The sequence below is a fragment of the Balaenoptera acutorostrata genome, chromosome 6 (genome assembly GCF_949987535.1).
Source record: "Balaenoptera acutorostrata chromosome 6, mBalAcu1.1, whole genome shotgun sequence".
Classification (NCBI taxonomy): Eukaryota; Metazoa; Chordata; class Mammalia; order Artiodactyla; family Balaenopteridae; genus Balaenoptera; species Balaenoptera acutorostrata.
Window position 1 is genome coordinate 35,833,998 of NC_080069.1, and position 144,179 is coordinate 35,978,176.

The 144,179-nt window shown below is 37.6% G+C and overlaps 1 protein-coding gene and 2 pseudogenes across 1 annotated transcript; 1 reads left to right on the plus strand and 2 right to left on the minus strand.

Moving 5' to 3' along the window:
* Positions 1-52,645: 52,645 nt before the first annotated feature.
* ZNF782 (zinc finger protein 782) lies at positions 52,646-113,921 on the plus strand. Its single transcript, XM_057548037.1, has 7 exons — positions 52,646-52,734; positions 53,955-54,069; positions 54,278-54,443; positions 54,987-55,037; positions 67,898-68,024; positions 106,943-107,038; positions 111,090-113,921. The coding sequence occupies exons 3-7, from the start codon at positions 54,297-54,299 to the stop codon at positions 112,967-112,969; spliced, it is 2,301 nt and encodes a 766-aa protein (XP_057404020.1). The 5' UTR covers positions 52,646-52,734; positions 53,955-54,069; positions 54,278-54,296; the 3' UTR covers positions 112,970-113,921.
* Positions 104,021-104,577, minus strand: LOC114237006 (NTF2-related export protein 2-like; annotated as a pseudogene).
* Positions 113,922-129,318: 15,397 nt separating the features above from the next.
* Positions 129,319-137,208, minus strand: LOC130708492 (60S ribosomal protein L17-like; annotated as a pseudogene).
* Positions 137,209-144,179: the final 6,971 nt, after the last annotated feature.

Genomic DNA, 144,179 nt, shown 5'->3' on the forward strand with positions numbered 1-144,179 from the left:
GAAAAATCTCAAATAAACAACCTAACCTTACACCTAAAGGAGCTAGAAAAAGAAAAACAAACAAACCCAAAGTTAGTGAAAGGAAAGAAATAATAAAAATCAGAGTAGAAGTAAATGAAATAGAGATTTAAAAACAACAGGAAATATCAATGAAACTAGGAGCTGGTTCTTTGAAAAAATATACAAAATTGATAAAACGTTAGCCAGAGTCATCAAGAAAAAGAGAGAGGGCCCAAATCAATAAAATAAAAAAATTTAAAAGTTACAACTGACACCACATTAATACAAAAGATCATAAGAGACTACTAAAAACAATTATATGCCAATGAAATGGACAATTTATAAGAAATGGACAAATTCTCAGAAATGTACAATCTCCCTGAACCAGGAAGATATACAAAGTATGAACAGATCAGTTACCAGTAAGTATATTAAATCAGTAATTTTAAAATTCCCAAGAAACAAAAGTCCAGGACCAGATAGTTTTATAGGTGAATTCACCATACATTTAGAGAAGAGTTAACACCTGTCTCTCTCAAACTATTCCAAAATATTGCAGAGGAAGGAACACTTCCAAATTCATTCTATGAGGCCAGCATCACCCTGATGCCAAAACCAGACAAAGATATCACAAAAAAAGAAAATTATAAGCCAATATCACTGATGAGTAATAGGTGCAAAAATCCTCAGCAAAATATCAGCACACTGAATTCAGTAATACATTAAAAGGATTATACAGCATAATCAAGTTAGATTTATCCCAGGAATGCAAGGATGGTTCAATATTCACAATCAATGTGATACACATTGACAAATCGAAGAATAAAAATTATATGATCATCTCAATAGATGCAGAAAAAGCTTCTGACAAAGTTTAACATTCATTTATTATAAAAATTCTCCACAAAGTGGTTATAGAAACAACATATCTCAACATAGCAAAGGATATATATGACAAGCCCACAGCTAACATCATACTCAATGGTGAAAAGCTGAAAGCATTTCCTCTTACATTAGGAACAAGACAAGTATACCCACTTTTGCCATTTTTATTTAACATAGTATGGGAAGTCCTAGCTACAGCAATCAGACAAAAATTAGAAATAAAACAAATACAAATTGAAAAGGAAGAAGTAAAACTCTGCAGATGATGTTATACTATACATAGAAAATCCTAAAGATGCTACCAGAAAACTACTGGAGCTCATCAAAGAATTCTGTAAAGTTGCAGGATACAAAATTCATATACAGATATCTGTTGCATTTCTATACACTGACAATGCACTGTGAGAAAGAGAAATTAAGTAAACAATCCCATTTACCATTGCATCAAAAAGAATAAAAAACCTAGGTATAAACCTGTGTAAGGAGCTAAAAGACATATACTCGGAAAACTATAAGACACTGATGAAAGAAATTGAAAATGATACAGAGAAATATATACTGTGTTTTTGGATTGGAAGAATTACTATTGTTAAAATGTCCATACTACCCAAGGCAATCTACAGATTCAGTGAAATCCCCATTAAAATACCAATGGCATTTTTTACAGAACTAAAACAAATAATCCTAAAATTTGTATGGAAACACAGAAGACTCCAAATAGCCAAAACAATCTTGATAAAGAAAAACAGAGCTGGAGGAATCATGCGCCCTGACTTCAGACTATACTACAAATCTACAGCAGTCAAAACAATGTGGTACTGGCACAAAGACACATAGATCAATGGAACAGCAGAAAGAGCCCAGAAATAAACCCACACAATTATGGTCAATTAATCTACAAAAAGGAAACAAGAATATACAATGGAGAAAAGAGTCTCTTCAATAAGTGGTGCTGTGAAAACTGGGCAGCTACCTGTAAAAGAATGAAATTATAATGTTTTCTGATACCATATACAAAAATAAACTCAAAATGGATTAAAGTCCTAAATTTAAGACCAGAAATCATAAAACTGCTAGAGGAAAACATAGGCAGAACACTCTTTGACATAAATCATAGCAATATTTTTTTGGCTCTGTCTCCTAAAGCAAAGGAAATAAAAATAAACAAATGGGACCTAATTAAAGTGAAAAGCTTTTACACAGCAAAGGAAACCATCTTAAAACGAAAGGACAACGTACTGAATGGGAGAAATATTTGCAAATGATATGACTGATAAGGGGTTAATATTCAAAATATATAAACAGGTCATATAATTCCATCAAACAAACAAGCAACCCAATTTACAAATGGGCAGAAAAGCTGAATAGAAAGTTTACCAAAGAGGACATGCTGATGGCCTACAGGCACATGAAAAGGTGCTTAACATCACTGATCAGGGAAATGTAAATCAAAACCACAAGGAGGGACTTCTCATTGTGGCACAGTGGTTAAGAATCTGCCTGCCAATGCAGGGGACACAGGTTCGAGTCCTGGTCTGGGAAGATCCCACATGCCACGGAGCAATGAAGCCCACATGCCACAACTACTGAGCCTGCACTCTAGAGCCCGCAAGCCACAACTCCTGAGCCCACGGGCAACAACTACTGAAGCCCATGCGCCCTAGAGCCCATGCTGTGCAACAAGAGAAGCCACCGCAAGGAGAAGCCTGTGCACCACAATGAAGAGTAGCCTCCGCTCACTGCAACTAGAGAAAGCCCGTGTGCAGCAACGAAGATCCAACACAGCCCAAAATAAATAAAAATTTTTAAAAAACACACAATGAGATATCCCCATAGTTGTCAGAATGGTTATTATCAAAAAGACAAGAAGTAACAAGTGTTGGCAAGGATCTGGAGAGAAGGGAACATTGTACGTGGTTGGTGGCAATATAAATTGGTGGAGCCACTGTGGAAAACAATATGGAGATTTCTCAGAGAATAAAAAATATAACTACCATATGAACCAGCAATTCAACTCCTGGGTATATACCTGAAAAAAAAACACTAATTTGAAAAGATACATGCACCCCAATATTCATAGTAGCATTATTTACAATTGCTAAGATATGAAGCAACCTAAGTGTTCATCCACAGGTGAAGGGATAAAGAAATGTGGTATATCTATACAATGGAATACTACTCAGCCATAAAAAGGAACAAAATTTTGCCATTTGCAACAACATAGATGGACTTGGAGGGTATTATGATAAGTGAAATAAGTCAGAGGAAGACAAATACTGTATGATATCACTTATATGTAGAATCTGAAAAATACAGAAAACTAGTGAATATAACAAAAAAGCAGACTCGCAGATACAAAGAACAAACTAGTGGCTACCAGTGGGGAGAGGGAAGAGAGGAGGGGCAAGAGGGGGTAGGAGATTAAGAGGTACAAACTATTATATATAAAATCGATAAGCTACAAGGCTATATTGTATACCACAGGGAATATAGTCAGTATTTTATAATAACTATAAACAGAGTGTAACCTTTAAAAATTGTGAATCACTGTGTTGTACACCTGTAACTTATATAATATTGTAAATCACCTATACTTCAGTTTAAAAAAATAGAGAATCCAAAAATAAATAAATTAGTTAAATTTTAATTTAAGAAAAGTAGCCAACTCAAACAAATAGAATGTCTAGAAATGAAAGGTATAAAGATCATGATTAAAATTGTGATACAGTGTATCTTTAATATTACTTTGTCACTCAATTAATGCTAATGAGGATGTCATTCATTTCTTTTTCTGGTTACATTTCTTTTTTTTTAAACATCTTTATTGGAGTATAATTGCTTTACAATGTTGTGTTACTTTCCACTGTATAACAAAGTGAGTCAGCTATATGTATACATATATCCCCATATGCCCTCCCACTTGCAACTCCCTCCCACCCTCCCTATCCCATCCCTATAGGTGGTCACAAAACACCGAGCTGATCTCCCTGTGCTATACAGCTGCTTCCCACCAGCTAGCTATTTTACATTTGGTAGTGTATATATGTCAATGCTACTCTCTCACTTCGTCCCAGCTTACACTTTCCTGTCCCCGTGTGCTCAAGTCCATTCTCTACATCTGCGTCTTTATTGCTGTCCTGCCCCTAGGTTCATCAGAACCTTTTTTTTTTTTTTAGATTCTATAACTATGTGTTAGCATACGGTATTTGTTTTTCTCTTTCTGACTTACTTCACTCTGTATGACAGACTCTAGGTCCATCCACCTCACTACAAATAACTCAATTTCGTTTCTTTTTATGGCTGAGTAATATTCCATTGTATATATGAGCCACATCTTCTTTATCCATTCATCTGCTAATGGACACTTAGGTTGCTTCCATGTCCTAGCTATTGTAAATAGAGCTGCAATGAACATTGTGGTACATGACTCTTTTTGAATTATGGTTTTCTCAGGGTATATGCCCAGTAGTGGGATTGCTGGGTCGTATGGTAGTTCTACTTTTAGTTTTTTAAGGGCCCTCCATACTCTTCTCCATAGTGGCTGTATCAATTTACATTCCCACCAACAGTGCAAGAGGGTTCCCTTTTCCCCACACCCTCTCCAGCACTTATTGCTTGTAGATTTTTTGATGATGACCATTCTGACAGGTGCGAGGTGATACCTCATTATAGTTTTGATTTGCATTTCTCTATTTTCTTTTTTATAAATTTATTTATTTACTATTTATTTTTGACTGCATTGGGTCTTTGTTGCTGCATGCAGGTTATCTCTAGTTGCGGTGAGCGGGGGCTACTCTTCCTTGCGATGTGCGGGCTTCTCATTGCGGTGGCTTCTCTTGTTGTGGAGCACGGGCTCCAGGCACACAGGCTTCAGTAGTTGTGGCTCGTGGGCTTAGTTGCTCCACAGCGTGTAGAATCTTCCCAGACCAGGGCTCGAACCCATTTCCCCTGCATTAACAGGCGGATTCCTAACCACTGTGCCACCAGGGAAGTCCCTGAATTTCTCTATTGATTAGTGATGTTGAGCACCCTTTCCTGTGTTTGTTGTCAATCTGTATATCTTCTTTGGAGAAGTGTATATTTAGGTCTTCTGCTTATTCTTGGATTGGGTTGTTTTTTTGATATCGAGCTGCATGAGCTGCTTGTATACTTTGGATGTTAATCCTTTGTCAGTTGCTTCATTTGCAAATATTATCTCCCATTCTGAGGGCTGTCATTTCGTTTTGTTTATGGTTTCCTTGGCTGTGCAAAAGATTTAAAGTTTCATTAGGTCCCATTTGTTTATTTTCGTTTTTATTTCCCTTTCTCTAGGAGGTGGGTCAAAAGGATCTTGCTGTGATTATGGCAAAGAGAGTTCTTCCTATGTTTTCCTCTAAGAGTTTTATAGTCTCTGGCCTTATATTTAGGTTTTTAATCCATTTTGAGTTTATTTTTGTGTGTGGTGTTAGGAAGTGTTCTAATTTCATTCTTTTACGTGTAGCTGTCCAGTTTTCCCAGCACCACTTATTGATGAAACTGTCTTTTCTCCATTGTATATTCTTTCCTCCTTTATCAAAGATAAGGTGACCGTATATGCGTGGGTTTATCTCTGGGCTTTCTGTCCTGTTCCATTGATCTATATTTCTGATTTTGTGCCAGTACCATACTATCTTGATTACTGTAGCTTTGTAATATATTCTGAAGTCAGGGAGCCTGATTCCTCCAGCTGTTTTTCTTTCTCAAGATTGCTTTGGCTATTCGGGGTCTTTTGTGTTTCCATTCAAATTGTGAAATTTTTTGTTCTAGTTCTGTGAAAAATGCCATTGATAATTTGATAGAGATTGCATTGAATCTGTAGATTGCTTTGGGTAGTATAGTCATTTTCACAATATTGATTCTTCCAATCCAAGAACATGGTATATCTCTCCATCGGTTTAATTCATCTTTAATTTCTTTCATCAGTGTCTTATAGTTTTCTGCATACAGGTCTTTTTTCTCTTTAGGTAGGTTTATTCCTAGGTTTTATTCTTTTTGTTGCAATGGTGAATGGGAGTGTTTCCTTAATTTCACTTTCAGATTTTTCATCAATAGTATATAGGAATGCAAGAGATTGCATTAATTTTGCATTAATTTTGTATCCTTCTACTTTACCAAATTCATTGATTAGCTCTAGTAGTTTTCTAGTAGTATCTTTAGGATTCTCTATGTATAGTACCATCTGCAAACAGTGACAGTTTTACTTCTTCTTTTCCGATTTGGATTATTTTATTTCTTTTTCTTCTCTGACAGCTGTGGCTAAAGCTTCCAAAACTATGTGGAATAATAGTGGTGAGAGTAGTCATCCTTGTCTTCTTCCTGATTTTAGAGGAAATAGTTTCAGGCTTTCAACATTGAGAGTGATGTTGGCTGTGGGTTTGTCAATGGCCTTTATTATGTTGAAGGAGCTTCCCTCTATGCCTACTTTCTGGAGAGTTTTTATCATAAATGGATGTTGAGTTTTGGCAGAAGCTTTTTCTGCATCTATTGAAATGATCATATGATTTTTATCCTTCAGTTTATTAGTATGGTGTATCACATTGATTTGCGTATATTGAAGAATCCTTGCATTCCTGTGATATACCCCACTTGATCATGGTGTATGATCCTTTTAATGTACTCTTGGATTCTGTTTGCTAGTATTTTATTGAGGATTTTTGCATCTATGTTCATCAGTGATATTGGCCTGTAGTTTTCTGACATCTTTTTCTGGTTTTGGTATCAGGGTGATGGTGGCCTTGTAGAATGAGTTTGGGAGTGTTCCTCCCTCTGCTATATTTTGGAAGAGTTTGAGAAGGATAGGTGTTAGCTCTTCTTTAAATGTTTGGTAGAGTTCACCTATGAGGCCATCTGGTCCTGGGCTTTTGTTTGTTGGAAGATTTTTAATCACAGTTTCAACTTTGGTGCTTGTGACTGTTCTGTTTATGTTTTCTATTTCTTTCTGGTTCAGTCTCGGAAGGTTGTGCTTTTCTAAGAATTTGTCCATTTCTTCTGGGTTGTCCATTTTATTGGCATATAGTTGCTTGTAGTAATCCCTCATGATCCTTTGTATTTCTGCAGTGAAGTTCTTACTTCTCCTTTTTCATTTCTAATTCTGTTGATTTTAGTCTTCTCCCTTTTTTTCTTGATGAGTCTGGCTAGTGCTTAATCAATTTTGTTTATCTTCTCAAAGAACCAGCTTTTAGCTTTATTGATCTTTGCTATTGTTTCCTTCATTTCTTTTTTTTTTTAACTTCTTTTTATTTATTTATTTTTGGCTGTGTTGGGTCTTTGTTTCTGTGTGAGGACTTTCTCTAGTTGCGGCAAGCGGGGGCCACTCTTCATCGTGGTGGCGGGCCTCTCACTGTCGTGGCCTCTCTTGTTGTGGAGCACAGGCTCCAGACGCACAGACTCGGTACTTGTGGCTCACGGGTCTAGTTGCTCCGCGGCATGTGGGATCTTCCCAAACCAGGGCTCGAACCCATGTCCTCTGCATTGGCAGGCGGATTCTCAACCACTGTGCCACCAAGGAAGCCCCCTTCATTTCTTTTTCATTTGTTTCTGACCTGATATTTATGATTTCTTTCCTTCTGCTAACTTTGGGGTTTATTTGTTCTTCTTTCTCTAATTGCTTTAGGTTTGAGGTAAGGTTGTTCATTTGAGATGTTTCTTGTTTCTTGAGGTAGGATTGTATTGCTATAAGCTTCCCTCTTAGAACTGCTTTTGCTGCATCCCATAGGTTTTGGGTTGTCATGTTTTCATTGTCATTTGTTTTTAGGTATTTTTTGATTTCCTCTTTGATTTCTTCAGTGATCTCTGGGTTATTTAGTAGCATATTGTTTAGCCTCCATGTATTTGTATTTTTTACAGCTCTTTTCCTGTAATTGATATCTAGTCTCATAGAGTTGTTGTTGGAAAAGATACTTGAAACTATTTCAATTTTCTTAAATTTACCAAGGCTTCATTTGTGACCCAAGATATGATCTATCCTGGACAATGTTCCATGAGCACTTGAGAAGAAAGTGTATTCTGTTGTTTTTGGATGGAATGTCAATTAAGTCCATCTTGTTTAGTGTATCATTTAAAGCTTGTGTTTCCTTATTTATTTTCATTTTGGATGATCTGTCCATTGGTGAAAGTGGGGTGTTAAAGTCCCCAACTATGAGTGTGTTACTGTCAATTTCCTCTTTTATGGCTGTTAGCATTTGCTTGATGTACTGAGGTGCTCATATGTTGGGTGTATAAATATTTACAATTGTTATATCTTCTTCTTGGATTGATCCCTTGATCATTATGTAGCATCCTTCTTTGTCTCTTGTAATAGTTTTTATTTTGAAGTCTGTTTTGTCAGATATGAGAATTGAGTTCCATTTGCATGGAGTATCTTTTTCCATCCCCTCACTTTCAGTCTGTACGTGTCCCTACGTCTAAAGTGGGTCTCTTGTAGACAGCATATATATGGGTGTTGTGTTTGTATCTATTCAGCCAGTCTGTGTCTTTTGGTTGTGTATTTAATCCATTTACATTTAAGGTAATTATCAATATGTATGTTCCTATTACTATTTTCTTAATTGGTTTGTTTCTTTTTTGTAGGTGTTTTCCTTCTCTTGTGTTTCCTGCCTAGAGAAGTTCCTTTGGCATTTGTTGTAAAGCTGGTTTGGTGCTGCTGAATTCCTTTAGCTTTTGCTTGTCTGTAAAGGTTTTAATTTCTCCATTGAATCTGAATGAGTTCCTTGCTGGGTAGTGTAATCTTGATTGTAGGTTTTTCCCTTTCATCACTTTAAATATGTCCTGCCACTCCCTTCTGGCTTGCAGAGTTTCTGCTGAAAGATCAGCTGTTAACCTTATGGGGATTCCCTTGTATATTATTTGTTGCTTTTCCCTTGCTGCCTTTAACATTTTTTCTTTGTATTTAGTTTTTGATAGTTTGATTAATATGTGTCTTGGCATGTTTCTCCTTGCATTTACCCTGTATGGAACTCTCTGTGGTTCCTGGACTTGATTGGCTATTTCCTCTCCCATATTAGGGAAGTTTTCAACTATAATCTCTTCAAATATTTTCTCAGAGTCTTTCTTTTTCTTTTTTTTCCTGGGTCCCATATAATTCAAATGTTGGTGCACTTAATGTTGTCCCCAGTGTCTCTGAGACTGTCCTCAATTCTGTTCATTCCTTTTTCTTTATTCTGCTCTGCAGTAGTTATTTCCACTATTTTACCTTCCACGTCACTTATCCATTCTTCTGCCTCAGTTATTCTGCTATGGATTTCTTCTAGAGAATTTTTTATTTCATTTATTGTGTTGTTCATTGTTGTTTGTTTGCTGTTTAGTTCTTCTAGGTCCTTGTTAAATTTCTTGTATTTTCTCCATTCTATTTCCAAGATTTTGGATCATATTTACTATCATTACTCTGAATTCTTTCTCAGGTAAACTGCCTATTTCCTCTTCATTTGTTTGGTCTGGTGGGTTTTTACCTTGCTCCTTCATCTGCTGTCTGTTTCTCTGTCTTGTCATTTTGCTTAACTTACTGTGTTTGGGATCTCCTTTTCGCAGGCTGGAGGTTTGTATTTTCCATTGTTTTTGGTGTCTGCCCCCAGTGGGTAAGGTTGGTTCAGTGGCTTGTGTAAGCTTCCTGGTGGAGGGGACTGGTACCTGTATTTTGGTAGGTGGGGCTGGATCTTTTCTTTCTGGTGGGCAGGGCTGCATCCAGTGGTGTGTTTTGCAGTGTCTGTGACCTTAGTATTATTTTAGGCAGCCTCTCTTCTAATGGGTGGGGTTGTGTTCCTGTCTTGCTAGTTGTTTGGCGTGGGGCCCAGCACTGGAGCTTGCTGGCCGTTGGGTGGAGCTGGGTCTTAGCGTTGAGATGGAGATCTCTGGGAGAGCTCTCACTGATTGATATTATATGGGGCTGGGAGGTCTCTGGTGGACCAATGTCCTGAACTCATCCCTCCCACCTCAGAGGCTTAGGCCTGACACTAGGCCGAAGGAGCAAGACTCTGTTAGCCACACAGCTCAGAAGAAAAGGGAGGAAAGAAAAGAAAAAAATAATAATAATAAAAATTAAAATTATTAAAATAAAAAAATTATAAAGTAATAAAAAAGAAGAGAGCAACCAAACCATTACACAAATCCACCAATGATAACAAGCACTAAAACTATACTAGGATAAACATAACAATCAGAGTCAAGTCAGTTGCAGACAGCAAACCCCAAGTCTACAGTTGCTGCAAAGTCCACCGCCTCAATTTTGGGTTGATTCATTGTCTATTCAGGTATTCCACAGATGCAGGGTACCTCACGATTTTGTTAGGATTTAATGCCCTGCGCCTGAGGCTGCTGGGAGAGATTTCCCTTTCTCTTCTTTGTTCCCACAGCTCCTGGTGTTCAGCTTTGGTTCTGGCCCCGCCTCTGTGTATAGGTAGCCCTCAGGCTTCTGTGTCCGCCTAGATAGGACAGGGTTAAAGCAGCAGCTGATTAGATGCCTCAGGCTTACTCGTGCCCCGAGGAGGGAGGGGCATGGTAGTTATAATTGGAACACGGGTCGAGCCTGCGGTGGCAGAGGCCAGCGTGATGTTGGCAACAGCCTGAGGAGTGCCGTGTGTGCTCCCAGGGAAGTTGTCCCTGGATCATGGGTCCCTGTCAGTGGCGGGCTGCACAGGTTCCCAGGGGTGTGGTAGTGGGGCATGTGGATAGAGAATCCTGCACACAGGATTCTTGGTAGCTGTAGCAGCAGCGTTAGTGTTTCATGCCCATCTCTGGTGTCCGAGGTGATAGCCACAGCTCGCATCCATCTCTTGAGCTCGTTTAGGTGGTGCTCTGCCTTCTGTGGGCAGACAGGGAAGGAATCCGCTCTCCTCGTGCACCCCAAAACAATGGTCTCTTGCCTCTTAGATACATCCAGAGTTTGTCCTGGACTCCCTCACAGCTAGCTGTGGCACACTAGCCCCCTTCAGTCTGTGCTCATGCAGCCAACCCCAGTCCTCTCCCTGGGATCTGACCTCCAAAGCCTGAGCCTCAGCTCTCAGCCCCAACCTGCCCCGGCAGGTGAGCAGACAAGCCTCTCAGGCTGGTGAGTGCTGGTCGGCACCGATCCTCTGTGCGGGCATCTCTCCGCTTTGCCCTCTGCACCCCTGTTGCTGCGCTCTCCTCCGTGGCTCTGAAACTTCTTCCCCACCCACTCTCCATCTCTGCCAGGAAGGGGCTTCCTAGCATGTGGAAACTTTTCCTCCTTCACAGCTCCCTCCCAGAGGTGCAGGTCCCATCCGTATTCTTTTGTCTCTGTTTTTTCTTTTTTCTTTTGCCCTACCCAGGTACATGGGGAGTTTATGCTTTTGGGAAGTCTGAGGTCTTCTGCCAGTGTTCAGTAGGTGTTCTGTAGTAGTTGTTCCACATGTAGATGTATTTTTGGTGTACTTGTGGGGAGGAAGGTGATCTCCATGTCTTATTCCTCCACCATCTTGAAGGTCCCACCCCATTCATTTTTCTTCACCTTTTCATTGGAAAGTCAATATGTTTGTAATTAATTGGATTGATTAAATTAATCAGATTGATTACCGTCTGATTGTAAATCCAGACTGACTTCATTTAAAGTCAAGATGTTTGTAAATCCAACAACAGTAGTTAGCTACACCTACTGATACATCTATTTGTGTTAGTGTATTTTAACAGGTGGAATGTACTGTAATCTAACTCCCACTGTATGCATTTATTTTTTCTTTCTAATTTATAACAATCCCAAAAAGAATGCAGTAAGGGGCACAGTTATTTAAAAAAATAATAAGCACATGGAAAGATGCTCAACATTACTAATCACTAAAGAAATGCAAATCAAAACCACAGTGAGATACAACTTCATATCCGTGACTCTTATTTAAAGAAAACAAAAATGAACATAACAATTGTTATCAAGAATGTGGCTAAATTGGAATCTTTTACACTGTTAGTGGGAATGAAAAATGATACAGCTCCTCAGTAAAACATAGAATTACCCTATAATCCTGCAATTCCACTGCAAGGTATATACTCAAAAGAATTAAGATACTTGTATACCCATGTTCATAGTGGCACTATTCACAATAGCCAAAAGGTAGAAAGAACCCAAATATCCATCAACACATGAATGGGTAAACAAAATCTGGAACATACACACAATGGATTATTCAGCTTTGATAGGAATGAACTTCTGATATATGCTACAACATGAAAACATACTATATGAAAAAAGCCAGGCAAAAAAGACAAATATTGTGTGATTCCACTTATATTAGGTACCCAGAATATACAAGTATGCATATTCACTTACTGCAATAGTGTAAGCAAGAGGCCAAAAAGAGAAAGGCGTTACTGGTGCTCTCTATGTTCCTTTTTTCCACATGGAATGGTGCTAGGTGAAAGCCAAATTGATTAGTGCAGATGCTGGATGTGGGGATCATCTCACTTCTGAGGAATCCCTACACAAAAGGCTCCCAACATTTTAGAGACACAGGGGCTGGAGGGAGGTAGTGAGCAAAAAGATAGGGGTGGAAAGTACTGAGGCAGAGTGAAGAAAAATGTCCTCAAGCCTCCCCTATAGGGAGGTTCCAGTAGAGATGTGCCTGAATAGTATCTCAGTTATTAGCTCTCCCTATAAGAAGGCCTCCAAATGGAGGTGCCCACCTAGGAATGCAGATGTGCATAAAAGCATGGTTGGCTGTGGTAGAGTGTGGGGAGGGAAGCTGAGTCCTTGAATGAACTGTCTCTGGAGACTGCAATGCACGCACTGTGCACTAGGTCTAGTGTGAGGAGGGCAACTTTTCCCCAGTGAGGCATGTCAGATAAAGCCTTTGCCTATGATTGGGTCTGGAAGATCACAGGTAGGATTTTGACCTGCAACAGGACTCCACGAAATGTAACTGTAAAATATAGATTAAGAATAAGAATTAAGAGGGCTTCCCTGGTGGTGCAGTGCTTGAGAATCAGCCTGCCAATGTAGGGGACACGGGTTCCAGCCCTGGTTTGGGAAGATCCCACATGCCGTGGAGCCACTAGGCTGGTGAGCCACAATTACTGAGCCTGCGCGTCTGGAGCCAGTGCTCCGCAACAAGAGAGGCCGCGATAGTGAGAGGCCCGTGCACTGCGATGAAGAGTGGCCCCCACTTGCTGCAACTAGAGAAAGCCCTCGCACAGAAACGAAGACCCAACACAACCAAAAATAAATAAATAAGCCTACACCTTAAAAAAAGGGGGGGGGGAATAGGGCAAGATGGCAGAAGAGTAAGATGCAGAGATCACCTTCCTTCCCACAGATACATTAGAAATACATCTACACGTGGAACTGCTCCTACAGAACACCCACTGAACGCTGGCAGAAGACGTCAGACCTCCCAAAAGGCAAGAAACTCCCCACATACTTGGGTAAGGCAAAGGAAAAAAGAAATAACAGAGACAAAAGAATAGGGACAGGACCTGCACCAGTGAGAGGGAGCTGTGAAGGAGGAAAGGTTTCCACACACTAGGAAGCCCCTTCACTGGTGGAGACTGCGGGTGGCAGAGGGGGGAAGCTTCGGAGCCACGGAGGAGAGCACAGCCACAGGGGTGTGGAGGGCAAAGCGGAGAGATTCCCGCACAGAGGCTCGGCACCGAGCAGCACTCACCAGCCCGAGAGGCCTGTCTGCTCACCCGCCAGGGCGGGCAGGGGCTAGGAGCTGAGGCTTGGGCTTCGGTTGGATTGCAGGGAGAGGACTGGGGTTGGGGGCATGAACACAGCCTGAAGGGGTTAGCGCACCACAGCTAGCCGGGAGGGAGTCCAGGAAAAACTCTGCAGCTGCCGAAGAGGCAAGAGACTTTTTCTTGCCTCTTTGTTTCCTGGTGCTCAAGGAGAGGGGATTCAGAGCGCCAACTAAACGAACTCCAGAGACAGGCGTGAGCCGTGGCTATCAGCGTGGACCCCACAGCAACAGGGGTGCAGAGGGAAAAGCAGAGAGATTCCAGCACAGAGGATTGGTGCCGACCAGCACTCACCAGCCCAAGGGGCTTGTCTGCTCACCCGCCAGGGCGGGCGGGGGCTGGGAGCTGAGGCTCGGGCTTCGGTTGGATAGCAGGGAGAGGACTGGGGTTGCCGGCGTGAACACAGCCTGAAGGGATTAGAGCACCACAGCTAGCCGGGAGGGAGTCCGGGAAAAAGTCTGCAGCTGCCAAAGAGGCAAAGGACTTTTTCTTGCCTCTTTGTTTCATGGTGCGCAAGGAGAGGGGATTCAGAGCGCCGCCTAACCGAACTCCAGAGATGGGCGCGAGCCGCGACTATCAGCACAGACCCCAGAGACGGGCATGAGATGCTAAGGCTGCTGCTGCCACCACCAAAAAGCCTGTGTGCGAGCACAGGTCACTCTCCACACCGCCCCTCCCAGGAGCCGGTGCAGCCCGCCACGACCAGGCTCCCGTGATCCGGGGACAACTTCCCCAGGAGAACGCATGGCGTGCCTCGGGCTGGTGCAACGTCATGCTGGCCTCTGCCGCCGCACGCTCGCCCCGCATCCGTATCCTTCCGTCCCACCCGCCCAAGTGAGCCAGAGCCCCCGAAGCAGCTGCTCCATTAACCCCGTTCTGTCTGGGCGGGGAACAGATGCCCTCAGGCGACCTACACACAGAGGCAGGTCCAAATCCAAAGCTGAACCCCAGGAGCTGTGCGAACAAAGAAGAGAAAGGGACATCTCTCCCAGCAGCCTCAGAAGCAGCAGATTAAAACTCCACAAACAACTTGATGTGCCTGCATCTGTTGAATACCTGAATAGACAACGAATCATCCCAAATTCAGGAGGTGGACTTTGGGAGCAGTATATATTACTTTTTCCCCTTTTCCTTTTATTGTGCGTGTATAAGTATATGCTTCTGGGTGAGATTTTGTCTGTATAGCTTTGCTTTATAATAGCTTTATTTTACTTCATTATATTTTATCCTCTTTCTCTCTTTCTTTCTATGTTTTCTCCCTTTTACTCTGAGCCGGGTGGATGAAAGGCTCTTGGTGCTCCACCCAGGCATCAGGGCTGTGCCTCTGAGGTGGGAGAGCCAACTTCAGGACACTGGTCCACAAGAGACCTCCCAGCTCCACGTAATACCAAACGATGAAAATCTCTCAGAGAACGCCATCTCAACATCAAGACCCAGCTTCACTCAACGACCAGCAAACTACAGTGCTGGACACCCTATCCAAACAACTAGCAAGACAGGAACACAGCCCCATCCATTAGCAGAGAGGCTGCCTAAAATCATAATAAGGCCACAGACACCCCAAAACACACCACCAGACGTGGACGTGCCCACCAGAAAGACAAGATCCAGCCTCATCCACCAGAACACAGGCACTAGTTCCCTCCACCAGGAAGTCTACACAAACCACTGAACCAACCTTAGCCACTGGGGACAGACACCAAAAACAACGGGAAATACGAACCTGCAGCCTGTGAAAAGGAGACCCCAAACACAGTAAGATAAGCAAAATGAGAAGACAGAAAAACACACAGCAGATGAAGGAGCAGGGTCAAAACACACCAGACCTAACAAATGAAGAGGAAATAGGTAGTCTACCTGAAAAAGAATTCAGAATAATGATAGTAAGGATGATCCAAAATCTTGGAAATAGAATAGACAAAATGCAAGAAACATTTAACAAGGACATAGAAGAACTAAAGAGGAACCAAGCAATGATGAAAAACACAATAAATGAAATTAAAAATGCTCTAGACGGGATCAATAGCAGAATAACTGAGGCAGAAGGACGGATAAGGGACCTGGAAGATAAAATAGTGGAAATAACTACTGCAGAGCAGGATAAAGAAAAAAGAATGAAAAGCACTGAGGACAGTCTCAGAGACCTCTGGGACAACATTACATGCACCACCATTCGAATTATAGGGGTCCCAGAAGAAGAAGAGAAAAAAAAGGGACTGAGAAAATATTTGAAAAGATTATAGTTGAAAACTTCCCTAATATGGGAAAGGAAATAGTTAATCAAGTCCTGGAAGCACAGAGAGTCCCATACAGGATAAATCCAAGGAGGAACATGCCAAGACACATATTAATCAAACTATCAAACATTAAATATAAAGAAAACATATTAAAAGCAACAAGGGAAAAACAACAAATAAAACACAAGGGAATCCCCATAAGGTTAACACTGATCTTTCAGCAGAAACTCTGCAAGCCAGAAGGGAGTGGCAGGATATACTTAAAGTGATGAAGGAGAAAAACCTACAATCAAGATTACTCTACCCAGCAAGGATCGCATTCAGATTTGATGGAGAAATTAAAACCTTTACAGACAAGCAAAAGCTGAGGGAGTTCAGCACCACCAAACCAGCTTTACAACAAATGCTAAAGAAACTTCTCTAGGCAAGAAACACAAGAGAAGGTAAACACCTACAATAACAAACACAAAATATCTAAGAAAATGGGAATAGGAACATACATAATGATAATTATCTTAAATGTAAATGGATTAAATGCTCCCACCAAAAGAGACAGACTGGCTGAATGGATACAAAAACAAGACTCATATATATGCTGTCTACAAGAGACCCACTTCAGACCTAGGGACACATACAGAGTGAAAGTGAGGGGATGGAAAAAGATATTCCATGCAAATGGAAATCAAAAGAAAGCTGGAGGAGCAATTCTCATATCAGACAAAATAGACTTTAAAATAAAGACTATCACAAGAGACAAAGAAGGACACTATATAATGATCAAGGGATCGATCCAAGAGGAAGGTATAACAATTGTAAATATTTATGCCCCCAACATAGGAGCACCTCAATACATAAGGCAAATACTAACAGCCATAAAAGGGGAAATAGACAGTAACACAATCATAGTAGGGGACTTTAACACCCCACTTTCACCAATGGACAGATCATCCAAAATGAAAATAAATAAGGAAACACAAGCTTTAAATGATACATTAAACAAGATGGAATTAATTGATATTTATAGGACATTCTACCCAAAAACAACAGAATACACATTTTTCTCAAGTGCTCATGGAACATTCTCCAGGATAGATCATATCTTGGGTCACAAATCAAGCCTTGGTAAATTTAAGAAAATTGAAATGGTATCAAGTATCTTTTCTGACCACAACGCTATGAGACTAGATATCAATTACAGGAAAAGATCTGTAAAAAATACAAACACATGGAGGCTACACAATACACTACTTAATAACGAAGTGATCACTGAAGAAATCAAAGGGGAAATCAAAAAATACCTAGAAACAAATGACAATGGAGACACGACGACCCAAAACCTATGGGATGCAGCAAAAGCAGTACTAAGAGGGAAGTTGATAGCAATACAAGCCTACCTCAAGAAACAGGAAACATCTCGAATAAACAACCTAACCTTGCACCTAAAGCAATTAGAGAAAGAAGAGCAAAAAAACCCCAAAGCTAGCAGAAGGAAAGACATCATAAAGATCAGATCAGAAATAAATGAAAAAGAAATGAAGGAAACAATAGCAAAAATCAATGAAACTAAAAGCTGGTTCTTTGAGAAGATAAACAAAATTGATAAACCATTAGCCAGACTCATCAAGAAAAAAAGGGAGAAGACCCAGATCAATAGAATTAGAAATGAAAAAGGAGAAGTAACCACTGACACTGCAGAAATACAAACGATCATGAGAGATTACTACAAGCAACTCTATGCCAATAAAATGGACAACCTGGAAGAAATGGACAGATTCTTAGAAATGCACAACCTGCCGAGACTGAACCAGGAAGAAATAGAAAATATGAACAGACCAATCACAAGCACTGAAATTGAAACTGTGATTAAAAATCTTCCAACAAACAAAAGCCCAGGACCAGATGGCTTCACAGGCGAATTCTATCAAACATTTAAAGAAGAGCTAACACCTATCCTTCTCAAACTCTTCCAAAATATTGCAGAGGGAGGAACACTCCCCAACTCATTCTACGAGGCCCCCATCACCCTGATACCAAAACCAGACAAAGATGTCAGAAAGAAAGAAAACTACAGGCCAATATCATTGATGAACATAGATGCAAAAATCCTCAACAAAATACTAGCAAACAGAATCCAACAGCACATTAAAAGGATTATACACCATGATCAAGTGGGGTTTATTACAGGAATGCAAGGATTCTTCAATATACGCAAATCAATCAACGTGATACATCATATTAACAAATTGAAGGAGAAAAACCATATGATCATCTCAATAGATGCAGAGAAAGCTTTCAACAAAATTCAACACCCATTTATGATAAAAGCCCTGCAGAAAGTAGGCATAGAGGGAACTTTCCTCAACATAATAAAGGCCATATATGACAAACCCACAGCCAACATCGTCCTCAATGGTGAAAAACTGAAACCATTTCCACTAAGATCAGGAACAAGACAAGGTTGCCCACTCTCACCACTATTATTCAACATAGTTTTGGAAGTTTTAGCCACAGCAATCAGAGAAGAAAAAGAAATCAAAGGAATCCAAATCGGAAAAGAAGAAGTAAAGCTGTCACTGTTTGCAGATGACATGATACTATACATAGAGCATCCTAAAGATGCTACCAGAAAACTACTAGAGCTAATCAATGAATTTGGTAAAGTAGCAGGATACAAAATTAATGCACAGAAATCTCTTGCATTCCTATATACTAATGATGAAAAATCTGAAAGTGAAATTAAGAAAACACTCCCGTTTACCATTGCAACAAAAAGAATAAAATATCTAGGAATAAACCTACCTAAGGAGACAAAAGACCTGTATGCAGAAAATTATAAGGCACTGATGAAAGAAATTAAAGATGATACAAATAGATGGAGAGATATACCATGTTCTTGGATTGGAAGAATCAATATTGTGAAAATGACTCTACTACCCAAAGCAATCTACAGATTCAATGCAATCCCTATCAAACTACCATTGGCATTTTCCACAGAACTAGAACAAAAAATTTCACAATTTGTATGGAGACACAAAAGACCCTGAATAGCCAAAGCAATCTTGACAACGAAAAATGGAGCTGGAGGAATCAGGCTCCCTGACTTCAGACTATATTACAAAGCTACAATAATCAAGACAGTTTGGTACTGGCACAAAACCAGAAATATAGATCAATGGAACAGGATAGAAAGCCCAGAGATAAACCCACGTACATATGGTCACCTTATCTTTGATAAAGGAGGCAAGCATATACAGTGGAGAAAAGACAGCCTCTTCAATAAGTGGTGCTGGGAAAATTGGACAGGTACATGTAAAAGTATGAAATTAGAACACTCCCTAACACCATACACAAAAATAAACTCAAAATGGATTAAAGACCTAAGTGTAAGGCCAGACACTATCAAACTCTTAGAGGAAAACATAGGCAGAACACTCTATGACATAAATCACAGCAAGATCCTTTTTGACCCAGCTCCTAGAGAAATGGAAATAAAAACACAAATAAACAAATGGGACCTAATGAAACTTCAAAGCTTTTGCACAGCAAAGGAAACCATAAACAAGACCAAAAGACAACCCTCAGAATGGGAGAAAATATTTGCAAATGAAGCAACTGACAAAGGATTAATCTCCAAGATTTACAAGCAGCTCATGCAGCTCAATAACAAAAAAAAACAAACAACCCAATCCAAAAATGGGCAGAAGACCTAAATAGACATTTCTCCAAAGAAGATATACAGATGGCCAACAGACACATGAAAGAATGCTCAACATCATTAATCATTAGAGAAATGCAAATCAAAACTACAATGAGGTATCATCTCACACCGGTCAGAATGGCCATCATCAAAAAATCTACAAACAATAAATGCTGGAGAGGGTGTGGAGAAAAGGGAACACTCTTGCACTGTTGGTGGAAATGTAAATTGATACAGCCACTATGGAGAACAGTATGGAGGTTCCTTAAAAAACTAAAAATAGAACTACCATACGACCCAGCAATCCCACTACTGGGCATATACCCTGAGAAAACCATAACTCAAAAAGAGTCATGTACCAAAATGTTCATTGCAGCTCTATTTACAATAGCCAGGACATGGAAGCAACCTAAGTGTCCATCATCGGATGAATGGATAAAGAAGATGTGGCACATATATACAATGGAATATTACTCAGCCATAAAAAGAAATGAAATGGAGGTATTTGTAGTGAGGTGGATGGAGTTAGAGTCTGTCATACAGAGTGAAGTAAGTCAGAAAGAGAAAAATAAATACAGTATGCTAACACATATATATGGAATCTAAGGGGGAAAAAAAAAAGGCCATGAAGAACCTAGTGGCAAGATGGGAATAAAGACACAGACCTACTAAAGAATGGACTTGAGGATATGGGGAGGGGGAGGGGTGAGGTGTGACAGGGTGAGAGAGTGTCATGGACATATATACATTACCAAATGTAAAATAGATAGCTAGTGGGAAGCAGCCGCATAGCACAGGGAGATCAGCTCAGTGCTTTGTGACCGCCTGGGGGGGTGGGATGGGGAGGATGGGAGGGAGGGAGATGCAGGAGGGAGGAGATATTGGAACGTGTTTATATGTGTAGCTGATTCACTTTGTTATAAAGCAGAAACTAACACACCATTGTGAAGCAATTATACTTCAATAAAGATGTTTAAAAAATAAATAAATAAATAAATAAAATATTAGTGCCCATAAAAAAAATAAAATAAAATAAAATGTGTGACTAGGATTCCACTGACGGATTCTCCCTACATGGTAAGGATGGGACCCAGCAGGGAGGTGATGAGAAGTAATTAATCTGACTCCTCCTAGGGGAAAAGAAAAGTTACCTTGGGGGAAGCCTTTGACAGGGCACACTTGTAACATTCAGGAAGATACAATCACGGGTTTATGCTCTCAGAGTAACTAACCCTTCCCTGGAAGGGGTGGATGTGTACTTAGGTGTCTCCTGGGGCTGTCAGAATATTATTTTATAGGAAAGTCGGTGATTAGTTATCATGGTCTCAGTGAATCACTGAAGCACGGCTTGCAGGCCAGTTGATTGAAAGCCCATGTCCAATGTAATTACCAACTTGTCCATCAGATCTCTCAAAATAGAACACGGAGCCTTGCATGGAGCTAGTTAAACTATTTATACTGGCATTAATTGTGATTACCAACATTGACAACATGCATCCAAAGAGAAATTTATTTTAATATCTCCTCAAGAATTCCATGATGGCATTAACATAAAAAATATATACTTTTAGTATTTGCTACCATATCTTGGTTATTGTAAATAATGCTGCTATGAACATTGGGGTGCATGTATCTTTTCAAATTGAGGTATCATAAAATACAAAGAAATATTAAGTACCTGCTTTATGTTTAAAATACGTTCAGTCAAAATGTGTAACAGAGGCACCTAATAACAAAACTTTAAAGCAGTTCTGTGTTTAATTGGAAAGCTTATACACAGATAAATTATGACATGAATTAAATCATTTCTATATGCATAAACAAAGTGTAAGATGAGAAAGTTTAAAAATATGAAACACACACATAGTTGCAATGAATTGAGTTTGGAGAATTTTAACTAATTTTTCAAGTCAGACTAAAATAGTAAGTATACCATCCATTGATTCTACAAGTGTGTATATGTGATATCAATGTGATAATATACAGTACCAGGAAAAAAAGGACCTAAGAATTGAATCTATGCACACACACACACAAGCTAGAGGTTACAACACTTTATCCAAAATTGCTCTTTATTTGGACTTTTTTTTCACTATAACACATAGTGTTAGAATTACAGAGCTATGCTTCTCAAATTTCAATCTCCTAGAGAATTACACAAAATCAGGACCTTCTTCGTATCAGAATTTCCATCACTTAATGGTTTTAATCCATGTAGATCCTCTCTTTTAATCTGAACTCATTTCATGGACCTGAGTTAATAACTCTTGATTTATGACATACTCTCATTATTGGCTCATGAATTACTTCCTCTTTTTTCCCCTTCCTCTCTCCTTCCCTCCCTCCCTTCCTTTTTTCCGTCCCCCTTCCTTCTCTCTCCCATTCTTTGCCCATCCTTTCCTTATCCCTCTTATTTCTTCCACCTGTCACCCAACACACAAAAAATATAACCTTGATAATAACTTAAAATACTTGTGATGCCTTCTTCATTCCAATCCCCTGCCTTCACTGCCCCAAATTGTTACCTTAAATCTGTACCTATTATTTTATTGCCTTAAGGTTGATGGGATATATATATGTTCTTTAAGAGAATATCATAAGGTTTAAATAAAAGTGTATTATACTCTTTGTAAAAAAAAAAAAGAAAATTAAATTGGGTGAAACCTGCAACTTTAGGCAATATTTTACCTCTTATCATGGAAATAAGAATCCCCATGCTGTATTTTTGCTGTATACTGGACAGAGAGAATCTCCAAGGGTGGCATGTGAACACATTTGTGATTTATATCTTTGTAGAAAAGAGAAGTAAAGTAAGCATCACAAATGCAGCCAGAGTCCAGAGTCCAGTAATGACAGCCATGGACACCCAAACCTGAATGCTTTAGCCTGAGGGATATCAGCGCAATTTAGTGCACTAAGTAACCCTTTCCCCAACATCCATGTAGTTGTAAGAGCTCCACCTAAGTTGTCAAGGGCACTTGTTTCACTCATTCACAGAGATGTGAAAATATGAGGCACTTACCAAATGTAATTCTTCTGCTATCAGTCACAAACACGGGAGCATTTGAGAGCAGGAGGCTGGAGGGGAGTGATAGGGGTGTCCGCCAGTTATAGGGAAGGAACTCTGGAAAAAAACATTTCCAAGACAGCTGTGATTATCACCTCAGTTGCAGTCTCAAAGGGAGTACCCGCCTGACAGGTTCACAACAATTACAGCCATTTCAATAACTCTCAAGTTCTTTTTCTGAATTATCTGAAGTAACCTTAAAGACAAAATGCTACCAACTATTCAGTGTCTTGTGGGATCAGTCTCTTAACCATTAAGCTCTATTGGCTCCAAATGGGGCCTGGGAGATTATTTTTTCCCAACACAACATTTACAGATGAAGTTTCTAACTGAAACTTAGAAATATTAAGTAAAGTTTGTGCAGCCTTTTCTGCCAAACCTGGAGTTGTTAAAAGTCTTCTAGCCTCCCACTGTAATATTCTTAAAGTGCTTTATACTCATTGATCCCAAAAGTTGATTTCTAGAAAAACATTCCAAGAAGTGATCATGAGCACAAATAATTACTTTAAATATTTTTTACTATAACACTAATTTTGACAAAAATAATAGAAAACACATGAAATAAGGACATGTTCTAATGAATTATAATGGTGCTGTATAGTGCTGTTATTTTGTTGTTATTGTTGATGATGATGATATATTAGCTAACATCTTGTTCAGAGCCAGTGACAGTTTTAAGCACTTTATCTATACTAGTATATCAATTCTCATAGGTATAATTATAATCCCCCTTTCAAGATAAAAAACAATTAAACTCAAATGATTAAGATTATCCCTTAAAGTCACACAGTATATGAATAATGGAGTCTAGATATGAGCCTAGTCAGTTTGACTATTGTTTAATAAATAATCTATTATGAAAATTTTCAAAAACCACAAATGTAGAAAGAATAGTATAAAGAACTTTGATATACCCATAACCTAGTTTCAATAATAATCAATTTTTTCAATGCTATTTCATTTATATCTTCAACTATTCATTTTCATTTTTATTTTTATGGTAATATTTTAAAGCAAATACCAGTCATTATGTTATTTCACCCATAAACACTGCTGTAAACTTAAAAAAGGAATTTTTTACATAATAACCATGTCATTTTCATACTTAATGAAGTTAATCATAATTTCTTAATGTCATCTATAGTGAATCCATACTCAAATTTCTCTGATTGTTTAAAGATCTCTTTATATAGGTGGTTTGCTTGATTCTGGATCCAGAGTTGTAAAGAATGGAGTCATGGAAGATTTGAAAGCAAAGACCAGTCAAAGCTATTACTTAAGAATGGGTAGCAAATATGATAAATTGAAGCTATTGACCATTACATTACTCTTCATTTCTTTGTATGTATTCAAATTTCTGTCTATTATTCCTTTCCTCTTGCCTAAAGAGCTTCCTTTATTTTTTCTTGTAGAGCAGGTCTGTTAGCAATTGGGGTTTCTCTGTTTGGAAAAGTCTATATTTAACTTTTATTTTTTAATGTTTTTTTCTGTTTAATTTTGAAATACAAGCAGACCTCATTTTACATGATTCCAATATGCATGTGTTTCATTCACCAAGATTTAGTTAAATAATACCAGTCCCCCAACAACACAGTCTGAATTTCACCTATCATGGTATTTTGACTGGGAATGGTTACATGAGGTACCAACTTAGCTGCTGGCTCATCAGTCCACAAATCACCACATAAGTAACAGATAGATATCTTGATCTGTGACCTATTGCCACTTTTTTCAAAGTCTGACAGTGATTTGTCACAACAGGTTTATCATTCACTCACAGACAGTGAAGTGTATGGTTGTGTTACCTACTTTCCCAGTGATAATCCCACAGGACAGTTTATAAAAATAGAGAAATGACCAACAAGTATGAAAGTGTAGCAACAGAGATGAAAAGTAAGTATGCTGCAACTGAAATCTGAATCCAGTGTAAGTGAAATTATAGAACTAGCTGCCAGTGGGAATATTGGCACTGCCATTGTTCTAGACTCTAGACACACAGCCAGAGGAACTTAGTGAAGGAGAACTTATCAACATAAAAGAGCGAAATGACTTCGACAAAAAGGATGTGAAGATATCCTAGAGGTAGTGATGTCAGCAAAAACTTCTTGTTAAAGGTACTCTGGGAGATATTTCAAGACATTGAAAGTGCAAAGGGCAATATGTTGGAAGTTGATCCATATGACAATTTGCCGAGGATAGAAAAGATACTCACTCTGCGTCCTAAGTTATATAACAAGAGGAAAGCAAGCACTGTTGGAAACTACTCTTGATAAGATTTTTACAAGTTAATGGAACACTTTAAGTCTCCATGTTTCTAATGTTTTAAATTACCATGTGCTACATAAATATTGATTTTACTGTTTTCACATTTCCCTATGCATGTATAACTGATAGGAAGAGTTTCAGTGTTTTGTCAAGAAATTTTAAAGATCACAGAACAATTGTAATTTTTCCCATTGATTATTAAGATTGCTTTGCACAGATTCAACTTGCACAATAATTTTTATGATTCTGCACTTCTTTGCAAAGCAAGAACTTCCTGTAATTACAGACTCATAAGAAGTTACAAAAATTGTACAGAAGGCCTTGTGAACACATCACCCAGCTTCCCTCAATGGTAACATCTTATGTAATATTATATTATCAAACCTTGAAACTGACATTGGCCAACACAATTAACTAGACTACAGACCTCACAAGTTTTTTCATACACTCATTTTAAAATATGTTTTGTGTATAGGCCTGTGATGTTTTTATCACAAGTACAGACTCATATGATTGATATGACCAACACCACAATCAAGATGCAGAGCTGTTATCACTAAAGAACTCTTGCTTCCTACTATAGTCACTCCTTTGCTGCCCACCCGTAACCCCCTTGCAACTATCTCTTCTCTATCTGTGTAATTTTGTCATTTGGAGAATATTGTATAAAGTAGTCATACAGTAGCTCTTTGAGATTGGCTTGCTTTGTTTCTCAGCATAATGCACTTAAGATACAAGTGTATCACTAGTTTGTTATTTTTGTGGGCTAGTAGTATTTCCATTGTATGAATGTGCCACCGTTTCTTTAACCATTCACCCATTGAGGGACGCTGGGGATTTGTGCAGTATTTTGATGCAAAGATATGTGTGTAAAATATGTGTGTGTGTGTATGTGTCTGTATGAACATAAGTTCTTTATTTATTTATTTTTTAAAATAAATTTATTTATTTTATTTATTTTTGGCTGCCTTTGGTCTTCATTGCTGTGCACGGGCTTTCTCTAGTTGTGGCGAGCGGGGACAACCCTTCGTTGCTGTGCGCAGGCTTCTCGTTGCAGTGGCTTCTCTTGTTGTGGAGCGTGGGCTCTAGGCGTGCAGGCTTCAGTAGTTGTGGCACGTGGGCTCAGTAGTTGTGTCTTGCAGGCTCTAGAGCACAGGCTCAGTAGTTGTGGCGCACATGCTTAGTTGCTCTGCAGCATGTGGGATCTTCCCAGACCAGGGCTCGAACCCATGTCCCCTGCCTTGACAGGCGGATTCTTAACCACTGCGCCACCAGGGAATCCCAAACATAAGTTCTTTAGTTCTCAGAACTTTGGTTATGATGTGCTTTGGCATAATTTTCTTTCCTTTGATCCTGTTTGAGGATCACTAGCTTCGGTAATCTGTTAGGTTTATGCTCTTTGCCAAATTTGGGAAATTGGTGTTTTGCTTTGTTGCTACCAGATGTGAGTGGCAATTCCCCTTTGAGCCCTTCTGAACCCATTAAGCCCTCACTGGGGGAAGGGAAGTGGAGTGCCAACTAGCACCTCCTCATATTGCCTCATTCCACTTTGCTGCTGTGGAGTGGAATAGAGGTTCAACTTCCTGCTGGACCCAGCTGGTCTCAAGGGAGGTAGGAAAGCAGAGGGGTAACTCATACCTCCTCCTTGCCACCTACATGGGAGAGGATGTTTAGCTCCCCACTGGCCCCAGTGACCATACTTCAGTAGAGATATTTGAGGGCCAACAAGGACAACCTAGTTTTACCTTGCTGCTATGTGGGGTAAGGGGAGGGTTGGAACTTAAGCTCCCTGCTTGGTCTCATTCACACCAGCTGCAAGAAAGTAGATAACCCTAGCTGTTGCTGGGCGGGGGTGGAAGTGCAACTCCCATTTGGCCTCACTGACACCACATGGGGGAGTTTTTCTGTTCGTATTTGATTGGAGTAGGGTAAGTATTCTGTTCTGTTAGATCACCCTTTTCCCAGGTCTTTAGCTAGAGGAAGAAGGCTTTTTTTGAAAAAGGCTTCTATTGCAGACTTTTTTTTGAAAGAGGCTTCTATTGCAGACTTCTTCGGCTCCCCATCTAATATATATGAGAGGCAAAAAGAAAACCCAGGGTACTCACCACTGCATCATGTCTCAAGTCCCTAGCCCATCCTCCTTTCTACCATTCAGAATCTTCTTTTATTTATTTGTTGTATTATGTCCAGGGCACTTAGTTCTAAGAGGGATGACTGGGAGGAATGGGGCTACTCCATCTTGGCCAGAGCTGAAAGTCCTTTTGTCCTTTAAAATTTGAGTTGCTTTCCTTCTTATTGCATTGTGGGAGTTCTTTTTATATCCTGGATTCAAATTCTTTATCAGATATGGGATTTGCAAATATTTTCTCCTAGTCTGTGGCTTGTTAATTGTTTTCTTACTGATGTTTTTGAAGGGCACACACTCTTAACTTTGATAAAGTTCAATTTATCAATTTTTGTTTTATAAATTATGTATTTGGTATGATATCAATGAATTCTTTGCCTAGCCCAAGGTCATGAAAATTTTCTCCTATGTTTTCTTCTTAAAAAGCTTGTAGGTTTAGGGAGATTAACCAAGATGGCGGAGTAGAAGGACGTGCTCTCACTCCCTCTTGCGAGAGCACCAGAATCACAACTGGCTGCTGGACAATCATTGACAGGAAGACCCTGGACTTCACCAAGGAGGACACCCCACGTCCAAGGACAGAGGAGAAGCCACAGTGAGACGGTAGGAGGGGCGCAATCAGAGTAAAATCAAATCCCATAACTGCTGGGTGGGTGACTCACAGACTGGCGAACACTTATACCACAGAAGTCCACCCACTGGAGTGAAGGTTCTGAGCCCCACCTCAGGCTTCCCAACCTGGGGGTCTGGCAAAGGGAGGAGGAATTCCTAGAGAATCAGACTTTGAAGTCTAGTGGGAATTGATTGCAGGACTGTGACAGGACTGGGGGAAACAGAGACCCCACTCTTGGAGGGCACACACAAAGTAATGTGTGCATCGGGACCCAGGGGAAGGAGCAGTGACCCTGGGGGAGACTGAACCAGACGTACCTGCTGGTGTTGGGGGGTCTCCTGCAGAGGCGGGGGGTGGCTCTGTTTCACCGTGGGGACAAGGACACTGGCAGCAGAGGTTCTGGGAAGTTCTCCTTGGCGTGAGCCCTCCCAGAGTCTGCCATTAACCCCACCAAAGAGCACGGATAGGCTCCAGTGTTGGGTTGCCTCAGGCAAAACAACCAACAGGGAGGGAACCCAGCCCCACCCATCAACAGTCAAGTGGATTAAGGTTTTACTGGGCTCTGATCGCCACAGCAACAGGGAGGGAACCCAGCCCCACCCATCAACAGTCAAGTGGATTAAGGTTTTACTGAGCTCTGACCGCCACAGCAACAGTCAGCTCTACCCACCACCAGAGCCTCCCATCAAGCCTCTTAGATAGCCTCAACCACCAGAGGGCAGACAACAGAAGCAAGAAAAACTACAATCCTGCAGCCTGTGGACCAAAAACCACAGTTACAGAAAGACAGAGAAGATGAAAAGGCAGAGGGCTATGTACCAGATGAAGGAACAAGAAAAAACCCCAGAAAAACAACTAAATGAAGTGGAGATAGGCAACCTTCCAGAAAAAGAATTCAGAATAATGATAGTGAAGATGATCCAGGACCTCGGAATAAGAATGGAGGCAAAGATTGAGAAGATGCAAGAAATGATTAACAAAGACCTAGAAGAATTAAAGAACAAACAAACAGAGATGACCAATACAATAACTGAAATGAAAACTACAGTAGAAGGAATCAATAGCAGAATAACTGAGGCAGAAGAACGGATAAGTGACCTGGAAGACAGAATGGTGGAATTCACTGCTGCGGAACAGACTAAAGAAAAAAGAATAAAAAGAAATGAAGACAGCCTAAGAGACCTCTGGGACAACATTAAACGCAACAACATTCGCATTATAGGGGTCCCAGAAGGAGAAGAGAGAGAGAAAGGACCAGAGAAAATATTTGAAGAGATTATAATCGAAAACTTCCCTAACATGGGAAAGGAAATAGCCACCCAAGTCCAGGAAGCGCAGAGAGTCCCATACAGAATAAACCCAAGGAGAAACACGCCGAGACACATAGTAATCAAAGTGGCAAAAATTAAAGACAAAGAAAAATTATTGAAAGCAGCAAGGGAAAAACGACAAATAACATACAAGGGAACCCCCATAAGGTTAACAGCTGATTTCTCAGCAGAAACTCTGCAAGCCAGAAGGGAGTGGCATGAAATACTTAAAGTGATGAAAGGGAAGAACCTACAACCAAGATTACTCTACCCAGCAAGGATCTCATTTAGATTTGATGGAGAAATCAAAAGCTTTACAGACAAGCAAAAGCTAAGAGAATTCAGCACCACCAAACCAGCTCTACAACAAATGCTAAAGGAACTTCTCTAAGTGGGAAACACAAGAGAAGAAAAGGACCTACAAAAACAAACCCAAAACAATTAAGAAAATGGTCATAGGAACATACATATCGATAATTACCTTAAACGTGAATGGATTAAATGCCCCAACCAAAAGACATAGACTGGCTGAATGGATACAAAAACAAGACCCATATATATGCTGTCTACAAGAGACCCACTTCAGACCTAGGGACACATACAGACTGAAAGTGAGGGGATGGAAAAAGATATTCCATGCAAATGGAAATCAAAAGAAAGCTGGAGTAGCTATACTCATATCAGATAAAATAGACTTTAAAATAAAGAATGTTACAAGAGACAAGGAAGGACACTACATAATGATCCAGGGATCAATCCAAGAAGAAGATATAACAATTATAAATATATATGCACCCAACATAGGAGCACCTCAATACATAAGGCAACTGCTAACAGCTATAAAAGAGGAAATCGACAGTAACACAATAATAGTGGGGGACTTTAACACCTCACTTACACCAATGGACAGATCATCCAAAATGAAAATAAATAAGGAAACAGAAGCTTTAAATGACACAATAGACCAGATAGATTTAATTGATATATATAGGACATTCCATCCAAAAACGGCAGATTACACGTTCTTCTCAAGTGCACACGGAACATTCTCCAGGATAGATCACATCTTGGGTCACAAATCAAGCCTCAGTAAATTTAAGAAAATTGAAATCATATCAAGCATCTTTTCTGACCACAACGCTATGAGATTAGAAATGAATTACAGGGAAAAAAACGTAAAAAAGACAAACACATGGAGGCTAAACAATACGTTACTAAATAACCAAGAGATCACTGAAGAAATCAAACAGGAAATAAAAAAATACCTAGAGACAAATGACAATGAAAACACGACGACCCAAAACCTATGGGATGCAGCAAAAGCGGTTCTAAGAGGGAAGTTTATAGCTATACAAGCCTACCTAAAGAAACAAGAAAAATCTCAAGTAAACAATCTAACTTTACACCTAAAGAAACTAGAGAAAGAAGAACAAACAAAACCCAAAGTTAGCAGAAGGAAAGAAATCATAAAGATCAGAGCAGAAATAAATGAAATAGAAACAAAGAAAACAATAGCAAAGATCAATAAAACTAAAAGTTGGTTCTTTGAAAAGATAAACAAAATTGATAAGCCATTAGCCAGACTCATCAAGAAAAAGAGGGAGAGGACTCAAATCAATAAAATCAGAAATGAAAAAGGAGAAGTTACAACAGACACCGCAGAAATACAAAACATCCTAAGAGACTACTACAAGCAACTTTATGCCAATAAAATGGACAACCTGGAAGAAATGGACAAATTCTTAGAAAGGTATAACCTTCCAAGACTGAACCAGGAATAAACAGAAAATATCAACAGACCAATCACAAGTAATGAAATTGAAACTGTGATTAAAAATCTTCCAACAAACAAAAATCCAGGACCAGATGGCTTCACAGGTGAATTCTATCAAACATTTAGAGAAGAGCTAACACCCATCCTTCTCAAACTCTTCCAAAAAATTGCAGAGGAAGGAACTCTCCCAAACTCATTCTATGAGGCCACCATCACCCTGATACCAAAACCAGACAAAGACACTACAAAAAAAGAAAATTACAGACCAATATCACTGATGAATATAGATGCAAAAATCCTCAACAAAATACTAGCAAACAGAATCCAACAACACATTAAAAGGATCATACACCACGATCAAGTGGGATTTATCCCAGGGATGCAAGGATTCTTCAATATACGCAAATCAATCAATGTGATACACCATATTAACAAATTGAAGAATAAAAACCATATGATCATCTCAATAGATGCAGAAAAAGCTTTTGACAAAATTCAACACCCATTTATGATAAAAACTCTCCAGAAAGTGGGCATAGAGGGAACCTACCTCAACATAATAAAGGCCATATATGACAAACCCACAGCAAACATCATTCTCAATGGTGAAAAACTGAAAGCATTTCCTCTAAGATCAGGAACGAGACAAGGATGTCCACTCTCACCACTATTATTCAACATAGTTCTGGAAGTCCTAGCCACGGCAATCAGAGAAGAAAAAGAAATAAAAGGAATACAAATTGGAAAAGAAGAAGTAAAACTGTCACTGTTTTCGGATGACATGATACTGTACATAGAGAATCCTAAAACTGCCACCAGAAAACTGCTAGAGCTAATTAATGAATATGGTAAAGTTGCAGGTTACAAAATTAATGCACAGAAATCTCTTGCATTCCTATACACTAATGATGAAAAATCTGAAAGAGAAATTATGGAAACACTCCCATTTACCATTGCAACAAAAAGAATAAAATACCTAGGAATAAACCTACCTAGGGAGACAAAAGACCTGTATGCAGAAAACTATAAGACACTGATGAAAGAAATTAAAGATGATACCAACAGATGGAGAGATATACCATGTTCTTGGATTGGAAGAATCAACATTGTGAAAATGAGTATACTACCCAAAGCAATCTACAGATTCAATGCAATCCCTATCAAACTACCAATGGCATTTTTTACGGAGCTAGAACAAATCATCTTAAAATTTGTATGGAGACACAAAAGACCCCGAATAGCCAAAGCAGTCTTGAGGCAAAAAAATGGAGCTGGAGGAATCAGACTCCCTGACTTCAGACTATACTACAAAGCTACAGTAATCAAGACAATATGGTACTGGCACAAAAACAGAAACATAGATCAATGGAACAAGATAGAAAGCCCAGAGATTAACCCACGCACCTATGGTCAACTAATCTATGACAAAGGAGGCAAAGATATACAATGGAGAAAAGACAGTCTCTTCAATAAGTGGTGCTGGGAAAACTGGACAGCCACATGTAAAAGAATGAAATTAGAATACTCCCTAACACCATACACAAAAATAAACTCAAAATGGATTAGAGACCTAAATATAAGACTGGACACTATAAAACTCTTAGAGGAAAACATAGGAAGAACACTCTTTGACATAAATCACAGCAAGATCTTTTTCGATCCACCTCCTAGAGTAATGGAAATAAAAACAAAAATAAACAAGTGGGACCTAATGAAACTTCAAAGCTTTTGCACAGCAAAGGAAACCATAAACAAGACGAAAAGACAACCCTCAGAATGGGAGAAAATATTTGCAAATGAATCAACGGACAAAGGATTAATCTCCAAAATATATAAACAGCTCATTCAGCTCAATATCAAAGAAACAAACACCCCAATCCAAAAATGGGCAGAAGACCTAAATAGACATTTCTCCAAAGAAGACATACAGACGGCCACGAAGCACATGAAAAGATGCTCAACATCACTAATTATTAGAGAAATGCAAATCAAAACTACAATGAGGTATCACCTCACTCCTGTTAGAATGGGCATCATCAGAAAATCTACAAACAACAAATGCTGGAGAGGGTGTGGAGAAAAGGGAACCCTCTTGCACTGTTGGTGGGAATGTAAATTGATACAGCCACTATGGAGAACAATATGGAGGTTCCTTAAAAAACTAAAAATAGAATTACCATATGACCCAGCAATCCCACTACTGGGCATATACCCAGAGAAAACCGTAATTCAAAAAGACACGTGCACCCGAATGTTCATTGCAGCACTATTTACAATAGCCAGGTCATGGAAGCAACCTAAATGCCCATCAACAGACGAATGGATAAAGAAGTTGTGATACATATATACGATGGAATATTATTCAGCCATAAAAAGGAACGAAATTGAGTCATTTGTTGAGAACTGGATGGATCTAGAGACTGTCATACAGAGTGAAGTAAGTCAGAAAGAGAAAAACAAATATCGTATGTTAATGCATGTATGTGGAACGTAGAAAAATGGTACAGATGAGCCAGTTTGCAGGCCAGAAGTTGAGACACAGATGTAGAGAATGGACATATGGACACCAAGGGGGGAAAACTGCGATGAGGTGGGGATGGTGATGTGCTGAATTGGGCGATTGGGATTGACATGTATACACTGATGTGTATAAAACTGATGCCTAATAAGAACCTGCAGTATAAAAAAACAAACAAAACAACTAATACTAAACTTTCATTGGGTTATTTGTATGGAAATATGTTAATATAAATATTTCAGACATTACATGAAATTTCTAAAAATCTTATATTTGTATTTGTATGGAAATATGTATGGAAATATGTTAATATAAATGTTTCAGACAGTACATGAAATTTCTAAAAATCTTATATTTGTATTTGTATGGAAATATGTATGGAAATATGTTAATATTACATGAAATTTCAAAAAAAAAAAAAAAGCTTGTAGGTTTAGCTTCTATATTTAGGTCTATGATCCATTTTGTATTGCTTTTTGGTTATGATATAAAGGTTTTTGTTTGGTTGGTTTGGGGTTTCTTGGGGTGCCAGGGAGATGCAAGAAGGTTGCATGTGGATAGTCCATTGTCCCTGCACCAATTGCTGAAAATACTATATTTACCCCCATTGAATGGTCTTGGGACCTTAGACAACAATCATTCGACCATAAATGAAAAGTTTATTTGTATTCCATTGATCTACATGCCTATCCTTGTGCCAATACAGTATGATAGTGATGACTATGGCTTCATAGTAAGTTTGGAAATTGGAGAGGTAAGTTACTCAACTTTGTTCTTTTATAAAATTATCCTGTCTATTCTAAGTTCTTTGTGTTTCATCTATAGTTTAAGATTAGCTTGTCAATTTTTACCAAGAAAAAATCCTACTGTTATTTTGATAGAGATTGCTTTGCATTTATAGATCAACTTGGCAAAATTTCTATCTTGACAATATTGAGATTCCAATTCATGAACATGAAATGTCTCTATATTTATTTAGTTTTGCTTTAACTTCTCTCAGCAGTTTTTTTTTGTATTTTTAAGTGTACAAGTCTTACACTATTGGTTAAATTTATTCCTAAATATTTTTTAGATACTATTATTAATGGAATTATTTTCTTAGTCCATTTTCTGATTTTTCTTTGCCAGTGTGTTGAAATGTAGTTGATTTTGGATATTGATCCTACATCCTGTGACCTCTGTAAACTTGTTTATTAGGTCTGGTGTGTGTGTGTGTGTGTGTGTGTGTGTGTGTGTGTGTGTGTGTGTGTGTTCCTTGAGATTTTCTACATATAAGATTATGTCCATCTGTGAATACAGACAGTTGCACTGCTTCCTTACCAATAAGGATGCCTTCAGTTTCTTTTTACTGACTTATGTACTGCCTAGAAACTTCAGTACAAAGTTAAATAGAAGTGGTGAGAGCAAACATTCTTGCCTTGCCTCCTCTCTTAGGGGAAAGCATTAAGCCTTTTATCATTAAGTATGATGTTAGCTGTGGATTTTCTATAGATGTCCTTTAGTTTTTTAAGAGTTTTTATCATGAATTGATGTTGCATTTTATCAAATGCTTTTCCCTGCAACTACTGAGATGATGTTATGATATTTATACTTTCTTCTATGAATATAAAACATTATACAAGTTGATTTTCCGATGATTAACAAAACTTGCATTTGGGGGCTAATTCTCATTTGTTTATATTATATAATAATTTCCATAGGTTGTTGGAATTGGTTTTCTAATATTATTTATTTATTTACTTTTTGAGGTTAATGTTTTATTTTGATTAATTTCAAACTACAGAAAACTTGTGAACATTTTACACATTTTTTATTTATTTTCAAATTTTACATTCAAGGTATTTAACAAAAATTGGAAGATTTAATTTTTTCAGCTTTATTGAGATCTAATTGACATACGACAATGTGTAAGTTTAGCATGTACAGTGTGGTGACTTGATAAATGTATGTATTACAAATGTTTGCCATAATAAGGTGGGTTAACACATTTCACCTCAAATGATTACCATGTTGTCGTTGTTGTTGTTGTTGTTGTAGTGGTGGTGGTGAGAACATTAAAGCTCTACTCTCATAACAACTTTCAAATACACGATACAGAATTGTTAACTATGGTCACCATGTGCACATTAGATCTCTGGAACTTATTCATCTCATAACTGAAAGTTTGTACCCTTTGACCAACACCTTCCCATTTCCCCCAACTCTCTGTACCTGGCAAACATCATTCTACTTTCTGTTTCTGTGAGTTCAGTGTTTTTAACTTCCACATATAAGTGGATCATACAGCATTTATCTTTCATGTATGACATTACACTTGGCATAATGCCCTCAAGGACAACCCACGTTGTCACAAATGGCAGAATTTCCTTCTTTTTATGACTGAATAATATTCTATTTTATACAGAATTTGTATAGAATTTTATACAATTTTTTAACATCTTTATTGGAGTGTAATTGCTTTACAATTGTGTGTTAGTTTCTGCTTTATAACAAAGTGAATCAGCTATACATATACATATATCCCCATATCTCCTCCCTCTTGCGTCTCCCTCCCACTCTCCCTATCCCACCGCTCTAGGTGGTCACAAAGCACCGAGCTGATCTCCCCGTGCTATGCGGCTGCTTCCCACTAGCTATCTATTTTACATTTGGTAGTGTATATATGTCCATGCCACTCTCTCACTTTAATCCATTCATCCGTTGATAGACACTTAGGTTGTTTCCATGTGTTGACTTTTTTGAATAATGCTTCAATGAGCATGGGAGGGCAGATATCTCTTCGAGATAGTGATTTCATCTCCTTTGGATATATACACAGTAATAGGATTATTGGATTATATGTTAGTTCTATTTTTAATTTTTTGAGGAATTTCCGTACTGTTTTCCATAGTGGCTGCACCAATTTATATTCCCAACAGTGCACCAGCGTTCCCTTTTCTCCACATCCTTGCCAGCATTTGTTATCTATTCCTTTTTGATAATGGCTGGTCTAACAGGTGTGAGGTGATATTTCATTGTTGTTTTGATTTTCATTTCCCTGATAATAAATGATATTGAGCACCTTTTCATGTACTTGTTGGCTAGTTGTATGTCTTCTTTGGAAAAATATCTGTTCCAGTCCTTTGCCCATTTTTCAATCTGATTGGTTTTTTGCTATTGGGTTGTACGAGTTCCTTATATATTTTGAATAGTAACCCCTTATCAGATATATGGTTTGCAACTATTTTTCCCCACTCCATACGTTGCCTTTTTACTCTGTTTGTAGTTTCTTTCTTTGTGCAGAAGCTTTCTAGTTTGAGGTAGTCCCACTTGATTTTTGCTTTTGTTGCTTATGCTTTTGGTGTTATACCCAAAAAATCACAACCAACACTGATGACAAGGTGCTTTCCCCAATGTTTTCTTGTAGGATTTTCATGGTTCTAGGTCTTACATTTAAATGCTTAATCCATTTTGTGTTAATATTTGTGAGTGGTATAAAAGAGGGACCCAGTTTCATTCACTTGCATGTGAATATCCAGTTTTCCCAGCACCATTTATCAAAGAGACTATCCTTTCCCCCACTTATTCATGGATCCCTTGTCAAAGATTAGTTAATCACATACACATGGGTTTATTTCTGGGTTCTCAGTTCTGTTCCATTGAACTATGTGTCTGCTTTTATGCCAGTACCATACTGTACCAATTACTATAGCTTTGTCATAGAATTTGAAATCAGGGAATGTGATACCTCCAGCTTTGTTCTTTCTCAAGATTTCTCGGCTACTTGAGGAATTTTGTGGTTCTATACAAATTGTAGGATTGTTTTTTCTATTTCTGTGGAAAATACTGCTGGAATTTGGTAAGGCCATCTATAGATGGCTTTGGATTATATGGACAATTTTAACAATATTAACTCTGCTGATCCATGAACACAGGATGTCATTACATTTATTTGTGCCTTCAATTTTTCATCAATTTCTTATAGTTTTCAGACTAGATCATTTATTTCCTTGGATTAATTGATTCCTAAGTGTTTTGTTATTTTTGATACTATTGTAAACAGAATTTTTTAATTTCTTTTTCAGATAGTTCATTATTAGCATATAGAAATGCAATTCATTTTGTATGCTGATTTGTATACTGTAACTTTATTGAATTCATTTATTAGTTCTAACAATTTTTTGGTGGAGTCTTTAGGATTTTATATATACAAGACCATGTCATCAGCACACAGAGTCGATTTTACTTCTACATTTCTGATTTGGATGACTTTTATTTCTTTGTCTTGCCTAATTGCTCTTGTTAGGACTTCTATTACTATGTTGAATAGGAGTGGTGATAGTGGGCACCCTTGTTTTGTTCCTGATATTAGAAAGAAAGCTTTCAACCTTTTACTATTGAGTATAATGTTAGCTGTGGGCTTGGCCTTTATTATGTTGAGATTTGATTCTTCTTTACCCAATTTGTTGAAAGTTTTTATCATGAAAGGATATTGAATTTTGTCAAATGTGTTTTCTGTATTTATTGAGATCATTATATGATTTTTGTCTTTTATTCTATTAATTTATCAATTTGCATATATTGAACCATCTTTGCATTCCAGAAGTAAATGACACTTGATCATGGTGTATGATCTTTTTAATGTGCTGTTGAATTCAGTTTGCCAGTATTTTTTTGAGAATTTTTGCATCAATATTCATCAAGAATATTGGCCTACAGTTTTCTTTTCTTGCATTATCCTTATGTGGCTTTGGTATCAGGGTAACACTGGCCTCATAAAACAAGTTTGGGACTGTTCCCTTTTTTTCAATTTTTCTGGAAGAGTTTGCAAAATATTGCCATTAATTATTTAAATGTTTGGTAGAATTCAATGGGGAAGCCATGTGGTCCTGGGCTTTTCTTTGTTTGGTGGTTTTAGATTACTGAATCAATCTCCTTACTCATTACTGGTCTGTTCAGATTTTCTATTTCTTTGTGATGTGGATATGGTAGGTTTTATGTTTTGAGGAATTTATTCATTTCTTGTAGGTTGTCCAATTTGTTGGCAATACTGTTCATCTTTTTAAAAAACCAACTCAGTTTTATTGATCTTTTCTACTGATTTTTTATTCTCTATTTTATTTATATCTGCTCTGATCTTTGTTATCTTCTTCCATCTGCTAATTTGGGATATAGTTAGTATTTTTATAGTTCCTTGAGGTGTAAAGTTAGGTGACTTATTTGAGACATTTTGTTTTTTTGTTTTTTAGTGTAGTCATTTATCACTATAAACTTTCCTCTTAACACTGCTTTTGCTGCATCCCATAAGTCTTGACATATCTGTTTCCATTTTCATTTGTCTCAAGATGTTTTTTGATTTACCTTAATTTCATCTTTGACCCGCTGGGTGTTCAGGACTGTGTCATTTGACTTCCATATATTTGTGAAATTTCCAGTTTTCTTCATGTTATTTATTTCTAGTTTCATACCATTGTGGTCAGAAAAAAACACTTGGTAGGATTTCAATCTTTATAAATTTGCTGAGATTTGTTTTGTGACCTAATATATAATCTCTTTTGGAGAATGTTTTATGTGTGCTTGAGAAGAATATGTATTCATTCCATTGCTGTTAGATGGAATGTTCTCTATATGTCTGTTAGGTTCATTTGGTCTAAGATGTAGTCCAACTCAAATGTGTGCTTATTTATTTTCTTTCTGTGTCATCTATCCATTATGGAAAGTGGGGTAATGAAGTCTCCTACTATTATTGTGTTGCTGTCTATTACTCACTTTATATCTGTTAGTATTTGCTTAAAATAGTTAGGTGCTCCAATTATACATGCATCATATTTATAATTATTATATCCTCTTGATGAATTGACCTCTTTAAAATTATATAATGACTTTCTTTATATCTTGTGACAGTTTTTGAAAAAAGTCTATTTTGTCTGACACAAGTACGGCTCTTTTAAGTTTGCATTTGCATGGAATCTTTTCCTATGTCTTCACTTGAGCCTGTGTGTGTCAAGAAGTCAAAGTGAGTCTCTTGTAGGCAGTATATAATTGGATCTAATTTTTTATCTTTCATCTACTCTATGCCTTTATATTTGACAATTTAATCCATTTATATTTAAAGTAATTATTTATAGGTAAGGACTTATTCTTGCCATCTGTTTATTGTTTTCTGGCTGTTTTAAAGTTCCTTTTTTCCTCTCTTCTCCTCTTCATTTGTGAATTGATATTTCATAGAGGTACACTTGATTCCTTTCTCTTTATCTTGTGTGTATCTACTATAGATTTTGGTTTTGTAGTTATTCTGTTGCTTACTTGAAACATCTTCTAGAAAACAGCTTATTTTTAGCTGTTAACAACTTAATTTTGATCACATACAAAACATCTATGCTTTTATTCCCCTCTCCTTTTACATTTTATGTTTTTAATGTCACAATTTATATCTTTTTATATTGTGTATACATTAACAAATTTTTGTAGCTTTAGCTATTTTTAATACTTTTTGTCCTTTACTCTTTATATTAGTGTTAAGTAGTTACCACTGCCATATTACAGTATTAGAGTATTCTGAATATGACTATATACTCACATTTACCAGTATATTATGTATTTTTCATATGTTTTTATGTTAGTAGTTCACCTTTTGTTTCAGCTTGGAGAACTTCTTTCACCATTTCTTGTAAGGCAGTTCTAGTTGTGATGAACTCCCTCAGTTTCTCTTTATTTCTTTATTCCTGAAGGACAACTTTGCTGGGTAAACTATTCTTGGTTGGCATTGTTTTTTCTTTTCTTTCAGCTCTTTGAGTATATCCTCTCACTCTCTGCTTGCCTACCAGGTATCTGCTGAGAAATTTGCTGATAGCCTTATGGGGGTTATCTTGTATGACAGAGATTTCTTTTCTCTTGCTGCTTTCAAAATTCTCTCCTTGTCTTTGATTCTAGACAGTTTAATTATAATACATCTTAGAGAAGTTCATTTTGGATTGAAAATTTGAGATGACTTATTAACTCCATGAATTAGGATGTCCAACTCTCTCCCCAAGGTTTGGGAAGTTCTCAGCCATTATTTCTTTTGTTTGTTTATTTTATTTTATTTTATAGCCATTTTTCTTTAGAAAAGGTTTTTACCCTTTTCTCCCTCTCTTTTCTTTCTGGGACTCCAATGATGTGTAGATTGCTTCTCTTGTGTCTCATAAATCTTGTAGGCTTTCTTCATTCCTTTTTATTCTTTTTTTGTTTTGCTCCTCTGATTGGATAATTTCAATTGATCTGTCTTCAAGCTGACTAATTTCTTCTTCTACTTACTCCAGTCTGCTGTTGAAGTTTTCTATTGAATTATTCAGTTCAGACATTGTATTCCTCAGTTCCAAAATTTCTGTTTTGTTCTTTTTTATGTTTCTCTCTGTTTGTTGAACATCTTTTTGTTCTAGTAATGTTTTCATGATTTTTTAAAATCGCCTATCTATGTTCTCTTGTAGCTCTGAGTATCTTTAAAAGAATTATTTTGAATCCTTTGTCAAGCAATTCCTGTATCTCCATCTCAATTCCTGTATCTCCATTTCTCCATTCCTGTATTTCCATTTGATCACTCTTTGAAAGATCAAAGAGTCTTTCTGACTCTTTGGAGTCAGTTAATGGAAGTTTACTGTGTTCTTTTGGTGGAGTTGTGTTTCCCTCATTTTTCATGATCCCTCTAGCCTTGTGTAGGTATCTGTGCATTTGAAGAAACAGTCACTTCTTCCTGACTTTATGGACTGACTTTGGTAAGAAAAGACCTTTACCTAGGGATGGGGATATGCTGGAGCTTGTAGTGACCCTTGTTTCAGTGATGCAGAGTGCCAAGTGCAAGGGCATGTGGTGGTTCCAGTTTTGGCAGGGCGTGCTGACTCATTTTTCAGGCCACCAGTCCTTGGCATGATCAACAACTGTGTGATCCTTGGTGAGCACTGCAGGGAGTCTACAGAGGCTTCTAAGGCTATTAAGGTCCTCACAGGCACCTCCAGTTCCAACAGCTAGGGACCAGGGCAGGCAATGGTGGTAGCCAGAGCCAGTGGTGTATACATGCTCAGCTGCAGGGGTAGCTGTGGGTGCCTGCATAGTGTCAGAGCCAGTTACAAACACACTTATAGTAGTGGGGACCAGGGTAAGGGTCGAGGCCAACTGCAGGCACCCTGGAAGCTCTGGGGGCCGTGGCTGTTGGCATGCACCACCATGGCTGCTGGTTCTCACTACAGGTGCATGGCAGTGGAGGCCGGTGTTGGGAGTCAGGCCAAGGGCATACAAATTTACAGCCCAAGGGGTTAACTGCAGGTGAGCTGAGTGGTGCTGGTCAATTATAGAAGAGAGGGACAGATGCAGGTCCACAAGAAGCTACAGGGACTCTGGCATGCACTTCTGTGACTACACAGTCTCCTCACAGGCATACACATGGCAGTGGAGGCCAGAGTCAGGGGTCAGACTGGGGACGTGCAGATGCACAGCTGAAGTGGCTAGCTGCAGAGGAGCCCAGTGGTGTAAGCCAGTGACAGGAGACAGGGCTGGGTCCAGGCCCACAAGTAGCTGTGGGGCCCTTGGCTATTGGAGCGTACTTCCTTGGCTGTAAGATCCTCCTATGGGTGCACACACAGCAATGGAGACCAGTGGTGTGCAAGTACAAAGATTGAAGTGGTAGGGGTCATCCACCAGGGTCTATACTGGCATTTCGTACTCACGCAGCTGCAGAGACCTGGACTGGTTGCCAGCATGGGTCCCAGGTTCCAGTGAAAATGGGGATGGGGAGCAAGGAGGGACTCAGGTGGCTGGCATCTACTAAAGTGAATACCTGTGAGGCAAAAATCAGTGAAATCTGGGGGGTTTGAAGTGGCTGTTTCTTCTATGATGGAAGCTGCCGAGGTCAAAGAACTGAGGTTGCTCTCAATATATGTTGATATTAGTAAACCTTACTTTTCTTCCTTGCTCCTAGCCATCTCTGTACATCTCAGCTTTGCCAGTCTCTGGGAAGGTGAAACTGAATCAAATGCTTTTTGTGTGTCCTGAAAGGCTGGGAAGCTGGTCACTCACTCCACTCTCCCTTTCCCTCCAAAGAGAACGGTTTCTAGCTGGGGAGTTTTCTCTTGGCACTGAGCAGTGCCAGCTTGGAAGACAGGGTGGTGTAGACAAAATGAAGCTGTTCTTCTTTCCCTTTTTGTGCAGTTATTTTCAATTGCTTTGTTCCACTGTGTTGCTGAAGTTTCTTAAGTGCACTCCAGCACTCTTTTTGTTCATGGAGAGATGTCTAATTGTTGATCTTTGTTGGAGGATGGAGGCTGAAGTCTCCTACTCCACCATCTTGGTGACATTACTCTGGCTTAATAATATATTGTTAAGGATTTTTTCATCTATATTCATGAGGGATATCAGTCTTTTCTTTGCATGTGATGTCTTCATTTGCCTTTGATATCAAGATGAAACTGGCCTAATAGAATGATGTGAGACATGCTCTCTCTTTTCTACATTTTCTGGAATAGATGATGAGGGATTGAGATTATTTCTTCCTTTAATATTCAGTGGAATTCACCAGTTGATTCATCTGAATCTGGGCTTTTATTTCCTGAAAGGATTTTAATTACTAATTTACTTTATTATTTGTTATAGATCTATTGAGATTTTCTATTTCTTTTTGAGTCAGTTTTGGAAATTTGGATCTAAGAATTTGTCTGTATCTTATAAAACATCTAATTTGTAGCATAAAGTTGTTCATAATATTCTCTAATACTCCTTTAATTTCTGCATTTAAATTTCTTGTTTTGATAAATTCTTGCTTGGAATGCTAGCTAAAGGATTGTCAATTTTTTTGATCTTTTAAAGAGCCAGATTGACAAAATTCTGGTTTTATTGATTTTTGTGTTTTGTATTTTGTTGACATGTGTTCTAACCTTTATTATTTCCTTTCTTTTGCATGGTTTCTTCTTTTTTAGTGTCTTGGGGTAGAAACCTAGGTTATTGATATGAGCCTTCTCTTCCACTACAGGTGTTTAACAGTATAAATTTCTTTCTAAGCACTGCTTTAGGCACATCCCATACATTTTGATATACTATTTAAAATTTTCATTTACTTCAAAATACTTTCTAGTTTTCCTTCCAATTTATTTTTTGACTTATGTGTTATTCAGATATGTGTCATTTAATTTCCAAATATTTGTGGATATCCCAGATATACTCTGTTCTTGATATTACACATTCCACTGTGGTTGGAGAACATATTTATATTATTTCATTCCTGTTTAATTTATTGATATTTGTTTATGGCTGAATAAATGGTCTATCCTAGAGAATGTTCCATGTGCTGTTGAAAAGAATGTGTATTCTGTATTTATTGAATGGAGCATTTTATATATGTCACTTAAATTACTTTGGTTGATAGTGTTTTTCAGGCCTTTCTTCTATAACCTTGCTGATTTTGTTTCATTTTTTTTCTATTATTTGTGGACATTAGGAAATTGAAATTCCCAACTATTATTGTTGTATTATCTATTTCTCCTTTCATTTCTATCAGATATTGCTTCATGTATTTTGAAGTTCTGTTATTATATTTGTATACATTTATAATTTTATTGACATTTTATCATTTGGATTTGTCCCTCTTTATCTCTAGTAATACTTCTTGTTTTAAAATCTACCTTGTTTAGTATTAATACAACCACTTCAGCAGGTTACTACTTGCATAACGTATCTTTTCCAAACTTCTACTTTCAATGAATATGTGTTTAAATCTAAGATATGTCTTTTGTAGCTTGTGTATAGTTGGATCTTGCTATATTATCCATTTTGTCAATCTCTGTTTTCTAATTGAGTTGTTTAGACTATTTACATATAGTGCAGTTATTGATAGGGTCAGAGTTACATTTGCCATTTTGCTATTTGTCTTCTGTTTTCAGTCTTCTTTGTTCCTCTGTTCTTCCTTTAATGACTTCTTTTGTGTAAAATATTTTAGTACATTATTTTAATTCTTTTATTGATTTTTACTACATTTTTGAATTATTTTCCTAGTGTCTGAACTTCGTATTCCAATATACATCTTAATTTATTGCAGTCTATTTCAAAATAATGTTAACTGAATTCTCATGAAACATAGAATGTTTTCTACAATATAACTATTCTTTTCCCTTCTTAAGTAATTGTTTTAATATATATTACATCCATATGCCTTACAAACCAACAATACAGTGTTATAATTATTTCTTTATACAATCTTATGCATTTTAAAGAATTTAATAGAAGAAATGAGAAAATATATTTATAAATTCTTTTATTCTTAATCTAGATATTTATTACTCCTGGTACTTTTCATTTCTTCCAGTTGATTTGTGCTAGTATCTAATGTCATTTTCTTCTAGCCCAAAGAATTTACTTTAGTATTTGTCATAAATCAGTTCTGATAGCAAGGAATTCTCCCAGCCTTTTAAAATTCAGAAATATCCTTATTTCACCTTTATAACTGGTGGATAGTTTTGCTGGATAAAAAAATTCTTCATTAGCAGTTTTTCTTTCAGTATTTTGAATATTTTATTCCACTGCCTTCTTGGGTCCATTTTCTCTGGTGATAAGCTAGGCTTTTTTTATAGTGATGCTCTCCAGTATGTATTAAGTTGTTTTTCTCTTGCTACTTTTAAGATTTTTCTCTTTGTGTGTGGCTTTCAACATTTTGACTACAGTGTGTCTGGGTACACATCTCTTTGTATTTATTCTACTTAGGATTCATTAAGCTTCTTGGATGAGTAAATTAACATTTTTCATCAAAGTTAGGAAGTTTGGGCCATTATTCTTCAAAAAATAACAATAACTATTGGATTCACAATTTGAGGAAGTATATTAGATGAAACTTGATACATTTAGTGCAAAAGTCTAGGGACCTTGAAATTGGAATGACTGCATGTCTTTGGATTCAGACATAGCCTGAATACCTTGAGCATGATGAGTACACCTTGATCTCATAAGCAGTTTTTTCTCCCCATGTAAGACAGTTTCTACATTGCTGGTATGCAACTATTAGATGAATCTCAAAATCATTATCCTGAGTGGAAAAAAAAAAAAAGACATACAGAAGAGTATGCACCATATGATTCCTTTTGCATGAAACACTACAGAAGACAAAGCTAACCTATAGTGACCAAAATGGAGGGGGACAATTCCTAGATGGAAGTGACTGAACAGTTTAAAAAGTGATCCAATATATTTGGGCTCTCAATAGATGGAAATTATTTTAAGTATTCATTCTGACAAGGCTTGAATATAAGAATATCTTCAAGAGGGACATTATACTTCTGAATCTTTTATAAAATTCTACGCATAGGAGGATGGATGCCAAATAAATACACCTTCTCCCCCAAACCCTACTAGGATGGACTCAATGTGAGGTCAAGATCAAGGTGAAGATCTTCACTTAGGTGGATTTACCAAGCATCCAGGAAGCCTAATGTTATTATCAGAGGAGAAGGATATGGCCAAGCATCTGCTACTAGTTGGTCAGAGCAGATATTCTCTGCTCTGTACACCTTACCTGGCAAATTAGACACTTGAAGCTTATGAGGCAGTTCAGGTTTGTTGTACCTGAAATGCTCTCTGAAATTTTAAGGCCTCTAAGGTTGACTAAAAGTTACTGCTTGTGAGCAGATATGAAAAAGAAGTGATTAACTGACTTCTAACAGTGGCACTCTCATTTCTTTCTCACCTAATACTAAGAAGTGATCCTAATATAATGCATCCCTCTTTTAGGGGATTGCACACTCTCCTCAGGGCCTGCCTGTACAACCTCCCTTACTGACTCCAGGCGCATAATGGGAATTTAAAAACCAACTATGCTTGGAGGGAAAATTGCGAGGTGTAATCCAGAAAAAAAAAAACCACACACACTCACAAAAGGAACTCAAGATCTTTCTCAATGCTAAATACTGCAATCAAAATACACAGGGTAGCGGATTGGATGAAAAAAACAAAATCCATCTACATGCTGCCTATAAGAGACTCACTTCAGAGCTAAAGACACACAAAGATTGGAAGTGAGGGGATGGAAAAAGCTATCTCATGCAAATGGAAATGACAAGAAAGCAGGAGTAGCAATACTCATATCAGATAAAGTAGACTTTAAAACAAAGTCTATTACAAAAGACAAAGAAGGGCATTATTTTTTTAATAAATTTATTTATTTATTTGTTTTTATTTTTGGCTGTGTTGGGTCTTTGTTGCTGTGTGCGGGCTTTCTCTAGTTGCAGCGAGCAGTGTGCGGGCTTCTCATTGTCGTGGTTTCTCTTGTTGCAGAGCATGGGCTCTAGGCAAGTGGGCTTCAGTTGTTGTGACACATGGGCTCTAGAGAGCAGGCTCAGTAGTTGTGGCACCCGGGCTTAGTTGCTCTGCAGCATGTGGGATCTTCCTGGGCCAGGGATCAAACCTGTGTCCCCTGCATTGGCAGGCAGATTCCCAACCACTGCACCACCAGGGAAGCCCAGAAAGGCATGTTTAATGATACAGGGATCAATACAAGAAGAGAATATAATATTTGTAAACATATGTGCACCTAATATAGGAACACCTAAATATATAAGGCAAATATTAACAGACATAAAAGGGAGAAATTTACAATAATACAATAATAGTAGGGGAATTTAACACCAACTTACATCATTGAACAGATCATCCAGACAGAAAGTCAATACAGAAACAGTGGCCTTAAATGACATATTAGACCAGTTGAAATTAATAGATATCTACAGGACATTCCATCCCCAATAAAACCATAATACACAATATTTTCAAATGCATGTGGAACATTCTCCAGGATAGATCACATGATAGGCCGCAAAACAAGTCTCAACAAATTAAAGAAGATAGAAATTTTACCAAACATCATTTCTGACTACAATGGTATGAAACTAGTAATCAATTACAGGAAGAAAAGTGGAAAAAACACAAACACATGGAGATTAGACAACATGCTATTAAAAAAACCAATGGGTCAACAAACAAAGAGCAAATCAGAAAATATCTTGAGACAAATGAAAATTAAATGCAACTTTCCAGAAGCAATTCTAAGAGGGAAGTTTATAGCAATACAGGCTTACCTCAAGAAATAAGAAAAATATCAAATAAACAACCTAAGCTACCATCTAAATGAATTAGAAGAAGAACAACAAAGCCCAAAGTCAGGAGAAGGAAGGAAATAATAACGATCATAGCAGAAATAAATAAAACAGAGACAAAAAAAATAACAACAGCAACAACAGAAAAGATCAATGAAACCAAGTGTTGGTTTTTGGTTTTTTAAAAAGCTAAAAAAAATAGGTAAGCCTTTATCCAGTCTCATTAAGAAAATAAGAGAGAGGACCCAAATAAACAAAATAAGAAATGAAACAAATATCACAAAAATACAAAAAAAAAATCCTTAGAGTACTACAAACAGTTATATGCCAACAAATTGGACAACCTGGAAGAAATGGATAAATTCGTAGAAACATACAATCTTCCAAGACTGGATCAGGAAGAAATAGATAATCTGATCAGACTGATTACTAGTATTGAAATTAAATCAGTAATCAAAAAACTCCCCAAAAAACAAAATCCCAGGACAGAACAGCTCACAGGGGACTTCTACCAAACATAAAAATAAGAGTGAATACCTATCCTTCTCAAACTATTCCAAAAAGTTGAAGAGGAAGGAACATTCCCAAACTCATTCTATGAGGCCACAATTACTCTGATACAAAAACCAGACAAAAAAGAAAATTACAGGTCAATATCATTGATGAACATAGATGCAAAATGAAATATTAGCAAACCAAATTCGACAATACATTAAAAGGATCATACACCATTATCAGAGGAATTTATTCCAGGGATACAAAGATGGTTCAATATCTGCAAATCAACCAATGTGATACACTATATTTTTTAAAAAAGGATATAAATCACATGATCATCTCAATAGATGGAGAAAAAACATTTGATGAAATTCAACACTCATTCATGATAAACTCTAAACAAATTCGTATAGAGGGAACATATGTCAACATAATAAAGGCCATATATGATAAGCTCACAGCTAGCATAATACTCAGTGGTGAAAAACTGAAAACTTTTCTTCTAAAATCAGGAATAAGAAGGAATGCCCACTTGACACTTCTATTTAACATAGTGTTGGAAGTCCTAGCCACAGCAATCAGGCAAGAAAAGGAAATAAAAGGCATCCAAATTAGAAGGGAAGAAAACTATCACTATTTGCAGGTGACATGATACTATATTTAGAAAACCCTAAAGTTTCTACCAAAAAAACTACTAGAACTAATAAATAAATTTAGAAAAGTTGCAGGATACAAGATCAATGTACAGAAATCTGTTGCTTTCTGTACACTAATAATGAACTATCAGAAAGAGAAAGCAAAAAAGCATTCCCATTAACAATTTCATCAAAATGAATAACATATCTTTTAGGCATAAACTTAACCAAGGAGGTCAAAGACCTAACTCTGGAAACTATAAGACATTAATGAAGGAAACTGAATAGGAAGCAAATAAATGGAAAGATATCCAATATTTGTGGATCAGAAGAATTAATATTGTTAAAATGTCCATACTACCTAAAACAATCTACAGATAAAATATCCATGAAATTTTTCATAGAAGTAGAATAAATAATCCTAAAATTTGTGTGGAACACAAAAGACCTCGAATGGCCAAAACAATCTTGAGAAAGAAGAACAGAACTGAAGGAATAATGCTCCCTGACTTCAGACTTTACTACCAAGCTACAGTCATCAAAACAGTATGGTACTGGCACAAAACAGACACATAGACCAATGCAACAAAATGGAGTGTTCAGAAATAAACCCACACACTTAAGGTCAATTATTCTATGACAAAGGAGGCAAAAATATACAATGGGGAAAAGACAGTCTCTTCAATAAGTGGTGCTGGGAAAACTGGACAGCTACATGTAAATATTGACATTAGAACATTTTCTCACACCATATACAAAAATAAACTCAAAATTGATTAAAGACCTAAACATAGGACTGGAAATCATAACACTCCTAGAAGAAAACGTCAGAAGTACACTCTTTAAGATAAGTCTTAGCAATATATTTTTTTGATCTGTGTCCTAAAGCAAAGGAAACAAAAGCAAAAATGGGACCTAATCAAACTTAAAGGCTTTTGAACAGAGAAAGAAACCATCAACAGAACAAAAAGGCAACCTACTGAATGAGAGAAGGTATTTGCAAATTATATTTCTAGTAAAGGGTTAATATAGAGTTCATAATATAGAGTTCGTACAACTCAACATAAAAAGAAAAGCCCTATTTTAAAATGGGCAGAAGACCTGAATAGACATTTTTCCAAAGAAGACACAGATGGCCAACAGGCACATGAAAAGATGCTCAGCATCACTAAGAAATGCAAATCAATCACCATGAGATATTACCTCACACCTGTCTAAATAACTATCATCAAAAAGATAACATATAATAAATGTTGGCAAGGATATGAAGATAAGGGAACCCTCATACACTGTTGATGAGAATATAAATTGGTACAGTAACTATGGAAAACAGTATGGCTGTTCCTCAAAAAAATAAAAACAGAGCTACTGTATGATCCAACAATTCTGCTCCTGGATATGTGTCTGAAAAAAAATGAAAACACTAATTTGAAAAGATATGTGCACCCCCATGTTCATAGCAGCGTTATTTACAATAGCCAAGATATGGAAGCAACCTAAGTGTCCACCAACAGATGAATGGATAAAGAAGATGTGGTATATATACAATGGAATACTACTCAGCCATAAAAAAGAATGAAATTTTGCCATTTGCAACAACATGAATGGACCTGGAGGGTATTATGCTTAGTGAAATAAGTCATACAGAGAAAGACGAATACTGTGTGTTTTCACTTATACGTGGAATTTTAAAAAGTAAACGAATGACTATAACAAAACAGAAACAGACTCACAGATACAGAGAACTAACCAGTGGTTACTAATGGGAGAGGTGTAGCAGAGGGGCAATGTAGGAGAAGGGGATTAAGACGTACAAACTACTAGGTATAAAATAAATAAGATACAAGGTTGTAATGTATAGCACAGGGAATATAGCCAATATTTTATAACTTTAAATGGAGTATAATCTATAAAAATATCGAATCACTATGTTGTATACCTGAAACTAATATAATATTGTAAATCAACTATACTTCAATTTTTAAAAAATGATCTTGCTCAGTAGTACAAGCAGAAACTTGGTCGCATATATTTGGGTGGATCCTTAGGGTATTAAACCAGGAGGGATGAATTATGTTCAGATAGGGGCAAATTTATCAATATGAGTATACCCACGATGGACTCAGGAGCAGCCCATGCTGCATTTCATACCAATGAAATATGTATTTCTCTAATGAGATCCTGATAAATATTTTTTAAAACTCTCTGAGTTTTTTTGATGTGCAGCCATCTTTTGTGGTAACCTGAAGACATCTGTGGTGGTGGCTCTTCAATAATGAAGTCTGTGAAATAGAATAGATGGCACCCTACAAAGATACTTCTTGACATATATACCTATAATATATGAAATTCTGTGTCTGTGGGCAGAAAACACAAGTCATCATAACAGGGATTCAGATCCTCTTTCTCAGTCCTTGATACATCCTACTTTATAGACAGGAGGCTTCAGGTAAAGGAGAGACTGGGTCCTTTTGACAAAATTTCTTGTAACTTAGTCACAAGTATATACAATTAATCATTCCCCAAAAGTCCCTAAGGGAGACCTGTGCCATCTACCAGTTGAATCTCCTTCAAACTGGATCTACAATGTATGGTAGCATCATTGGAAGTTATGGCTACTGCAATTACAGTCTCACTTAGGAGTGGTTCTCAAATGTGTGGTGATAAGAAATCTTCCCAGGGGCAAATTTTAAGGAGGTATATTTAGTAGTTCACTTTGTGAAGAAGAGCTGTGTCCTGAGTTTAGATTTATACTGATTCATGTCCAAAGCTCAATGAGTTGACGGGTAGAAGGGGGCTAGACAAGAATAAGACTGGAATAAGATGTCTGGATGAGACAGATGTGGATGAAGTTCTAGGACTAGGTACTGAATAGGGTTTACAAATGCTTAAGAGAGGATAGGACATTAGAGGGAAGAAAACAAGTGAGGTTTGTGTATTTATAACTTTGGCTGGCTGTGCAGAGCCATGTAATGGCCATTACAATGTTTCTCTTCCTAAGGCCACAGCTCTCATAAGTGTAGCCTTTTCTGCCAGGCTCTGGTAATATTACTTACCCTCACTATAAGCCTGGTGGTGATAATGGTTCCCTACCATCATCAGTTACAGGATGCTTCACCAACCCTACCCATGTTTTTGGAGCCCCCGTTTATTAAACTCAAGTGTCCTTTTGTTTCTTGACAACTGACACGTGTTTTTTTAGGTGACCCTGACAACAACCCTGATCATAAACTCCATGGGGATAGGGAATTTAATATCTTTTACCTGATGTTGTTATCCCAGCATCTAGAATGATGTCTATCGCACAGCAAGTTTTCAATAAATATTTGTTCCATGAACATATGTAGTGACCACTTTCTTTCTGTTAGTGAAATTTATGTTAAAGTCTATTATGATTGATTTAATGTAATATTGATTTAATACAGTTTGACCAGCATTTTAATGCTGTTATTTGTAATTTATTAAAGAATGACAAAGAATTACGTATGTTAGCAAAAAGCAAGCAAACTTGTTATGTGCACAGAAATCCAAGATCAATGTAATTTAATTAACAAAATTTGTTGAAACAATAATAGAATTCATCTGAAAACAATGTTGATTCATAAAAACTAACAGCTTCCTTATATATCAATACATCTATACCTGCAGCACTGCCTTGACCTCCAGTAGAACCTCCACACTGGGCTCCAGGGGTGCCAGCACGGGGCTTAGGGGTTAATGGGTCTGTTGGCTGTGTAGAAACAGTGTAGAGGTCCCAATTGAAAAATTACAAAATTATAATTTTACAGCTATATAATTTCAATCCTAAATACCTCAATCGTCCTGCCTTTGTTTTTTACAAAACCAATTTTCTTACGTAACTCAAAATTTTTTCACACTTTACCTACGTAATGGTAATTTTAACATTTTCAATATCCAGTCCATAATTCAAGTTTCCCCAACTGTCTCCAAATGACTTATGAAAAAACTGCTATTTCAATTGGGAGCCAATAGAGGACCACCCTTTGCATCTGGCATTTAAGTTGATATTTAACCCGTTCTCTTCAGAATCCTTGAGAGGCTCAGCAGGATACTTTTAAGACATCGCCCTTCAGCTTTCTAGAATGCATAAATGCCTAAAAAGTGACCGCAGCAGTGGACGCGGAGGTCTATGGGAAATGTAGTCTTGAATCCTTCTGTTTTACCGCGCGGCACTCTGGGAAGGGGCTTCTGGGCTGCTTCTGCGCGTGTGCGGCTGTATCCCCGCCTCCTACCTCGTCTTCTCTGGACTTCAGGGGAGAGGTTTGGGAGCCTGGGAGTCGGCTCGGAAAGTGAAGGGTGCGCACCTGGGGTGAGAGTGCGGGGGGACCAGCTGAGAGGGGTGCATTTGTGCCTAGGGATGGAAGCGGAAAATCTTTGGCTCCCTCCCATCAACGCCGGTGTATGCGCCCGGGCGGGCCCTCAGCCTAGGGAAGGCCGGTAGGGGGTGACCCCGGCCCTCGGGCTCCCGGGGTGTAGGTCGGGCTGGTCCGGTTAAGAGCAGGTGCTCAGTGTAGGCCTGGGTGTGTGGGGACCGTGTGCTCGGCCCCTCCTGCAGCCCGACAGGGGAAAAAAAGCCCATGTCGGCGGCAGGGGGGAAAGTGAATTTATAGTGCCGACGGTGGTCAGGGGTCTGCGATGAGCGCCCCAGCTCTGGAGCAGAAGGACCCGGGTAAATTACAGGTCTGTCACTTGTAAGCAGGGTTACAGAAGGAACATGGGTAAGAGGTATTTCGTATGAAAATGATACTAATGATGACTGTTTCATGGCGTTGTTTTGAAACTTAGATCTAAGTCATCACTTGTAAAGCATTTAGACAAGTGCCAGATACTGAGCACTGAGTAAGTGACAACTGCTATTATAGTTGGAAGACACTTTATTCTTTTCCTTGGACGGCTTTATGTTATCTCACAACCACTTTAACAAAAACCGAGGCTCAGGTTGGTGGAACGGTGTGGTCAGGTCACAAGCTACTAGTGAGGGAGTTTAGATTCAAGGGCAGGTGTGCTTTGCTTACAGCCTCAGGCTTTGTCTAAATATCACACCTACCTAATACCGTCATTGTAGCCTTCACGGCACTTAGCGAAGAGGCCTGTCCCTGGTTCCCAGAAGTATAAGGGAAAGTGAATGTAGATGGAATCCTACCATGTGTCAAAATGTATTCTGGGATTTCTAGTGTATCTTCAGGTCACTTGGGGCAGACAGAGGTCCCTGGCCCCTTCTGCATTGTCAGGCTGTCTGTCTTTTAAGTCTGGTATTATAATGAATTCCAAGAATTAGGCTTTTGCTCCTAAAATGAATTGTTTCTTGGATCCACGTCCCAGTTACCTTGAAACAAAGTGACCCTTGTGAAGTAGGAAGCAGGGAGTCTCTGTTAACAGGGAGTCTCTGTTAACAGGAGTCTTACCTGGAAGAGAGCACCCCTATGACCTTAGACCTCGTTCCAGAGCCTCAGCAGAGACAGAAGAGCCCAGAAAGGAGCAGATCCTAGATTTGCAAGATCAGAAGCTGTTCTTTTTTTTTTTTTCCAGAAGCTGTTCTTAATCTCCCTGCTCAGAATGAGCCAGTCTTGGTGATGACCCCACCTCCAGAAGCCACCAGACTATGTGACAGTGGGGGGTTTGGGCCAGCCTTGAGAAGAGCAAGGTGAGCTGAACTGGTCCGGGGCAGGCTGTTCAGGAAAGGCCATTTTGTTGGAGAGCTTGTGAGGGTGAGGTCTGGGGGTAAGGGATAACTAGGCAGAGGGAGGAAATGCTGTCTCCACTCCCCTTAAATGCCCGCCCCCAAAGATGCTGTGTTGCTGTCACATGTGTCTATCACCACATGTGACACTAGTGGTATGCTGACCTCACAGGATCCCAGAATGATGATATATGAAGGGTTTTCCAAGGTCATCTATTTCTAACTCTCTTGAAATCTTTAAAGACATCGGGCCTGAAAAGTTCAGTGACTTGTCCAGGGAAACCCAGTTTGTTTGTGACAGAATCAGGAGGAAAACAGTGCACTTCGCCCTCTCACAGGTAGGTCACCAAAAGCATCTTATCAGAAGGGCCTTTTGACAAATATATCACGGCTGAAACAATTAAAATTTCCTGCCTTAAGGCATCCCATCTCTTTTATTAGGCTTTCTGTAGATTGTTTATACCAGCGGGTAAATAATATTAATAAGAAAAATAGATAAATGATGCATACTGAGTATTGTTCTGCTAAGTTAATTTTAATGAAAGTATAGTGTCTTATCCTTTGGTGTATTTAATTCAGCTAATCTTCTGTTGTTTTTATTTACTTGTGTTAGGACACATGCATTATTTTTAAAACGATTGAGAAAAGTTTACATTCACTCAGTTAAAAACTGCAGATTTAATCCTCATGGTCATCTCAGAGTCACACAAAGACAGGTGGTGCCACCTGTACGTGATCACTCTAGTGCCTTTTCAAGGCCGAGATGGCCCTATGCCTATAAGGAAGCTGATCCCCAACTAGGGTGCTGAGATTTTGGGGGGTGAATCTAGGAGCTATAAGACAGGTTATGTCTTATGACACCCATTTTTCTGTCCCCTCAGCTGAACCACAGTTCTCTACTCTCCCAAGAGCAGAAAATGAACATACCTCAGGTGAGCTCTTTATTCTTTCCCCATTTTGCATTTTTATGGATTTACAAGGTTAAGAAGCATCCATGCATTAAATGGAAAAGGAGAAATAAAAATAGACCAAGTCAATCTTGAGGGATAATATACACTGTTTTACTATTAATTGTGATGTTTGCTGGCAGCTTTTGGTAGGTTACCTTTCTCAGGGTAAGAAGGGTGCCTCCAGGTATCAGTTTGCTAAGATTTCACATTAGTCATGAATGTGCATTAAATTACATTGATTACATTTTGTGTATCTATTGGAGCAAAGCTATAGCTTATTTCCTTTAATCTATAAATACTGTAAACAGTGTAATGGATTTTCTAATGTTAACTTAAATCCCTGTGTAGACCCTAATTGCTAATAAGTGTGGTAAGTTGCTTCTTACATATCTTCCTAGGACTTTTTACTAATACTGTATTTAGGATTTTTATTTTTGTATCCACAAGTTGGATTAGACTATACTTTCTTGTTTCTGTGTCCAATTATAGTATCATGGTCATAGTCTCATAAAAGGAAATGGGACATTTTACTGCTCCTTTTCTTTAATAATAATTTAGATGAGAAAATTGTGTTACATGTAGATTTTGTGAAACTCACCTATAAATTAGGGCCTTATGAAGACTTTCTGCTTGAAGATTTTGATTAATTTATTGGTCATAAGTCTATGATGGATTTGTATTTTTCTTTTTAGTGTAACTTTCCTCATTACGTTTTCATAGAAAATTGTTCGTTTTTATTTATTTATTTTTTAATTTTGGCTGTGAAGGGTCTTAGTTGTGAGACGCTGGATCTTTGTTGTGGCATGCAGGATCTTTAGTTGTGGCATGCAGACTCTTAGTTGTGGCATGCATGCGGGATCTAGTTCCCCAACCAGGGATTGAACCTGGGCCCCTTGCATTGGGAGCGCAGAGTCTTACCCACTAGACCACCAATGAAGTCCCTATTTATGTTTTTAAATGTATTTTCATGAGCTTGTTGATAGTATTCTCTTAGGATTTCAAAATCTTTGTTATATCAATAATTTCCTTTTTTGATCAACTTTAAAATTTTATTTCAGTATAAAGCTTGCCAATCAGAAAAGGACAAAGTATGTTCTCGTTGGCCCAATCTAAAACTAAGAATTTCTGTGTCTGAGGGTCTTAGTATTCTGTGCTGGCAGAATAGAGTAGAGGAATTGGGAGTAGAGGAACGTGCACTTGCCATGTTTGTGCTTTCTACCTTTGCATACCCACCTGTCAGCACCATTTGTTGACAAGAATATCCTTTCTCCATTGAATTGCATTGGCACCTCTGAGGGAAATCAACTAGCAACCTATGTTTGGGTCTGTTTCTGGATTCTGTTCACTTCTTTTTTTTATTTTTTTAAAAATTTTCTTGAAGTATAGTTGATTTACAATGTTGTGTTAATTTCTGCTGTACAGCAAAGTGACAGAGTTAAACATATATACATTCTTTTTTGTATTTTCATTATGGTTTATCACAGGATATTGAATATAGTACCCTGTGCTATACAGTAGGACCTTGTTATTTATCCATCCTATATATAAAGCTTGCATCTGCTAATCTCAAACTCCCAATCCTTCCGCCCCCCACCCCTCCTCTCCCTTGGCAACCACAAGTCTATTCTCTATATCTATGTGAACTCTGTTCACATCTGATGACCTTAATCCTTTTGCTAATACCACGTTGCTTTGATGAGTGTCTCTTTATAGTAACTCTTGAAATCAGATAATATGTGTCTTCTAACTTGGTTCTTTTTTGGGAGTGTTTTGGAGATTCTAGGTACTTTGCTTCTCTATAGAAAGTTTTGAAAATTGGCTTGTCTATCTCAGGAAAGCCTGCTGAGATTTTGATTTTGACTGCACTGACTCTATAGAATCTGTAATATAGATCAATTTGGGGAGAATTAACATCTTGATCAAAATGTCTTCCAATACATTAACACATTATCTCTCTCAATGGGGGGGGTTTTGAGGGTTTTCATTTTTATTCTTTTGAGTCAAAAGGATAGTTTTGACTTACAGTCTAAAAGAATAACTCTACATTTTGAAGATAAACTCTAGTGGGGTAGTAGTGAAAGCAGGAACAGTATAGGAGGCTATTTCTGTAATCCTAGCAATAAATGATGATCATTTAAGGGTGTTAGTTGCTTTCAAGTGGTCGGATTCTGGAGGTAATTTAAGGTAGAGCCAACAGTCTAGGAGTGTGTGTTTCTTCTCCACAACCTTACAAATAGAGGGTGCCATCAAACTTCTTGAATTTTTACTAAGTGATTAAAAATAATAACTCAAGTTTAGTTTTACAGACTTGCCTCTTCTCATGAGTGAGGTGGAACACCTTTTTTGTTTGTAATTCATCTATATTTCTTTTTTATTGAACTGTTTATTTCTTACTGTTTTCCTGTTGATGTGCTGATTTTAATTAATATATCCAGTATATCTTTATAGCTATTTTTCAGTGATATAAGTTGCACAATTTTCCTAGTTTTTCATATTTTTGCCTTGCTCATGTTTTTTTTTTAATTTTGCCATAAAGGCATTTGTTTCTGTTTTTAACTGTGGTGAACTTTTTTTGGCATTTAAAAAAAATGTATTGAAATATAGTTGATTTTCAATGTTGTGTTAGTTTCAGGTATACAGCAAAGTGATTCAGTTATACAAATGTATATACATATACATATATATACGGTATATATATTCTTTATCAGATTCTTTTCCATTATAGGTTATTACACGATACTGAGTATAGCTCCCTGTGCTATACAGTAGGTCCTTGTTGTTTATCTGTTTTATATATTGTGGTGTGTATATGTTAATCCCAAATTCCTAATTTATCCCTCCCCCCCTTTGCTCTTTGATAACCATAAGTTGTTTTCTACGTCTTTGAGTTTATATCTCTTCTGTAAGTAAGTTCATTTGTATCATCTTTTTAGATTACACATATAAGTGATATCATACAATATTTGTCTTTCTCTTTCTTAATATGATAATCTCTAGGTCCATCCATGTTGCTGCAAATGGCATGATTTCATTCTTTTTTTGTGGCTGAGTAATATTCCATTGCATGTATATAGATATATACATACCACATCTTTATCCATTCATCGGTTGATGGAAATTTAGGTTGCTTCCATGTCTTGGCTATTGTAAAATGCTGCAATGAACATTGGGGTGCATGTATCTTTTCGAAGTATGGTTTTCTCCAGATATATGCCCAGGATTGGGATTGCAAGATCATATGGGAGCTCTATTTTTAGTTTTTTAAGGAACCTCCATACTGTTCTCCATAGTGGCTGCACCAATTTACATTCCCACCAACAGTGTAGGAGGAGGGTTCCCTTTTCTCCATGTCCTTTCCAGCATTTGTTATTTGTAGATATTTTGATGATAGCCATTCTGACTGGTGTGAGGTGATATCTCATTGTAGTTTTGATTTACATTTCTCTAATAATTAGTGATATTGAGCATCTTTTCATATGCCTGTTAGCCATCTGTATGTCTTCTTTGGAGAAATGTCTGTTTAGGTCTTCTGCCCATTTTTTGCTTGGGTTGTTTGGTTTGAGCTGTTTGTATATTTTGGAAATTAATCCCTTGTCAGTAGTATAATTTGCAAATATTTTCTCCCAGTCTGTAGGTTGTCTTTTCATTTTGTTTATGGTTTCCTATGCTGTGCAAAAGCTCTTAAGTTTAGTTAGGTCCTATTTGTTTATTTTTGTTTTTATTTCCATTACTGTAGGAGACAGATCCAGAAAAATATTGCTGTGATTTATGTCAAAGAGTGTTCTGCCTGTGTTTTCCTCTAGGAGTTTTGTAGTATCTGGTCTTATATTTAGATCTTTAATTCATTTTATTTTTGTATATGGTATTAGAGAATGTTCTTTTTTTTTTTTTTTTTTTTTTAGTAGATCTTTATTGGAGTATAATTGCTTCACAATACTCTGTTAGTTTCTGTTGCACAACAAAGCGAATCAGCCATGTGCCTACACATGTCCCCATATCCCCTCCCTCTCAAGCCTCCCTCCCATCCTCCCTATCCCACCCCTCTTTTTTTTTTTTTTGGATGACCACAACAAAAGCAACAATGATTGCAATTACCAAACATGAAACACACTCATACTATGTCATAATATTGACATTCAGTCCAGTAATCCTCCACTGTAACAGCTCCTTTACTTTGCAGTGAAAATTGATTTGTATATTCTTTGCCTCTGAGTCCTTGTGGGATTTTTTTTTTTTTAATTCAGACAGAAAGTCACAAAAATTATACTCATCCTCATCAGTTCACTCGGTCCCATGTAATTAATTTTTTTTTCATCTTGATCTTTTGTTAGCACTTTTATGAGTTCATCAGTTTTTCATTAGAGTTCTGAAAATGCTTATTCATTCAGTTCAGCAGTACAGTCAGTTACCAGAAACCTGTACTTGTCAGTGTCTTTTCCATAAATTTCTTGAAGATGAAACCCTTTTATAGGAACATATTTGCAAAAGCATCAGAGTACACCCAGAACTGTCTGTAAATAACAAAAGACTTAAAAATGACCACAGTTAAAGATTTGATGAAAGTTCATAATAATGCAGTTGACAAGAAAATTAGTTATTTCTGAGATATACATTTTAAAGTAATAACTAGGATTATGACTTATAACATTATACCAGAACATATAAGATTTTTAGAAATTTCATGTAATGTCTGAAACATTTATGTTAACATATTTCCATACACATAACCCAATGAAAGTTTAGTATTAGTTGTTTTGTTTGTTTTTTTATACTGCAGGTTCTTATTAGTCATCAATTTTATACACGTCAGTGTATACATGTCAATCCCAATCGCCCAATTCAGCACACCACCATCCCCACCCCACCGCAGTTTCCCCCCCTTGGTATCCATATGTCCGTTCTCTACATCTGTGTCTCAACTTCTGCCCTGCAAACTGGCTCATCTGTACCATTTTTCTAGGTTCCACATACATGCGTTAATATATGATATTTGTTTTTCTCTTTCTGACTTACTTCACTCTGTATGACAGTCTCTAGATCCATCCACGTCTCAACAAATGACTCAATTTCGTTCCTTTTTATGGCTGAGTAATATTCCATTGTATATATGTACCACAACTTCTTTATCCATTCTTCTGTTGATGGGCATTTAGGTTGCTTCCATGACCTGGCTATTGTAAATAGTGCTGCAGTGAACATTCGGGTGCATGTGTCTTTTTGAATTACGGTTCTCTCTGGGTATAGGCCCAGTAGTGGGATTGCTGGGTCATATGGTAATTCTGTTTTTAGTTTTTTAAGGAACCTCCATACTGTTCTCCATAGTGGCTGTATCAATTTACATTCCCACCAACAGTGCAAAAGGGTTCCCTTTTCTCCACACCCTCTCCAGCATTTGTTGTTTATAGATTTTCTGATGATGCCCATTCTAACTGGTGTGAGGTGATACCTCATTGTAGTTTTGATTTGCATTTCTCTAATAATTAGTGATGTTGAGCATCTTTCCATGTGCTTCTTGGCCATCCGTATGTCTTCTTTGGAGAAATGTCTATTTAGGTCTTCTGCCCATTTTTGGATTGGGTTGTTTGTTTCTTTAATATTGAGCTGAATGAGCTGTTTATATATTTTGGAGATTAATCCTTTGTCTGTTGATTCGTTTGCAAATATTTTCTCCCATTCTGAGGGTTGTCTTTTCGTCTTGTTTATGGTTTCCTTTGCTGTGCAAAAAGCTTTGAAGTTTCATTAGGTCCCATTTGTTTATTTTTGTTTTTATTTCCATTACTCTAGGAGGTGGATCAAAAAAGATCTTGCTGTGATTTATGTCAAAGAGTGTTCTTCCTATGTTTTCCTCTAAGAGTTTTATAGTACCCAGTCTTACACTTAGGTCTCTAATCCATTTTGAGTTTATTTTTGTGTATGGTGTTAGGGAGTATTCTAATTTCATTCTTTTACATATAGCTGTCCAGTTTTCCCAGCACCACTTATTGAAGAGACTGTCTTTTCTCCATTGTATATCTTTGCCTCCTTTGTCATAGATTAGTTGACCATAGGTGTGTGGGTTTATCTCTGGGCTTTCTATCTTGTTACATTGATCTATGTTTCTTTTTTTGTGCCAGTACCATATTGTCTTGATTACTGTACCTTTGTAGTATAGTGTGAAGTCAGGGAATCTGATTCCTTCAGCTCCATTTTTTTCCCTCAAGACTACTTTGGCTATTCGGGGTCTTTTGTGTCTCCATACAAATTTTAAGATGATTTGTTCTAGTCCCATAAAAAATGCCATTGGTAATTTGATAGGGATAATGTATACAGGTCTTTTGTCTTCGTAGGTAGGTTTATTCCTAGGTATTTTATTCTTTTTGTTGCAATGGTAAATGGGAGTGTTTCCATAATTTCTCTTTCAGATTTTCCATCATTAGTGTATAGGAATGCAAGAGATTTCTGTGCATTAGTTTTGTATCCTGCAACTTTACCATATTCATTAATTAGCTCTAGCAGTTTTCTGGTGGCAGTTTTAGGATTCTCTATGTATAGTATCATGTCATCTGCAAACAGTGACAGTTTTACTTCTTCTTTTCCAATTTGTATTCCTTTTATTTCTTTTTCTTCTCTGATTGCCGTGGCTAGGACTTCCAGAACTATGTTGAATAATAGTGGTGAGAGTGGACATCCTTGTCTCGTTCCTGATCTTAGAGGAAATGCTTTCAGTTTTTCACCATTGAGAACAATGTTGGCAGTGGGTTTGTCATATATGGCCTTTATTATGTTGAGGTAAGTTACCTCTTTGTCTACTTTCTGGTGGGTTTTTATCATAAATGGGTGTTGAATTTTGTCAGAAGCTTTTTCTGCATCTATTGAGATGATCATATGGTTTTTATTCTTCAATTTGTTAATATGGTGTATCACATTGATTGATTTGCGTATATTGAAGAATCCTTGCATCCCTGGGATAAATCCCACTTGATCGTGGTGTATGATCCTTTAATGTGTTGTTGGATTCTGTTTGCTAGTATTTTATTGAGGATTTTTGAATCTATATTCATCAGTGATATTGGTCTGTAATTTTCTTTTTTTGTAGTGTCTTTGTCTGGTTTTGGTATCAGGGTGATGGTGGCCTCATAGAATGAGTTTGGGACTGTTCCTTCCTCTGAAATTTTTTGGAAGAGTTTGAGAAGGATGGGTGTTAGCTCTTCTCTAAATGTTTGATAGAATTCACCTGTGAAGCCATCTGGTCCTGGACTTTTGTTTGTTGGAAGATTTTTAATCACAGTTTCAATTTCATTACTTGTGACTGGTCTGTTCATATTTTCTGTTTCTTCCTGGTTCAGTCTTGGAAGGTTATACCTTTCTAAGAATTTGTCCATTTCTTCCAGGTTGTCTATTTTATTGGCATAAAGTTGCTTGTAGTAGTCTCTTCGGATGCTTTGTATTTCTGCGGTGTCTGTTGTAACTTCTCCTTTTTCATTTCTGATTTTATTGATTTGAGTCCTCTCCCTCTTTTTCTTGATGTGTCTGGCTAATGGCTTATCAATTTTGTTTATCTTCTCAAAGAACCAGCTTTTAGTTTTATTGATCTTTGCTATTGTTTTCTTTGTTTCTATTTCATTTATTTCCGCCCTGATCTTTATGATTTCTTTCCTTCTGCTATCTTTGGGTTTTGTTTGTTCTTCTTTCTCTAGTTTCTTTAGGTGTAAGGTTAGATTGTTTACTTGAGATTTTTCTTGTTTCTTTAGGTAGGCTTGTATAGCTATAAACTTCCCTCTTAGAACTGCTTTTGCTGCATCCCATAGGTTTTGGGTCATCGTGTTTTCATTGTCATTTGTCTCTAGGTATTTTTTGATTTTCTCTTTGATTTCTTCAGTGATCTCTTGGTTATTTAGTAACGTATTGTTTAGCCTCCATGTGTTTGTCTTTTTTACGTTTTTTTCCCTGAAATTCATTTCTAATCTCATAGCGTTGTGGTCAGAAAAGATGCTTGATATGATTTCAATTTTCTTAAATTTACTGAGGCTTGATTTGTGACCCAAGATGTGATCTATCCTGGAGAATGTTCCGTGCACACTTGAGAAGAAAGTGTATTCTGTTGTTTTTGGATGGAATGTCCTATAAATATCAATTAAATCTATCTGGTGTATTGTGTCTTTTAAAGCTTCTGTTTCCTTATTTATTTTCATTTTGGATGATCTGTCCATTGGTGTAAGTGAGGTGTTAAAGTCCCCCACTATTATTGTGTTACTGTCGATTTCCTCTTTTATAGCTGTTAGCAGTTGCCTTATGTATTGAGGTGTCCTATGTTGGGTGCATATACATTTATAATTGTTATATCTTCTTCTTGGATTGATCCCTTGATCATTATGTAGTGTCCTTCCTTGTCTCTTGTAACATTCTGTATTTTAAAGTCTATTTTATCTGATATGAGTATAGCTACTCCAGCTTTCTTTTGATTTTCATTTGCATGGAATATCTTTTTCCATCCCCTCACTTTCAGTCTGTATGTGTCCCTAGGTCTAAAGTGGGTCTCTTGTAGACAGCATATATATGGGTCTTGTTTTCGTATCCATTCAGCAAGCCTGTGTCTTTTGGTTGGAGCATTTTATCCATTCACATTTAAGGTAATTATCGATATGTAAGTTCCTATGACCATTTTCTTAATTGTTTTGGGATTGTTTTTCTAGGTCCTTTTCTTCTCTTGTGTTTCCCACTTAGAGAAGTTCCTTTAGTATTTGTTGTAGAGCTGGTTTAGTGGTGCTGAATTCTCTTAGTTTTTGCTTGTCTGTAAAGCTTTTGATTTCTCCATCAAATCTAAATGAGATCCTTGCTGGGTAGAGTAATCTTGGTTGTAGGTTCTTCCCTTTCATCACTTTAAGTATATCATGCCACTCCCTTCTGGCTTGTAGAGTTTCTGCTGAGAAATCAACTGTTAACCTTATGGGAGTTCCCTTGTATGTTATTTGTCATTTTTCCCTTGCTGCTTTCAATAATTTTTCTTTGTCTTTAATTTTTGCCACTTTGATTACTATGTGTCTCGGCGTGTTTCTCCTTGGGTTTATCCTGTATGGGACTCTCTGCGCTTCCTGGACTTGGGTGGCTAATTCCTTTCCCATGTTAGGGAAGTTTTCAACTATAATCTCTTCAAATATTTTCTCGGGTCCTTTCTCTCTCTCTTCTCCTTCTGGGACCCCTATAATGCGAATGTTGTTGCGTTTAATGTTGTCCCAGAGGTCTCTTAGGCTGTCTTCATTTCTTTTCATTCTTTATTCTTTAGTCTGTTCCACAGCAGTGAATTCCACCATTGTGTCTTCCAGGTCACTTATCCCTTCTTCTGCCTCAGTTTTTCTGCTGTTGATTCCTTCTAGTGTAGTTTTCATTTCAGTTATTGTTTTGGTCATCTCTGTTTGTTTGTTCTTTAATTCTTCTAGGTCTTTGTTAATCATTTCTTGCATCTTCTCAATCTTTGCCTCCATTCTTATTCCGAGGTCCTGGATCATCTTCACTATCATTATTCTGAATTCTTTTTCTGGAAGGTTGCCTATCTCCACTTCATTTAGTTGTTTTTCTGGGGTTTTTTCTTGTTCCTTCATCTGGTATATAGCCCTCTGCCTTTTCATCTTCTCTATCTTTCTGTAACTGTGGTTTTTGGTCTACAGGCTGCAGGATTGTAGTTTTTCTTGCTTCTGCTCTCTGCCCTCTGGTGGTTGAGGCTATCTAAGAGGCTTGATGGGAGGCTCTGGTGGTGGGTAGAGCTGACTGTTGCTGTGGCAGTCAGAGCTCCGTAAAACTTTAATCCACTTGACTGTTGATGGGTGGGGCTGGGTTCCCTCCCTGTTGGTTGTTTTGCCTGAGGCAACCCAACACTGGAGCCTACCTGGGCTCTTTGGTGGGGTTAATGGCAGACTCTGGGAGGGCTCACACCAAGGAGCACTTCCCAGAACCTCTGCTGCCAGTGTCCTTGTCCCCACGGTGAAACAGAGCCACCCCCCGCCTCTGCAGGAGACCCCCCAACACCAGCAGATAGGTCTGGTTCAGTCTCCCCCAGGGTCACTGCTCCTTCCCCTGGGTCCCGATGCGGACACTACTTTGTGGGTGCCATCCAAGAGTGGGGTCTCTGTTTCCCCCAGTCCTGTCGAAGTCCTGCAATCAATTCCCACTAGGCTTCAAAGTCTGATTCTCTAGGAATTCCTCCTCCCGTTGCTGGACCCCCAGGTTGGGAAGCCTGACGTGGGGCTCAGAACCTTCACTCCAGTGGGTGGACTTCTGTGGTATAAGTGTTCGCCAGTCTGTGAGTCACCCACCCAGCAGTTATGGGATTTGATTTTACTCTGATTGCGCCCCTCCTACCATCTCACTGTGGCTTCTTCTCTGTCCTTGGACGTGGGGTATCCTCCTTGGTGAAGTCCAGTGTCTTCCTGTCGATGATTGTCCAGCAGCCAGTTGTGATTCTGGTGCTCTCGCAAGAGGGAGTGAGAGCACGTCCTTCTACTCCGCCATCCTAGTTAATCCGAGAATGTTCTAATTTCATTATTTTACATGTAGCTGTCCAGTTTTCCCAGCACCACTTGTTAAAGAGACTGTCTTTTCTCCCTTGTATATTCTTACCTCCTTTGTCATAGATTAGTTGACCATAGGTGTGTGGGTTTATTTCTGGGCTTTCTATCCTGTTCCATTGATCTGTATGTCTGTTTTTGTGCCAATATCATAGTGTTTTGATGACTGTAGTTTTGTAGTATAGTTTGAAGTCAGGGAGCATGATACCTCCAGCTCAGTTCTTCTTTCTCAAAATTGCTTTGGCTATTCAGGGTCTTTCGAAGGCATTTGTTTTTTATGTTGTCAAGTTTAGCAGTTTTTTCTTTTATGCTTTTTGGATTTTTAGTCATAGTTGGGCATTTCCCACTCTGACCTTATAAAATAATTGCTCTGTGTAGTCTTTTAGAGTCTGATTTTATTTTTTACAGTTAGATCTCGAATACATTTTAATTTTATCCTTCTCTGTGGTGTGAGGTATAGATCAGTCTTTTCCCAGATGGCCATCTAGTTATTCCAATGACATTTGTATCTAGCCATTTCTCACTCATTTAAATGATGTCACCTGTATTCAAATAGGAAATTGACTCTGTTTATCATTTTTCCTACTACACAGTTTCTTCAGTTTAAGCTTGGACATCTTTTTGGGCTCTCACCAGTGCCCTGCTCCTTTTGCCCACTTCTACATTTATATTAGATTGTGGGCAATAGTGTTCTATTTTTTTTAATCAATACTACCTTACCCTCTGTCTTCCAGAATTTGTTCAATATTCAGGCCTTGTGCTGGGACGTTTCTCTGAATTCCTCTTTTGTCATACTTTTATAGCTATAAAAGCTTTTTATTTTACCTGAATGTGTTTTTGGAGGCAGGGGATGTAAATGTGTGTGTTCAGTTTATTCCCTTGAACTAGAGAAATAATTTTTGCTTGTAATTCTCTCGTCTCTTAATTTCTGGTACTCTAATCTTTCTGTTTTCTCTTTCTACCACTTAGAAATTCTTTCTCAGCCTTCCTGGCCTATCTTTCTACCTGCCTTTTAAATTTTGCTATTCCCTTGAATTTTGTACTTGGTCCTATTCTTTCCTAAAGTTTCTATGTCCTTTCTGAACCAGCCCTTTTTCCCTGATGACTTAAGTTACCATCTTAATGACTGTCTCCTAGATCCTTATTTTCATTTTAGATTTTCCTTCTCCATTCCAGAATCTTGCAGCCAACGATGAAATAAATAATTCCATCTGTATGTTCCACGGGTGTTTTGAGTGCAGTTGAACAACATCTGCTCACTGTGACCCAGCCTCTGATTCTTACTTATTCTTCCAGTCTCTGTGTATGGCATCAGCATCTACCCACTTGCTTGTGCAGCATCTCTGTGTATTAATTTACCATTCTTTATCTCTGTTGCTTTGCCTTAGTATAGATCATCTCTTAAACTGGGTATTTTGTTTTGTTGCTGAAGATATTGTCCACTGTTCATATAGAGCGATGGTTCCTAACTAGGGGTGATTTTGCTTCCCAGGAGGCATTTGGAAGTATTTGGAGATATTTTTGATTGTCATGACTGGGAATGCTATTGATATCTAATCAGTAGAAAACAGGGATACTGGTAAATATTCTAAAATACACAGGACAGTCTTCCACAAAAATAGCATTATCTGGTCCAGAGTGTCAGAAGTGCCAAATTGAAGAAACTCTGCTATAGAGCAAAGGCAGAGTTAGTCATCTTTTATAGTGTTTTGTTTTAAACTCTAAACAGTAAAAATATATCTGGAGAAAACCATGATTCGAAAGTATACATGCACCCCAGTGTTCATTGCAGCACTGTTTACAATAGCCAAGGCCTGGAAGCAACCTAAATGTCCATCAACAGATGACTGATAAAGAAGATGTGGTATATATATACAATGGAATACTACTCAGCCATTAAAAAGAATGAAATAATGCCATTTGCAGCAACATGGATGGAAAGGTGGGGAGGGAGGGATAAGTTGGGAGTTTGGGATTGACATATACACACTAGTATATTTAAAATAGATAACCAACAAGAACCTACTGTGTAGCACAGGGAACTCTGCTCAATATTCTGTAATAACATAAATGGGAAAGGAATTTGAAAAAGAATAGATATATGTATATGCATAACTGAATCACTTTGCTGCACACCTGAAACTAACACAGCATTGTAAATCAACTATAGTCCACTATAAAATAAAAATTAAAAAAATAAGAATTAAATAAACAGTAAACATAATAGGAGTTAGTTTTCAAAAATATTTTCCATGTCCTGATTCTGAACCCTCAGATTGATTAGAAATATGTTGTTAACAGGCATCAGTATCATTCAAGGACGTGACTGTGGAGTTCACCCAGGAGGAGTGGTGGCAGATGGACTCTGCTCAGAGGACCCTGTACAGAGATGTGATGTTGGAGAACTACAGCCACCTCGTCTCAGTGGGTGAGCAGACCTTACCATGTGACTTCCTCGGGAATGCAAATTCAGTTTTTTCTCTTTTGAAATGTTAATCACTTTTGTTGAAGAATATTAAATGGAAAATTTAGCACTTTTCAGTGTACAAGTCAATAGGTTTTAAAAGATTATACAGTAGATTACCATCATCAAAGTCATGATTTGCAATATTTTCATCATCCCCCCAAAATTCCTTGTACCCCTTTGCAGTGAGTCCCCTCCTTTCATTCCTACTTCTCAGACCCCAAGCAATCACTGATCTGTTTTCTATTTCAATAGCTTTTCCTTTTTTCGAATTTTATATAAATGAATTCGTTAAGTATATACTGTGTTTTGTCTGGCTTTTTTCATTTAGCATGATGCTTTTGAGACTTGTGTGTGTGTGTGTGTGTGTGTGTGTGTGTGTGTTCACAGGTTTATTCTTTTTATCCTTAGTAAAATTCCTTTGTGTGCATATACCACAGTTTGTTATCCTTTTCAGTTCATAGACACATGGGTGTTTTTCCAGTTTGGGCCTGTTATGAAAAAGCTTCTATGAACATTCACATATAAGTTTTTGTGTCAATATGTTTTCATTTCTTGTGTAAATACCTAGGAGTGAGACTACTGGGTCTTCTGTTAAGTTTATATGTAACTTATTCAGAAAGTGCCAAATGTTCCCAAGTTTGGTCTACTGTTTTTCATGCCTGTAAGCAATGTCTGAGAGTTATCATTGCTCTTGGATTACCAACATTTCTAGTTGCATCTTATTGGATTTTAATTTGCATTTCTCTGGTAATTAACAGTGTTGAACTTCTTTTCATGTGCTTTTTAGCCATTCATAATCTCCTTTAATGAAGTGTCTCATGAAATCTTTTGCCCATTTTTTTGTATAGTTTTTTGGTTTGGGTCTTATTGTTGAGTTGAAGGAGTTTAGATCTTTATCAGATATATGTTTTGCAAATGTTGTATTCTCCAGCTCTGGCTTGCCTTTTTAAGAAGAAAATGTTTTCAGGTTGTTTTTGGTTTGAATATATACTTAAAAAACTTTTTATATAACATAATTAAGATTCACAGGATTTAGCATAATTGTATTCTTCACAAGTTTCCCCTAATGGTTGTATCTTACGTAACTATAATATAATCTCAACACAAGGAAATAAGCATTGGTACAATGTATGTGAATAGCTCTGTGCCATTTTCTCTACCTTATTTTTTTATGGAAGTATAGTTGATTTAGAATATCATGTTAGTTTCAGGTATACAGCAAAGTATGTGTGTGTGTGTATATGTATATATATATATATATATATATATATATATTCTTTTTCAGATTCTTTTCCCTGATAGGTTATTACAAAATATCGAGTACAGTTCTCAGTGCTATAGAGTAGGTCCTTGCTGGTTATCTGTTTTATACATAGGGGTGTGTATATGTTAATCTGAAACTCCTAATTTATCCCTCTCCCCTTTGGTAACCATAAATTTGTTTTCTATGTCTTTGAGTCTGTTTCTGTTTTGAAATACGTTCATTTGTATCTTTTATTTTTTGATTCCACATATAAACAATATCATATGATATTTTTTTTCTCTGTCTGGCTTCACTTAGCATGATAATCTCTAGGCCCATCCATGTAGCTGCAAAGGCATGATTTCATTCTTTTTTATGACTCAGTAATATTCCATTAGGGGTGTGTGTGTTGTGTGTGTGTGTGTGTGGTATATATATATACCACAACTTCTTTATCCATTCATCTGCTGCAGTGAACACTGGGGTGCATGTATCTTTTTGAAGTATGGTTTTCTCTGGATATATGCCCAGGATTGGGATTGCAAGATCATATGGTAGCTCTATTTTTAGTTTTTTAAGGAACGTCCACAGTGGCTGCACCAATTTACATGCCCACCAACAGTGCAAGAGGATTCCCTTTTCTCCACACCCTCCCCAGCATTTGTGATTTGTAGATGTTTTGATGATACCTCATTGTAGTTTTGATTTGCATTTCTCTAATAATCAGTGATATTGAGCATCTTTTCATATGCCTGTTAGCCATCTGTATGTCTTCTTTGGCGAAATGTCTGTTTAGGTCTTCTGCCCATTTTTTGATTAGGTTGTTTGGGTTTTTTTTGTTATTGAGTTGTATGAGCTGTTTGTATATTTTGGAAATTAATCCCTTGTCAGTAGCATCATTTGCAAATATTTTCTCCCAGTCTGTAGGTTGTCTTTTCATTTTGTTTATGGTTTCCTATGCTGTGCAAAAGCTCTTAAGTTTAGTTAGGTCCCATTTGTTTATTTTTGTTTTTATTTCCATTACTGTAGGAGACAGATCCAGAAAAATATTGCTGTGATTTATGTCAAAGAGTGTTCTGCCTGTGTTTTCCTCTAGGAGTTTTATAGTATCTGGTCTTACATTTAGATCTTTAATTCATTTTATTTTTGTATATGGTGTTAGAGAATGTTCTAATTTCATTATTTTACATGTAGCTGTCCAGTTTTCCCAGCACCACTTGTTAAAGGGACTGTCTTTCTCCATTGTATATTCTTGCCTCCTTTGTCATAGATTAGTTGACCATAGGTGTGTGGGTTTATTTCTGGGCTTTCTATCCTGTTCCATTAATCTGTATGTCTGTTTTGGGCTAGTACCATACTGTTTTGATGACTGTAGTTTTGTAGTATAGTCTGAAGTCAGGGAGCCTGATTTCCTCAGCTCTGTTTTTCTTTCTCAAGTTTGCTTTCTCAAGATTTGGGGTCTTTTGTGTTTCCATACAAATTAAAATATTTTTTGTTCTAGTTCTGTGAAAAATGCATTGGGTAGTATCATCATTTTGAAAATATTAATTCTTCCAATCGAAGAACATGGTATGTCTTTCCATCTGTTTACATCATCTTCAGTTTCTTTCCTCAGCATCTTAGAGTTATCAGAGTACAGGTCTTTTGCCTCCTGAGGTTAGTTTATTCCTTCCTAGGTACTTTATTCTTTTTGATGAGATGATAAACGGGATAGTTTCCTTAATTTCTTCTGATCTTTCCTTGTTAGTGTATGGAAATGCAGTCGATTTCTGTGTATTAATTTTGTATCCTGCAGCTATACTGAATTCATTGATGAGCTCTAGTAGTTTTCTGGTAGCAACTTTAGGATTTTCTATGGATAAGTATCATGTCATCTGCAAACAGTGACAGTCTTAGTTCTTCTTTTCCAATTTGGATTCCTTTTATTTCGTTTTCTTCTCTGATTGCTTGTGGCTAGGACTTCCAAAACTATGTTGAATGAAAGTGGTGAGAGTGGACATCCTTGTCTTGTTCCTGATCTTAGAGGAAATGCTTTCAGATTTTCACCATTGAGTATGACATTAGCTCTGGGCTTGTCATATATGGCCTTTATTATGTTGAGGTAGGTTCCCTCTATGCCTACTTTCTGGAGAGTTTTTATCATAAATGGATGTTGAATTTTATAAAAAGCTCTTTATGCATCTATTGTGATGATCATATGTTTTTTATTCTTCATTTTGTTGATGTGGTGTATCACACTGATTGATTTGTGGATATTGAAAATCCTTGCATCCCTGGGATAAAGCCCACTTGATCATTATGTATGATTCTTTTAATGTATTGTTGGATTTGGTTTGCTAGACTATGTTGAGAATTTTTGCATCTATGTTCATCAGTGATATTGGCTTGTAATTTTCTTCTCTTGTGGTATTTTTGTCTGGTGTTTGATATCAAGGTGGTGGTGGTCTCATAGAATGAGTTCGGAAGTGTTCCTCCCTCTGCAATATTTTGGAATAGTTTCAGAAAGATAGGTGTTAACTCTTCTCTAAATGTTTGATAGAATTCACCTGTGAAGCCATCTGGTCCTGGACTTTTGTTGGGAGTTTTTAAATCACAGATTCAATTTCAGTACTTGTTTGTTCATATTTTGGTCTGTTCATATTTTCTATTTCCTCCTGGTTCAGTCTCGGGAAATTGTACTTTTTAAAGAATTTGTCCATTTCTTCTAGGTTGTCCATTTTATTGGTATATTTTTTTTTTTTTAATTTTTATAGCTACTTTATTTATTTATTTCTTTTTATTTTTGGCTGTGTTGGGTCTTCAGTTCTTGCGAGGGCTTTCTCTAGTTACGGCAAGTGGGGGCCACTCTTCATCGCGGTGCATGGACCGCTCTTCATCGCGGTGCGCGGGCCTCTCACTATCGCGGCCCCTCCCGTTGCGGGGCACAGGCTCCAGACGCGCAGGCTCAGTAGTTGTGGCTCACGGGCCGAGCTGCTCCGTGGCATGTGGGATCTTCCCAGACCAGGGCTCGAACCCGTGTCCCCTGCATTAGCAGGCAGATTCTCAACCACTGCGCCACCAGGGAAGCCCCTATTGGTATATTTTATTGTCCATGTTGTTGGCCTGTAGTAGACTCTTATGGTCCTTTGTATTTCTGTGGTGTCAGTTGTAAATTCTCCTTTTTCATTTCTAACTTTATTGATTTAGGCCCTCCTCTTTTTTCTTGATAAGTCTGGGTGAAGGTTTATCAATTTTGTTTATCTTTCCAAAGAACTAGCTTTTAGTTTCATTGATCTTTTCTATTGTTTTCTTAGTCTCTCTTTCATTTATTTCTGCTCTGATCTTTATGATTTCTTTCCATCTACTAACTTTGGGTTTTGTTTGTTTTTCTTTTTCCAGTTGTTTTAGATATAAGGTTAGGCTGTTTATTTGAGATTTTTCTTCTTTCCTGAGGTAAGCTTGTATTGCTATAAACTTCCTCTTGGAACTGCTTTTGCTGCCTGCCATGGGTTTTGGATTGTCATGTTTTCATTTTCATTTGTCTCTGGGTATTTTTCGATTTCCTCTTTGATTTCTTTGGTGATCCATTGGTTGTTTAGTAGCATATTGTTTAACCTCCATGTTTTTGTGTTTTTTGCAGTTTTTTTTCTTGTGGTTGATTTCGAATCTCATAGCATTGTGGTCAGAAAAAATGCTTGATGTGATTTCAGTTTTCTTAAATTTACTGAGGCTTGCTTTGTGGCCCAGCATGTGATCTGTCCTGGAGAATGTTCCATGTGCACTTGAAAAGAATATGTATTTTGCTACTTTCGTATGGAACACTCTATAAATATCAATTAAGTCCATCTGGTCTAATGTGTCATTTAAGGCCTGTGTTTGCTTATTGATTTTCTGTCTGGATAATCTATCCATTGATGTAAGTGGGGTGTTAAGGTCCCCCACTATTATTATGTTACTGTCGATTTCTCCTTTTATGGCTGTTAATGTTTGCCTTATATATTGAGGTGCTTCTTTGTTGGGTGCATGTATATTTACACTTGTTATATCTTCTTCTTGGATTGATCCCTTGATCATTATGTGGTGTCCTTCTTTGTCTCCTGTAACAGTCTTTATTTTAATATCTATTTTGTCCGATATGAGTATTGCTATTCCAGTTTTTTTTTGATTTCCATTTGCATAGAATACCTGTTTCCATCCCCTCACTTTCAGTCTGTATGTGTTTCAAGATCTGAAGTTTTCTCTTGCAGACAATATACGTACGGGTCTTGTTTTTGTATCTATTAAGCCAGCCTGTGTCTTTTGGTCAGAGCATTTAATCTGTTTACATTTAAGGTAATCATCGATATGTACGTTCTTATTGCCATTTCATTAATTGTTTTGGATTTGTTTTTATAGGTCTTTCTTCTTCCTTTCCTCTTTTCTTTTCTCTCTTGTGGTTTGGATTCCTCTTTCTTTTTCATGTGTATATCTATTATAGATTTTTCATTTGCAGTTACCATGATGTTTTTATACAGCAGTCTATATATATATATACATGATTGTTTTAAGTTGCTGATCTCTTAATTTCAAGTGCATTTCAAATATCCTGCACTTCTAATCTCTGCCTCTCACGATTACTGGTTTTGATTTCATATTTGTGCCGTGGATGATTTCCTACCTTACTGTATGTTTGCCCATTTTGTAATTTTCTTGTTTCTAGTTGTGGCCTTTTCTGCCTAGAGAATTTCCTTAGCATTTGTTGTAAAGCTGGTTTGGTGATGCTGAATTCTCTTAGCTTTCACTTGTGTGTAAAGCTTTTGATTTCTCCATCAAATCTGAACGAGATACTTGCTGGGTAGAGTATTCTTGGTTATAGGTTTTTCCCTCTCAGCACTTTAAATATATCATTCCAGTCCCTTCTGGCCTGCAGAGTTTATGCTGAAAAATCAGCTGTTAGTCTTATGGGGATTCCCTTGTATGTTATTTGTTGCTTTTCCCTTGTTGTTTTTAATATTTTCTCTTTGTCTTTAATTTCTGTCAGTTTGATTAGTGTGTGTTTTGGCATTTTCCTCCTTGGTTTTATCTTGTATGGGACTCTGTGCTTCCTGGACATGGGTGATTGTTTCCTTTCCCATGTTAGGGAAGTTTTCACCTATTATCTCTTCAAATATTTTCTTAGTCCCTTCCTTTCCCTCTTCTGCATCTTGGACCCCTATAATGTGAATGCTTGTGTGCTTGACGTTGTCCCAGAGATCTCTTAAACTCATTGTTTTTCATTCTTTTTTCCTTTTTATGCTCCGCAGCAGTGATTTCCACCACTCTGTCTTCTAGCTCACTGATTCATTCTTCTGCCTCATTTATTCTTTTAATTCCTAATTGTGTATTTTTTATTTGTTATTATATTCTTCTACTATCTTTGTTCTTTATATTTTCTAACTGTTTGCTAAAAACTTCTTGTAACTTCTCACTCTGTGTGTCCATTCTTTTCCTACCTTCTGGGATCATCTTTATGATCATTCTTCTGAACTCTTACACAGGTAAACTGGCTATCTCCACTTCACTTTGTTGTTCTTCTGGGGTTTTATCTTGTTCCTTCATCTGGGAAATATTCCTTTGCCATCTCATTTTGTTTAAATTAATACTTGTATTTTTATGAATGTAGTAGCTTAGTTATGTTTTCGACCTTGGATAAGTGGGCCTCTGTAGGGGATGTCCTTTGTGTCCCAGCAGTACACTCCCCTCTCATCACCCAAAGGCTGGGACCAGCTGGTCCCATGGTAGGTTCTGACCTGTGTTTGTGGACTCAGTTCTGCAGGCTGCAGGGTCATAATTTCCTTGCTTCTGGTGTCTGCTCCCTGGAAGGTGAGGTTTGTCTAGAACCTTGTGTGGGCTTCCTGGCAGGAGCATCTGGTGCCTGCCCACTGGTGAGGGGAGCTGGGTCTTGGCCCTCTGGTGGACAGGGCCATGTCAAGGGCTGTATCTAGAGGTGGCTGTGGGCTCAAGAACTCTTTAGGCAGCCTATCTGCTGATGGATAGGGCTTATTCCCCCCTTGTTGGTTTGGCCTGAGGCATCCCAGCACTGGAGCTTACAGGCTGTTGGGAAGAGCCAGGTCTTGATGCTAAGGACCCAAAATGTCTGCCTCCAGCCAGAGTTCATGTATGTCCCCGCTATGTCTGCCACCAGCTTTTATGACCCCAGAGAGAGCCACAGCCTTCCTAAGAGACCCTCCAAGACCAGCAAATATGTCTGGCCCAGGGTCCTATGGAGTCACTACTTTTGCCTAAGGACCTGGTGTGCACAGGAACTTGTGTGTGCCCTCCAAGAGTGGAGTCTCTGTTTCCCCCAATCCTATGGTGCTCTTGCAGTCAAGCCCCACTGGCCTTCATAGCCAAATGCTCTGTGGGCTCCTCCTCCCGATGCCAGACCCCTAGGCTGGGGAGCCTGGAATGGGGCTCAGAGCTCTCACTCCTGTGGGAGAACTTCTGCTATATAATTATTCTCGTTTGTGAGTTACCCACCTGGGTGATATGGGATTCGATTATATTGTGAGCGTGCCTCTGCTACCATCTCATGGTTTCTTCTTTGTCTTTGGATGTAGAATATCTTTTTCTTGTAGATTCCAGTCTTTTTTATCAATGGTTATTCAGCAGTTAGTTGTGATTTTGGTGTGCTGTGCCATTTTATCATACGTGGAGATTCGTGTAACCACCACCACAATCCATACAGAACTAACTATTCCATCATCACAAGGATTTCTCTCATGCTACCTCTTTATTTTCATACCCATCCCCTCTCCCACACTATGCCTAATCTCTGCCAAATATTAATCTGTTATTCATCTCTATAATTTTGTAATTTCCAGAACATTATATAAATGGAATCATACAGTATTTGATGTATTGAGATTGAGATCCGCCCAAGTTGTAGTGTGTTGATAGTTTATCTTGTTTTACTACAATGGTATTCCAGTCTATAAATGAATGTATTATAATTTGTTTAGTCATTCACCTATTAAAGGACATTTTGGTTGTTAATTTTTGGCTATTATAAATAAAGATGCTATGAACATTCATGTTCAGATTTTTGTGTAAAATAAATTATTATTTCTCTGGGATAAATGCCCAGGAGTGTGATTCGAGTTGTATGGTAAGTATGTGTTTTGTTCTTTAAGAGACTGTCAAACTCTATTATCAAAAAGACCATGGGGGCTTCCCTGGTGGTGCAGTGGTTGAGAATCTGCCTGCCAATGCAGGGGACACGGGTTCAAGCCCTGGTCTGGGAAGATCCCACATGCCGCGGAGCAACTAAGCCCGTGTGCCACAACTACTGAGCCTGCGCGTCTGGAGCCCGTGCTCCGCAACAAGAGAGGCCGCTACAGTGAGAGGCCCGCGCACTGCGATGAAGAGTGGTCCCCACTTGCCGCAACTAGAGAAAGCCCTCGCACAGAAACGAAGACCCAACACAGCCATAAATGAATGAATAAATAAATAAATGAATAAATAAAAAAATTAAAAAAAAAAAAAAAGACCATGAATAACAAATGTTGGCAAGCATGTGGAGAAAAGGGAACCTTTGTATGCTATTGGTGGGAATATAAATTGGTGCAGCTGCATACTAGAAAACAGTATGGAGGCTCCTCAAAAAGCTTAAGATAGAACTACTATATGATCCAGCAATTCCACTCCTGGATATATATCCAAAGGAAATTAAAACACTTTAATTCAAAAAGATACATGCACCCCAATGTTCACAGCAGCATTATTTACAACAGCCAAGATATGGAAGCTACCTAAGTGTCCATCAACAGATGAATGGATAAAGATGTGGTATAGATACACAATGGAATATTTACTCAGCCATAAAAAAAAGAATGAAATTTTTCTATTTGCAACAACATAGATGGACTTGGAGGGTATTATGCTTAGTGAAATAAGTCAGACAGAGAAAGACAAATACTGTATGATATCACTTATATGTGGAATCTAAAAAATAAGACAAACTAGTGAAGCTAACAAAAAAGAAACAGACTCACAGATAGAGGGAACGAACTAGTGGTCACCAGTGGGGAGAGGGGTAAGATAGGGGTAGGGGATTAAGAGGTACAAACTACTGTGTATAAAATAAGCTACAAGGATATATTGTACAACACAGGGAATATAACCGATATTTTATAATAACTATAAATGGAGTGTAACCTTTAAAAATTGTGAATCACTATGTTGTACACCTGAAACTTACATAATCTGTAAATCAACTGTACCTCAATTTAAAAAAAAACAGAAACTGCCCAGAATGGCCGTACCATTTTGCATTTCCACCAACAGTTTGTGAGGAGTCCAGTTATTGATACTTTCTATCCTTCCTAGTACATGGTATTGTTACTATTTTTTGTATTAGTGGTTGTAATAGGTGTATAGTAATATCTCATCTTGGTCTTAACTTGCATTTCCTTAATGGCTAGTGATGTTAAATATTTTTTCATGTGTTCATATGCCATCTATATATTCTTAAATAGTAAATGTTCATAGCTTTTGCATACTTCTTTCTATCTTTATTGAGATATAATGACAAATAAAAATTGTATATATCTAAGGTATGACTTTTTTTTTTACATATGTACATTGTGAAATAATGGCCACAATCAAACTAATTGACATACCCATCATTTGACAGAGCTCACTTTTTTTGGAGGTGGGGGGTAGGGCTGTGAGTACACTTAGGCTCAACTCTCTCGGCAAATTTCAAGTATACAGTATAGTATCGTTAACTACAGTCACATTTGTATATTAGATCTCCATAGCTTATTCATCTCTGGTTAATTGACCTTTGTACCCCTTGACCAACATCTTCCTGTTCCCTAGCTCCCCAACCCGTTTAAACTAACATTCTACTCTCTATTTCTATGAGTTTGACTGTTTTGAATTCCACTGAGATCATGCAATATTTGTCTTTCTGTTTCTGGCTTATTTCACTTAGCATAATGTCCTCTAGTTTTATTCATGTTGGGGCAAATGTCAGGATTTCCTTCCTTATGTGGCTGAATAATATTCTATTGTGTGTTGATATACCACATCTTCTTTAATCATTCATCTGCCAATAGACATTTTTAGATTGTTTCCATATCTTGGGTATTTTGAATAATGCTGCAGTAAAAACGGAGTGCAGATATCTCTTCAAGATTCTGATTTCACTGACTTTAGATATATACCCAGAAGTGGAATGGCTGGCTCATAAGGTAGTTCTGTTTTTAGTTTTTTGAAGAAACTCTATTGTTTTGCATAATGGCTGTACCAATTTACATTCCCACCAACAGTTGTACAAGGGTTCTGTTTTCTCCACATCCACAGCAACACTTATCTTTTGTCTTTTTGATAATCACCATTCTCTAACAGCTGTGAGATGATACCTCATTGTGGTTTTGATTTGCATTTTCCTGATGATTAGTGACGTTGAGCACATTTTCATATTCCTGTTGGCCATTTGTATGGCTTCTTTTGAGAAATGTCAACTCAGGTCCTTTGCCCATTTTTATTTGCTTTTTTGCTATTGAGTTATATGACTTCCTTATATATTTTGAATATCTACTTCTTATAATTATTATTATGATTTGCAAATATTTTAACCCATTCTTTGAGTTACCTTTTTCATTCTACTGATTATTTCCTTCTCTGTCCAGAAGCTTTTCTGTTTGATGCAGTCTCATTTGTATATTTTTGCCTTTGTTGTCTGTGCTTTTGTTGTCATATAACAACCATTGCCAAGACTGACGTCAAGGAGCTTTTTACCTATGTTTTCTTCTAGGAGTTTTATGATTTTAGGTCTTCCATTTATGTCTTTAATCCATTTTGAGTTGATTTTTATGTACAGTGTTAGACAAGAGTCCAGATTAGACGTTTACTTGTTGATGTCCAGTTTTCCCAGCATGATTTATTGAAGAGAATGTTCCCCCATTTTGTGTTCTTAGCACTCTTGTTGAAGACCAGTTGACTGTAGATGTTTGGATATGTTTCTGGGCTCTCTGTACTGTTCCATTGGTCTGTAAGTCTGTCTTTATGCCAGTGCCATAGTGTTGTCATTACTGTAGCCTTATAGTATATATACTGAAGTAAGGAAGTCTGGTGCCTCCAGGATTGTTCTTCTTTCTTTTTTTTTTTTAACATCTTTATTGGAGTATAATTGCTTTACAATGGTGTGTTAGTTTCTGCTTTATAACAAAATGATTCAGTTATACATATGTTATACATATACATATGTTCCCATATCTATTCCCTCTATACATATACATATGTTCCCATATCTATTCACTCACCCTCCCTCCCACCCTCCCTATCCCACCCACCTAGGTGATCACAAAGCACCGAGCTGATCTCCCTGTGCTATGCGACTGCTTCCCAATAGCTATACACTTCACGTTTGGCAGTGTATATATGTCCATGCCACTCTCCCACTCTGTCACAGCCTCCCCTCCCCCTCCCCATATACTCAAGTCCACTCTCTAGTAGGTCTGTGTTTTTATTCCCATTCTACCACTAGGTTCTTCATGACCTTTTTTTTTTTTCCCTTAGATTCCATATATATGTGTTAGCATACTGTATTTGTTTTTCTCTTTCTGACTTACTTCACTCTGTATGACAGACTCTAACTCCATACACCTCACTACAAATACCTCCATTTCATTTCTTTTTATGGCTGAGTAATATTCCATTGTATATATGTGCCACATCTTCTTTTTTTTTTTTTTTTTTTTCCACATCTTCTTTATCCATTTATCCGATGATGGACACATAGGTTGCTTCCATGTCCTGGCTATTGTAAACAGAGCTGCAATGAACATTTTGGTACATGACTCCTTTTGAATTACGGTTTTCTCAGGGTATATGCCCAGGAGTGGGATTGCTGGGTTGTATGGTAGTTCTGTTTTTAGTTTTTTAAGGAACCTCCATAATGTTCTCCACAGTGGTTGTATCAATTTACATTCCCACCAACAGTGCAAGAGGGTTCCCTTTCCTCCTTCTTCTCAAAGAACCAGCTTTTAGTTTTATTGATCTTTGCTATCGTTGCCTTCATTTTTTTCATTTATTTCTGAATTGATCTTTATGATTTCTTTCCTTCTGCTAACTTTGGGGTTTTTTTGTTCTTCTTTCCCTAATTGCTTTAGGTGAAAGGTTAGGTTGTTTATTTGAGATGTTTCCTGTTTCTTAAGGTAGGATTGTATTGCTATAAACTTCCCTCTTAGAACTGCTTTTGCTGCATCCCATAGGTTTTGGGTCGTCGTATCTCCAATGTCATTTGTTTCTAAGTATCTTTTGATTTCCCCTTTGATTTCCTCAGGGATCACTTCGTTATTGAGTGCTGTATTGTTTAGCTTCCATGTGTTTGTATTTTTTACAGCTCTTTTCCTGTAATTGATACCTAGTCTCATAGCATTGTGGTCGGAAAAGATACTTGATACGATTTCAATTTTCTTAAATTTACCAAGGCTTGATTTGTGACCCAAGATATGATCTATCCTGGAGAATGTTCTGTGAGCACTTGAGAAAAATGTATATTCTGTTGTTTTTGGATGGAATGTCCTATAAATATCAATTAAGTCCATCTTGTTTAATGTATCATTAAAAGCTAGTGTTTCCTTATTTATTTTCATTTTGGATGATCTGTCCATTGATGAAAGTGGGGTGTTAAAGTCGCCTACCATGATTGTGTTACTGCCGATTTCCCCTTTTATGGCTGTTAGTATTTGCCTTATGTATTGAGGTGCTCCTATGTTGGGGGCATAAATATTTACAGTTGTTATATCTTCTTGGATCGATCCCTTGATCATTATGTAGAGTCCTTCTTTGTCTCTCGTACTAGTCTTTATTTTAAAGTCTATTTTCTGATATGAGAATTGCTACTCCACCTTTCTTTTGATTTCCATTTGCATTGAATATCTTTTTCCATCCCCTCACTTTCAGTCTGTATGTGCCCCTAGGTCTGAAGTGGGTCTCTTGTAGACAGCATATATACAGGTCTTGTTTTTGTATCCATTCAGCCAGTCTGTGTCTTTTGGTGGGAGCATTTAATCCATTTACATTTAAGGTAATTATCGATATGTATGTTCCTATTCCCATTAAGTGTTTTGGGTTTGTTATTATAGGTGTTTTCCTTCTCTTGTGTTTCTTGCCTAGAGAAGTTCCTTTAGCATTTGTTGTAAAGCTGGTTTGGTGGTGCTGAACTCTCTCAGCTTTTGCTTGTCTGTAAAGGTTTTAATTTCTCCATCAAATCTGAATGAGATCCTTGCTGGGTAGAGTCATCTTGGTTGTAGGTTTTTCTCCTTCATGACTTTAAATATGTCCTGCCACTCCCTTCTGGCTTGCAGAGTTTCTGCTGAAAGATCAGCTGTTAATCTTATGGGGATTCCCTTGTGTGTTATTTGTTGTTTTTCCCTTGCTGCTTTCAATAAGTTTTCTTTATATTTAATTTTTGATAGTTTGATTAATATGTGTCTTGGCGTGATTCTCCTTGGATTTATGCTGTATGGGATCTCTGTGCTTCCAGGACTGGATTAACTATTTCCCTTCCCATATTAGGGAAGTTTTCAACTATAATCTCTTCAAATATTTTCTCAGTCTCTTTCTTTTTCTCTTCTTCTTCTGGGACCCCTATAATTCCAATGTTGGTGCATTTAATGTTGTCCCAGAGGTCTCTGAGACTGTCCTCAGTTCTTTTCATTCTTTTTTCTTTATTCTGCTCTGCAGTAGTCATTTCCACTATTTTATCTTCCAGGTCACTTATCCGTTCTTCTGCCTCAGTTATTCTGCTATTGATCCCTTCTAGAGTATTTTTAATTTCATTTATTGTGTTGTTCATCATTGCTTGTTTCCTCTTTAGTTGTTCTAGGTCCTTGTTAAATGTTTCTTGCATTTTGTCTATTCTATTTCCAAGATTTTGGATCATCTTTACTGTCATTATTCTGAATTCTTTTTCAGGTAGACTGCCTATTTCCTCTTCATTTGTTAGGTCTGGTGTGTTTTTACCTTGCTTCTTCATCTGCTGTGTGTTTTTCTGTCTTCTCATTTTGCTTATCTTACTGTGTTTGGGGTCTCCTTTTCACAGGCTGCAGGTTCATAGTTCCTGTTGTTTTTGGTATCTGTCCCCAGTGGCTAAGGTTGGTTCAGTGGGTTGTGTAGGCTTTCTGGTGGAGGGGACTAGTGCCTGTGTTCTGGTGGATGAGGCTGGACCTTGTCTTTCTGGTGAGCAGGTCCACGTCTGGTGGTGTGTTTTGGGTTGTCTGTGGCCTTATAATTTTAGGCAGCCTCTCTGTTATTGGATGGGGCTGTGTCCCTGTCTTGCTAGTTGATTGGCATAGGGTGTCCAGCACTGTAGCTTGCTGGTCGTTGAGTGAAGCTGGGTCTTGGTGTTGAGATGGAGATCTCTGGGAGGTTTTTGCCATTTGGTATTACGTGGAGCTGGGAGGTTACTTGTGGATCAGTGTTCTGAAGTTGGGTCTCCCATCTCAGAGGCACAGCCCTGATGCCTGGCTGGAGCACCAAGAGTCTTTCATCCTCACGGCTCAGAATAAAAGGGAGAAATAAATAGAAAGAAAGAAAGAGAATAAAATTTTAAAAAAGTGAGATAAAATAAAATAAACTTCTTAAAATAAAAAAAATTATTAAGAAAAAAAAATTTTTTAAGTAAAAAAACACAAAAGAAACACCAAAAAAATGGACGGACAGAACCCTAGGACAAATGGTGAAAGCAAAGCTATACAGACAAAATCTCACAGAGAAGCATACACATACACACTCACAAAAAGAGGAAAAGGGGAAAAAGTATATCTCTTGCTCCCAAAGTCCACCTCCTCAATTTGGGATGATTTGTTGTCTATTCAGGTATTCCACAGATGCAGGGTACATCAAGTTGATTGTGGAGCTTTAATCCCCTGCTTCTGAGGCTGCTGGGAGAAATTTCCCTTTCTCTTCTTTGTTCACACAGCTCCCGGGGTTCAGGTTTGGATTTGGCCCCGCCTCTGCGTGTAGGTCGCCTGAGGGCATCTGTTGTTCACTCAGACAGGACGGGGTTAAAGGAGCAGCTGTTTCGGGGGCTCTGGCTCACTCAGGCAGCGGGGAGGGAGGGCTACGGATGCGGGGCAAGCCTGCGGCGACAGAGGCCGGCGTGACATTGCAGCAGCCTGATGCACGCCGTGCGTTCTCCCAGGGAAGTTGTCCCTGGATCACGGGAGCCTGGCCGTGGCGGTCTGCACAGGCTCCCGGGAGGGGTGGTGTGGATAGTGACCTGTGCTTGCACACAGGCTTCTTGGTGGCTGCAGCAGCAGCCTTAGTGTCTCATGCCCGTCTCTGGGGTCCGCGCTGATAGCCGCGGCTCACGTCCGTCTCTGGAGCTCCTTTAAGCGGAGCTCTTAATCCCCTCTCCTCGCGCACCAGGAAACAAAACTCTTCGGCAGGTCCAGACTTTTTCCCAGACTCCCTGCCGGCTAGCCGTGGTGCATTAACCCCTTCAGACTGTGTTCACGCTGCCAACCCCAGTCCTCTCCCTGCAATCTGATCTCCAAAGCCCGAGCCTCAGCTCCCAGCCCCCGCCCGTCCCGGCGGGTGAGCAGACAAGCCTCTCGGGCTGGTGACTGCTGGTTGGCACCGATTCTCGGTGCGGGAACCTCTCCACTCTGCCCTCCGCACCCCTGTTGCTGCACTCTCCTCCATGGCTGTGAAGCTTCCCCCCTCCGCCACCCGCAGTCTCCGCCTGCGAAGGGGCTTCCTAGTGTGTGGAAACCTTTCCTCCTTCCCAGCTCCCTCCCAGAGGGGCGGGTCCTGTCCCTCTTCTTTTGTCTCTGTTTTTTCTTTTTTCTTTTGCCCTACCCAGGTACGTGGGGAGTTTCTTACCTTTCGGGATATCTGAGGTCTTCTGCCAGCGTTCAGTGGGTGTTCTATAGGAGCAGTTCCACGTGTAGATGTATTTCTGATGTATCTGTGGGGAGGAAGGTGATCTCCACGTCTTACTCTTCCGCCATCTTCTCCTCTCTGTGTTCTTCTTTCTTAAGATTGCTTTGGTTAAGCAGTCTTGAGGGAAAAAAACGGAGCTGGAGGAACCAGACTCCCTGACTTCAGACTATACTACATAGCTACAGTAATGAAAACAACATGGTACTGGCACAAAAACAGAAACATAGTTCAATGGAACAAGATAGAAAGCCCAGAGATAAACGCACACACCTATGGTCAACTAATCTATGACAAAGGACGCAAGGATATACAATGGAGAAAAGACAGTCTCTTCAATAAGTGGTGCTGGGAAAACTAGACAGCTACACGTGAAAGAATGAAATTAGAACACTCCCTAACACCATACACAAAAATAAACTCAAAATGGATTAGAGACCTAAATGTAAGACCAGACACTATACAACTCTCAGAGGAAAACATAGGAAGAGCACTCTGACATAAATCACAGCAAGATCTTTTTTGATCCATCTCCTAGAGTAATGGAAATAAAAACAAAAATAAACAAATGGGACCTAATGAAACTTCAAAGCTTTTGCACAGCAAAGGAAACCATTAATAAGGCAAAAGACAACCCTCAGAATGGGAGAAAATATTTGCAAACGAATCAACGGACAAAGGACTAATCTCCAAAATATATAAACAGCTCTTGCAGCTCAATATTAAAAAAACAAACAACCCAACCCAAAAATGGGTAGAAGACCTAAATAGACATTTCTCCAAAGAAGACATACGGATGGCCAAGAAGCACATGAAAAGCTGCTCAACATCACTAATTATTAGAGAAATGCAAATCAAAACTACAATGAGGTATCACCTCACACCAGTTAGAATGGGCATCATCAGAAAATCTACAAACAGCAAATGCTGGAGAGGTTGTGGAGAAAGGGGAACCCTCTTGCACTGTTGGTGAGAATGTAAATTGATACAGCCACTATGGAGAACAGTATGGAGGTTCCTTAAAAAACTAAAAATAGAATTACCGTATGATCCAGCAATCCCACTCCTGGGCATATACCAAGAGAAAACCATAATTCAAAAAGACACATGCATCCCAATGTTCATTGCAGCACTATTTACAATAGCCAGGTCATGGAAGCAACCTAAATGCCCATCGACAGACGAATGGATAAAGAAGTGGTGGTACATATATACAATGGAATATTACTCAGCCATGAAAAGGAACGAGACTGGGTCATTTGTTGAGACGTGGATGGATCTAGAAACTGTCATACAGAGTGAAGTAGGTTAGAAAGAGTAAAACAAATATCGTATATTAACGCATATATGTGGAACCCAGAAAAATGGTACAGATGAACCGGTTTGCAGGGCAGAAATTGAGACACAGACGTAGAGAACAAATGTATGGACACTAAGGGGGTAAAGTGGCAGGGGGTGGGGGTAGTGGTGTGATGAATTGGGCGATTGGGATTGACATGTATACACTGATGTGGATAAAACTGATGACTAATAAGAACCTGCTGTATAAAAAATAAATAAAATAAAATTCAAAAAACAAAAGAAAAAAAAAGAGTGCTTTGGTTTTCTAGGGTCTTTCGTGTTCCATATGAATTTTAGAATAGTTTTCTCTATATCTATAAAGAATGCCATTTTGATGGGGATTGCATTGAATCTATAGATTACTTTGCATCATATGGACATTTTAACAGTATTTATTTCTTCAATTTGTAAACATGGGGTGTCTTTCCATTTCCATTAATCTTCTTTAATTTCCTTCTTCAACATTTTATAATATTCAGTGTACAAGTCTCTGACCTCTTCGGTTAAGTTATTTCACAAGTATTTTTTCATTTCCTTTTTGGATAATTCATTGTTGGTATAGAAACACAGCTGTTTTTTGTAGGTTGATTTTTGTATCCTCTAACTTAACTAAATTTATTTATTCTAACGTTTTTTTTCAGTTGAGTCTTTTGGGTTTTCTACATATAGAATTTTGTCATCTGTAAACAGAGATAGTTTTACTTCTTATTTTTTTATTTAGATGTCTTTTATTTCTTTTTCTTGTCTAATTGCCCTGGGTAGGAGTTCTAATGCTATGTTGAATACAAGTGAGAGTGGGCATTCTTGCCTTGTACTAGATCTTAGAGGAAAACTTTTCGTTTTCCCCCACTGGCTGTGGGCTTTTCATATGTAGCCTTTACTAGGTTGAGGAGATTGTCTTCTATACCTATTTTATTGAGACTTTTAATCGTGAATGGGTGTTGAACTTTGCCAAATGCTTTTTCTACATCGTTTGAGATCTTTTTTCTTTCATTTATTTAATGTGATGAAACACATGGACTGATTTGCATATAGTTAACCATCCTTGTGTCCCAAGGATAAATCCCACTTGTTCGTGGTTTAAGTTCTTTTAAATGTGCTGTTAAATTTAGTTTGCTAGTCTTCTGTTAAGCATTTTTGGATCTCTGTTCATTAGGGATATTGGTGTATAGTTTTCTTGCCGTGTCTTTTTCTGGTTTTAGAATCAGGGTGATGTTGACCTCATAAAATGAGTTTGGAAATGTTCCTTGTTCCTTTTTAAAAAAAATTTTATTGGACTATAGTTGATTTACAATGTTGTGTTAGTTTCAGATGTACAGCAAAGTGATTCAGTTATACATATACATATATTCATTCTTTTTCAGATTCTTTACCCAGATAGGTTGTTACAGAATATTGAGTAGAGTTCCCTGGGCTATACAGTAGGTCCTTGCCCTATTCCACTTTTTAAAAGAGTTTAAGAAGCATTGGTATTAATTCTTTGAGTGTTCGGTAGAATTCCACCATGAAGCCATCTGGCCCTGGACTTTTCTTTCTCAGGAGGTTTTTGATTACTGATTAAGTCTTCTTATTTTTTTATAGGTCTGTTCAGGCTTTCTATTTCTTCATGATTCAGTTTTCACAGGTTGTATGTTTCTAGGCATTTATCCATTTCACCTCATTTATCTAATTTCTTGGCCTAGGGGCAAGACAGGAATAAAGACACAGACCTACTAGAGAATGGACTTGAGGATATGGGGAGGGGGAAGGGTAAGCTGGGACAAAGTGAGAGAGAGGCATGGACATATATACACTACCAAATGTAAAATAGACTGCTAGTGGGAAGCAGCCACATAGCACAGGGAGATCAGCTTGGTGCTTTGTGACCACCTAAAGGGGTGGGATAGGGAGGGTGGGAGGGACGGAGATGCAAGAAGGAAGAGATATGGAGATATATGTATATGTATAACTGATTCACTTTGTTATAAAGCAGAAACTAACACCATTGTAAAGCAATTATACTCCAAAAAAGATGTTAAAACAAAAATCTGTTGGCATAGTTGTTCATAATAGTCCGATCCTTTTTATTTCTGAGGCATCTGTTGTAATATCTCCTCTTTTCATTTTTTATTTTTATTTGAATTTCTCTTTTTTACCCTTAGTCTAGCCTAAGGGTTTGTTGATTTTGTTTAGCTTCTCAGAAAAACAACTCTTAGTTTATATTGTTCTGTTCTCTATTTCTGATCTAATCTTTATTATTTTCTTTTTCCCACTAACTTTGGGCTTAATTCTTTTTTCTAGTTCCTTGAGATTTAAAGTTACTTGTTTCTTTGATATGCTTCTTTTTTAATGTAGATGTTTATCACTATAAACTTTCTTCTTATACTGCTTTTGCTGCATCTCATACGTTTTAGTATGTTATGTTTTTGTTTTTCTTAAGACACTTTTAAAATTCCCTTTTCATTTCCTTTTTGACCCAATATTTGTGCAAGAGTATGTTATTTAGTTTCCACATATTTGTGAATTTTCTTGCTGTCATTGATTTCTAGTTCAGAAAAGATACTTAGAATGATTTCAGTCTTCTTAAATTTGTTAAGACTTGTTTTGCGACCTAACATCTATCTTGGCAGAATGACCCACGTGTGCTTGAAAGAATGTGTATTTTTCTGTTGGGTGATGTTGTATATATATATATATATATATATATATATATATATACACACACACACACACACACACACACTAGAGTGGGTGTGCATATGTTTATAATTGTTATATCTTCTGTGGAATTTACCTTTTTATCATTATATGATGATCTCGTTTGTCTCTAGAGACTGTTTTGTCTGCTGTAGGTATAGCCACGTCTTTTTTTTTTATGTGTTGTTGGATTCTGTTTGCTAGTGTTTTCGTGAGGATTTTCGCATCTATATTCATCGGTGATATTGGTCTGTAATTTTCTTTTTTTGTGGTATCTTTGTCTGGTTTTGGTATCAGGGTGATGGTGGCCTCATAGAATGAGTTTGGGAGTGTGCCTTCCTCCGCAATTTTTTGGAAGAGTTTGAGAAGGATGGGTGTTAGCTCTTCTCTAAATGTTTGATAGAATTCACCTGTGAAGCCATCTGGTCCTGGACTTTGTTTGTTGGAAGATTTTTAATCACAGTTTCAATTTCATTACTTGTGATTGGTATGTTCATATTTTCTATTTCTTCCTGATTCAGTCTTGGAAGGTTATACCTTTCTAAGAATTAGTCCATTTCTTCCAGGTTGTCCATTTTATTGGCATAGAGTTGCTTGTAGTAGTCTCTTAGGATGCTTTGTATTTCTGCGGTGTCTGTTGTAACTTCTCCTTTTTCATTTCTAATTTTACTGATTTGAGTCCTCTCCCTCTTCTTCTTGATGAGTCTGGCTAATGGTTTATCAATTTTGTTTATCTTCTCAAAGAACCAGCTTTTACTTTTATTGATCTTTGCTATTGTTTTCTTTGTTTCTATTTCATTTATTTCTGCTCTGATCTTTATGATTTCTTTCCTTCTGCTAACTTTGGGTTTTGTTTGTTCTTCTTTCTCTAGTTCCTTTAGGTGTAAGGTTAGATTGTTTATTTCAGATTTTTCTTGTTTCTTGAGGTAGGCTTGTATAGCTATAAACTTCCCTCTTAGAACTGTTTTGCTGCATCCCATAGGTTTTGGATCATCGTGTTTTCATTGTCATTTGTCTCTAGGTATTTTTGATTTCCTCTTTGATTTCTTCAGTGATCTCTTGGTTATTTAGTAACGTTTAGCCTCCATGTGTTTGTGTTTTTTACGTTTTTTTCCCTGAAATTCATTTCTAATCTCATAGCGTTGTGGTCAGAAAAGATGCTTGATATGATTTCAATTTTCTTAAATTTACTGTGGCTTGATATGTGACCCAAGATGTGATCTATCCTGTAGAATGTTCCATGCGCACTTGAGAAGAAAGTGTAATCTGTTTTTGGATGGAATGTCCTATAAATATCAATTAAATCTGTCTGGTCTATTGTGTCATTTAAAGCTTCTGTTTCCTTATTTATTATCATTTTGGATGATCTGTCCATTGACGTAAGTTAAAGTCCCCCACTATTATTGTGTTACTGTCGATTTCCTCTTTTATAGCTGTTAGCAGTTGCCTTATGTATTGAGGTGCTCCCATGTTGGATGCATATATATTTATAATTGTTATATCTTCTTCTTGGATTGATCCCTTGATCATTATGTAGTGTCCTTCCTTGTCTCTTGTAACATTCTTTATTTCTAAGTCTATTTTATCTGTTATGAGTATTTTTACTCCAGCTTTCTTTTGATTTCCATTTGCATGGAATATCTTTTTCCATCCCCTCACTTTCAGTCTGTATGTGTCCCTAGGTCTGAAATGGGTCGCTTGTAGACAGCATATATATGGGTCTTGTTTTCGCATCCATTCAGCAAGCCTGTGTCTTTTGGTTGGAGCATTTAATCCATTCACGTTTAAGGTAATTATCGATATGTATGTTTCTATGACCATTTTCTTAATTGTTTTGGGTTTGTTTTTGTAGGTCCTTTTCTTCTCTTGTGTTTCCCACTTAGAGAAGTTCCTTTAGCATTTGTTGTAGAGCTGGTTTGGTGGTGCTGAATTCTCTTAGCTTTTGCTTGTCTGTAAAGCTTTTGATTTCTCCATTGAATCTGAAAGAGATCCTTGCTGGGTAGAGTAATCTTGGTTGTAGGTTCTTCCCTTTCATCACTTTAAGTATATCATGCCACTCCCTTCTGGCTTGTAGAGTTTCTGCTGAGAAATCAGCTGTTAACCTTATGGGAATTCCCTTGTATGTCATTTGTCTTTTTTTTTTTTTAAGATGAAACCCTTTTATAGGAACATATTTGCAAAAGCATCAGAGTACACCCAGAACTGTCTGTAAATGACAAAAGACTTAAAAATGACCACGGTTAAAAATTTGATGAAAGTTCATAATAATGCAATTGACAAGGAAATTTAGTTATTTCTGAGATATACATTTTAAAGTAATAACTAGAATTATGACTTATAACATTATACCAGAACATATAAGATTTTTAGAAATTTCATGTAATGTCTGAAACACTTAAAGTAACATATTTCCATACAAATAACCCAATGAAACTTCAGTATTAGTTGATTTGTTTGTTTGTTTTTTTATACTGCAGGTTCTTATTAGTCATCAGTTTTATACACATCAGTGTATACATGTCAATCTCAATCGCCCAATTCAGCACACCACCATCCCCACCGCACCACAGTTTTCCCCCCTTGGTGTCCATATGTCTGTTCTCTACATCTGTGTCTCAACTTCTGCCCTGCAAACCGGCTCATCTGTACCATTTTTCTAGGTTCCACATACATGCGTTAATATACGATATTTGTTTTTCTCTTTCTGACTTACTTCACTCTGTATGACAATCTCTAGATCCATCCACGTCTCAACAAATGACCCAGTCTCGTTCCTTTTCATGGCTGAGTAATATTCCATTGTATATATGTACCACCACTTCTTTATCCATTCGTCTGTTGATGGGCTTTTAGGTTGCTTCCATGACCTGGCTATTGTAAATAGTGCTGCAATGAACATTGGGATGCATGTGTCTTTTTGAATTATGGTTTTCTCTGGGTATACGCCCAGTAGTGGGATTGCTGGAGCATATGGTAAATCTATTTTTAGTTTTTTAAGGAACCTCCATACTGTTCTCCATAGTGGCTGTATCAATTTACATTCCCACCAACAGTGCAAGAGGGTTCCCTTTTCTCCACACCCTCTCCAGCTTTTGTTGTTTGTAGATTTTCTGATGATGCCCATTCTAACTGGTGTGAGGTGATACCTCATTGTAGTTTTGATTTGCATTTCTCTAATAATTAGTGATGTTGAGCATCTTTCCATGTGCTTCTTGGCCATCCGTATGTCTTCTTTGGAGAAATGTCTATTTAGGTCTTCTGCCCATTTTTGGATTGAGTTGTTTGTTTCTTTAATATTGAGCTGAATGAGCTGTTTATATATTTTGGAGATTAGTCCTTTGTCCGTTGATTCGTTTGCAAATATTTTCTCCCATTCTGAGAGTTGTCTTTTCGTCTTCTTAATGGTTTCCTTTGCTGTGCAAAAGCTTTGAAGTTTCATTAAGTCCCATTTGTTTATTTTTGTTTTTATTTCCATTACTCTAGGAGGTGGATCAAAAAAGATCTTGCTGTGATTTATGTCAAAGAGTGTTCTTCCTATGTTTTCCTCTGAGAGTTTTATAGTGTCTGGTCTTACATTTAGGTCTCTAATCTAAGTTCTAAGTTCTAATCTAAGTTCAGCAAGGTCTCAGCATAAAAGAACAACATATAAGAATGTCTCTATAAACTAGCAAGTGATAAGGAGACAGAAATTTAAAATACAGTAACATTTACAGTTACTCAAAATAAAATATTGAGGTATAAATCTAATAAAACATGTATAGGACTTTTATGCTGGACACTAAAGAACACAGATGAAAAAAATCAAAGATCTAAATAAATATATTAGGAACTTTGAATGGCAACACAGCAAAGATGGTAGCTTACAAAATTGATAATTTATACATTTTTAATATAATTCCTATCAAAAACCAAGCAAGCATTTTAAAAACGTAATGACATTATTCCAAAATTTATATGTGAAGGCAAAGTAACTAGAATAGCTAAAACAATACTGAAAAATAAGTATAACGTGGGAAGCAGTACTCTACCTGATTTAGAGGACCCAGAAATAGATCCACCCAAGGACACCAAAATGATTTTTTGACAAAGTTGAAAAAGAAACTCAATGAAAGAAAGATAATGGTACATGAACAAATGGATAGGTTAAAAAATGATCTCAACTTAGCGACTTCCCTGGTGGTACAGTGGCTAAGACTCCATGCTCCCAATGCAGGGGGCCTGGGTTCGATCCCTGCTCAGGGAACTAGATCCCACATGCCGCAACTAAGAGTTCGTATGCCACAGCTAAGAGTTTGCAAGCTGCAACTAAAGATCTCGTATGCTGCAACAAAGATCTCACACATGGCAACGAAGATCCCCAGCGCAGCCAAATAAATAAATAAGTAAATAAATATTTTTAAAAATGATCTCCACTTAAACTTCACTCCCTATAAAAAATTAACTCAAAATGTACCACAGATTTAAATATAATTTAAAGTGATGTAATTTTTAAAATTTGGAGAAAACCACTGGACCAAGGACTTGGTGAAGTGTTCTTAGGTACACACGCACATACAAAATCCTGATAAATTGGACTTTGTCAAAATTAAAAATTTAGGCTCTGCTGAAGACCTTATGAAGAGGATGAAAAAACAAGTTACCCCTTTGCAGCCTTTACCACCAAGGACCCCAAGAGATCTCACTGTTGCAACAGACACTTGCAAGTTTCTCCACTGAGGACACCTACGGTCTTTGCCTATGGTTATCTCAGCTGATGGGGCTGCCTGGAGCCCATGCTGCTACAATGCTCTAGAGCAGAAGATTCTATTGTGCTCCCTTTGCGGCTAGAGCCACTACAACCCCCCACCCCACCCTGGCAACACCATGCACATGGTTGAGCTCTGGACTCTAGTGTTGCCACTGTGTATGCCTGTACTCTGACACCAAAAGTGATCCCCTTTGCTGAGACATCCCTCTGCAAGAATAAAGGAGAGCAAGAGGAATCAAGCAACCTTTGCCAGCAAGAACCCTAGCAGTCCTTGCCCTTGCTGCAGATAACTGCAGCATTCACTGTCCAGGACCCCCATAGTCTTTGCGAATGCTGACTTCAGTTGAAAGAGCTGACTGAAGTCCACAACTGGCACCCAACCCAGCTGCCTCCTTCATATCATCCACAGGGAAGGTCTTTCCCTACTGAATCTAGTCCGTAAAGTCTGGAAGAGGTAACTATTCCTTCACATGCAAAAACATCAATGCAAAGTTACAAGGAACGTGAGAAATAAAGGAAACATGACACGACCAAAGGAAAACAATGTATTTCCAGTAGCAAACTCCAAAGATATGGAAATCCACAAAATGTCTGACAAAGAATTTAAAATGTTTTAAGGAAGATCAGCAAGCTAGAAGAGAACACAGATAGACAACCCAATGAAATCAGGAAAACATTACATGAACAAAATGAGAAGTTAAAGATATAGAAATCATTAAAAAATAAAAAAAGTTTATTTAAAGAAATTATGGTTATTTCTAGAAACATACAACCTACCAAGACTGAATCAGGAAGAAATAAAATCTGAACAGAACAATAATGAGCAAAGAGATTGAATCAGTAATCAAAACCCTCCCTATACAGACAATCTCAGGACCAGGTGGCTTCACTTGACAAATTCTACCAAATATTAAAGAAGAATTAATACCAATTCTTCTCCAACTCTTCCAAAAAATTGAGGAAAAGGGAATACTTTCAAACTCATTCTGTGAGGCCAGCATTACCCTGATACCAAAGCCAGAGATGGACACCAGAAGAAAACTCTACACCAGTATCTCTGACAAATATAGATGCAAAAATTCTCAAGAAAATATTAGTAAACCAAATTCAAGAACACATAAGAAAGATTATACACCATGATCAAGTGGGATTTATACCTGAGATACAAGGATGGTTCAACATATGCAAATTAATAAATGTAATATATCACATTAATAAAATGAAAGATAAAAATCACAGGGTCATCTCAATAGATGCTGAAAAAGAATCCAACAAAATACAACATCCTGTCATAATAACAACCCTTGGCAGATTGGGTATAGAAGGAACATACCTCAACATAACAAAGGCCATATACAACAAACTGAAAAGCTTTTCATCTAATATCAGGAGCAATACAAGGATGCCCACTCTCACCACTATTATTCAATATAGTATTGGAAGTTCTAGCTACAGCAGTTAGGCAAGACAAAGAAATAAAAGGCATCCAAATTGGGAAGGAAGAAGCAAAACTTTTGCTATTTGCAGATGATATAATCTACATTTAGAAAATCTTGAAGACTCAACCAAAAAACTGTTGGAACTAATCAACAATTTCAGTAAAGTTTCAGGGTACAAAATCAGCATACAGCAATCAGTTGTATTTCTCTACACTAAGAATGAATGAAACATCTGAAAAAGAAATAAAACTATTCTACTCACCATAGCACCAAAAACGATAAAACACGTAGGAATAAATTTAACCAAAGGAAGTAAAAAATCTCTACAATGAAAACTACAAGATTTTTTTGACAAATCAAAGAAGACACAAACAAATGGATCTGTGTTCATGGATCATAAGAGAACAGACTTGTGGTTGCCAAGGGCGAGGAGAGGAGGGAGAGGGATGGATTGGGAGTTTGGGATTAGTAGATGCAAGCTATTATATATAGAATGGATAAACAGCAAGGTCCTACTGTATAGCACAGGGAACTATATTCAATATCCCTATGATAAACTATAATGGAAAAGAATATGATAAAGAATGTATATATATGTATAACTGAACCACTTTGCTGTACAGCAGAAATTAACACAACATTGTAAATCACCTATACTTCAATAAAATAAATTTTAAAAAAGAATTAATATTGTTAAAATGTCCATACCACCCAAAGCCATCTACAGATTCAACGCAATCCCCATCATAATGCCAAAGGCATTCTTCGCAGAAATAGAAAAAAATCCTAAAATCTGTATTGACTGGCAAATGGCCCAGAATAGCCATAGCAATCTTGAGGGAAAAGAACAAAGCTGGAGGTATCACACTTCCTGATTTCAAGCTATACTAAAAAGCTACGGTAGTAAAGACAGTATGGTACTGGCACAAAAATTGACAGACCAATGGAACAGGACAGAGATCCCAGAATTAAACCCCTGCTTATATGGTCAACTAATATTTGACAAGGTAGCCAAGAGCACCCAATGGGAAAAAGATAGTCCTTTCAGTAAATGGTGCTAGGAAAACTGGATAAACACATGCAAAGCAATAAAACTGGAGCCCTGACTTACACCGCTCACAAAAATTAACTTGAAATGGATCAAACATTTAAACATGAGACCTGATACTATAATACTCCTAAAAGAAAACACAAGGAAGGGCTTCCCTGGTGGTGCAGTGGTTAAGAATCCGCCTGCCAATGCAGGGGACACGGGTTCAAGCCCTGGTCCGGGAAGATCCCACATGTCGTGGAGCAACTAAGCCCATGCGCCACAACTCCTGAGCCTGCGCTCTAGAGCCCGCACGCCGCAACTACTGAACCCTGCGCACCACAACTACTGAAGCCCGTGTGCCTAGAGCCCATGCTCTGCAACAAGAGAAGCCACTGCAATGAGAAGCCTGAGCACTGCAACAAAGAGTAGCCCCTGCTTGCCGCAACTAGAGAAAGCCTGCATGCAGCAATGAAGATGCAACGTAGCCAAAAATAAATAAGTAAAATAAATAAATTTTAAAAAAGAAAAAGAAAACACAAGGAAGAAGGTCCTCGACATTGGTCCTGGCAATACTTTTTTGAATAGGACACCAAAACCACAAACAACCGTAAAAATCAACAAATGGGACTACATTAAACTTAAAAACTTTTGAACAGCAAAAGAAACAATTAACAAAATGAGAAGACAACATACAGAATGGAAGAAAAATTTTGTAAAACATATATCTGATAATACCCAAATATATAAAGAACTCATACAACTCAATAACAAAAGAACAATCCAATTAAAAAATGGGCAGAATACCTGAATAGATATTTTTCTAAATAAGACATATAGATGGCTAACAGATGCATGAAAAGATGCTCTATGTCATAAATCATGAAGGAAATGCAAATCAAAACCGCAATGAGGGGCTTCCCTGGTGGCGCAGTGGTTGAGAATCTGCCTGCTAATGCAGGGGACACGGGTTCGAGCCCTGGTCTGGGAAGATCCCACATGCCACGGAGCAGCTGGGCCCGTGAGCCACAATTGCTGAGCCTGCGCGTCTGGAGCCTGTGCCCCGCAACGGGAGGGGCCGCGATAGAGAAAGACCCGTGCACCGCGATGAAGAGCGGTCCCCGCACCGCGATGAAGAGTGGCCCCCGCTTGCCGCAACTGGAGAAAGCCCTCGCACGAACCGAAGACCCAAAACAGCCAAAAATAAAATAAATAAATAAATAAATAAATAAATAAATAAATAAATAAATAAATAAATAAATAAAAAAAAGGAAAAAAAAAACCGCAATGAGGTATCACATCACACCTCTTAGAATAGCTATTATCAAAAGACAAGAAATAACAATTGCTGGTGAGGATGTGGAGAAAAAGGAACACTTGGTGCACTGTTGGTGGGAATATAAATTGGTGCAGCCATTGTGGAAAAGAGTATGGAAGATCCTCAAAAAATTAAAACATAGAACTACCATATGATCCAGCAATTCCACTTCTGGGCATTTATCTCAAGGAAGCAAAAGCACTAACTCAAAAAGATATATGCACCCCCATGTTCATTGCTGCATTATTTACAGTAGTCAAGATATGGAAGCAACCTAAATGACCACTGATAGATGAATGGATAAAGAAAATGTGGTACATGTATACAATAGGATATTCAGCCATGAGAAAGGAGGACATCCTGCCATTTGATTTATGGCAACATGGATGGACCTTTAGCACATTATGCATTATGCTAAGTAAGATAAGTCAAACAGAGAAAGACAAATACTGTATGATGTTACCTATATGTGGAATTTTTAAATGTCAAACTTATAAAAACAGAGAATAATATCATAGTTTCCAGGAGATAGCAGGGTAGGGGGCAGGACAGATGTTGTTTAAGGGTACAAACTTGCAACGCATAGTAAATAAGCCCTAGAGATATAAGGCACAGCACAAGTAGGAAACAATAGTTAAAATAGGAAACAATGTTGTATTATAATCAATAAATTTGCTAAGAGACTATAACTTAATTACTCCAACTACAAAAAAGAAAGGATAATTATATAGTGTGATAGAGGTGCTAATTATTATTACAATGGTAAACATATTACCATATATAAATGTATCAAATTAACAAGTTGAATACCTTAAATTTATACAATGTGTTATATGTCAAATATATTTCAATAAAAAAGTAAAAAGAATAAAAAAGGAACTATGGCAAAAAGTTCTCAAATCTTGGGAGGGAAATGGACATCCAGATTCATGAAACTCAAGGGCCCCAAATAAGATTAACATAAAGTACATTGAGACTCATCATCAAATTGGCAAAAGTCATGGACAAGGAGAATTTTGAAAGCAACAAGAGAAAAGTGACTCAGCACATAGAAGGGAACTCGCATAAGACTGTTAGTAGATTTCTCAGCACAAACCTTGCAGACTGGGACAGAGTGGGGTGTTACATTCAAAACACTAAAAGAAAAAACCTGCTAACCTAGAATACTATACTTGGCAAAAGTATCCTTTACAAATGAAGAAAAATAAAGTATTTTCCAGACAAAGAAAAACCAATGGAGTTTGTAACCATTAGACCTGCCTTATAAGAAATGCTTAATTACGGGAGTTCTTCAAAATGAAATGAAAATATATTAAAGAGCAACACAAAATAGTCTCACTGACGAAGGCAAATAAATACAGAATAATGTAGCACTGTAATAGTTAAATTACTTTTAATGATAATATAAAAATTAAAAGATAAAAATTAGATAAAGATTATATAATAGGTCTGTAATGTAAAAAGAAGCAAACTCTGACTACAAGAACATAAAGTGTGGAGTTTTTGTGTGCAGCTGACGTTATCAACTTAAAATAGACAGTTATAACTGCAAAATATTTTTGCAAAAGTCAAGCTAACTAAAAACAAAGAAAAAATAACTACAATAGATACACAAAAGATACTGAGAAAAAGAATCAAAGCAAATCAACAAAAATTATTAAATAAAGGAAGACAGCAAGACAGGAAGAGAGGGACAAGACAATTACAAGAGACACAGAAAACAACGAACAATATGGCAACAGTATGTCCTCACTTATCAATAATGAATTTAAATGTAAATATATTAAATGCTCAAATCAAAGGCATAGATTACCTGAATGGATAAAAAACAAGATTCAGAGATATGCTATCTACAAGAGACTCATTTTAAATTTAAAGACAAATATAGGCCAAAAGTGAAGGGATGGAAAAAGATATTCCACAGAAATGGTAACCAAAAGAAAGGAGAGAACCAGTCCTTCCCATCAGGAAACTTGCACAAGCCTCTTAGGTAGCCTCATCCACCAGAGGGCAGACAGCAGAAGCAAGAAGAACTACAATCCTGCAGCCTGTGGAACAAAAACCACATTCACAGATAGGCAAGATGAAAAGGCAGAGGGCTAGGTACCAGATGAAGGAACAAGATAAAACCCCAGAAAAACAACTAAATGAAGTGGAGATAGGCAACCTTCCAGAAAAAAAATTCAGAATAATGATAGTGAAGATGATCCAGGACCTTGGAAAAAGAATGGAGGCAAAGATTGAGAAGATGGAAGAAATGTTTAACAAAGACCTAGAGAATTAAAGAACAGAGATGAACAATACAATAACTGAAATGAAAACTACACTAGAAGGAATCAATAGCAGAATAACTGAGGCAGAAGAACGGATAGGTGACCTGGAAGACAGAATGGCAGAATTCACTGCTGAGGAACAGAATAAAGAAAAAATAAATAAAAAGAAATGAAGACAGACTAAGAGACCTCTGGGACAACATTAAATGCAACATTTGCGTTATAGGGGTCCCAGAAGAAGAGAGAGAGAAAGGACCCAAGAAAATATTTGAAGAGATAGTCAAAAACTTCCCTAACATGGGAAAGGAAATAGCCACCCAAGTCCAGGAAGCGCAGAGAGTCCCATACAGGATAAACCCAAGGAGAAACACGCTGAGACACATAGTAATCAAACTGGCAAAAATTAAAGACAAAGAAAAATTATTGAAAGCAGCAAGGGAGAAAAAAAAAAGGACATTATATATTGATAAAAGGGTCAATCCACCAAAAAGAATGTATAAGCATATATGTACCAAACATCAGTCTCAAAATATATGAAGTAAACATTGACAGAATCGAAGAGAAAAGCATACAATTCTACAGTAGTAAACACTTCAATATTCCACTTTCAATAATGGAATAAACAACCAGATGAAAATTAAGTAAAGGACTTGAACAACATCATAAACCAACTGAACCTAACAGATATATAGAAGACTCCACCCAAGGTCAGTAGACTACACATTTTTTTCTTATGTGCACATGAATCATTCTCTAGGATAGACCACAAAACAAGTTTTAACACATTTTAAAAGACTGAAATCATATGTAGTATCTGTTCCAATCAAAATTAACGAAACCAAGAAATCATTAACAGACAGAAAACGAAATGTCATAAATATATAGAAAATAAGATGCTCTTAAAAGCCAATGAGTCAAAGAAGAAATCATAAGGGAAATTAGAAAATACCTTGAGAGAGTAAAAATGTTAACACAGTATACCAAAACTCATGGGATATGGTGAAAGTAACACTTAAGGTGGGAATTTGTAGCTGTAAACACATATACTGAACAAGAAAAAAGATCTCAAATCTATAACCTAACTTTACACCTTAAGGAACTGAGAGACAGAAGAGCAAACTAAACCTAAAGCCAGCAGAAGGAAGAAGATAATATAGATTAGAAAAGAGATAAATAATAGAAAAACAGTAGAGAAAATCAGTGAAACCAAAAGTTGGTTCTTTGACAAAGTAATGAAATGCACAAACCTTAGCTAGATTGAATAAGAAAAAAAGAAGACTCAAATTACTAAAATCAGAAATGAAAGTGAGGCAGTATTACCAATTCCACATAAATAAAATAATTATGGAAATACTATGAGTAATTATATGCCAGCAGATTGGCCAACCTAGATGAAATGGTCAAATTCCTAGAAACCCATTGTTTTCCAAAACAAAATTATAAAGAAATAGAAAATGAAATAGATCTATAAGTAGTTTCTAGTACAATTCTCCCATAAAAGGAGGCAACTATGGAGAAGTGGCTGGTTCTAGGGGCATGGAACATAGAAGATGAGTATGTAGGAACTTAAGGAAATACTCAAAAAACAGAATGATGGGGGTATGTCAAAGAACATAGGAGCCAAACTGAAAGAGCTCCCAATAGCCAAAGCTGCAACAATTTGAGCAATAAAATAATATAGTGTTGGTTTATAACACAAAGTATAAATTACTTATGAGTCCATACCGATATGTGATTAAGTAAATAAATAAATGGGAGAGAACAGAAACATCTCTGTCACAGAATTACTAATAATTTATGTAATTGCTCCACCTTCAAGGAGGTGGAGCAGAATTCCCCGCCCCTTTAGTGGGCTGTGCCTAGTGACTTCCTTCCAAAGAGTACAATATGGGGACTTACCTGGCGATCCAGTGGTTAAGACTCCGCACTTCCACTGCAGGGGGCATGAGTTCAGTCCCTGGTCGGGGAACTAAGATCCTGCATGCCGCATGGCCAAAAATTAAAAAATTAAAAAAAAATAAAGAGTACAGTATGCATGGGGGTAGGTGTGGGGGTGGGGAGTAACTTTACATTGGAGAATCCTGGCACACACTACCTCAACCAGGTTCTCATCAATGATAAGTCATATTGATAGCATGTGCCCTTGATAAAGTGGGGTAAGAATGACAGTCATTTTACCTCTGTGGTCTTTCTCCCAAAAATACAGCCCCATTTTTAACTGTGAGTAAAACATCAGACAAACCCAAACTGAAGGACCTTTTTACAGTGTCTTCTAAACTGTCAAGATTACCAAAAAAGATTATCACTTACAGTCTAAAGGAGGCTAAAGAGGCATGATAACTAAATGTAATGTGGTATCCTGGATGGAATTGTGGAACAGGAAAAAAAAATGATTAGGTTAAAAAAAACCAAGGAAATCTGAATAAAGTATAGATTCTATTTAATAATGTATCAATATTATATTAATAGGTATGCCAAATCTGCTAGTAATGTAAGATGTTAACAGTAGGGTAAATTGGGTGCAGGTTATACAGGAATTCTCGTTTCTCTCTTTGCAACTTTTCTGTGAATTTAAAGCTTATCTAAAATAAAACATTTATTTAAAAAAAGAAAAACACCAGTGCATGTGCACAGCAGAATGGAGAGGAAAGAGGGGGAAAACATCACTGAACTTTATAACGGAATAATAGAAATGCCTCAATTATTACAGAGGAAAAACAAAATACAATACAGATGAACAGAACATCAGGGAACTATGGGTCTACAACAAAATCTCTTAACATTTGTGTCTTTGGAGTCACAGAAGGAAAGGCTAAAAAAATTTTCAAAAAAATTATGGCTGAAATTTTTCCAGATTTGGAAAAAGCAGTTCATATACAAGTCTTAAAACATTCAATTCATGAACAGTATACAACCACTCAATTCCATTATTGCTAGTTATATGCAGCTTTTACCTGAGACTGTTCTCCTTAAGGGAAGGGGCAGTGTTTGGGCAATCTGATTGTTGCTGCTAAAGCTGTGGTTTTAAAAAGCCAATCTAAAATTAGAATAAACTCACTTTGTGTAGAATATAACGTGTAAGTTTTAGTCAGTACTACAAGGTGTGGTCTAAAATCAGTTCCATCCCCTTCTCCTACTTAATTCTATTTTGTTAATATATCAGAAATGTAATGTGTAGTTTGGGACAAGAGTAAATGAATCACTGATTTTCAAATTAAGTGACAAGAAACATTAACTTTGAGTTGCAGTGTAGAAACAAAGCTGGCACATCTAGTGTAAAAACATGAAAATAGTAAATTCAAAAACGGAAAGACACAAAGTTTAACCAAAAACAAAGCTAGATTTATTTTTCTTTAGATGTTGAGACGTAAAATCAATTAGATGGTTCTTTTGAAGTATGTGGGCTTATGAAGATCTGCTGTTCTTTATTTTCTCTAAAAAGACAAAGTGTTAGCCACATAACAGGAACATGTTTTATAACAGATTTATTTGCTCAATGCCATATGGAAGAAGAAATCATGAGATTAGATAATTTTAACTTTAGTAAAAAGATTGTGCAGGGCTTCCCTGGTGGCGCAGTGGTTGAGAACCTGCCTGCCAATGCAGGAGACGCAGGTTCGGGCCCTGGCCTGGGAAGATCCCACATGCCGCGGAGCGGCTGGGCCCGTGAGCCACAGTTGCTGAGCCTGCGCGTCTGGAGCCTGTGCTCCGCAGCGGGAGAGGCCGCGATGGTGAGAGGCCTGCGCAGCGCGATGAAGAGTGGCCCCCACTTGCCGCAACTAGAGAAAGCCCTCACACAGAAACGAAGATCCAACACAGCCAAAAATAAATAAATAAATTAATTAATTAAAAAAAAAATTCTTAATTATAAAAAAAAAAAAAAAAAAGATTGTGCAGTTGACAGTGTAAACACAGGTAACAAATCAGTCACTTTGGGGTTGGGTAGTACATAGGAGACTTTTGGCCTGAAGTTCATGTGGAAGACTTAGAAGGGCCCCAAAGAGAGAGCGATGGCTTTGTTTCCAACTTTCCTGTCAGACCCTGCTGCAGGGTCAGGCTTATTGCTGACATTTTACCCTCATAAGTTCTTGAATAAATTGAGACATTTATTGGTGATAAGTATGAGGTGAATTGGAAAAACCTTTAAAAATAATTCTTAGAACAAAAGTGACATTCATGACCATTTGTTAAGGATACTTATTACCTTAATGACTTAAATCCTAAAATTAGGCTACATTTTTAGGAGGTAGAAAACAAGTACCAAAAATATACCATTTGATACCCTGCCTTACTTTTGGCCAACCTCGGATCTCTACAGTTCTTACTCCACATTCTCCCATTAGAGCTATTAGCCCTACTACCTACCATTCACTACCTAAAGTTACAAACCTGGAGCTGCCAAGAAAAATGTTTTTAAGAAGTTTGCTTTTAAGCCACTGAGTGTATTCAGCACTCAGGTATCAATCCAGAACATTTTACACCTCTCTAGTAGATCAATTCACTTCACAGGAAAACAAGCCGACATTTAAAAAACCCACATTTCTTAACATAAAAAGACTATTGAACATCTCTACGTGAGATTCTAATATGTCAGAGTTGTTATGTAAACCTAAATTAGTAAAATGTTCATTGAACTGATTGAAAAAGCCTTATATTAAAACTGCGTTACCACTGTTTACCAAAAATAGGTACATGTTGTACTACAAAATTAACTAAATATCAAAAAAACCTCCACTTTCTCCCAGAGAGGTTACATTGTGCTGATATCCCATAGACAGTACAATAAAAGGATTTCATTTTTGCGATATGCTGGGCTCACAGTGAGTATGTTAGTACAGAGATCATAGCTTTAATGTTACTGTAAGAATGTCATTAGTGAAACTTATATAAGGAATGTAGAAAACTAGCATTAAAGCTCTTAAGGGCAACAATTCAAACTGGCAGCTGCTAGAAAAGGTGCTGCTAGGAATAAAAAAATATTAAAGAAATTTAGTTTCAGCACATACTAGTTTTTAGTGCTTCTACAATGAAATGAATTAATTCACATAAATTTCTGTTGGTGGAACTAATGGACCACAAGTCAATGGACTTTTGCCCCCTTTGACTACTAGCCCAGTCTTGAAAATGGAAGCAGTCACTTGCAGTCTTCCACACGGTATTGTTAGGAGTAGACTAAGCAGTCAGCAGGAAGTTCTGGTTGAAGTAGTGTTTGTTTCCATCAAACTTCACAGTTCCACTGGTCACAACAAGAACTGTAGTCTGGGCCTGAGTAGCTTGCTCATGAACTGGCTGGCAATCTAACATATTGACCTGGAACTCACTAGAAGGCAATATCTCAAAAAAATTAGGGCTTCCAGTCCTGTAACAACATTTCCATTACATATTAAAGTGGCCTTGTCCAGATGCAGCCTGGTTAGTGCCCATCTTCTTTTGTCCATTGTCTCATGGTAAATATTGACAAATTCCTCAGCAGCTCTGCATGCCTGATCTACATAAGTTTTAAAATCCCTAACATTCCCAGCTCTCACTAGTTCCCATTTCCTGCAGTACATTATTGTTTTAAAACACAATTTATGGGCTTCCCTGGTGGCGCAGTGGTTGAGAATCTGCCTGCTAATGCAGGGGACACAGGTTCAAGCCCTGGTCTGGGAATATCCCACATGCCGCGGAGCAACTAGGCCCGTGAGCCACAACTACTGAGCCTGTGTGTCTGGAGCCTGTGCTCCGCAACAAGAGAGGCCACGATAGGGAAAGGCCCGTGCACCGCGATGAAGAGTGGCCCCCGCTTGCCGCAACTAGAGAAAGCCCTCGCACAGAAACGAAGACCCAACACAGTCAAAAATAAATAAATAAATTTTTTTTAAAAAGTAAAAAGTCCTCATGACACGGAAGGTTTCAACAATTAAAAACAAAACAAACAAACAAAACAATTTATTATTTTTTAAGAGAGTTCTGAAATGAGATAAGTTTATTTTATTTTTATCCTCTTGTTTCCACATTATGGTGCTCTTTTTTCTATGTATTAATCCAAATTTCCACCCGATAGCATTTTTCTTCTGTCTGAAGAATTTCTTTTAGAGAATTAACTTTCCTGTAACACATGTCGGTTGGTGATAAATTCTTTCAATTTTTGTTTGTTTGAAAATGACATATTTGCCAAGCATAAAATTCTAGGTTGACTTTTTTGCTTTCAGTACTTTAAAATTGTCACTTCATAGTCTTCTGGCTTGTATAATTTCTGACAAGAAGTAGACATTCTTTTTTTTCTCTGTACATATTATGTCTTTCACTATCTATTGAACATTTTCTCTTTATCACTGGTTTTAGCAATTTAATCTTAATGTATCTTAGTGTTGTTTTCTTCATGTTTCTTCTCCTTGGCATTCATTTAGCATCTTGGATCTGTGGTTTATACACTTCTTCAAAAATTGAACCTTTGCCCCTTATTTTTTCCATCCTCCTTTTTTCCTTCTGAAATGCTAATTACATGTGTTACATAACTTTATCCCACAGGTCACAGAGATAACTCTTTATTATTTTCCAGTCTTTATTCACTGTGGGTTTCTTCTTTCATAGTTTTTATTTCTATACCTTAAAGTTATCTATCTACCTTATGTCATTTAGCCTTCCTTATGTGGTATATATACTATTATTAATCCTATCCAGTGTTTTTTTGTTTGTTGTTTGGTTGGTTTTCTCATTTCAGATATTTTTCATATTTAGAATTTCAGTTAGGAACTTCTTTTTTTTTATGAATTCCCTTTCTTTTCTCATCATGGAGTATATTTACTGTTTTAATGGCCTTGATTATTAATTTTATATGTGTCATTTCTTACTCTGTGGCTTACTGATTGATTTTTCTCCTTGAGTACAGTCATATATCCCTTTTATTCATACCTAGTAATTTCTTATTGAGGGCTAAATGTTGTGGATTTTATATTGTTAGGTGCTAGGTTTGTTGTATTATTTTAAATCTTTTGGGGGCTTTTCTGGGATGTAGTTAAATTACTTGGAATTAACTTGATCCCTTCAAGGTTTGCTTTAAGCTTTGTTATATTGGATTCAGAGCTCACTTTACTCTTGGACTAATTTGGCTCCTCTACCAAGTCAATAAATACCCTTCTGGTTATTCTACCCAGTTGGCCATGGATTAGGAAGTTTTTCTACCCTGACTAACAGAAACAGAAGTTCCTACCTCTCTGTGTGCTTTGGTGATACTTCAGGCTACTCTTTTTCCACTGGTCTTCCCCCCAACCTCAAGTGTTTTCCTTACACTTTCAAAAATTAGTACTCAGGAGATCCTTCTGCATATCAGATAGAGAAAGATGCTGTATCTTTCTTCTCTTGTATTTTATTTTACAAATCCTAGTTTTCATGACTTCCTTAAAATTCAGTTCTGTTGCCTTAACTTACTGAATGAGCTAGGCTCTGTTTTGGTGGTCTCTTTTTGCATTATGGGTTGAAAACTCTCCAGGCAATAAGCTGTGATAATCACAGGGCTCACCTCATTTGTTTCTCTATCCTCAAATATCCCTGTCTGTACTGCCTGTTTTCTAAAGTCTAAAACCCATTTCATATAGTTTGTATGTTTTTTTTAGATGTCTGATATGAAGGGTAAATCAGTTCCTTTTACTCCATTATAGCCAGATATGAAATTGGTCCTTATGAAATCTCATTTGAAGCACAGACATTGACTATTTTAGAACTTAATGTTATTTAGGCTTGTGACTTAAGGGTTTAAGAAGAGTGATCCGTTATGAGTGTAAGAAAATGTTTTTTGCTGTCATTTCTGCCCCCCCAAAAAAATTCTAGCAAGCACCCTCAATGTACCACTTCTGAAGCTATACCTTTCTTCACATTCAGAAACAGTGAAACCTATGCAGCTAACTCAAGTGCTAAAGTATTTCCCTTTTACAGGGTACTGCTTTACAAAACCAGAACTGATCTTCATGTTGGAACAAGGAGAAGATCCGTGGTTATTAGAGAAAGAATTTGTAAACAGAAGTTCCCCAGGTGAGTTATTGAATACTGGCAGAAGGCATCCAAGAAAATTAGATCCAAAGTGATCAGCTAGAAATGTGAGCAGTTTGAAATGTTTTCAGCACTCTCCTATTAGAGGCCTTCACATTTGAAACATTAGAAATAATAGATCTAATAAAAAGTAGAAGGGGGACAACTAAAGAAAGGAATGGAGTGGAAGCATGTTGATATTCTCATCTTTAAAAAATGGGAGCTAAGTGTACCCTTTGAAGCTGAAAAATTAAGTAATGGTTGTATATTTAACAGTAAAAAGATAAAAACAAAGAAAAGTTAAGAAAACAACTAAAATTGGGAGTAAACAGATCAGAAGAGAGAAATAAACAATAAATTTTATCATTGTATAATAATAAATTACTATATACAATCGAAATAGATGATTACATAGTATAGTTAGAAAGCATAAAAACTAGAGCAAACTACAACTTTCCTTATTGTTTACATTTGACAGAGCAAAGAAAACAGATCTGTTACTAGAAAAGTTTCTTATAAAGCTGTATCAAGGGTCCCCAGGATCATCATCAGGTTCATTAACTCACCTTGGAGGACTCAGCATACAGGCATACTCATAACTAAGATTTATACAGTGAAATCATACAAATTAAAATCAACAAAGAGAAAAGGTGCATGGGGCAAAGTCGAGAGAAAACCAGGTGTGACAACACATGTGAAATATGTACCTGGAAAGTTCATTTGAGGTGAGGTGCCCAGAGTTTTCACTGGGGGCTGCTCACGTAAGCACCCTCTGTCTAGCATGTATCAAAATTGTAGGCTTTCAGATGGAAACTAGGTGTTCAGCATAAATATATTGTTTGTACAAACAGTTTAGGCTCATTGAGTCCCTCTTAGCAGTTCTGGGAATCTTGGGAACCATCTCAAAATCTAAGTTCCCAGACGCCAGCTAAGGGCTAATCTTGTAATCAGGCCTTTCTAAGGGTAGCAGTCTCAGGCCTGCTGTGTTAAACATTTTCTGCACAAAAGCTATGCAAACACACATAGAGTAAAACAAACATATCTGACATATCAACTACCAATGTAAATGAATCTTAATACACCTATTAAGAGAAAATGCTATCATATCAGAGATATACCTAGAAAATAATTTAGAAAGTTTGAAATTACAGTCATGAATTGTTTAGACTATAAACATAAAAACAACTCAGTGTTTATTTATCTCAAAGTTCAATTCAGGTCAAAAACAGGTGAGAAAAAGGACATTTTGATAATGCTAAAGAAGATAATTTTTAAAGGATACATAAAAGTTTAAAATATTAGTACACCAAATAAATTATCATCAGGATTCATAAAACAAAAAACTGCAAGAGTTATAAGGAGAAATAGGAACACATTAGATATAGTCAACCTTAATATGCCTCTCTGATTTCATTCCGTAGCCTGTGGACTCTAGAATAGTGCTTGGCAAACTATGGCCCACAGGTCAAATCCTGCCTACTGCTTGTTTTGGTAAAGAAACATTTATTGGAACACAGCAATATCCATTTGTTTACATATTCAAGCTACAAGGCAGAGTTGAATTGTTGCAATAGAGAGTGAATAACCAGCAAAGCCTAAGACATTTACTCTCTGGCCTCTTACAGAAGAAGTTTACCAACCTCTGGTCTAGACATTATAAATAGCATATTTTATAAAATGAATCTATTATGTTCTGAAAACAAAGCTATGCAAACACACTACATAACTATTCTGAAAACAAAGAATAAACCTCCTTTTAAATGATCTTGGAACATTGACAAAATGTAGAAGTATTTTAGGCAAATTCTACAAAGTAAAGATATTATTGTTAAATAACACTATAAATTGCAAACAATATGAGAAAATTTTAAATCCTTCTATCTTAAAATTAATAATGAATATATATCTTTAAAAACCTATTTTATAAAAGAGTAAATTGTAACTGTACAATATCCAGAAATTATTTTTTAATGTAAAACATGTTTATTAGACTCTTTGCACTATAGATGAAACGGTGCTTAGAGGAAACTATTTTACCCTCATATACTTGTTTTTAAAAGCAATAAAGTTTTAAAAGAAAACTAAGCAAAGCAAGAAATGTAATAAAGAAAAAACATTATAGTTATAAAACATTATAATTACAAAGCCAAAAGGTGGTTCTTGGAATAAAAGCAAATAAAGTAGCTAATCTCAGCTAGAAAAAGAGAAGAAAGCACTATTACTCATTTTAAGTTTGGGCTTAGATTCCTACTTCTATAATATAATTTTGGAATACTTTAGCCTATACTTTTTCTCTTACTTTTGTAAACTCTTAGCCCATTTGATGGATGTGTCAAAAGAAAATGAGATTCTGTGCCAGATAGCATATAGTTACTGAATGAGCGCCTTTCCTCACCTGGATTATAATCTCCCAAAAAGAATGGTCTCTGTTTCACTCTTCCTTTCTGGGTATTTGTCACATGATAAATATTTTTTAATAACATTGTAGGCTGATTCCGAAGTCAGGTGGAGAGAGGCATTTCATACTGATTCACTCAGAAAACACAATCCACAAATGTAAATGCCCAAGTCAAATTTCTGGGATTTTTGAATCATCCAATGTAGGTATTGCTGGATCTGAACCCTTATATTAGTAAAAGAACTCTCTAGGTAATTCCTATGCATGGAGCTTTTTATGGACCACTAAATTTATATTACAGAGGGATGCAAAGAATATCACAGTGAGGGTTTTATTTTGGAAAGGTGAGCAAAGCTGCATAAACATATTTTATATTATATAAGGTGCTATTGATTAAATGGTGAGCCATTATTTTAGGTACAACCAAGAGAGAAGATGCTGCTCATTTAACTATGGATTTGCCATCAATTTTATGATGCCTCCTGATTTCGGTGATGGTTATTTACTTGAAAACTTGTGAGTCACAGACATTTTTGCATGGAGCGTGGGTAGCAGGAGGACAATAGCAGTCAAATATGCACAGGAAATTTATGGTAAATAAATATAAAGGATACTTGTAGGGTTTCTAGGGCCAGTTTGAAACATGATCCTTAAGAGTCTTACAGTGAATAAAAACTAGATATATGGAAAAATAAATGGAAAATAGAATTAAGGATTGGACAGGGCACGACTGGTTTGGGGGAAATGAGTAAACAAATTGAAAAGAGGAAAGTTAAGATTTGATGATTAAGAGGAACTCACTATTGAACAACCCTGATATAATACCAAGGCACCAGAACCAGGAAAGAGAGGTGACTCCAATATAGGTGGAAAAATTACTTTAACTCTCATCAGTTTTTTCACTTCCACCAGTACATTTATGTTTCTGTTTCTGATTATTTCTTTCAACATGAGAAAGTTGGTGCCATGATAATTTTTTTTTTTTTGCCACACTACGTGGCTTGTGGGATCTTAGTTCCCTGACCAGGGATTGAACCTGGGCCCATGGCAGTGAAATTGCTGAGTCCTAACCACTGGACTGCCAGGGAATTCCCCATGATAAGTTTATTTTAGTGTTGATGTGTAGAATGGAAAAATGAAGCTCCAGTTGGAATCATATAGACTAATGGTTATCAATGTAATCTGTGTTTGTGAATGTAGTCTCTGGTGTTCTTCCCTAATGCAAACTCTATCTCAATAAAGCCACTGAAAGCAATTCTCCATTGATACTTTTTGTTATCTACTTAGTGCAAAATCCTTGTTGAATTCATTTCAGTCTTTGTTTTATCTGTTCCCAGGATTCAACTCTCTCAAATATATTCTTCTTTTTTAATTGTTCCTTTCCTTTATATCCTCTTCTCTACCTGGTTTTGAAAATTATACTTTAAGATACCAAATATAGATGTAATTTCATTTCTAGATTCCTCTCTATCTTTCTACTAGAAAAAGTTTTTTTAACAACAAAATAAGAGAATATACACTTGAAATTACTTTATTTTTGGGAAACTGAGCCAGACACCAAGGAGTCAAATACATAATGGGGGATATGTATATAAATTTTACTCCATAATAAGTGTGTTAAATATCATTAAATATTTTTAATTTTCTCACTTTTAGAAGAATCCCAACCTGATGAACTCTTACAGGAGAGCCTAGAAAACCAAGGCAAACATTTGAGGCAAGTTTTATTTGTCAACAAATCATTGACTACAGAGCAAGAAATTTCAAGAAAACTATGTACTCTGGACATAAACATTTTCCCTGCAGAAACAATGCCTTGTAAATTTGACACTACAAGGTCTACTTACTTGCTTCTTAGCTCATTGACCCCACACCGTCAATATTCAAGAAAGAAGGCTTATGAGCTTAATTTATGTGAGAACTGGCTCCTCAGTATTAAGGATCGCAGAACTAATACTGGAGAGAAATCTTTTGTTTATAGTAAAAGTGTGAAAGCCTTTGGACATAAAGACAAAGTTATTCAGCATCAGACAATTCAGACTTTACAGCAAACTTTTGCATATAATGAATGTGGAAAAGATTTTCTTGAAAAGACTGCCCTTGTTACATCTAAGAATACCCACCCAAAAGTGAAATCTTATAAATTCAATAAATTTGGGGAAAACCAATATGATAAATCAACCTTGATAATCTCTCAGAGCAATCATCCAGAGGAGAAGAGTCACTACGAGTTTAATAAATATGAATATACTATTGATAAAAACAGAAATAATTTCAGTAGGATCACTCAAAGAACTGACACAGAAGGGAAATCTTTTAGCCAAAAATTACACATTAGAGAACAGCAAAAAATTCATATAGGGGTGAAACCCTTTGAATATGGAAAGAATTTCAGCCATAATTCAACCCTCCCAATGCATCAGAGAATTCACACAATAGACCAGTCCTCTGACTATGGCACATGTACACAATCATTGGCTTACCAGTCAACTTTCAATGTACATAAGAGAACGCAAATAACAGTGAAACCCTATGAGTGTAATGAATGTGGAAAATCCTGCACTATGACTTCATGCCTGATTCAGCCTCAGAAAAGTCACACAGAGGAGAAACCCTATGAATGTCATGAATGTGGGAAAGCTTTCAGTGAGAAGTCACGCCTAAGAAAACATCAGAGAACTCACACAGGAGAGAAACCCTATAAATGTGATGGATGTGAGAAAGCTTTCAGTGCAAAGTCAGGCCTAAGAATACATCAGAGAATTCACACAGGAGAGAAACCTTTTGAATGTAATGAATGTGGGAAATCTTTCAACTATAAATCAATCCTCATAGTACATCAGAGAACTCACACGGGTGAGAAACCCTTTGAATGTAATGAATGTGGAAAATCTTTCAGCCATATGTCAGGCCTAAGGAATCATCGGAGAACTCACACAGGAGAAAGACCATATAAATGTGATGAATGTGGGAAAGCTTTCAAACTGAAGTCAGGTCTAAGAAAACATCATAGAACTCATACAGGGGAGAAGCCCTATAAATGTAATCAATGTGGGAAAGCATTCGGTCAGAAATCACAACTCAGAGGACATCATAGAATTCACACAGGGGAGAAACCCTATACATGTAATCATTGTGGGGAAGCCTTTAGCCAGAAATCAAACCTCAGAGTACATCACAGAACTCACACGGGGGAGAAACCCTATAAATGTGATGAGTGTGGAAAAACTTTCAGGCAGAAATCAAATCTCAGAGGACATCAGAGAACTCACACAGGGGAGAAACCCTATGAATGTAGTGAATGTGCCAAAGCTTTCAGTGAGAAGTCAGTCCTAAGAAAACATCAGAGAACTCACACAGGAGAGAAACCCTATAATTGTAATCATTGTGGAGAAGCTTTCAGCCAGAAATCAAACCTCAGAGTACATCAGAGAACTCACACGGGGGAGAAACCCTATAAATGTGATAAATGTGGGAAAACTTTCAGCCAGAAATCAAGCCTTAGAGAACATCAGAAAGCCCACACAGGGAACTAAACATATAAATGTAATGAATATGGAAAAGCTCTGAGCTGGAAATCAAGTCTCGCAATACAAAATAAAACATGTAGGAGAGAACCCCTATGAATATAATGAACACTTGGAAGTTTCTCTGCAAGATACCAGCTTTCATTAAACATCAGAGAACTTACACAAGAGAGAAATTCTTGGAATATATTTTACACGGGCAGTCTCATCTTGAGTGCAGTCCTCATTGTAGATCAGAGAATTCAATCCAGCAAAGAAACTCTGTAAACATAATGAATATAAGAAATACTCTGTGCATTCGATCCTTGGAAAACTCACACTGCAGAAGAACCCTGGGAATGTAATGAAAATGTCAAAACTTTGTCCCAGCAATCAAAATTCATTCATCATCAGAGAAATCAGACAGAAAATTGAGAATGTAATAAATGTGAGATAACCTTTAGCCAAAAGCCAGCTTTCTCGGTAAAGCAGAAAATACATAGAGACCTCACAGTATATCAGAACAGACAAGAAATCAGGGTAATGGATGTGGGGAATCCTTCTACTATAAGTCAAACCTCAATTTGACTAACACAAGGTAATAACTATATGACATATAATGACTATTAATTGTTCACCAATAACCATTTCCTTTTTTCTCATGCCACACCTCATCTAAATTTCTCAACTACTCTGTCATCCAAATGAGATCATATTTTTAACCTCTGGATAGTGAAATTTAGAGGTCAACGACAAGTCTTACTAAATACACCTCTCAAATTCTTAATGTTTTCTCCTGTCCCTTGTCAGAATGGAGTGGAGATTACCCCCAGCAAAACCAAAGAGGCTCATGCACAGAAGATGAAAGAGTACAAAGTAGAAAGAAACAGGGCCAAAGAGTGACTGTTGAATGAAATTTTCTTCTGCATGTACACAGACATTTTGCTGTGATGAAATAAACTTGTTCTCTGCTGGGCTTCTACAGTTTGGATATACTTAATGATGATATTTACTCACCAACCCTCAGTTAACAAAGCCTATGAATGTGATTTCTGTGGACATGTGAACTCAGTGTAGTGTATCAGAAATATCACACAGGAAAAACCTCTGACAACATCCTGAATGACCATAGTTTTTATCCACAATTCTTCCTCCTCAGTCAGGTAAATATCAGGGGAAGATATCTAACATTACAATATATATAGGTAATCCTTTACCCAAAAAATGATATCTCATTAAATATCTGATAATCGAGCTGTGAATGTGTGAATGCTTTCAGTGAGTCATCAAAGTTTAGTATCTCTCAGTTTGTTATAAGGGAAAAATTTATCAATTTGAGAAAGGTAAATAATAGCCTTTATGTTATATAAAAACTATTTCATATGTAATATTAAGACAGTTAATGAAATATAACAATATTGGTTCATAGGCATTCACTAGAATAAGAAGATTTTTAAAAATAAATTGCATAAACTGCACAGTGTTGAATGTATGTGAATATTTTCTGAGTTCTCTATTGTGTGTCTATGTGAGTGTGCATGCCACTTAGATGTTTGTTTTGTATGTATATTGGAAGTCGACTGCACTGTAATAGAATTATGTACCCCTTACTTAGTAACTATTCTGATATCAGCTATGATTTGCCACACGTATGTTAATAACAAGTAAACCTTTTACAGGAAGTATCTGAAAATTCAGAATCCTATACCTCATTCCTTTTCTCCTGCTACCTCCTGACATGCGCATATAGGAAAGGCCATTGTTACTAAGCTGTCTTTTTTCAACAAAGCCAAACCATGTTTTCTGTGTACTTTTGTATCATCTCTGGGTCACTAATATAAATACTGTATTGAAGCATACACACATACAAATATATATAAAAGTATGTGTATATATACTACAAATATATATAAAAGTGTGTATATATTCTGTCTCTCTCTTCAATGTCACTGAGTCCTTCCTCAGTGGTATCAAGTATACTGATAAGCCCTTTGAAGGTATTCTTCATATAGTGTATGTGTTTTTTATTTCCAGCATTTAAATTTTACTGTAGTTTATATCTCTCTGCTGAAATAACCTATCTAATCTTGCATGTTGTTTAGCTTCTTTACAATCATTTTATATGGTGTTTGGCATTCTCTGTCTCAGTTAAGCAACTGCTTGGGTTCTTGTTTCTCTCTGCAGCCACCTAGCTCTCCAGACTTTGGGCTTGTTTTTTGCCCTGCAGTCTCAGATATCTGATGTATTCAAGAAAAGTTGTTAATTTAAACTCTTCCCAGCTGTCTTCTTGTTTAAGAATAGGAGCAGTGCTTTTTCCTGCTCTCTAATCTGAAATGTAACTGAAAGTTGTTAGTTGATTTCTGACATATGTTCCAGGGTAATTTGATGTGAAAAAGGTGACTTTTTTCAAAAATGGTGATAAAATAATTGGATAATCATATATTTTAAATGCACCTTGATGTTTATACCATAATTAAAGATTTATTCAAAATAAATTATAAACCTAAACAAAATAGCTAATAGTACAAAATTTCTGTTGGGAAACATGGAAACTAATTTGAAGCACACAGATTTTTAATATGTAATGCAAAGAATTGTGTGAGACATAAAAGCAAAAAAGATAAATTGGAGTTTATTAAAATTTAAAGTGTCTGCTTTTCAAGATTTTATTATGAAAACAAAACAAATCACACATTGGGAGAAAATGTGTCTAATAAATATGTCTGTCAAAGGACTTGAATCCACAATATGTAAAGAATGTTCATAATGCAATAATAATACAAACAACTCAGTTTAAATGGGAAAAAAAAGGATAAGATTAAAACAAGCATTTCACAATAGAAGATATATAGATAGCCAGTAAGTACTAGAAAAGATGAACAAAGCTTTAGTCATCAGGGAAGTGCAAATTAAAACTATAATGTGATCACATTAAAAATCCATTTGATAGTTCCTTGTAAAGGTAATGACACCTTACCTAAAACCAACAATTTCAATTCTAGGTATTTACCCCCAGGAAAACTTAAATAATTATACAAAAACAAAATCAAAAAATTAATTTTTAAAAAAGAATTGTATAAAAATGTTCATAGAATCTTTATTCATAATCGCCCCAAATTAGAAAGAACCAAAATGTCCTTCAGCAGATAAATGTATAAACAGTGATGTTGCCTAACAATGGAATATCACTCAGCAATGAAAAGGAAGGAACTACTAATGCATATAACAACATTAATAATAAAATTAGGCTGGGCAAAAGAAGCCAGGCACAAGAAAGTAGAGCTGTATGATTCTGTTTATACAAAATTCTAGGAAAGACATCTAATCTAGAGGGTGGGGGTGAAAATTAATTGGGTAGGGGAACAAGCGAATGTTTTAGTGTGATGGAAAGTTCTATATAGATTGTGGTGGTGTTTACAAAGGTGCATAAATTTTCAAAACTCATCAAAAGGTATCAAAAATTCATATACTTATATAAATTACACATCAATATAGTTGATTTTAAAAACTATAAAGGTGAATTTTGGATCCCCAGCATATTATGAGACCCAGATTCTGAATTTGCCACATGGCTCATTGGCTTTACTATCAGTACTTGTGTATTTATTCCCTTGTCCCTCCCGTATGGCTGTACGACCTTGGGCAAGTCAGTTCTCCTTTATGTCTCTCAGTTTCCTCATTTGTGAGGAGTGCATAATGATGGTAATTACCTACAATCCTATTTGAAGGCGTTTTCTGAGTTAATCTATCAATAAGTCAGACACTTAAAACAACGCCTGGCACAGAGTAAATGAGCAATAAGTAATAACCAACCATTATCTATTTTACTACTATTATTAAAAATCAAAATAAAAGTCTGTGTTCCTTAAAAAAGCTTAAAGCAAGATTATAGCTGATAATAAAGCAAAATAATAAATTGGGCTGAAAGGAGATTCAGCCTTGATGTGATGGGTAGGTGGGAGTTCCTTACACTCTCAAGGCATTACTTTTTATCTAATGACACCCTTCCTGAGATTTTGGAAGCCTCAGGACTGTGTACTGCTTACGTGCCTCAGCCCCAAGCATTTTCTGAGTGTCCAGTCCCCTGGAAATTGCTTTTCCACAAAGGCAGGAAAAGCACCCCCTGTGACTCTATCTCTCCCCCCTCCCCCCAGAGCTGCTCTCTGATGGAAGTCTGAACTAAACTGGAGCTCTCTGTTACAGATTCTTCCATCCAGGGTAGGAATTACATACCAGATGTATAAATATTCTAGAGAGAAGTCACACTATAAGACAGTACTAAGAACACACATGCATTCGCGCATGCGCACACGCACACACACATATACATCCTTTCATGGCCACTGCTGCCCTGAGTTCTGTTTCCCTGCTATACTTGAGGTGATTTCATTAATGCCTTTTAACACAGGAACTGCATCCTGAATTCTCGTGTAATGGAATCACTTCATTTGGTGACCTCTATGAGAAAAGAGGACTTAGAGATCAGCAGATGATTTGGCCCTAATCATGGGCAAAAGGCATGAAATTCTGCATTCTTCACCACAGGTACGTCAGGACATTAAAAAGACACCATGTCAAGTAGTAGGCGGTCTCCTGCCAGTGTACAGAGTTTGTGGGGGCATGACTTGGGCCAGAGTTTGAGAACCCATCTTCTGGGTCAGTGGAGAATTTTGACAAGGACCTTGAGATAAGATTGAGCTCAATTCTCAGAGGCCCCTCCATATTCCTAAGGGAAACTTCCGGTCATCAGCGGTGTGGGCATGAGTATACCTGTAAATGCTTCAGCAGTAGGTGAGATTAAATCAAATGGAGTGATGAGACAAAAACAGTCTTCTATTTGGTAGTATAATTTATTTTCATATCAAAATTACCGGAACAGTGCAGAAGCAGACAATAGTCACAAGATATAGGAAAATAAGTATAGAAGATTATAGTGAAAGTATGCAATGCATTGTACGTAAGTATGCAACAGAAACCATTAAGTTGCCATCGATTTTAATTGTGAAACTTTATTCCCTGCATTAATGCTTTATATCCACATATTTAAAATGGAACTGAGGGTTTCAGGTCTTTATTTTTCAATTTGCTTCACATGTTTTGGTGACTTATCCTTCGAAAAAGCAAAATCCAATGTCTGATCTCCATAAGAGGATGAGCAATGTCTTATCCTGAGCCCACAAGCCAGGTGTCTGTCCCATGGAAGCCCCTTTGCAGCTGGCAGGTCCTGGACAGGAAGGTGACCCTCCTGGCACAGATAGCACAGAGGTTGATATCTCCAAACAGGTGAACCTGGTAGACCTCAGGGCCTCCTGTAAAGCCCTGCTAGTCCCACACTGGAAACACAGGCAGGCTGCAAGCTTTGAGCAACTTCCCAGAGCAGTATCTGCAATGGCTGTTGAGGATCAGAAGCCCCTGAGATTTCTGATTCTGCCTGATTTCACAGAGAGCAACAATCCATTGTAGTAACAATGTGATGCTGATGGGGGTTACTGTCTTGCCACTGTGGTGCCAGGGGCTTTCAGGATCCTGGGGATCATTGTGGGTGTTTTTGCTGGTCTTCTTGGTACACCACTTGAGGCTGTCAAGCAACTTTTCCCATCCATCTGCCTTTTCTGTGCGGTCTTCAAGAGCAAGAGTAGCCTCTGTGCCTGACAGAGTGCAAGGCAGCTGCTGACACATAGCAATACTTTAGCTCTGAACCATACCTGAGTGTGGACTTCTTTTTTTTTTTTTTAAGACAGTAATACGCTATATGATACCAGACTTTTCCAGGTAAAACTATTTTTTTAATTTATTTGGTTGCACTGGGTTTTAGTTGTGGCAGGTGGGCTCCTTAGTTGCAGCAGGTGAGCTCCTTAGTTATGACTCGCAGGCTCTTTAGTTGTGGCTTGCCAACTCCTTAGTTGTGGCATGCAAACTCTTAGTTGTGGCATGCATGTGGGATCTAGTTCCCTGACCAGGGATCAAACCCAGGCCCCCTGCATTGGGAAGCATGGAGTCTTATCCACTGCGCCACCAGGGACGTCCCTAAGTGTGGACTTCTTGGCACATCACACCTACTTATTAAAAGTTTACCAAAGGAAGGAGCGCATGAATGATATTTCTAACCAACACACTGGTAATTTGTTTTCATATTATTATATTTTTTTCTTGGAAAAAAGAATGAATACAATTTTTTAAAATAAGTCTGGCTTAGCCTCTTTGGTGAATGTTTCCAATCTTTTCATATTATTTAGCTGTAAATTCCCCCCCTTAGCACTGTTTTCATTGCATCCCATGATTTTGGTATAAATTCATCCTGTTGTGGTCATTGAAGAGATTTTGTATGATACCTATCTCTTTAACTTAATCTGTGGCCTAACTCATGGTCTCTCTGGAAAATGTCCCGTTGTGAGTTGGATACAGTGTTCTGTATATGTCAGGTCTAGGAGGTTTATTACGTGGGTCAAGTTCTCTATTTCCTTATTTATCTTCTGTCTGGTTGTACTATGCATTATTTATAGTGAGGTACTAAAGTCTCCTATTACTGTATAAATGCTTGTTTCTCTTAATTCTGTTTTTGGAGTCTGCTTATCTCCCTGGATATTTATGATGACTTTCTAAATTCCCTTACATATGTGAGTGCTTTTGAATGTCCTACTCCTTAAATGTCTGGCTCCCAAAAATGAAAAAAAAAAAAGAAAAATTAAGGGAGAAAAAAGGTACTGGACCTATACATCCTCTAGAAGTTGCTTCAGCCAGATAAGGAAAGGTTTGCAAGAACGGCTGCCTGCCTCTGTGTCTGCACCTGTGTGTTCAGAAGCAGCAGTCAGCAGTAAAAACAGATCCCCAGTATTTGGGGGTCAGAGTCCTTATTGCTCACCCTGGATCCACAAGCTGCATGAAAACTGCTCCAGAACACGTTTATGGTTGTCTGCAACGGGGTTAAAGGTGTGTGAGATGAGTAACTGCTATGGTGCTAAAAGCTGAAATTGATTAAAATTAAGTTCAATTTATAGGACCAGCCCTTCTCCGGGAATTGCAAATCTTCAATAACTCCAGAGTTCCCAAACAGTTACATCAGACAGATTCTGCCAGCATAATTATTGTCTGGGTAGGGAGACAGATTCCTGGTCCTTCCTTATCCCACCGTCTTCCCTCTAACTCCACCTCCGTTTCATATTATTTAAATTTACAATGGTTAATTATTTACTTAAGGGACAGTGTTTTGTTTTATATCTATAACAGCATTTTTAGCCATATTAAGTTCTATTGCTTATTTCTGAATGTTCTCCAGTTTGTGGCTTGGAAGTTCTCAGAGCTAAAGCCTCTATCCTCAATCACTGGAAAGCCAAGTATATTGTTTCTAGGAAGCAAAATGGTTTGGTCAGGTGTTTGATGTATGATTTATGTTTTATTTTATCTACAGGATTATTCTTTAAGCCCATGGGAAAGATTTTTAATTTGGGGGTTAGTTTTCTGAGAGTTAAATCTCCCTACCCAATTATCTGGCAGTCTTGCTGTCAATTAACATTAATTTCACTCCATCTGGTGAGTCTCATTAAGACTATTTGTGAAACTTAATTATGGAAGACCTGGCATCTTTTATTTCCCTAATCGGACATGGCTTTCAGGTGGCCTTTATTTCTGTGGAAGGACTGTTTAGTGCTAGTAAACCAAAGGCCCCCTGAATGCCTGTTGATCACTGGGCAGACAAATTCATCATGAAAAGTTAGTACCTTTTATTTTTTCAAAAATCACCACAGCTAATTAACATTGGTTGGTTCCTTCAAGTTTCTTATTGGCATGTGGCCATCAAAATTAACCCACTGCATTAAATAAGCATGTTGTATTTTAAACTAAAAAAGAAGGGAAATGTGAAGAGCAATATTATTAAGTAATGTCATTCAAATTTAACATGCTTATTGCAATAGCATTCAAGTCTTTGTGTCTTAGCTTCTGAATGTGTTTGATGCAGTGGATAACTCTGGCAGTTTGGTGAAGACCATGATCCTTCTTGATGACTTTTTTTAATGCATAATGTATAATAGGATTGCAATGAAAACCAAATGTACTAAAAGAAAGTAATCAAACATTTAAAAAAATAATTTGTGGTATATAAATAAATGTGATACTTTATTAATGCATCAAATATCCAAATCTAGTGTCAGTATATAAACTGTCATAATTTCAAAATAGAGATGAGCCAAGTACTATTTCTAAATCCTTACAACAACTGGTATGTGATACATGAGAATATTTGGATTTCTATTGGTGACAGTCATGGATACTCTGGCACTACCGCTGTTTGTTGCCCACATTCATAATTGAAGGAATAGATAAGTTTCAGTAAGGGGCTAGTTACATTAAAGATGTACTTTTGGGAGTTCCCTGGTGGCCTAGTGGTTGGGATTCCAGGTTTTCACTGCCGTGGCCTGGGTTCAATCCTTGGTGGGGAACTGAGATCCCTCAGGCCGCACGGTACAGCCAAAAAAAAAAAAAAAACACAACATAATTTTGAGTGACATCAGCAAGATGTCAGAGTAGGTGGTCCCTGACCTCAGTCCTCCTTACAGGAAGACTGACTAGCAACTATCCAGAGACGAGATACCTTGTGAAAATTCCAGAACCCAGAACCCAGAACCCCTGTAGCATTCTCCTTGGACCAAAGAGAAAAAGAAGGATCACATTAGAAGGGTAAGAGGAGCAGTTTCACTTTGATCACATCACCCCTCCCCAAGGCTGACACAGCACTGCATCAAGAGAGATCTCTGGGCCTATAGTTTCTCTAGTGGGAAATAGCCCAAGGTGGGCATGCAGGTTCCTTAGCACTGCAGATGCTTCTCAGGAGGCCCACTTGGGTCTTATCTCACAGAAATTGGTGGAGCTGGACCACTAGGGATTAGACAGAGATGGAGAAGGCGGCAGAGTTTACAGCAACCAGCACAAATATCTTGGCAAACCACGTTCCTGCTGCTGGCTGTGCCTGAGCAGAGATCTCAGCCAGTGCCTCTGCCCATTTGCAGAGCCAAGCCACTGGCTTCATCTGCCCAGGGAGCTCAGTTGTCAGTTATGTCAGGTTTGGGTCCCCAGCCAACCATCTACACTGGCTATAAAGCCCATTCGTGGGGCCACTCAGAGAAGTAAGACAGCAGCCCCTCCAATTGCTGAGCATAACCTCTAGTCCCAGCCAGCTGGGAAGCCTAGACAGAAAACATGGGCAACTATGGAGTGCATCCTATAGCCTCACTGGGGTAGGAAGGCAAGACAGCAGCCCCTCTCAACTCAAGAGCATAGCCTCCAGCCCCACATAAACACAGAACCCAAACAGTGACCCCAGGCAGCCTTGAAGCCCAACATACAAAACTGCCTGGCTGCAGAGCACAGCCTGTGACCTCATACAGCCAGTTACCCCACCCAATCACAGAGCATAGCCTAAGCATAGCCTGTGGCCCTGTCCTGACCAGGAAGCCCAGAGAGCAACCCTGCCCAACTGTGGAGCACAGCCTCCACCCCACTCAACTGTAGGGTACAGTTGAATGCCCCACCAGGTGAAGGAGCCCAGCCAGCAAATTTTTTCAACAGTGGCACACAGCCTGCAGCATCCAATCACAGAACCAGCCTGTGGCCCTGATCAATTTAAGGGCACAGCCTGCAGCCCTACCTGATTACAGAGCACAGCCCGAAGTCCCATCCTGCAGCTGCCTGAATACAGAATTCAGCCAGTGGCACTATCCTGAAGGGGAGCACAGTCTGAAGCCCCACATGACTAAGGGGCATTGCAAAGTGCCTGCAGCCCTGTCCAGTCACAGAGTCCAATAAGCAGCAATGTTCTACAAGTGAACACAGACTGACCCTACCCAACCAGAGGTGAACATGGAGCCCAGCTAGTGGCACTGCCTGACCATAGAGCACAACTAACAGCCCCACGTAACCAGGGTGTCCAGCCAGCACCTCCCCCCAACTTCAGAGTATGGGCAGGAACTTTACCTAACTAAAGAACAAGCCCCACTTTCCCACAGGTGTTACCAGATGACCTGGCCAGAACCCAAAGCTGAGATAACTGAAGTTCTTTCCCTGCCAAAGCAAACCTGTAAAATCTGGAAAAGGAAACCACTTCCTCAATTGCATAGAAACCAAAACAAGATACAAGGATCACAAAGAATCATGTAAACATGACATCACCATAGGAAACTACTAAAGCTCCAAGAACAGACCCTAAAGATCTATGAACGTTCTGACAAAGAATTCAGAATAAACCTCTTAAAGAAGTTCATCAAACTATAAGAACACACGGATAAATAACTAAATAGAATTAGGAAAACAATACATGAACAAAATGAAAAGTTCAACAAAGAAATAGAAACCAACACACACACACACACACACACACACACACACACACACACACACTAAAATCCCAGGGCTTCAGAATACAGTGACTGAAGAACTCAACAGAGAGTTTCAACAGCAGACTTGACCAAGCAGAAAAAATCATCAGTGAACTCAAATGCAGATAATTTGAAATTATCCAATCATAGAAGAAAGAGGAAAAGGAATTAAAAAGAAGGAAGAAAACCTACAGAACTTGTAGGACACCATCAAAAGAAATAATATATGCATAATAGGAATCCAAGAAAGAGAAGACAGAGAGGAAAAAAGTCTATTTAAAGAAATAATGGCTGAAAACTTTCCAAACTTGGGGAGAGAACTGGTCATCCATATTCAAGACCCAAAAGAGCTACACCAAGAACACTATAATTATTGTCAAAAGTCAAAGACAAAAAATTTTAAAGCAACATACAATGGAACCCCCCTAAAACTATCAATGGGTTTCAAAGCAAAAACCACTCAGGCCAGGAGAGAGTGGGATGATATATTCAAAATGCTGGGGAAAAAGAAAGGCTGTCAACCAAGAATGCTATACCCAGCAAAGCTGTCCTTGAGAAATGAGATAAAGACTTTAGCTTTAACAAAAGCTAAACCACCATCAGATCTGCCTTACAAAAAATGCTACAGGGAGTTCTTCAAGCTAAAATGAAAGAATGCTAATTAACAATGTAAAAGCATATGAATGTGTAAAACTCATCAGTAAAGGTAAATATATAGTCAAAGTCAGATTCTCTAGTACTTTAATAGTGGTGGTGCATAAATCACTTTCAACTCCAGATTTAGAGTGAAAAAAAACATAATAAATATAACCATGACTATAATAATTTCTTATTGGATACACAATATTTTAAAAGATGTAAATCATGAAACATCAATAACCTAAAATGTGAGGGAAGGGACTTCCCTGGCAGTGCAGTGGTTTAGACTCTGCACTTCCAATGCAGGGGGCACAGGTTCAATCCCTGGTCGGGGAACTAAGATACCATATGCTGCAAGGCGTGGCCAAAAAATAAATTTAAAAATAATAAAATGTGAGGGAGAAGGGAGAATTAAAAGTACGGTTTCTGTATGTTACCAAAATTATCAACTTAAGATAGGATTTTAAAATAGGACATCTTATAACTATAAGATAATTTATGTAAGATTCATGGTAACCACAAAGGAAGAATCTATAGTAAATACACAGAAGATTAAGATTAAAGGAATCAAACCATACAACCATAAAAAGTCACCAAATCACAAAGGTAGACAGGAAGAGAGGGAGAAACGAACAAAAGTACAACAAAACAGTCAGAAAACAATTAACAAAATGGCAATAGTAAGTCCTTACCTATTAATAACTACTTTAAACATAAATGGGTTAAAGTTTTCCATGAAAATACAGAATGGTTGAATGGATAAGAAAAACAAAAAATCCCATAATATGCTGCCTACATTAGACTCACTTGAACTTTAAAAACACAGGCTGAAAATGGAGAAATAGAAAAAAAGATATTCCAAGCAAATGGTAATCAAAAGAGAGCAGGGGTAGTTATATTTATGTCAGACAAAATAAACTTTAAGCTGAAACTGGTCACAAGAGACAAAGAAGGTCATTATATAATGATAAAGGAATCAATTCAAGAAGATATAACAGGGCTTCCCTGGTGGCGCAGGGTTTGAGAATCCGCCTGCCAATGCAGGGGACACGGGTTCGAGCCCTGGTCTTGGAGGGTCCCACATGCCGCGGAGCAACTAGGCCCGTGAGCCACAATTACTGAGCCTGCGCGTCTGGAGCCTGTGCTCCGCAACAAGAGAGACCGCGATAGTGAGAGGCCCGCACACCGCGATGAAGAGTGGCCCCCGCTTGCCGCAACTAGAGAAAGCCCTCGCACAGAAACGAAGACCCAACACAGCCAAAAATAAATAAATAAATAAATTTAAAAAAAAAAAAAAGAAGATATAACAATTGTTTAATATTTATGTACCCTACATTGGAGCAACTAAATATGTAAAGCTTGTACCAACAGAATTAAAAGGAGAGATAAACAGCACTACAATAATATTAGGGGCCTTAATACCCCCACTGGCAACAATGGATAGATCATCCAACAACACTTGTGAACTAGGGTTCATTGAACAACACTATAGACCAAATGGGCCTAACAGAACATTCCATCCAACAACGGCAGAATACATTCTTCTAAAGTGCACATGGAACATTCTCCAGGATAGATCACATGTTAAGGCAACAAAACAAGTCTCAACAAATTAAGGAAGATAGAAATCATATCAAGTATCTTTTCTGACCACAGTGGTATTAAACCATACCATACTGACACTTTCTGTGCTCTTCTTATTCAGAACCTTCACCCTACAAAGATGTATTAAGTTAATTTGCTGCATATGTAAACCTAATAAATAACCCATTGTGTGTTCAGTGTAAATGGAAATGAAAGACTTATCCTTTCAGTTTATTTATGCACTTTCTCTCCCCTGCCCTTGTCAGGTGGAAGAGATAGCTAAGTATCACCACATCAATCAAGCACATCTTTGCATCGGTAAACTTTTCACAAACAAACATTAATATTGCCTTCTTTATTTTGCCAAAGTCTTTTGTTGTTGTTGTTGTTCATTTATTTTGGTGATACAGACAAGTAAGAGTGTATAATTATTTACTAATCTTTTGATATTTTTTGTCAAGAAAATGTTGAAAAACAAAGCTATATAAACAACAAATGGAAACTTCTTTAACTATGTTCATTTTATTCTATTAATTCATTTTATGATGATGTGCTATGGACCCACTGTTTTGTGGCATTCTACTTCTTTTGGACATTTATAAACATGATGAGCCATGATCTCCATCCAACCTGTGGACATGTGAGCAGCACTAGATTTATGCTCAACCATTAAGTTTGGTCAGGTTTACCTGGGCAAATGGATGCCTATGTCTTTACAATCCAAACGTAATCAAGTAACATTTAATGTGATAATTTATTTGGCCATATTTCCAACTGACTGGAAGCAACGTATTCTATTTTTCAATCATTGTTCTTCAGGCACTTAGTCATTTATCTTAATGGCTCCTAACTGTCTCTTGACAGTAACTGACCTTCCCCTTGCTGTACTATCACTGAATTTTAAAGCCAATTAGTTACTCTTGATCACAGGCTACAATGATCAATTCTCAGATTCCCCTACTATTTCAGTCACTGACATAGGGAGCCCCTGAATAATGCCTCCCATAACCCCCATATCCCTGATCTTCAAATACTAATTTCTGACCACTCACTTGAATCTCTAACCATCACAGATTTTATTTGTCTGAGTCATCAAACAACATTATATCCCTCTATAATGGACCATATTGTTCACATATCACTGAACCTTGTGGCACTCTCCAATACCCATTTGTCCCAGCACTATACCCACAGGTCACTGACAATATTCAGCAGAGACTATGATCATTGTCGGTCCCTTGCACACAATTACACAGCTCCTCAGATCACCCAATATCTCACCGCCACATCCCAAGTAGTGATTCCCCAAAGTTCTCAGCTGCTGTAAGCTGCAGAACTCCATTTCTTTTATCCCATTTGACACCAATTAATTGGCCTTCACTTTCTTTGGACATCAACTGAACAAAACATTGAAGCTGTGTCTTTAGTTCCAGAATGGTTGAGGCTGGAGACAAGTTTTGCAGTGAGCTTCATACAGACACTGGATAACACATTTAGAGTGGCTGTGCTTGCCCAAAGAGAGTAGGTGAAAAATAGTCAAGGTCAGAAAGTCACAAATCTAAGAATAAAGGGAGATGCAGAGAAGGATATACAAGAAAGTCCAATAAGAACTATTTCCTGCTGAACTGTGCTGTCCACAAAAACAGACGTAGCTATGCTCACTGCTGTCTCCTCAGGACCTAGAACAGTATTTGATACAGAGTAGGCATGCAGGAGACATTTGTTGGCAGAACTCCCAGAAATATCTATGGAAAACTAGGAAAGTTAGTATCACAGATGTCAAGAAAGGAATTTTTCTAACTGAGGGGATTGTCATCAGGTCAAATTCAACAGACTACCAGTAAAACCAGAAAATCAAATTTGTGTGAGGTCTTCATATATCAAATATATTAAACTCTTTTCAGACAAATGTTTTGAAACTTTTTCCAAGGTCATCATTTTTTTTTAAATTAGTTAGAATTTATGCTTTGGATATATAATACGTAAATTTGTATATATTCAAATAAATCAATCTTTTTATCTTGTGTTTTCCTCACCTTATTTGAAACTACAAAACTAATCACCATTTTCGGCCTAGAGGGACTTCAAAGAAGCCAAAGCCTGTGTATTCTGTTTCTCCCTCAACATCTGAGACAGTGCGTTGGGAGAGAATCAATTCATCACTAACGAATGAGTGTCAATAAAAGATAATGTTGGCTACCTATTTTTGTTCAATAGCAAGAACCCCTTAGGTGCTTTCCTGAGGTATCTGCTTAGAGGTTTGCTGGAAGGAATGGAAGTTACAGGAACCAGTTTCAGAATTCTGTTTCTTCACAGGAGTCCCTGAAATGATCTGCTGTAGTGGGGTTAGAGGCCTCTCTTTCCTCAGCGTGCAGGTATTCTGCACACCCTCAGAAGGAAGACTGGGCTGAGAGCAAGGGTAAGATGGAGTGCCCAAGCCCCAGGTGCAGGCTGAGAGCACCTTCTGAGGACCCTTGTGCTTGAACGTAACCCTGGTAGTGGTGGTGGGGGCAAATGAAGAGCCAACAACTGCTTTTTCACCCCACAGCCCTGATGGCCCCTGGGAAAAGTCACTGCCCTCTCTCTAACCCAATTCATGGTCATGTCACAGACTGAGAGTGGAATGGAAAATAGACATGTGAAAATTTCACTCAACTCCTCATTCAGGCATCCCAAGAACAAACCTTGGAACTTTCCAAAGGCTTGGAAGACCCTTCTCTCCCTTCACTCTTCCCCAAGGGGTCTGAACAAGAAGGGGTATCCAGCCTCTGGCTCCATCTCACCACATCTATTCATACTCACATCTCTGGAATCTGTACTGAGAGTTCCTCTGCATTTGCCCAGAAAAGGTTGATTTCCTTTTCCATGATTAGGAGCCCTATTTTTCACTCCTAGGCATTTTGATGAGATGAAGTTACCTGTCCACTCAGTCCCTGGATTGTGCTAATTATAATAATTTAAAAAAAGTAGAAAGACTGATGTAAGGTCATACATCCATGGGGCAGTGCCAACAGTCATAGAAGGGACTTCCTACTGCCTCCTCTACATCACCCCATCCTTGGCTTGGGACCATTTTTGACTCTGCACATTATTCTCCACCCAGGAATGGGCATGAGGTCCCTGTTCTAAACACACACACTTCCTCTTAGCTGTTCATGAGTGTTCTAGGACTTAGGGACAGAAGAACACCTCTTCTGAGCCCCTGACTCCCTATGCTGGGCCAATCTCCATATACATACATCAAGTCCTGTCCTCAGAATAAAGGGTTTTTTCTAACTCCAAGCTTTCCAAACCTCTTTAATGTTGACCCTGAGCAGATAGTTCTCATGGTTGGGAAAAGGTGGGACACACTCCTCATGTCACCTATACCTAAAGATCCATCACTTAAAACTGAGTTAAATGTTAATACAAAGAGAAATTTATAGATTTTGTGTGTATAAATTAGTTGTATAATTAAAATAAATGCCAAGCAGTAAACAAAAAGGATTTGCAGTTTTAAACAGCTAAAAAATTGCAAAGCAGGCAAACAGTTAAATATACCAGATTCCATACCATCAGAATTTGGGTTGCATGTATATCAATAGAAAACTATATAGCTATTAAAATTATAATGAAATATAAGTTTATTATCATTTCTAAATGTTGGTGGGTACCCTATACATAGACCATGATCTAGGGAGAAATACACCTAGATCTTATCAGTAATTACCGCTAGGTGTTTGAATTAATATCTTTCCATATTTTCAAATATTTTTGTTATATGTGTGCATTCTTTTTATCATTTCATCAGACAATAATCTTATATGATAATTTTTTTTTACTTTTATTTGCATTTATTTCTTGAGCATTTATTCCCGAGCCATTAAGTTTTTGTTTCTTCAGTTTCTTCTGGGATATCTTTTTCTTCTGTTCAACCTCCTCTTATGGTTTAGGAACAATCTGTTCTTTTTCAGTAAGGCTCACCTCAATGTGGCAGGGAGAGCTCATGTATGGGTTGATCTGACCATGAGCTCTGTAAGACCTGCACCACATCTTGGGGGCTTTGTTCACCTGGATGTGCTCAATGACCAGAGACTCTATATCTAAGCCCTTAAGTTCAGCATTACTCTCTGCATTTTTGAGCATGTGCAATAAAAATTCAGCACTCCTTTTTTGGGCCACTGACCCTGCATCCAGCCCCACTGTTTGGCCTGGGCACACCTACCAACTCAACCACTGTAACAACGGACTGGCACACATTGCTTCCTTAAAGTGACATCAGAGGAGACCTGCAAGATGGTGGAGTAAGACATGGAGATCACTTTCCTCCCCACAAATACATTAGAAATACATCTACATGTGGAAAAACTCCTACAGAACACCTACTGAATGCTGACAGAAGACCTCAGACTTCCCAAAAGGCAAAAAACTCCCCACGTACCTGAGTAGGGCAAAAGAAAAAAGAAAAAAACAGAGACAAAAGAATACAGATAGGACCTGCACCTCTGGGTGGGAGCTGTGAAGGAGGAAAACTTTACACAGACTAGGAAGCCCCTTCACTGGCAGAGATGGGGGGTGGCGGGGGGAAAGCTTTGGAGCCACGGAGGACAGCACAGTAATACGGGTGCAGAGGGCAAAGCAGAGAGATTCCCGCACAGAGGATTGGTGCTGACCAGCACTCACCAGCCTGAGAGGCTTGTCTGCTCAGCCACTGGGGGCGTGGGGGCTGGGAGTTGAGGCTCCGGCTTCAGAGGTCAGATCCCAGGGAGAGAACTGGGGCTGGCTGTGTGAACACAGCCTGAAGGTGGCTAGTGCAACACACCTAGCTAAGAGGGAGTCCAGGAAAATGGCTGGACCTGCCTACGAGGCAAGAGACCATTGTTTCAGAGTGCGCAAGGAGAGGGGTTTCAGAGCATCACCTAAATGAGCTCCAGAGATGGGCGCAAGCCACGGCTATCAGCGTGGATACCAGAGATGGGCAAGAAATGCTAATGCTGCTGCTGCAGCCACCAAGAAGCCTGTGTGCAAGCACAGCACACCATCCACACCTCCCCTCCTGGGAAACTGTGCAGCCCACCATGGCCAGGGTCCCATGATCCAGGGACAACTTCCCCAGGAGAACACATGGTGTGCCTCAGCCTAGTGCAATGTCACGCCAACCTTTGCTGCCACAGGCTCACCCTGCATGCCATACACCTCCCTCCCCCCAGACTAAGTGAGCCAGAGCCCCCTAATCAGCTGCTACTTTAACCCCGTCCTGTCTGAGTGAAGAACAGATGCCCTCAGGCAACCTACACGCAGAGGTGAGGCCTAATCCAAAGCTGAACCCCAGGAGCTGAGTGAACAAAAAAGAGAAAGGGAAATTTCTCCCAGCAGCCTCAGGAGCAGCAGATTAAATCTCCACAATCAACTTGAAGTACCCTGCATCTCTCAAATACCTGATTAGACAGCGAATCATCCTAAAATTAAGGTGGTGGACTTTGGGAGCAACTGTAGAGTTGAGGTTTGCTTTCTGCATCTAATTTGTTTCTGGTTTTATGTTTATCTTAGTTTAGTATTTAGAGTTTATTATCATTGGTAGATTTGTTTATTGATTTGGTTGCACTCTTCCTTTTTTTTAATATATAGATATATTTATTTTTTTCCTCTTTTTTTGTGAGTGTGTATGTGTATGCTTCTTTGTGTAATTTTGTCTGCATAGTTTTGCTTTTACCATTTGTCCTAGGGTTGTGTCTGTCTGTTTTTTCTTTCATTTTGCATAGTTTTTAGTGCTTGTTATCACTGGTGGACCTGTTTTTTGGTTTGGTTGCTCTCTTCTTTCTTTCTTTTTTTCATTACTTTTTAATTTTTTATTTTTAATAACTTTATTTTAATTATTTTATTTTATTATTTTTTCCTTCTGTTTTTTTTTCTCACGTTTCTTCTGAGCAGTGTGGCTGACAGGGTCTTCTTGGTGCTCTGGCCAGGTGTCAGGCCTGAGCATCAGAGGTGGGAGAGCCAAGTTCAGGACATTGGTCCACCAGAGACCTTCCAGCTCCGCATAATATCAAAAGCTGAAAGCTCTCCCATAAATCTCCATCTCAACGTTAAAAACCAGCTCCACTCAATGAGAAGCAAGCTGCAGTGCTGGACACCCTATGCCAAACAATTAGCAAGACAGGAACACAACCCCACCCATTAGCAGAGAGGCTGCCTAAAATCATAATAAGGTCACACCCCTAAACACCACCGGACGTGGTCCTGCCCACCAGAAAGACAAGCTCCAGACTCATCCACCAGAACACAGGCACCAGTCCCCTCCACTAAGAAGCCTACACAACCCACTGAACCAACCTTAGCCACTGGGTGCAGACACCAAAAACAACGGGAAGTACAAACCTGCAGCCTGTTAAAAGGAGACCCCAAACACAGTAAGTTAAGCAAAATGAGAAGACAGAAAAACACACAACAGATGAAGGAGCAAGGTAAAAACCCACCAGAATAAACAAGGGATGAGGAAATAGGCAGTCTACCTGATAAAGAATTCAGAGTAATGATAAGAAAGAAGATCCAAAATCTTGGAAATAGAATGGAGAAAATACAAGAAATGTAACAAGGAACTAGAAGAACTAAACTGCAAACAAACAACAATGGACAACACAATAAATTAAATTAAAAATTCTCTAGAAGAAATCCATAGCAGAATAACTGAGGCAGAAGAACGGATAAGCGACCTGGAAGATAAAATAGTGGATATAACTACTGCAGAGCAGAATAAAGAAAAAAGAATGAAAAGAATTGAGGACAGTCTCAGAGACCTCTGGGACAACAATAAACACACCAACATTCGAATTATAGGGGTCCTAGAAGAAGAAGAGAAAAAAAAAGAGACTGAGAAAATATTTGAAGAGATTATAGTTGAAAACTTCCCTAATATGGGAAAGGAAATAGTCAGTCAAATCCAGGAAGCACAGAGAGTCCCATACAGGAAAAATCCAAGGAGAAGCATGCCAAGACACATATTAATCAAACTATCAAAAATTAAATACAAAGAAAAATATTAAAAGCAGCAAGGGAAAAGCAACAAATAACATACAAGGGAATCCCCATAAGGTTAACAGCTGATCTTTCAGCAGAAGCTGCAAGCCAGAAGAGAGAGGCAGGACATACTTAAAGTGATGAAAGCAAAAAACCTACAACCAATATTACTCTATCCAGGAAGGATCTCATTCAGATTCGACAGAGAAATTAAAAACTTTACAGACAAGCAAAAGCTAAGAGAATTCAGCACCACCAAACCAGCTTTACATCAATGTTAAAGGAACTTCTCTAGGCAGGAAACACAAGAGAAGGAAAAGACCTACCATAACAAACCCAAAACAATTAAGAAAATAGGAATAGGATCACACATATCAATAATTACATTAAATGTAAATGAATTAAATGCTCCAACCAAAAGACATAGACTGGCTGCATGGATACAAAAACAAGACCCATATATATGCTGTCTACAAGAGACCCACTTCAGACCTAGGGACACATACAGACTGAAAGTGAGGGGATGGAAAAAGATATTTCACGCAAATGGAAATCAAAAGAAAGCTGGAGTAGCAATTCTCATATCAGACAAAATAGACTTTAAAATAAAGACGATTAGAAGAGACAAACAAGGACACTACATAATGATCAAGGGATCAATCCAAGAAGAAGATGTAACAACTGTAAATATTTATGCACCCAACATAGGAGCACCTAAATATATAAGGCAAATGCTAACAGCCATAAAAGGGGAAATTGACAGTAGCACAATAATAGTAGGGGACTTTAACACCCCACTTTCACCAATGGAGAGATCATCCAAAATGAAAATAAATATGGAAACACAACTTTAAATGACACATTAAATAAGATGTTCTCAAGTTATATTTATAGGACATTCCATCCAAAAACACCAGAATACACTTTCTTCTCAAGTACTCATGGAACACTCTCCAGGATAGATCATATCTTGGGTCACAAATCAAGCCTTGGTAAATAAGAAAATTGAAATCTTATCAAGTATCATTTCTGACCACAAAGACTAGATATCAATTCCAGGAAAAAAATCTGTAAAAAATACAAACACATATAGGTTAAAAAATACACTACTAAATAACCAAGATATCACTGAGGAAATCAAAAAATACCTAGAAACAAATGACAATGAAAACACTATGACTGAAAACCTATGGGATGCAGCAAAACAGTTCTAAGAGGGAAGTTTATAGCAATACAATCCTACCTCAAGAAACAAGAAACATCTCAAATAAACAACCTAACTTTACACCTAAAGCAATTAGAGAAAGAAGAACAAAAAAAAAAAACCCCAAAGTTAGCACAAGGGAAGAAATCATAAAGATCAGATCAGAAATAAATGAAAAAGAAATGAAGAAAACAATAGCAAACATCAATAAAACTAATAGCTGGTTCTTTGAGAAGACAAACAAAATTGATAAACCATTAGCCAGACTCATCAAGAAAAAAAGGAAGAAGCCTCAAATCAGTAGAATTAGAAATGAAAAAGGAGAAGTAACACCTGACACTGCAGAAATACAAAGGATCATGAGAGATTTTTACAAGCAACTATATGCCAATAAAATGGACAACCTGGAAGAAAAGGACAAGTTCTTAGAAAAGCAAAGCCTTCCTAGGCTGAACTAGGAAGAAATAGAAAATATAAACAGGCCAATCACAACCACTAAAATTGAGACTGTGATTAAAAATCTTCCAACAAACAAAAGCCAAGGACCAGATGGCTTCACAGGTGAATTCTATCAAACATTTAGAGAAGAGCTAACACCTATCCTTCTCAAACTCTTCCAAAATATACCAGAGGAGGAATACTCCCAAACTCATTCTACAAGGCCACCATCACCCTGATACCAAAACCAGACAAAGATGTCACAAAGAAAGAAAACTACAGGCCAATATCACTGATGAATATAGATGCAAAAATCCTCAACAAAATACTAGCAAGCAGAATCCAACAGCACATTAAAAGGATCATACACCATGATCAAGTGGGGTTTATCCCAACAATGCAAGGATTCTTCAATATATGCAAGTCAATCACTGTGATAAACCATATTAACAAATTGAAGGATAAAAACCATATGATCATCTCAATAGATGCAAAAAAAGCTTTCGACAAAATTCAACACCATTTGTGATAAAAGCCCTTCAGAAAGTGGCATAGAAGGAGCTTACCTCAACATAATAAAGGCCATATATGACAAACCCACAGCCAACATAGTTCTCAATGGTGAAAAATCTCCTCTAAGATCAGGAACAAGACAAGGTTGCCCACTCTCACCACTATTATTTAACATAGTTTTGGAAGTGTTAGCCACAGCAATCAGAGAAGAAAAAGAAATAAAAGGAATCCAAATCAGAAAAGAAGAAGTAAAGCTGTCACTGTTTGCAGATGACATGATACTATACATAGAGAATCCTAAAGATGCTACCAGAACACTACTAGAGCTAATCAATGAATTTGGTAAAGTAGAAGGATACAAAATTAATGCACAGAAATCTCTTGCATTCCTATACACTAATGATGAAAAATCTGAAAGAGAAATTAAGGAAACACTCCCATTTACCATTGCAACAAAAAGAATGAAACACCTAGGAATAAACCTACCTAAGGAGACAAAAGACCTATATGCAGAAAACTATAAGACACTGATGAAAGAAATTAAAGATGATACCAATATTTGGAGAGATATACCATGTTCTTGGATTGGAAGAATAAACACTGTGAAAATGACTCTACTACCCAAAGCAATCTACAGATATAATGCAATCCCTATCATACTACCACTGGCATTTTTCACAGAACCAGAACAAAAAATTTCACAATTTGTATGGAAACACAAAAGACCCCACATAGCCAAAGCAATCTTGAGAAAGAAAAACGGAGTTGGAGGAATCAGGCTCCCTGACTTCAGACTATACTAGAAATCTACAGTAATCAAGACAGTATGGTACTGGCACAAAAACGTAAATATAGATCAATGGAACAGGATTGAAATCCTAGAGATAAACCCACGCACATATGGTCAACTTATTTTGATAAAGGAGGCTAGAATATACAATGGAGAACAAACAGCCTCTTCAATAAGTGGTGCTAGGAAAACTGGACAGCTACATGTAAAAGAATGAAATTAGAACACTCCCTAACACCATACACAAAAATAAACTCAAAATGGATTAAAGACCTAAATGTAAGGCCAAACATTGTCAAACTCTTAGAGGAAATCATGGGCAGAACACTCTATGACATAAATCACAGCAAGATCCGTTTTGACCCACCTCCTAGAGAAATGGAAATAAAAACAAAAATAAATAAATGGGACCTAATGAAACTTAAAATCTTTTGCACAACAAAGGAAACCATAAACAAGATGAAAAGACAAGCCTCCGAATGGAAGAAAATGTTTGCAAATGAAACAACAGACAAAGGATTAATCTCCAAAATATACAAGCAGCTCATGCAGCTCAATATCAAAAAAGCCAACAACCCAATCCAAAAATGGGCAGAAGACCTAAATAGACATTTCAAAGATCATGTACAGATTGCCAACAAACACATGAAAGAATGTTCAACATCACTAATCATTAGAGAAACGCAAGTCAAAACTACAATGAGGTATCACCTCACACTGTTCAGGATGGCTGTCATCAAAAAGTGTACATACAATAAATGCTGGAGAGGGTGTGGAGAAAAGGGACCTCTCTTGCACTGTTGGTGGGAATGTAAATTGATACAGCCACTATGGAGAACAGTATGGAGGTTCCTTAAAAAACTAAAAATAGAACTACCATACAACACAGCAATACCACTGCTGGGCATATACCCTGAGAAAACCATAATTCAAAAAGAGTCATGTACCACAATGTTCATTGCAGCTCTATTTCCAATAGCCAGGACATGGAAGCAACCTAAGTGTCCATCGACAGATGAATGGATAAAGAAGATGTGGCACATATATATGATGGAATATTACTCAGCCATAAAAAGAAACGAAATTGAGTTATTTGTAGTGAGGTGGATGGACCTAGAGTCTGTCATACAGAGTGAAGTAAGTCAGAAAGAGAAAAAACAAATACCGTATGCTAACACATATATATGGAATCTAAAAAAAAAAAAAAAAAGGTTCTGATGAACCTAGAGGCAGGACAGGAATAAAGATGCAGTTGTAGAGAATGGACTTGAGGACACGGGGAGGGGGAAGGGTAAGCTGGGACTAAGTGAGAGAGTGCCATGGACATATATACACTATCAAACGTAAAATAGATAGCTAGTGGGAAGCAGTCATTAGCACAGGGAGATCAGCTCGGTGCTTTGTGGCCACCTAGAGGGGTGAGATAGGAAGGGTGGGAGGAGACGCAAGAGGGATGAGATATGGGGATATATGTATATGTATAGCTGATTCACTTTGTTATAAAGCAGAAACTAACACACCATTGCAAAGCAATTATACTCCAATAATGATGTTAAAAATAAATAAATAAATTAAATAAAGTGACATACTTCAGATACTTGGTGGCCTTTTGGATACGTATACCCTTAATGGCCTGGGCAGTTTCATGAGTGTTCTTAAAGTGAACATGAAGATTTGAACCTCTTGACTTGCATGATTTTGTGGGGTTTTCTGAGTCAAATGAATAGCGAACCATTTTTAGAGGTCACCTCAGGCCACTCTCAGAAAATGAGAAGCATTTTTTTAAGTGTTCCTACTTTATTCCTACTTTGTTTGACATCCCGGTCTATAAAAGCCAAAACCTCCTTCTAGAATGTTCTACTGGATGGTTATGCTGGTTGATAACAAGAGCTTTTGTGTTTTTACCCTTTTATTCCACTACCATAGATTCCACAGCTACATCTGAAGTTTTTCAAATATTTAAGGTGGAAAATATCTACATAAACAAGTATGAGAAGCAACATCCAATTATGGAAAGAGGGCATCTTATTGGAAATTTAGGCTCAAAATTCACATATACACTTCTTTTTAAAACTTAGTTGTTATATTCAGATTTGGTCAGGAATATCTGACCAGCCTCACAGTAGGAAAAAGGAAAAAGAAAAGGACGTAAAGCAGAAAACTGCTCACTGACTTACTGCTTGCCATTCTTTAAAAACAAAATATGTCATCACTCATATTTCCTCCTAATACTGGCATGTTTTTCTCTTATGAAAATAAAATCACAATGTCATGAACGGAAATACTTTTCACAGGTTTTTTTTACTTGTTAACTACTGCGAATTGGGTGAATTTTGTACTTCAATTCAGTGTAAGGCTTTAAATATGGCAAGATGGAAAACTAAATATCCAAATTTATTTTACATGCAGAAAATATTACACAAAGTAGGCCAAAGAGTAATGTGAAAATTATTTAACTTAAAGTTATATAGAAACAATTATACAGTTTGACAAGTAGCTTTATGAATGAAGAATTAAAGAAAAGCCAAGTACATGAAAATATTGTGTTAGAATGGTAAAAATAATTTTCTTAAAAATTTTCCTTGCTGATTTAGTCTTGCTTTTCCAATTATAAATAGATGTTTCCTAAAACAATTTGGGAGCATAAAACTGTCAAATTATATTTTCCAGAAAGACTAATTCTTTTAGTCTTTTAGCTCATCTTCCTTCCTCAACATGACTGTTGGAATGGGGGAGAGGAAACTGGAAAGTCCTATAAAGTTAGTAGGACCATACATTGGTACAGGTTTTCTCAAAGGCCATTTGTCAACATCTGTCATATTTTTAAATGTACTCATGTTAATCAAACAATTCTCTAATTTTGGAATTTGCAGCACAGAACTAATTCTGTGAGCAAATTCATATAACAAATATATTTGGTGCACATTATAATAGTGAAAACTGGATGCACACTATATCCAGACAAAACTATAATTCAAAAAGATACATGCACCCCTATGTTTATAGCAGCACTATTCACAATAGCCAAGACATGGAAACAACCTAAAGAGAAATGGCACAAATTAACAATATCAAAAATAAAAGAGGGGGATCATGACTAACCTCACAGAAATTAAAAGGATAATAAGAGAATGCCATGAACTCCATGCCCAAAAATTCAGAAACTTAGATAAAATGAATGAATTCCTTGCAAGACAAAAACTGCCAAAAATCACTGAAGGAGAAATGGGTAACCCAAATAGTTTTAGACTAGATTGGTGAATTCTGATAGACATTTAATGAAGAAATAAAGCAGTCCTACACAATCTATTTCAGAAGACAGAAGAGGGAAAATACTTCTCATTCATTCTGTGAGTCCAACATTACCCTGTAACAAAATTGGTAAAAGACATTTAAAGGAAACTATAGACCAATATCTCTCATGAGCAAAATCCTCAATATATTAGCAAACTGAATACTTCACGATGACATAGAGTTCATCCCAGGAATGCAATCTAGTTCAACACTAAAAAAATTAATGTTCAACAATGTTGCTGGGAAAATTGGATATCCACATACAAAAGAATGAAGTTGGACCCTTACCTTACATAACATACAAATATTAAAATGAATTGAAGATATAAACATAAAGCTAAAACTATAAAACTCTTAGAAGAAAATATAGGAAACAACCTCCATGGGAATTCCCTGGTGGTCCAGTGGTTAGGACTCCACACTTCCACTGAAGGGGCCCTGGGTTCAATCCCTGGTAGGGGAAGTAAGATCCAGCAAGCTGCGTGGCAAAGCCAAAAAAAAAAAAAAAATCTTATTTAAATAAAAATCTTAAGTTCTCAGAGGAGGATGTTCAAAACTTCTCATAAAAAAAAAAAAACTTCATGACATTGGATTTGGCAATGATTTCCTGAATATGACACAAAAAGCACAGACAAAAGAAGGAAAAATAGATAAACTGAATTTCAATAAAACCTAAACATGTTTGTGCATCAAACCCTACCAAGAGTGTAAAAAGACAATACACAAATTGAAAGAAATATTTGCAAATTATATATAACATAAGGAATTGATATCCAGAATATACAGAGAACTCCTATAACTCAACAACAAAATAGAAAACAATCTAATTTTAAAATGGACAAAGGGCATGAATAGACATTAATCCAAAGAAGATTTACAAATAGTTAATAAGCACATGAAAAGATGCTCAACATCTATAATAACCACGTCTTTTATTTTCTGTATTTTTATGTTTTGGCATCCGGGACTTTGCTGGCCCTGGAGGGACTAACCCTCCAGGTTTAGCCGTTTCCTTGAGATAGTAAACAACTTGCTCAGGAGCACACTTTGCAAACACAAACCAATCTCCAACCACTTCCTTAAACAGGCTCTCACACTCTGAGCCACTATCTACCTATACTAATCACCCCAGGACCAGGTATCAGACAACTAGGGGCAGCCCCTATGCCCCAAAGCTTTCTGAAATTATTCAAACTAGCCAATCCTAAACCTGCTTACCTTGTCTTCTCATTCCTTCCCGTGGAAACCACAATAAATGCTCTTGCCCACTTTCACTCCTTTCCTCTGCCTTCTGACTGACGCTGGTGCTTCCCCATGTGACCCCTGCCATGGCCAAGGTGTGACCTGCCCCTTCCTCTTGGGAACTTTGAGTAATAAACTATCTTTCCAAGGACAATTGTTTTGTGATATGTTGGTCTTACTATACTTCAAATTTTCTCTTAATACACTATATTTTAAACATCACTAATCATTAAGGAAATACAAATCAAAACCACAATGGGATACCATTTTTCACTCATCAGGATGGATATGAGAAAGAAAGAAGATGAAAGAAAGAAAGAAAGAGAAAAGAAAAGAAAGAAGGAAAGAAAGAAAGACAGAGAGGAAGGAAGGGATGGAAGGAGGGAGGAAGAAAGAAAGAAAGAAAATAACAAGGACTGGCAAGGATGTGGAGAAACTGAAACTCTTGTACATTGCTGGTAGGAATGTAAAATGGTGCAGCCACTGTGGAAAGCAGTATGGCAGTTCCTCAAAAAATTAAACATAGAATTATTCTATGATTCAGCAATGCCACTTCAAGATATATACCTGAAATAATTGAAAGGGACTCAAACAGATTTTTGTTCACCCATGTTCATAGTAGCATTATTAACAAGAGCCAAAAGTTGGAAACAACCCAAACATACATCAATGGATGAATGGATAAACAAAATGTGGCATATACATATAATGGAATATTATTCTGTCTTAAAAAGGGAGGACATTCTGATACATGCTACAATATGGATGAATCTTGAGGACATTGTGCTAAGTGAAATAAGCCAGACATAAGAAGACAAATATTGTATGATTCAACTCATATGAGGTCCTAGAATGGTCAAATTTACACTGACAGAAAGTAGAATAGTGGTTACAAAAAGTTAGGCAAAGAGAGGAATGGGAAGTTATTGTTTAATGGGTACAGAGTTTCAGTTTGGGGTGACTAAAGGTTCTGGAGATGGATAGTGCTGATGGTTGCACAACAGTGTAAATATATTTATTGGTACTAAACTGTACACTTAAAAATGGTTAGAATTGCAAGTTTTTTAAATTGAAGTACAGTTGATTTACAATGCGTTAGCTTCTGGTGTACAGCAAAGTAATTCAGATACAGATATATATATATATTCTTTTCCATTATAGTTTACTACAAGATATTGAGTATAGTTCCCTGTGCTATACAGTAGGACCTTGTTGTTTATTTTATATATTGTAGTTTGTATCTGCTAATCCCAAACGTCTAATTTATCCCTCCCCCGACCCCTTCCCCTTTGGTAACCATAAGTTTGTTTACTATGTCTGTGAGTCTGTTTCTGTTTTGGAAATAAGTTCATTTGTATCATATTTTAGATTCCACATATAAGTGATATCATATGATATTTGTCTTTGTCTGATTTACTCCACTTAGTATGATAATCTGTAGGTCCATCCATGTTGCTGCAAATGGCATTATTTCATTCTTTTTTATGGCTGAGTAATTAGAATTATGTTATATGTTTTGTATACCTCACCACAACAACAAAATATATTTTAAATCAATGAATGTAATTCATAATATGAATAGACTAAATAAAAATGGCTATATGATTATATCAATAGATGCAGGACAGGTATTTAATAAAATTCAACATTGTTCATGATTAAAAACTGTTAGCAAACTAAAAATAGAAGGGAACTTCTAATGTGGGGTATTTACAGAAACCTATAGCTTACATCACACTCAATGGTGAGAGATTAAAATTTTTCTAAAATCAGAGATTAGGCAATGATATCTCAGTACGCTTATTCAACATTATCTTCCAAGTCCTAGCCATGAAGACAAGAGAAAGAAATAAAAGTAATATCGTTTGGAAAGGAAGAGACAAAGTCTTTATCTGCAGATGGAATGATTGTGTATGTAGAAAATGTCAGTAGAAAATGCCAAATAATCTACCAAGAAAGAAAGAAGGAGGGACTTCCCTGGTGGCGCAGTGGTTAAGAATCCACCTGCCAATGCAGGGGACACGGGTTCGATCCCTGGTCTGGGAAGACCCCACATGCCACAGAGCAACTAAACCCATGCACCACAACTACTGAGCCTGCGCTCTAGAGCCCACGAGCCACAACTACTGAAGCCCATGTGCCTAGAGCCCATGCTCCACAACAAGAGACGCCACCACAATGAGAAGCCTGTGCACCACAACAAAGAGTAGCCCCTGCTCGCTGCAACTAGAGAAAGCCTGTGAGCAACAGAGACCCAACATATCCAAAAATAAGTAAATAAATAATAAAATAAAAGAAAGAAGGAAAGAAAGCTCTAACTCATAAGCAAGTTTGCAGAATAATAGGCTAATATACAAAAGTCAATCCTATTCCTATATACCAGCAATGAACAACAGGAATTTGATGTTTTTTAAATCTACCTGCAATAACATTAAGAAAGAAAGAAAGGAAGAAAATATTTATGTGCAAAACTATCTAAATATGTGCAGGATCTGTATGTTGAAAACTATGAAACACAGATGAAAGAAATCAAAGATCTAAATGAGATATACCATTTCCATGGATTAAAATGTTAAGATGCCAATTCTCCCAAATCTCATCAATTTTGTAACATGCTGATTCTAAAATTTACATGAAAAAGCAAAGTAACTAGAATAGCAAAACAATTCTGCAAAAGAAGAACAAAATTGAGAGATTCACACTACAAGACTTCAAGTTAGAGTAGTCCAAACAGTATATCTGCAAAAGAATAGACATATAAGGCAACTAAAAGAAAATATTTTCATAAGTGAATTGAAAACTTATTATCACACAAAAACCTGTATGTGATTGTTACAGTACAGTGTTTTTATTCATAATTGTCAAAAGTTGGAAACCACCAAATGTCCTTCAGCCAAACGAACTTTGTTATATCTACACCATGATATACTATTCATCAATAAAAATGAGTTACAGATAGATACAACATGGGAGATTTTTTTTTTTTTTTTGGCTGCGCAGCCTGCAGGACCTTAGTTCCCCAACCAGGGATTGAACCTGGGCCCTCAGCAATGAAAGCAGAGTCCTAACCACTGGACTACCAGGAAATTCCCAACATGGGAGAATTTTATTTTATTTTTTACTTTTTAATTTTTATTGGAGTATAGTTGATTTATCAACATGGGAGAATTTTAAATGAATTTTGCTGAATGATTGAAGCCAGACACCGCAGTCTATATATTCTATGATTTCATTTACATGACAGTCTGTAAAAGGACAAACTAGAGAAATAAAGAACAGATTAGTGGTTGCCAGGGATTGGCAGTATGGAGAGTCATTGACAAGAGAAGTGTCACACAAGGGAATTTTTAGTGTGATGGCACTTTTCTGCATGGTACTGTGGTAGGGGATACATGACTCTATGCATCTCTGAAAACTCATAAAACTGTACACAAGGGCTTCCCTGGTGGCGCAGTGGTTGAGAGTCTGCCTGCCAATGCAGGGGACACGGGTTTGAGCCCTGGTCTGGGAGGATCCCACATGCCGCAGAGCAACTAGGCCCATGAGCCACAGCTACTGAGCCTGCGCATCTGGAGCTTGTGCTCTGCCACAAGAGAGACCACGACAGTGAGAGGCCCGCGCGATGAAGAGTAGCCCCCGCTCACCGCAACTAGAGGAACCCCTTGCATAGAAAACGAAGACCCAACACAGCCAAAAATAAATAAATAAATAAATAAATAATAAATTAATTAAAAAAAAACTGTACACAAGTTAAGAGTGACTTTTTACTATTTGCAAATTTTAAAAATGAACCTGGAGTCAAGGGAACTTAGGACGGAAAGTAGACTATGACAAATGACATAACCACAATGGACATGATGTGGAAGGAAGGAGCTGATCTATATAACTCTAGAAAACAATGTTTTGTCTAGCTAAGGTGAAAGACAAAATGAACCATATTCCATCAATGTACTTTAGTTGGCAAATTTGTTTTTAACAGGAGTACAGATTAGTAATTCTGAAGCTATATGTATAAGAAAGTTTAACAAATAAGTAATATATTGTAGGTTATAAGAGGTTTCCCTCTGTCAGAGAAACAAGTTACAAATTGGCAAGAAGGGAAGTGGTATAATGGACCATGTGGTGCTAGATTAGAGTTCGAAATATAGGGAAAATATAAGATTAGCCTGG

Bases quoted from the DNA above. Each gene is read 5' to 3' on its own strand.
- ZNF782 (XM_057548037.1), top strand. From the start codon at position 54,297: ATGAAGGGTTTTCCAAGGTCATCTATTTCTAACTCTCTTGAAATCTTT. The intron at 55,038-67,897 runs GTGAGCTCTTTA...TGTTGTTAACAG, and splicing joins AGAAAATGAACATACCTCAG to GCATCAGTATCATTCAAGGA. The intron at 107,039-111,089 runs GTGAGTTATTGA...TCTCACTTTTAG, and splicing joins TGTAAACAGAAGTTCCCCAG to AAGAATCCCAACCTGATGAA.